General features: G+C 40.7%; 6 protein-coding genes across 8 annotated transcripts; 4 read left to right on the forward strand and 2 right to left on the reverse strand.

The window, feature by feature from the left end:
* Positions 1 to 650: 650 nt before the first annotated feature.
* On the forward strand, positions 651 to 4,240 carry LOC139477883 (multiple epidermal growth factor-like domains protein 11). Its single transcript, XM_071260314.1, has 3 exons — positions 651 to 702; positions 1,083 to 2,081; positions 3,807 to 4,240. Exons 1-3 carry the CDS (start codon positions 651 to 653, stop codon positions 4,238 to 4,240), a joined length of 1,485 nt encoding a protein of 494 aa, XP_071116415.1.
* A 4,949-nt stretch (positions 4,241 to 9,189) lies between these two features.
* LOC139477898 (inversin-like) lies at positions 9,190 to 56,804 on the forward strand. Its single transcript, XM_071260331.1, has 9 exons — positions 9,190 to 9,276; positions 9,904 to 9,955; positions 11,336 to 11,620; positions 13,071 to 13,355; positions 38,035 to 38,122; positions 38,711 to 38,724; positions 55,037 to 55,117; positions 55,581 to 55,649; positions 56,081 to 56,804. The coding sequence occupies exons 2-9, from the start codon at positions 9,928 to 9,930 to the stop codon at positions 56,677 to 56,679; spliced, it is 1,449 nt and encodes a 482-aa protein (XP_071116432.1). The 5' UTR covers positions 9,190 to 9,276; positions 9,904 to 9,927; the 3' UTR covers positions 56,680 to 56,804.
* On the forward strand, positions 16,288 to 21,658 carry LOC139477908 (uncharacterized). Of its 3 annotated transcripts, none has more exons than XM_071260347.1 (2): positions 16,288 to 16,363; positions 20,947 to 21,658. In XM_071260347.1, the coding sequence occupies exon 2, from the start codon at positions 20,948 to 20,950 to the stop codon at positions 21,575 to 21,577; it is 630 nt and encodes a 209-aa protein (XP_071116448.1). In that variant the 5' UTR covers positions 16,288 to 16,363; position 20,947; the 3' UTR covers positions 21,578 to 21,658. The 3 variants fall into 3 exon arrangements, with proteins under 3 accessions (XP_071116448.1, XP_071116449.1, XP_071116447.1); XM_071260348.1 differs by lacking the exon at positions 16,288 to 16,363 and adding an exon at positions 20,251 to 20,483; XM_071260346.1 differs by lacking the exon at positions 16,288 to 16,363 and adding an exon at positions 20,533 to 20,663.
* Positions 56,805 to 74,175: 17,371 nt separating the features above from the next.
* Positions 74,176 to 83,071, forward strand: LOC139477902 (monocarboxylate transporter 14-like). Its single transcript, XM_071260337.1, has 6 exons — positions 74,176 to 74,449; positions 74,826 to 74,969; positions 77,636 to 77,902; positions 78,581 to 78,964; positions 80,665 to 80,790; positions 82,923 to 83,071. The coding sequence occupies exons 1-6, from the start codon at positions 74,176 to 74,178 to the stop codon at positions 83,069 to 83,071; spliced, it is 1,344 nt and encodes a 447-aa protein (XP_071116438.1).
* A 5,444-nt stretch (positions 83,072 to 88,515) lies between these two features.
* LOC139477884 (monocarboxylate transporter 12-B-like) lies at positions 88,516 to 96,168 on the reverse strand. Its single transcript, XM_071260315.1, has 6 exons — positions 95,901 to 96,168; positions 94,402 to 94,545; positions 91,561 to 91,818; positions 90,529 to 90,903; positions 89,626 to 89,751; positions 88,516 to 88,694 (listed from the first exon to the last, which is right to left on the reverse strand). Exons 1-6 carry the CDS (start codon positions 96,166 to 96,168, stop codon positions 88,516 to 88,518), a joined length of 1,350 nt encoding a protein of 449 aa, XP_071116416.1.
* A 26,955-nt stretch (positions 96,169 to 123,123) lies between these two features.
* On the reverse strand, positions 123,124 to 130,377 carry LOC139477901 (monocarboxylate transporter 12-B-like). Its single transcript, XM_071260335.1, has 6 exons — positions 130,128 to 130,377; positions 129,078 to 129,221; positions 128,198 to 128,455; positions 127,481 to 127,849; positions 124,319 to 124,444; positions 123,124 to 123,290 (listed from the first exon to the last, which is right to left on the reverse strand). The coding sequence occupies exons 1-6, from the start codon at positions 130,375 to 130,377 to the stop codon at positions 123,124 to 123,126; spliced, it is 1,314 nt and encodes a 437-aa protein (XP_071116436.1).
* Positions 130,378 to 144,179: the final 13,802 nt, after the last annotated feature.

The raw sequence follows: 144,179 nt of genomic DNA on the forward strand, positions 1-144,179 counted from the left end.
CAAAATTAACATATCGTAATCATTAAGTGAACTGACGTGTCACGGACATTCTGGTCCATCAATCACTTGATTGTCTGGTTTGTTTACAGGCCGTCGTCGCACGGGGGAGGACTGCTGTCAGGCAATAAATACTTTTTCATGCAAATGGTGGGTGATACCCTGGCGTGAACACCTGGTGTCATCACTGATTTTCAGTGATCCATCCAGGTAGTTTTCACAGCTCTTTTGCCCATTACGCCAAAGGGAATCTGCGGATAATCAAGACTGGCTATTCTCTTGCACTGACGTTTTATCTTTGATCATACAATTAATGTGGTGATGCTTACATACAACAGATATGTTAGTTGAAGCTTGTCATGTGGACAGCTGGCTGGGACAGAATGGGTTTATTCAATTCGGAGTCCTGTTTTTCGGTTTGTGCAATGTCAACCTAACACTCTGAAAGACATCATCAGGTTCATTTTCTCCACTTTTCAATCAAGACAGGGGCGTGATGGAGAATTGGTTCTAAGGTCCATATCGTTGAGTAAAAGATCATGTACAAAATGCCCCCTTCCAGCAAGCGATCATCCCTCCCCCCCCCCCCCCCCCCCCCGCCCCTGCCACAACAAACAAACAATGTATCAACTTCTTTATGTTCAAGATAACAGATGGCTGTTATTGTGTACCTGGCGTTTGCTTGTTTGTTTGTTGAAACACAAGGTAATCCACAACTTGGATCTTACTCCCTTCCTGTCTTCTCTCATGTTCTTCATATCCTTGGTGTCAAATATGAACCGATATTTTATAAGAATTTAGTTAATTCGATTAATCAGATGTGAACCATCAGTAAAGCATATCATCCGTCTTTGTACGTTGGATTTGAAAAACACACGGAAGCTTACCTCACATAAAGGGGTGTGAATGCGGCCATTTTCCTGGTGCAACGTGACATTAGGTTATTTCATTTCATAATATTATTTATTTCCGTTAGTATACATGAACAAGCAATTCAAATATATTTCTAATTCCATGTGTGGAGAAGGACTATACAACGAAAACAGAATATGAAAACGCTTATACAAAAAAATATCTTTTCACAGCTGCCAAATGCAAAGACGATCATCATTGCTCCGACTGTGACGAGAAGACTGGGCGATGTCTGACCACGTGCTATGATGGCTATTGGGACAAAGAGTGCAGTTTAAGGTGCAGCAGCGGTTGTCGCAACAATACATGTGAAACCACAGATGGAGGGATTGAGCGATGTTCTGAAGGCTGTGTTACAGGCTTCCAAGGCACAAGTTGCAACATAAACTGTCGTAACCCTGGAGTAAAGTGTACACTGTGTCCTGACGGGTGTGAGGAAGAATACTGCAAGCTGAACTCCACCTGTGTGTCTGGATGTGTCGACTCCTACTACGGTTCTGGCTGTCGACCATGCTCCAGCAGATGTAGATCCTGCAACAGGATCACAGGAACATGTGAGGAGTGTCATCCTCCATACGTTGGTCAGGACTGTGAACATTCCTGTGCAAACTGTTCAGGAAGTTGTGACAGTGAATGCTTGAAGGAGTGTTCATCTAGATTTTACCAAATGTTCTGCATTGAGCCTTGCAATGAACATTGCATATCAATAAGTAATACATGTCCACTGAATTGCACTGACAAGGAGACTGTCAACTTTTGTACACCGACTTCTCACAACCAGAGTGGCGAGTGTACACGTGGTTGTGAAGATGGATGGTACGGACCCACGTGTTCATCTCGATGTGACGCTAATTGTTTGAACCACAGGTGCGACCTGACAGGTACTTGTGTTGAAGGATGTAAGATTGGATATTTCGGGAAAAACTGTACACTGTGTTCTGAGACGTGCTTCAATCACACCTGTCACTCAAACACCGGATCCTGTACACATGGATACAGCCAGGGCTGGTATGGGGAAGTGTGTGACCAGACGTGTGCAGTGTGTCGTGACGGGGTGTGTCATCAGAAGACTGGCACATGCATCAAGGGGTGCACTATCAGCGGGTGTGATCCCTCTTGTACAGGCAACTGCTCCATAGAGGAATACCGTCAAGCTGCTCCTTGTAAAAGAGGTGAATATTAAAACACACAACAAAATATGTGACCAGAGTATTAGTTTCCAGTTTTGACTTGCTATCCCAAATATATATTGAAATAATAATAGACAGAAACAGCTTAATGTTTCTGTTTCATTGAGCGTAAAAGACAAAAAATGAAATCAGTCCTGACACCAGGCGTAAAAGGTAAGCATATCCTGCTCTACCTTATCCACATCCTGCTCTACCGGTAGCACTACAATAAGATACTTCTGCTTTGACCAGACATTTGGAGTTGTGTTAGTTTCCGTTTCATGTTTTCTTGCCACTATGTTTCCAAGCAAACCATGGGGATGCCTACTACTTAAATGTCCGATCCCCAAATTTCAGGCAATATATACTTTTTTCATGAAAATTGTGAGTGAGTTGGTTATGTTAGTTGAAGCTTGTCATGTGGGCAGCTGGCTGGGACAGAATGGGTTTATTCAATTTGATGTCCCTTTTTTCAGTTTGTGCATTCCACCAATGAAAACAATGAAAACAGAATATGAAAACGAATATAAAAAAAAGTATCTTTTCACAGCTGCCAAATGCAAAGACGATCATCATTGCTCCGACTGTGACGAGAAGACTGGGCGATGTCTGACCACGTGCTATGATGGTTTTATATAAATATATAAAAGAAAAAAGGCATGTCCTTGTTTTCTTCACATGCGTCTAAATCGGTTGATAAAATTCAACACTGAGATTGAGCTGTTGAAAGAATGCAAAGCTTCAACCTGTAAAGAAATTAGCTTCGCCTGGAGTCATCACTAGTTTCAGTGGTTCATTCATATAAGTGTTATTACTATTTTGCCTTCTTCAGCCCATGCAATTTGCTTCGGCAGATAATGCAGATTTTTTCTCTGGCGCTGACGTTTTAAAGTTCCCTTAACAGTGAATACAATGACGTTGCATTAATATTTGCAATGCATCAGCTCATGTCACAATGTCACTGTGATGACGCACAGTGTATTATATTTTTATTTTAATCCATTATTTTTGCTATCATAGATATGACTGCCACAGACATGCCTATCCCTGACGAAAGTCGAGATCTTACTTAATGGAATAGGACAGTTATTAGACGACAAGTGAAAAATGAATTTTTGCTGATAATTCGAGAATTTTTTTAAAGTGATCATCTTATCATGATTACATTGGGGAAACTATGCAGATTCTTAATGATTTTCACAAAGGCCACATTCCCATTGTAGGTCACTGGCAAGAGCATTGTACAAAACTTTGTACTGCCACGTTCGTAACGTAGTTTTATTATTTTAAATCGAAATATCTCATTATATCAATTATATGTTTATTTTTTTCAAATTTCGAGTTATTTTCTCGTAATGTATATTATTTGATCAAAATTTCTATTATTTTTACGTGATTGATTATTTTACAAAATTCGAAAAATATCGATTTTATTGAAGAATAACTAAAATAACCATGAAAAAAGTCGAAGAAAATTAACCAGTAAAAATTCAATATTTCAAGTTAATTGAATTAACTTTTGATAATGAGAAAATAATCAATATCATGAAAATATAATTGGAGTAACGAGAAAAAACTCGTAATTTCTATAAAATAAGAAAATAATTGAAATAACAAGACATTTCAACTTAGAAATTATGATAATGCTACCAAAGTCGCACCTTTAAGTTTCCATACATTGGATCTCACTGCAAACGATGTAAGAATTTCACTTATACTTTTATACAGAAGACCATCAATTAGAGGCTGGGATGCACAATGGACAGATGCATCTGCCTTCAGTGCAATACCAGGTGTTACACAGGTATTACGAAATACATGATGAAAACATGGACCCGGATCTTCCAAGGAGGGTACCAGACAACATGATGAGGGAAGAGGAGGATGAGGGGGCAGAGGAGGAGGAGGAGAAAGAAGAGGAGCAGCAGGAGGAAAACGAGGAGGAGGGGAAAGAGGCGGAGGAGGAGAGCATTGCAGCCGGCGCCATACCTGCTCTTCCTGAGTGCTTCCCTGTGTCCAGTGATGCAGGAGAAAAAGAGGATGCTACATCCGGGGCTTCTGCTGAAGACCACTCATCGTACACTCGCCTTCTCCAGAATGTGTTTGTTGATGACCCGACAACAGTTGTGACATATCTGTCACCAAGGCAGGACTCACAATAAGTACTCATTTTACAGAATGCCTCCACTTCAATTCACCAGCCCTTGAAACAGGTATACATGTGACCTCTGCCTTGTAACAACGATTGAGAATAAAGTTTCCTCATTGCATCGGTGTTTCTGGTGAACATAAATGTAGCTACAAAAACATTCATCTCTCTTGGCGCCTACATTTCACATATTTTATAAGCGAGTATTTAGCGCTTTCAATGAAGATTGCCTAGGGCGTCACATGACTCTTCTTAAAATGTTCTTTCTTCAACATGCACCTCCTTATTCCTTCTGACTACATCATAAACATGTGTTTCTGACAGAACCACTATCAGATGGGGATGATACCATGTGTCAACGGAAAGGTGGGCGTGTCCTGCCCCACCTGTGGTACCAGTCACGCATCTGTACAAAGTTGACACATGCCTTATGAGGGCGATATTATTGTGGAGACGAATATCGCATCTCTAACTCTGTCAGAGTGCAAATATACATGTATATTCAGTTTAATGTATCCTGAATTACATTAACAAATTACAGTTACAACTGACCGCAAACATTAAATTGAATACTAATGTTTTATTGTTAACTTCAGATTTGTGAAGTCAACCTGTAAAGTTGTGCAAATAAATGCGAAGCACTCTTCCTGAAACCAAGATTGGTCAAGTTAACATTGTATATACTTGTTTTATGTCAAGACACGTGAAGTGATTGTCTTAGGTAATTGATGACAAACTGTCAAGATTACATCGTATATATCTGTTTTATGCCAAGACAGATGTAGTTAATGTCTTGGGTACTTGATGACAAACTGTCAAGATTACATCGTATATACTTGTTTTATGCCAAGACAGATGTAGTTAATGTCTTGGGTACTTGATGACAAACTGTCAAGATTACATCGTATATACCTGTTTTATGCCAAGACAGATGTAGTTAATGTCTTGGGTACTTGATGACAAACTGTCAAGATTACATCGTATATACCTGTTTTATGCCAAGACAGATGTAGTTAATGTCTTGGGTACTTGATGACAAACTGTCAAGATTACATCGTATATATCTGTTTTATGCCAAGACAGATGTAGTTAATGTCTTGGGTACTTGATGACAAACTGTCAAGATTACATAGTTTATACCCGTTTTATGCCAAGACAGATGTAGTTAATGTCTTGGGTACTTGATGACAAACTGTCAAGATTACATTGTATATACCTGTTTTATGTCAAGATGTAGTTATTGTCTTACCAAATCTAAAACAATTTCGGTTTGCAACAGATAAAAGACTCCTGTAAGTGTTCAAATGGTTTAATTTGCCACAATGACTTCAGAAAATGTGTGATTTCATAAAAAACAAACATGAACATCTTCGTCTCATTGAATGGACCAGGCGTCGCACAAGTCCTGTGGGATATCTGTCCATATCTGCTGGAGCATGTTTCGAAGTCCTGGAGTGTCTGTGGAACACGTGGTTGACATCGAAGGCGCCGATCCATCTCATCCCACATGTGCTCTATTGGTGAGAGATCAGGGGAGCGAGCCGGCCAGGGGATGACATTCACGTTGTTTTGTTGAAGAGAATCCTGAACAAGTCGAGCAATATGAGGCCGGGCGTTGTCATGTTCAAAGGTAATGCCTGGGCCATGACGACGCAAAAACGGTAGAACAACAGGGCCGATGATCTCGTCGCGGTAGCGCTGTCCATTGAGATTTCCCTCTACCACTATCAAACTGGTCCTCTGTCTTGCTGTAATCCCACTCCATACCATAACGCTGCCGCCCCCGAACCGATCTTCTTTCATGACATAATGATTGACGTAACGTTCAGCTCGACGTCGGTACACTCGAATCCGTCCATCGCTGTGGCTGAGGTGAAAACGAGACTCGTCAGTGAATAGAACTTGTCCCCACTGCGTGGCCATCCAGCGTAGACGTTGTCTCCACCACTGTAGACGTGCTTGACGGTGGTTTCCTGTCAAAATGGGACGTCTGGCGGGTCTTCTGGCGACAGTCTTATATTAGTCGAAGATATTCGTCGAAGACCAGGGATGCTTCTTGCAGTCACTGTTGCCGGCTTGAATCGATTTCGTAGGTGTGTTGTTCGAATCCAGTTGTCTTGTCGATTATTGGTTACGCGTGGCCTGCCACTCAGAAGATGGTCTCTGACTGCATTCGTCTGTTGCCAACGTTGCCATAAACAACGCCATAAATTGTCTTGCAACATCACGTTGACTCGACCGCTTCAAGCATATCAATGGCTCCCAGACGCTCGGACAGGCGTGTCATTTCGTTATGTTGAATAATTGCATAATTTTGTTGTTTTTCTGAGTGGTTGTTGTCAGCACGATGCTAAACAATGCATATGGAATCCCTTTAACGCACATGATTTTATACCCATTCTTGGGTAGTGAAATGCATGGGGCTTGCATAAAAGTCAACTTTTGCATGGAATGCATGCTTTTCTGTAGCAGTTGCGTTTTACTTAAATATTGGTGTCACAGGAACTTTTGTTGTTGAGTATATTTGATTACAGCTCATCTGACTTTTGAATATATAACGTCTCCCAACATTGGTTTATGTGTCCATAATGGTGAGATGAACATAGATGATAGGATGAACATGGATGGTGAGATGAACATAGATGGTGAGATGAACATAGATGGTGGGATGAACATAGATGATAGGATGAACATGGATGGTGAGATGAACATAGATGGTGAGATGAACATAGATGGTTAGATGAACATAGATGATAGGATGAACATGGATGGTGAGATGAACATAGATGATAGGATGAACATGGATAGTGAGATGAACATGGATGGTGAGATGAACATAAATGGTGGGATGAACATAGATGATAGGATGAACATGGATGGTGAGATGAACATGGATGGTGAGATGAACATAAATGGTGGGATGAACATAGATGATAGGATGAACATGGATGGTGAGATAAACATAGATGATAGGATGAACATGGATAGTGAGATGAACATGGATGGTGAGATGAACATAGATGGTGAGATGAACATAGATGGTTAGATGAACATAGATGATAGGATGAACATGGATGGTGGGATGAACATGGATGGTGAGATCATCTGCTGATAAGATGAACATAGATGGTGAGATGAACATAGATGGTGAAATGAACATAGATGGTGGGATGAACATAGATGATAAAATGAACATAGAAAGTGAGATGAACATAGATGATAGGATGAACATAGATGATGAAATGAACATAGATGATAGGATGAACATAGATGTGAGATGAACATGGGTGGTGAAACGAACATAGATGATAGGATGAACATGGATGGTGAGATGAACATGGATGGTGAGATGGACATAGATGATAGGATGAACATGGATGGTGAGATGAACATGGATGGTGAGATGAACATAGATGATAGGATGAACATAGATGATAGGATGAACATAGATGATAGGATGAACATGGATGGTGAGATAAACATAGATGATAGGATGAACATAGATGTGAGATGAACATAGATGGTGAGATGAACATAGATGATAGGATGAACATAAATGATAGGGTGAACATGGATGGTGAAATGAACATAGATGATAGGATGAACATGGATGGTGAGATGAACATAGATGATAGGATGAACATAGATGATAGGATGAACATAGATGATAGGATGAACATAGATGATAGGATGAACATAGATGATAGGATGAACATAGATGATAGGATGAACATGGATGGTTAGATGAACATAAATGATAGGGTGAACATGGATGGTGAAATGAACATAGATGATAGGATGAACATGGATGGTGAGATGAACATAGATGGTTAGATGAACATAAATGATAGGGTGAACATGGATGGTGAAATGAACATAGATGATATGATGAACATAGATGTGAGATGAACATAGATGGTGAGATGAACATAGATGATAGGATGAACATAGATGATAGGATGAACATAGATGATAGGATGAACATAGATGATAGGATGAACATAGATGATAGGATGAACATGGATGGTGAGATGAACATAGATGGTTAGATGAACATAGATGATAGGATGAACATGGATGGCGAGATGAACATAGATGATTAGATGAACATAGATGATTAGATGAACATAGATGATAGGATGAACATGGATGGTGAGATGAACATAGATGTGAGATGAACACAGATGGTGATATGAGTGAGTGAGTGAGTATGATTTTACGCCGCCTTTAGCAATATCCCAGCAATATCACGGCGGGGGACACCAGAAATGGGCTTCACACATTGTACCCATGTCGGGAATCGAACCTGGGTCTTCAGCGTGACGAGCGAACGCTTTAACCACTAGGCTACCCGACCGCCCGATGGTGATATGAACACAGATGGTGAGATGAAGAGAGATGTGAGATGAACATAGATTGTGAGATGAACATAGATGGTGAGATGAACATAGATGATAAGATGAAGATAGATGGTGATATGAACATAGAAGGTGAGATGAACATAGACGGTGAGATGAGCATAGATGGTGAGATGGACATAGATGTAAGATGAACATAGATAGTGAGATGACCATAGATGGTGAGATGAACATAGACGGTGAGATGAACATGGATGGTGTGATGATCATAGATGGTGAGATGAACAGAAATGGTGATATGGGCAAAGGTGTTGGGGTGGATACTTTTATTTCTTATTATCTGCTTGGCCCCTCAATAATGAGCTGTGCATATTTGATCGAGGGTGTATTAAGGTTACACTGGTTCCACCCCAACAGCCAAGATACTATTTGATTGAAGAATCGAATTAAAGAAACTAATCATAAAATGAGCGCTCGGTATAACTCTGCCTACTTTATCAACTAACTGGTCAAACATACAAACAACAGTACTACCTGGTCTACTGCATTCCTGTGTGACAGATACCCACCTTGTATACAACTGCACAATTCAGTCATAGCCACCCCCACCTCGCGTCATAGTTCAGTGAAGACGAGATAGACCGTCATGTAGTTGTTCACTGCGCTGTCGTGTGTCACTGTGTTGGGTGCGGTAAGTCATTTCAAATCATTTACGTTGGTAGTTTCTGAACAAAACACAAACTGGAGAAATAGTTTCGCAATTTTACACAAGCTTGAAACTTAAGCTGAGAAATGGCATGCCTACGTTAATCAATACTTTTGGCAGAGGCTTCTGATGAATATGGAAAGGGCCTTGTCGCTTTTAGTTACTGTAATGCAATGTCAATTAGTACGAAGAACATATAGATGTTAAATGTGATTGTCTACACATAGTGTGACTCAGTGATTGTTGTTCCCTTTGACTCACGCTTATCCATGGTGAGAGAGGCATCGTGTAACTAAAAGCGTTATGAGGCATAGCATATTAGTGTTCGACACTCAGGGCACACTAGTCACGATATGGCTGAAATATTGCCGATGTGACCTTAACTTTCAACTCACGCACTCACTCGGGGCACTGTGGTATGCATGAGTGCATATATTGAATTCAGTCATTTTCATCAAGAATTCGAGACACATGTTTCCAAGTATTTACGTGTTAAATACTTGAATGACTTGTCTACCTTCTATCCGAATCTTTTACACAAAATAAAAACTAATGAATTATTAGTAAAATAACAATAATTGGGTGAAATTTATAATGATATTGATTTTGCAGGATCTTTTGAGGGGATAAGCAGCCATGCTTGGATCGTTGCTTGTCACAGTTTGTGAGTACTTATTCACACATGACACAGCTACATAGTTACTGCATTTATACTTTGAGTTAACGTTAGTAATGTATGAAAAGTTCTGATCTGAGAACGTGGTGGCTAAATGGAGAAGGCGAGAACAGACTGAGACATACATCGGTTTCCCTAAACCTAGCCCTAACCCTAACCCTAACCCTAACCCTCTCTGGTGTCTTGGTTCATCGCGTATCAGTGTACGCCGACATAATTTGTTAGGTAGTTTATTTTGAAGAACTCCCTTAAGCCTCTTTCTATGTGTGGTAATACACCGACTTCAAGTAAATGACGTTAACAGAGATATGTTGTTGCTGTTGTTGAATTGGCCTATTCTTGAAAGGTGAATAAAGACATATGAATAGGTGTTGAGGTTTACGTCATTGTCACCGACACTCTCTGGTGTTAGTGTGGTTCCATTTCTTCGGTGACCCATCTAATTGAATAGTAAGCACAAGTCTTGAGTATAGGATTGCGGTGATCATAAATAACGAGTGTGTATTCATGGTAGGGAATTCTTAGGGGTTATCACAGGAAGCGAAAGTTGAGGTTGTTCATGTCAGGTTCTATTATGCAGTCTCGAGAGATCGTCACAAAGTGTGCATCATTCGCTAAGGTGACGACTTGGCTTCGGGTAGAATAGATGCAAATCATGTCACGTTCACGCTTGGACTACTGTTAGGTGTACTTGTTTGGCTTCGAATTCCAAATTGAAACAATATGTGACCCCAGAAATCTGTACATAAAAGAACCTGGTGTGAAACCAACAAACAAGCAGGAAGTGGAATACAATCAACAAATGTATTACAGAATGAACTAGGTTTACAAATCAACACGAATTACTGCACAGAAATTACAATGGCAGTACACAATAGAGAAGTAGTACAATAGTCAATGGCAATATATACTATGACGGCAGTGGTCAGTATCAAATACAGGAAACTACGTTTATAATGAACACGCTTATACCGAACTGACGGATATAACGAACTGTTTTGGGGTCCCGTCCATTTGCTGCATATAGACTGTATATGTGCCTATAACCAACTACGGTTATAACGAACTAAAATTAGAGGTCTTTTTTATTTCGTTATAACCGTAGTTTACTGTACAAAAATACAGTGGTGAAAGCAAAAGTCAGTGGTAATAATATTAAAATTCACCCCGGCGGCGACAGTGGTCAAGCTTCCGAGATGGGGTTTGCAGGGAATTAGGTATAATGAGCGAACCTTCCATGAAAGCTAATCCTTCCGAAACGGTGATAAAATATGAGGGACACGTACACACGCTATTGTACCCTTATATACAACCTAGAAAGCTGCTGGAAATTTCCATACCGTACCCTCACCATATTTAATGTTTCAGTTGCTGCAGTACATAGTGCCCCAGCATGTGACATGGGCAAATATGGAGAAAACTGCGACCGACCCTGTTCTGAAGACTGTGGCCTGTTCCCAGAGACAAACCTTCGACCTTGTGACAAATACACAGGGAAGTGTTTACATGGGTGTGTTCGTGGTCGGCATGGTGACCAGTGTGAACAACTTTGTAGCCACCACTGCATCAAGACCACGTGTAACCAAGCCAACGGGGGATGTACCATCGGGTGTATAGATGGATACATTGGATATTTCTGTAATATAACAACAGGTACACAGATACAGTTCTTTTCACAGACTATAACAGATATTTAGTTGTCTTGAATTTGTATCTGAAGTGCTAACATCAGATTAAACAAAAAAAAGTTATATAGTTTATGTTCACATATACACTTGTGAGAGTAATAGTTGGAATGAGTCCAATCTATTCGCAGTTCAATCTACATTTTGAAAGCACATTTTCGGGAGTTAATAGTTGTTTGTCCCAGAAAATGTATGTCATAATGAACTCTGCACAAATATTCACCACCCAAACACACAGCGTATTTCATTGACACCATGCATTCAGTAAACCAAATATGAAGTTGTTTTTTCGTACCAGCCTGTAGTGAGAAGCCCATTTGAGATAACTGGTATCAATCATATGTGTGAGATGGAATATTAGGTCCGTGATTGGCTACTCCATGGTGATGACCTGAGATCAGATTATGAAGATCAAGTTTCCTGACTGTATTTCATTGATACGTAACTGGCGCTTTGGTCGAATTCATCTACGTAGGTATCGAAACTCGATGGTTTTAGAGTTCTTTACATGTTCTTTGGTCTTGCCAGGTTTGCATTATCATCATTACCTTGATAATCCACAGACATGTCGGAAGTTGTTATTGTGGAGGGTCACACTAGGTATGGGTAGTAAACAGTAAGCCAGATGACGTCACAAATGGCCGTTGTATTATGTGTTCATGCGCCACTGTGATCATGAAATAAACAAAATGTGAATTGATTCGATGCTAAAATTGTGTGATTTTAGAGTGTTTGAGAAACACACTACTGCTCTCGTGCCTTTAAGATACCACTTATCTAACAACTCGTTGTTTCATTTTCGTTTTGTAAGATAAATGACAGCTGGCAGACATTCGTCTAGTGACGTCGTATGGTAACTTCTCCACTGTTCACTCGCCTAGTAATCTCTTTGTATCATATTTTAGGCAGCAATGTCTTCTTTTTGTGTTTGTGTTTGTAATAGATAGCTCGTATGTCATATGCCTGGCAAGTTGTTATAGAAATATATACCCGTACGTTCTTTGGGGAATCCTTCTCTGTATTGATATAACTTCTTTGTTCATGAACATTGTGTGAGTGAGTGAAACTACCGGAAGAGCAAGGTATGCTTCCACTGTTCGCGAAAACTTCTTTTCATCCCCATTGTCAGTGACCTGCAGCTGTTTGTATCTGTCAAGACGATTGTACCTTATAAGTGCCATGGAATCGGTTTAGGCAGATATTCGTGATTGATTATTATCTGGCGTTGATGTTTTGAATTTCATGTCAGCCATAATGGATCCATTACACGTTCAACAATCAGGCAACTATTAATCAGAAAAGATGCAGAGATTGAAAAAGTTATGGTTGTCCTAATAAAGTTCAGTCAAGTATAATTGTGATTATTTGAATGCAAATAACGTCCTGAGTATGCCATTTATTAACTTGTTGTCTTGCAGGTCCCATAGTACAAAATAGCATAGTATGTGACTTTGGCAAGTATGGAGAAAGCTGCGACCGACCCTGTTCTGAAGTCTGTGGCCTTTTCCCAGAGACAAACCTTCGACCTTGTCACAAATACACAGGGAAGTGTTTGCAAGGGTGTGTTCGTGGTCGGCATGGTGACCACTGTGATCAACTTTGTAGTCAGAACTGCATCAAGACCACGTGTAACCAAGCCAACGGGGGATGTACCATCGGGTGTATAGATGGACACAGTGGATATTTCTGTATCACGACAACAGGTAGACAGTTTTATACATAGACAAACAAATATTTAGTTGTATTGAATTTGCCTCCAGTTAAGTTTTCAGTGAACGCTAACATTTAGAGAGAAAAATTGCATTAGATAATCATTGTTTATCCCAGATATCAGGACACGTAAGTCTTAACGAAGTCTGTACAGATATTCACCATTATCTTGCCTATTCTATGATAGCATGCTTCCAGGAGAACCAAATGTGGTGCAGGATTGCATCATATATTAGCCAGGGTTGACGTTACGTGAAAGTATCATATGTCAGGCAGCTTGAGGCAGACTTACATACCCTTCAGTCCCTTGGGTATGCCACCGTGAGAGACGGACATGCCCACCTGCTTACCTGTTCGGGAAGACTTTGATTCATTCCAGATTTTCAGTGACCCGTTTTTATTTTTGATCCATGTGTGTAAGGCCTATGGAATCGGTTTCAGCAGATATTCGAGATATAATTCATTTATGATTTGAAGTTTATGTCAGCCACATTGCATCCAGCAGTCAGACAACTATCCCACATTTCCATATTGCCATATTTTGCCTCTTCCACATTAATGAGAAATTATTTTGTTTAATCCCTCAGAGTTATAATACTATTTTAATTGGTTTATAGCCTTTGTTTTATGAAATTGTATGACAGGAACGATGTGCAATCATTACTGTATTTTACCGGTTTGGTATAAGACTAGCGGGGTAATTTATGAATTGTTTCTGAACTGAAATTACTATTAAACTGAACGGTATGTTACAGTGCGTTCTTGATAAGTGTAACAAGATCAAAGTCATTAAACTATCATTCAAGTAGATATTTATTAATAACTAGAGCACCACCTAGGTGGTGCTCTGACGTCATCAAGGTCACGTGACTGTCAGTGTCTCATTAATATGCAGAATAACTCATTAATATTCAAATGTATGCATGACGTCACAGGTCAATTAGGTTAATAAAGGGTCAACTGACCAAATGCAATCATGCAATTAATGACTTGACCATTCGTTAACCGTAGAACACGGGATAGTAATGAATGTCCCTATATGGACATGTTACTACGACCGGGGTTGGGTTGGGTCTTGACTCACGCGGAATGGAATGTCATTGTGAGACCATTTTGGCGAGAGAACATGTGGTGAACATTTGAACCTTTCGCATTGAAGACATTTCTCTGTGGGCATTCGGTGGCGGGCTATGTGCGGTAATATTTAAAAGCCCAGGAACAGGTTCATGTAGAAAGATCTCCCGATATTCAATTACATTAAGGGTCAACTGACCGTATGCAATCATGCAATTAATTACTTGACCATTCGTTAAACGTAGAACAACACGTGTCTAAAAACAAGATGGCGGACGTTGCCGTGAACGCTCACGGGTTGCCACGTGTCCTCGGTTTGAATCTCGCGCCTGACCTACAAGTCAGTTCTATGAGGCCCCATTCCACATCTCAGGCTAAGTTGATCCATAAGTGCAATAACTCATTCATAGTCAAATATAATCATGACGTCACAGGATAGAAAGGGTAATGAGAGGTCTGTTGTTCCAATGCACGAAGGAAATGTGTTAATGAGTCCTTCATTAAGTGAGAACAAAGCGTAGTAATGAGTGTCCCTATATGGAAGTGGCTACTACGAGGTTCAAATGTGATTCACGGGGAAAGGAATGTCATTGTTAGACATATTCCATTGATGCATGGATTTCACGTAGTAATGACTGTCACATGTGGCAAAGAGGGGTGTGAGTTGAATTTCCATAGAAACCACATGTCCAGTTCTTAACTCTTCTAGTGCTACCTCTTATAAGTTCCTTTTAACATTTAGTTGCCATGACAACTATATATAGAAATAAGGGTGAACAGTCTTGACTCCTAGCTAGAGGTCAGCTCGGAGAAATATAGAGTCGGTATCGCGAAACCCGTGTGTTGAAGACTGTAATGTATGCCAGTCTGGTATATGACGTTTTAATACTGTAAAATTCTATTCTTTTTTCTAAAAGATGTTTGAGTTCAAAATGTCGGTTCAGTTTCCTATTTCAATGGAAAAAATACTCGTTTAACCCTTACCATGAATCATTTTTCATGAAAAAAAAATTAGAGTGAAATAACGTAGTTTCAAGAAATTGTATACGATATCCTGTCACTTGTCAACATTTTTCAATGAAAAAAATATCATGTCTCACGTTTATTTCATCGAAAAAAAAAATACAAGCGTGTTTCAGTTTTAATGCATAAAACTCTTGTTCTTAAACAATCTGGTGAATAGAAACAGCTGTGGCAACAGGGGCGTGTTAGGAATATTGGGTTGTAGCAGACATGCCTGTTGACTGAGTAAACAACTGTGTTGAACGAAAACAGCTGTGTCAACAAGGGCGTGTTAAGAATATTGGGTTGTAGCGGACACGCCTGTTTACTTAGCAAACAACTGTGTTGAATGGAAACAGCTGTGTCAACAGGAGTGGCGTGTTAGGAGTTAGGTGTAATTGGCTAAAGCGGACACGCCTGTTTACTTACCAAACAAATCTCGTAAATGAAAACAGCTGTGTCAACAGGGGTGACGCGTTAGGAGTTAGGTGCAATGGGTTGAAGCGGACACGCCTGTTGACTGAGCAAACAACTGTGTTGATTGGAAACAGCTGTGTCAACAGGGGCGTGTTAGGTATATTGGGTTGTAGCGGACACGCCTGTTGACTGAGCAAACAACTGTGTTGAACGGAAACAGATGTGTCAACAGGGGCGTGTTAGGAATATTGGGTTGTAGCGGACACGCCTGTTGATTGAACAAACAAGTCTCACGAATGAAAACACCTGTGTCAACTCAACAAGGGGTGTTAAATATGTGTCAATATTACCCTATAAATAGCAGAGTTGTCATCTAAACCTCACATTCTGTCTCTCGTGGTTCATAAATGAACATTGTGCCTATCTGTGCCATTTATTTTTCTCCCTACCAAAAGGTGACACAGGAGTTTGTTTTTCAAATTGGATAGATTTATTCTTCATACAAAAGGTAAGAGTTTTATGTTTTACATTGCATAAACAGTTATATTAAAAAGATCTTCTAATTATAATTATAATTTCAGTATATCACATGTATTACATCCTTGCATCAATTTTAAAACAGTGTAAATTTTGTCCCAAGATCTATCATAGTTGTGATTATGAAGAACACTTCGAACTCCTTTAAATTGTTATGTTGACTTTAATAGTCTGAAAGACAAACTATTCTATTTATTATCTATTTATTTATTTCAGAAAATAGAAGTGTTCCAAGCACATTGTTTGCTAGACTTTATGTAAAAAAAATAAATGTCTTCTCCTTTTACAACACCTGTTTATACCTGCGAGTTTTGTCAAAAAACTTATGGTCACAAACGTTCCCTCATTAGACATCAAAGAAATTGTGGTCCATCTACCAGACATTTTGATTGTGAAATATGTTCCACTTCATTCTTGCGTAGTGATATATTACAAAAACACATAAAAAGTCAACACAAAGATCCACAACCATCTACTTCTACTTCTACTTTTACTTTTACTAGTCATACATGTTCTAAGACTCTTCCTTCAGTAAAAGCTCTTGGCAAACACAGGAGACAAACCCATTCAAATCAACAAAGTGGTGGCGGGGCTGTAGCTAAACGTAGGAAAACTAATGCAGATAATCAACAGTCATGTTCCAGACAAGCAATAAATGGAAATGTCAGGGAATTTGACTTTATTCCTCAGGGCCAAGAGGGAAATGATCCCTACTATTATTTTGTGAAAATTCAACCTGACATGATTCATCACTTGAAAACAGAAATTGAAACAAAACATAGTATCAAGTGGGGACTTTGTACTCAATTTAGATTCAGCAAAACCAACTCGGACGGTCTGAATTCATTTACTGAACCTTTCTTTCGAACCAAAATGTCTCCAGCCACCCAAGCTGATGATTTGGATGCGTTGTACACCGAAGCCACAAACACAATCATGAAACTGATGGACAATTACGAAGGAGATAGTTCCAACTTAAACTTTGAAACTGTGTTGAGCGTGAAATTATCCGTGGTTAAATTTCAACCCTTTCGCGGAAGTTCATATCTCCCCCTCCCTCCTTCGCTAGAGAACAAGCGCTGTCTGTTAAACATTAAAAACGTGGACGATGACCTCTGTTTTGCCTATTGCGTTTTGGCTCATCTGTTCCCCGTTCAGTCTCAACTGGTCGGAGAACAAGTGAATCACTACAAGGACAAACTACACGAGTTAGACTTGAATGGATGTGAATTTCCCATGCCTCTGAAACATATTTCAAAATTTGAAAAAGCAAACGATCTCAGCATCAATGTGTATGGTATTGATGGAGATGAAGATCAACACCATGTTGTCTTTCCTTTAAGAGTTAGTTCCGATATGACCCACTTGCCCAAAGAACGGCATATCGATCTCCTTCTGTTAACGTCAGAAGTAGACGAGGAAGAGTCGGACGAACCTCCCATTTGTCATTATGTTTTGATCACTAGTTTGGCAGCTTTGACCAGAAAAGCTGGAGATTGTAACAGAAAATTCATTTGCCGAAAATGTTTGTGGACGTTTACAACTGATGATAGATTACAAAAGCACACCCCTTACTGTTATCACAAAGCTCAACGAATTAAAATGCCTGAACCAAACAAAGCCTTTAGAAGGTTTGGATTGGGTCACTATGCCAAAACAGTCAAAGTCCCCTTTGTGATCTACTGCGATTTTGAATCTGTGTTGTCACCTTTAGAACATAATGAGACATCGGAGAGGAAAAGTCACCACGTCCATGAGCACATTCCATGTGGTTACAGTTATGAAATTGTATGTCGGGAACCCGACATGTACACATTTCCATTGAGAACCTATAGCGGGGAACGGGCCTCAGAGCATTTCATGACGCATCTTTTGGAGGATTACGATCAAATCATGGACATCTTAAATCATCCCGTGCCCATGACATTAACAGATGAGGAAAAGTTAGCTTCAGTTTTGGAAACCCATTGCTATCTTTGCGGGGAGAAAGTACAGCAGAATGAGCGACACATCGATCACGATCATTTGACGGGTCGAGTCAGGGGTCTGTGTCACAATCACTGCAACGTCAACTACAACGAAGCCAAATTTGTCAATGTCATTTGTCACAATGCTTCGAGGTATGACAATCATTTGATTCTTCAAGCAGCAGAACTGTTTGCCGATCGAAAGTTGACGTGCATAGGTCAAAATTCGGAACACTTCATCATGTTTCAAATAGATCAACTTCGTTTCTTGGACAGTTTCAAATTTTTAAACACCAGCTTACAAAATTTGGCCAACAATTTGAGAAGCAAAGGCGAAGAAGAATTTGTCTATTTGACAAAGAACTTTCCCGAACATGTGGATTTGCTGACTCGAAAGTTACCCTACTTTTATGAGTATGTGGACAGTTTTGAAAAATTAGATCGAACAGAATTTCCGAGTCGTGACGACTTTTACTCTTCCTTAACGGAAGAAACCATTTCTGAACAAGACTATGCCTTCGCCCGTCACATTTGGGAGACTTTTAAAATTAGATCGGTGAGACAGTTCATGGAATTGTACGTTGCCGTAGACACTTTGATTTTGACCGATGTGTTCGAAGCATTCCGTGACATGTGTCTGAGCTACTACAGATTGGACCCGTGTCAGTACTTTACTCTCCCGGGGATGGCCATGGATGCTTGTCTTTTGATGACGGGGGTGAGCTTAGATCTTATGACCGATCCCGATATGTACAACTTTGTCTCAAACGCAGTGAGAGGAGGCGTGGCGAGTATCAATCATCGCCACGCTCAAGCCAATAACAAACACATGTCCGATTTCGACCCGTCCAAACCCGAATCTCACCTGATGTACTTTGACATTAACAATTTGTATGGTGCAGCCATGAGTTGTCCTTTACCTCAAGGTCATTTTGACTGGGTAGACGAAACAGAAATAGAGTCTATTGATTGGTTGCAACTAGACCCCGAAGGTAGCGTGGGTTACATTGTAGAGTGTGATTTGGAATATCAACGTCACCTTCATTCTGTCCATCAGTCGCTGCCCCTCGCTCCCACCAAAGAAAGCATTCCCTTTGAAGATATGTCCCCCTATCATAGAGAATTGCTCGCAGAGCTTGGTATCAAAGGGGTGAAAGCCACGGGAACCAAACTTTTTGGCACATTGAAAAACAAAGAAAATTATATCATTTACTTGGCTACTTTGCAGCAATATTTACAATTGGGTTTGAAACTGAAAAAAGTACACAAAGTTTTGAAATTTACTCAGACCAAATGGATGAAGCCCTACATTGACTTTAACACTCAGAAACGAAAAGAAGCCACGGATGACTTTTCGAAAGATTTGTTTAAACTTCTCTCAAATGCCGTGTATGGGAAACAGTTGCAAAATGTAAGAAATTACAAACAAATTGAATTAATTGTGACCGAGGAAAGACTGCGAAGGTTTTCATCAAAATCCAATTTCAAAAGTGTAAACATCTTTTCGGAAAATTTGGTCGTGGTGAGCATGGAAAAGGTGTCTGTGACTTTGAACCAACCCGTCGCCGTGGGCTTCACCATTTTGGAACACGCAAAAAGACTTCTTTATGACTTTCACTACAATGTCATGTTGAAGGAATACGATAGTGACAATGTCAGGGTCCTCATGACAGACACGGATAGCTTGTTTTATCAAATCTGGTCCCCTGTGCGTACTCCTGTCCGCGATCCTCAAGACTTTATGTTAGCTAACACCCACCTCTTTGACACCTCAAACTATCCCGTAGACCACCCACTTCATTCAATGGAAAGACACAAGGCCATCGGTTTGATGAAAGATGAAGTGGGTGGCAAAACCATCAGAGAGTTTGTCGGACTTCGTCCCAAAAACTATAGTTTTATTTTTGACAAAACTCCTGGTGAAAGGGTTGAGAAACGCACTGCTAAAGGTGTGCAGAAAGCTTTTGTCAAAAAACATCTCCGTCACCAGATGTTTAAAGATTGTCTTTTTAAACACCAACAAAACATATCAACATTTCATCAAATTCGATCCATACACAACACCCTCTACACAGACAAAGTGACCAAACTGGCTTTAACTCCTCAAGATGATAAGCGATACCTGTTGGCAGGTGGCATCGAATCTCGACCCTATGGATTTAATCCTATTTAGAACCTTTTGTAACCTGTTCATTTCAAGAAAAATTCTAAACAATTCCCTCTCATTAGTACAATAAGTGTCTAGCAAACATGGATGATATAGCATATGGAAACTTCGTCCCTGTGTTCCTGATATGTGAAAAGGTATTTCTTATGCAAAATGTTTTTCACAAATGATGTAAAAAGAAACTTTAATTCACTTATCTTATCAAAGATAAATAACCTTTTATTGCTGGTAAACTTCTGTATGAAAAAACAAACTTGTCAGAAACTAAAACTTATATGACAGAAACTAAAAACTTGTATGTTAGAAACTAAATGTATATGTCAGAAAACAAAAACTTGTATAACATAATCTAAAATTTGCATGATGGGGAAAAATATATATTAATAATTAACACACTTTTTTTTTTTTTTGCTCTTACAGGATGATTGGAAATCTCACGAGGTATCGATTCAGGGTGACTGGAAGCCAAGGAGAAGTGCTGAAGGAAGGAAGAATTCTCCAAAGAAGTCACCTTGCGGCTTGTCTTACCGGTTCTCGATGTCTCGAGAGAATGCTGAGACATCAGGTGAATGGAGCAGCAGAGACTATGCTTCACCGGGGACCCTTCTCTGTGACCAGCCAAGAAGTTGTTATTTCAAAACGGTGGCGTCACAAAAGAAACCATAACCTGAAGAAACACATTCGTTCAGTGTTTGAATCCGTGATGACATCTGTTTATGTGGATGAACTTCAGAGCAAAGTTAATGAATTGTGCAATAAAGACTGTTACGGATGTGAAGTCGATCATCCATCTCAAGTCCATCATCCGTGTTTGATGATGGGTGCTGAAGAGAGGGTTGATATTTATTTTGATGATGCACTGTCAACAATGTCTCACAGGCTTATCCTCGAAAAGACAAGAGAGCAAATGGCATCATCATCCAGAATTTTATTTTCACTCCTAAACACCAAATGCTATGAAAACGAACACTACTTGAACACTTATTTCTTTACTTCGAGTAGAAAAGAACAATTAGAACAGAAGCTGAGAGAGAAAATGAGAGACTTTTAGAATGTGACAATGATTTTATCACATTTACCTCATACTAGTGTTTCTGCATCAAGAGACATGATTCTGATTAGCTCATGAGGAAGGGGCATAACTCTGATTGCTTTAATCCTCTCGGAGAAGACAGTGATGTCACACTAAAAAAACACCAATTTTTTATTATCTATTGTAATCCAAGACACAAGTGTCACTAATGTTTATAGTTCAAATTCTCATGGTAATAATCCGAGAAATTGATTCATGATATAATTTTAAAATAAAATCTATTTGTGTTTTCATTCGTGTATGTCTTTTCTTTGTTGATGTTATCGTGAAAGAAGAAAACAGAATGTTTTTATATTCATCATGAGAGAGTTTGAATAGAATGTAACCAAATTACACTTACACACATACACTTAGTCATCAACCAATGAGATTTTTGAGTTTAAATATTTACATAACCACATCCAATCATCATAGGTGGGTTGTTATTTTTTTAACACGTGATAAACATAAAATCCTATCAACCAGTGAATTTCAAATAGTGACATGCACAAAATCACGCCTATATCACTCATTTCGTCGTCTACCCTCAGAGACAGAAGTTGTGTTCGTAAAAAACAGTGTACCATGTCGGCAAGGTTTGTGCATTTTTTCTTAGTTCACTCAATTAATTTTTATTTAGTAATCACTACAATAGGTATAGCTTTATGATAAGTACTCTTGAGAAATTGATGCTTGCAAGACAATCAGCGAACAAAGAATTTCTTAATGCTGCTGCTGCTGCTTAGCTATAACATGATATTGTCAATTTCTGAACCTCTTCATTCTATCTTTTTAACAGAGTGGGAAGAAAAGACAAATCTACATTCTATTCCTGGAAGCAGGTCATGAAAATGCCGCACACCCTAAACGAGGCGGTCATTCACCAATCTCACGAATGGTTTCCAAATCGTGACGAATGCGTGAAAAACGCCAAGCGCAAGTTTCGAGACGATTTCAACGTCACTAAGCGAGTGATTATAAAAAAATCTTGCTGGGCACTCTCCGCGGACGAGGTCGCCGTGGCGGAGAAGATGAAACTCGTTGAAAACTTGTTGACTTTATGCTACTGTCTTCAACTCACCAAGATGATCAAACGACTGTCTCGTGAATTGTGTTTCGGGTGCATGTTCGATGCAGAAGGTGAATGGGGCCACACCTGCGATATGTCTGAACAACAACTGGTGGAGAAATACTTTAACATGGCATTATCCGACGTAGACGATGGAGAGGTGCACGAGAGCTGGATAAAACTGCTGCTAGAAGACCCAAGTTTTCGAGATGTGAGGGACTTTAACTTGGTCCCGTATCGATGCAAGGACTATCGTGACTCTCAATTTAAAACGTCTCAATGGAAGGAGGGATTGAAAGAACGCGTCGAGAAAATGTTAAAGTTAGACAAAAGAATGTGAAATGTTTTTTCTTGGGACTAATTGAATGAATGTTTTGTTTGTTTATTTTAATTATGATATTGATTTGATAATAAAAATCAATGTTGAAAATTTGTATTTTGTTTGTATTTTATCTTCAGTCACACATAATGAGCGAGTGAGTGAGTGAGTTAGGGTTTAATGCCGTTTTCAACAATTGTTTTCCGTTATACCATGGCGGCAGGGTTTATAGCTGCAGGAGGAAAAGCCTGCATCACCAATGTGGTTATGTGATGCAGTGACACCTGCGAGCTTCGGCCTGGTACCTGCGAACAGACACACAGACGCACAACAACAATGATATAAAACGAAACATCATCCATGATATTCTATCATTACACGATGAGCTCTCGAGAGATAACTTCTGACAAAGTACTAGAAGATTATTATTTCACTCCCAGAAATCCGGGCGCGTTTTTGGGTCCGAGTAAACTCAAAAAGGTGTTAAAAGGTCAATTGGAAGTTCCAGCGAGCAGTGTCAGACGGTTTGTCAACAATCAAGATGCTTACAGTTTACACAAACCCGTCAGATACCGTTTCAAACGAATGAAAGTCAGAGTGAATTCTATCGACGAAATGTTCGACGTGGATTTGGCCGACCTGTCTAGGTTTACGAAGTGGAACGATGGTGTGAGATACTTGCTGGTGGCCATCGACATATTGAGCCGCTTTGCATTCGCCCTTCCGTTAGACAATAAGAAACCCGAAACCGTCTTGAAAGCTTTCAAACACATCCTCGAACAGCGACGTCCCGGGAAGGTGAGAGTAGATGGCGGAAGCGAATTTAAGGGGGCGTTCAAGACGTTTTTAGAAAAACAAAAGATAAAACTCACCATAGCTCACAACGAAAACATCAAAAGTAATTACGTTGAACGTTTTAACAGAACACTGAAATCACTGATCACCAGATACATGACCCACAATAACACCAAACGTTATCTGGACGTTCTGGCGGATTTAGTATCCAATTATAATCACACCCTTCATTCGTCTCTGCCTCATCTCTCTCCTGCAGATGTCGATAAAACCAACGAAGTGAAAGTGTGGGATCACCTCTATCTGGAACCTCTGAGAAAAGTCAAACCCAACATCAAGAAATACTTATTTAAAGTGGGCGACCTGGTTCGCATCTCATACCTCAGGAAACCTTTCACCAAGGAACTCGATCTCAAGTGGACGGAAGAACTGTTTAAAGTGGCTCGACGTTACAAGAAGCAAACGTTCCCTCAGTACAAGCTGAAAGATTTCCACGACGAACCCTTGATAGGTAGCTTTTACGCGAACGAACTACAGAAGGTCGAGAAAGAGGGTGATGTGCTGTGGCAAGTCGACAAAATTCTGAAAAGAAAAAAGGTGAAAGGCAAGACCCATGTTCTAGTGCGTTGGCTAGGGTGGCCCAGTTCCTTTGATTCCTACGTAGAAGAGAGCGAACTGAAAGACCTCTGATGATGGAAAAGTACGTTTTTCTCAAAAGCTCAGACTCCAAAACAACCTCCTTTCCTGAGAATTCACCCTATCATTTTCGAGTCAAATTAAATCAAAGGTTAGTCTTTGACGGATTCTGGGTGGTGTCTTTAGTCGAGCTCAATTTTGGAAAGCTGGATGCGAAAAAAATCCCCAGTGGTGACCCCTACGTGGACGTGTTATGTAACTTATGTGACAGCTCGTTGGTAGGGGAAACTCAACTGGCCTTATTGAGACGCATCGATCTGAGACAGGGGCCTACCTATACGTTTGGTAGTGAATTTACCATTCGTGTCAAATTAAAAGAAACCGACAATATTGAGCTGTATTTAAAGTCGGGGAGTACCTCTACACCGTCATTCTTAACGGAAGAGACCTACGCCACACTTCACTTAAGACGTTATCCTTTTGTGGAGTAAACATGGATGCTTCGCGCCCATTGTATTTCCCCGACTACGCCAAGTTTAAACATTACTTTGACAAACACGCGACAAGGTCATCCTCCAGACTGGTTAATGGGAAGATGCAAAGGATGGTGATTCCAGTTCATCGACAGGCAACACAACAACAAAAGGCAGATCCTCCAACTAAGGTCACTCTCCAAATGACATCCGAATCCCAAAGCGAAGTAGAGAGAGCAGAAGCACACGGCAAAAGAGAAAAGGCTTTAAAACGCAAGGCGGGGGCTAAGTGCGTCACAACCAAGAAGATACGTCGAACTGACAACATCAACGCACCTTCCAAGACGGCTAAAGTGCTCAAGTGTACCCCAGTGAAAGAAAACGACATCTTTAGTTAAATCATGGCCCTGTTGAACGACAAAGAATTCGAGGAACTGGTTCCCGAATCGTTAAATCTCTTCACTCTGCCTCCCTATCAAACCAGCGTTCAGAAACATTACTTCGTCAACGTGCGTCCTCTGAGCCAAATCAACGATTCCACACCTTTGGAATTTCACGTGTCCAATTCCGGAGGCGACTACGTCGATCTGAAGCGCACCCGTCTGCACCTCAATGTCAAAGTCACTCAAACGGACGGTACACCATTAGCAGAAGATGAAAACGTGGCCCCCGTGAACCTGTTTTTGCAGTCGCTCTTTTCTCAAGTCACGGTCTACCTGCAGAATCAGCTCGTGTCTTCCACCAACAACCATTACGCTTACAAAAGTATGATGAAGACCCTGTTGGAGTACGGAGCCGAGGCAAAGACCACTCAGTTGACAGCTCAGCTGTTCTACAAGGACGTAGCCGAACAAAACTCCGACCTGGAGAGCAGCGACGTCACTGGATCTATCAACGGCGGAATGTCATCGAGAGCCTCCTACATAGCGGACAGCAAAGTACTGACCATGTCGGGACCCATCTACGAAGATATCTTCGACATGAACCGGTACCTGCTGAACGAGGTGGACCTGACATTGAAGATGTACAGATCGAATCCTGAATTCTGCTTGATGAGCAGCGTGACCGAGCACGAATTCAAAGTTCAGATCTTGGATGCCTACCTGCAGGTGTGCAAAGTCAAAGTCAACCCCGCCCTGATCTTGGCTCACAACACGCTGTTCGAAAAGACGAACGCTCTCTACCCGTATACAAAAAATGAGGTCAAGGTCACTAGCATCCCCACCACGCAGCAGACTCACTGCATAGACAACGTCTCTAACCCTGTGGCCAACAGATACGTCGTCGGATTGGTGGACAGTTTGAGTCTAAATGGCAGCTATACAGGCAACCCGTTTAATTTTAAGTCGTCCATGCTTAAAAAGATGACGTTGTACATCGATGGGGTCAGTGTTCCGGGTCAACCCACTGAAGCAGATGATGTTGCCTGTTACGTTAACATGCTAGACGGCATGGGTCTGTGGAAGGAAAACAAGGGAAACGCTATCACCAGAAGTGAATTTCTCTTGGGGAATGCCTTGTTCGTCTTCGACATTGATAAAATGTGTGCAGATTCGGAGTACCTGAACCTGGTGAAATCTGGAAGTGTGAGGCTCGAACTTGAATTCAAATGGCCACTCATCACAACGCTGAGTTGCGTCGTCTTGACTCAGAGGAATTCCATCATCGAAATCGACCAGGCTCGCAACGTGTTTGTCAAGTAACTTTCAATTCATCCAAAAGAAAAAAGCAGAGACAATATGAAAGCCTCTCAGCTTTGGTGCGCCATACGGTGTGACCCGAGTTTACAATCTCATGTCATAGGTGTTTTTGCCAAAGATACTTTGCCCACTCTGACACCTGGCCAGCGTGCCAAAGGTGTGGGACTCATTGTCAACACAGAGACTAGCACACGAGAAGGTCGTCACTGGATTGCCATGTATTTCAAAGGGAATAAAGCAGAAATGTTTGATTCTTTATCAGAACGACCCGTGGATAAAGTATTCGATCTTTATTTGAAGTCTGAGAATAGATCCTCTTACACTCGCAATAGAAAGCAATTACAATCTTCAAACTCTGATACATGCGGATTTTTTACATTGTATTATCTGTTATGTAAATTCAAATCCAAATTACGCATGGATGATATTGTACAGCAGTTCGATACAAATGATCATTTAATCAACGATGAATACGTTTCCGCATTTGTTTGTCGGTATTTTAAATATTGTTCAGATTCCTGTTCACGCCATATTCATGAGTCATGTACGAGATAATCATATGACATGGGCATGTAGTTAGTGAAATGCTTTGTTTCATGTCTATATGCTGTGGTAGAAGTCAATAAAACATCAGTTTTAGTCCTCATTGTGTCATGTTGTGTATAAATACCTATGTGAGTAGTCTATCAAAAACAGTTCTGTGGTAAAGAGTGACCAAGACACATCATCACCATGGAAGAAGAATTGAAATGTCTGTTGCCTTTTCAAACCCCTACTACCATATCAGTGGTGGGCGGGTCATCGAGCGGTAAAACATTTTGGGTTGCACAACTGCTAAAAGAAGTCAATAGCATGTTCGACCCAGCACCAAACCTCATTATTTACTGTTACGCTGTTTGGCAAGATGTGTACAGTGACATAGAGAGATCTGTCAACAACAACATTCGATTTCGGGATTCTCTACCAACAGAAGATGAACTAAAATCGTATTCTTTGGAGTCTGACAAGAACTGTTTGCTGGTCGTCGATGATTATATGGAGCAAGTGTGTAAAAATCAGTTATTCTTACGTCTCTACAGTACTTTATCCCATCACCTCGGGATTTCCGTCATAAACATACAGCAATCGGCCTATCCCAAAGGAGAGTGTAACAGAACCATGTCTTTAAACACTCATTACTTCGTGCTGTTGTCCAACCCACGATCGGCACACGAATACAAAATTTTAGCATCACAAATATTTCCGGGTCAAGCGAAATATTTTTCGGATTCCTTCCAGGATGCTGTGAGTAGGAAAAAATATGGGTATCTCGTTATGGATGTGTCGCCCTATGCAGAAGAGGAATACGGACGTTTGCGTACGGGGATATTTCCAGGTGACGTGTGCACGGTGTACTTACCACAGTAAGGAAAAAACAACAACAACAGAAAACAAACCATTGCGCATGACATTGTTGATGTGTGACTAAGAAGTACAGATGTGCTATACCCTTTTGGTTCATTTCACTTTCACCTCACAAACAGAACAGAACTAAGGCTCGAAACACGATGGATGTATGTGGGAGGTTTGATGTCGATTCAGTTACAGACTGCGCAGAAATTAGAGCGCAGTACAGATGTGTACAGAGAAAAGTTTAGCGACAGACTGAAATCCTTCGCTATCTGGCCTCTTCAGATGAAGCAGTCTCCAAAATCCATGGCAGAGGCTGGATTTATATACACAGGACAAAACGACAGAGTCTACTGTTTCAAATGCAAAATTCGCGTACACCGATGGATACCAGAAGATGACCCGATGACGGAACACTTCAGACTGTCCCCTCGCTGTACCTATATCCACATGGTGTGCGAAGAACCCAAGGTCAACAAGGAAGGGTAGAAAAAAGAAATCTCTGTTGGTTTTTTTTTTTTGGGGGGGGGGGGATGCAATAAAACACTATTGGCAAGCATACACCTGTTCATTTGAGAGCCAGACAATCAAACAGTAAACACCATTATGAGTGAACTACTGGAGAAACATTTAACTTTTCTACTGATGCTGGAACAAGCTAACACCAAGCAAAGAAAAGCTTTGCTGACGCATGCATCGCGTGAACAGTTTATGGGTGTTATCACTCTGTTATTCAACATTTTAAGAGGGAATATACACTTATCGGATGAGGATAAAATTCGACTGTCGCGTCACAAGAAGTGCATTCGATCCTTGGCCAGCAAGACAGTAAGTCGACGTGAAAAACGTGAGTTGATACTCGCACATCATTCTGTTCTCCCGGTTTGCATCAGAGCCTATCGAGCATACCTCTCGTCGTCAGCACAGTCGGGAGATAACGTTCATCATGAGCAAACCTTTGGTTCTTCTGACGAGGGAGACGTATCAAAGATTGATGACCAACCGAGAAGAACAGAATCCACAGACGACAGTGAATCAGACAGCGGAGGATCCTCAGACAGCGATTTCTAATAGACTTGACAATGATACATCACTGCCTATTACAGAGGGACAAACTGAAAGAAAGCTCATGCTTCAAGTTCCTGACCAGTTAATCAGAGACATTTCCTCTACGAAGACAATAGGGAGGTTAATGGCTTTGTGGTTGTTCGTCAAAGAAAACATTCTGAGTGGGCAATTGAGTTTGAATAAACATTTACAAGTTGTGATGAGCAATGGAGATGTATTGCATAATTCAAACATTGTGGACTTGATTCGCTATGTCATCACGTCACCCCGTGTTCAAAGCAGACGGCATCCGGAGGGTTACCAGGAATTTCGTAAACTTTTAAGACAATTAAACGTTCCAAAGCATTTCGTGAAAAGCAGACAAAAGGAAGACAAAAAAGAAAAGCGTGTAAAAGCCTTAGTTATCAAGCGTAAAGCAGTTGATGGTGTGCCCGGGAACGCTAAATCGAGAAAGTTAGAAGCTTTTTAATGCACATGAACATGTATATCCATATAGATGATGTACAAGTTGTCGATACAAATTATGCATAACATGAAATACATTGTTTGAAATAGTTTATGACAAACTAATGTTTACTTTTGATCAACATTGATAACCTCTTGATGCTTTTCGTCAATTTTGTTTCTCAATGTATAATTTCATTGTGTTAAATAAAATGTAGATCTCATTATTTTTTTCCGGTGTTGTTTTTAAAAATCCCCTTTCCTCGAGAACACTCCGTTACACAATGGTTGCAGTCTATTTCCAAATATGGGGACTGAAACAGGAGAAGAAATCTACATTTGCTTCCACATGACTTAATTGCAGTTGCAAACTTCAATCCCAAGGTCTTTTAGTTCTACAGTAAAACTCAAATCCCAAGGCATGTTTGTTCTGCAGTAAAACAATGCAGTAAACATCCCATCACTTTGTATCAATGATATGTTACTGAGGGGTTAGATGCTTTACCATCATACTACATTGTCTTTGATTAAGATGGTTCCCGATGTCAATTTGCGTGTTAAGTGTATGCAGTCTTCTATTTTCCAAGGATGGACAGTGATATACAAGGAGAAGTTTAAGTCTACACTGTTTATTCACTGATGACGTCGCAAGATGCGGTAAAGTAACTTTAGAAAGAAAAGAAATATGGACTCTTTGTAGAAAATGTTCAGTGATATAAAATCATTGTTTACCATCCGTGTTGAATAAGCTGTACTTGATGAAAGTTATTTTATTAAACCTACATTCATACATATGGACATTGAGCCGTAGGCATCACGCCCTGGAGTCTGGATCCCGTCTTGTATTAACAGCAGCAGGTGTTGCGGCTATTGTATGCCCCCACGAATGTCAACAGCAGGGTTGCATACCTATTATGCTTAAACCACATCCAAACAACCACATCGTGCTTGCCCCTCCACCAAAAAAAAAAACCACAACAAAACAAAAACGTGTCTGACAGGTTCCCATGTGTCACATTTTTTTCACACAACACTTTCATAAATATGAACTCAGCACTCCCTCAGCAATACAGAATAGGAACTGTGGGCAAATTAAAGAATCCATTTTGTTTATCTGGTTGACTTAAAAACATCATTAGCCATGCGATCTTGGTGTTGACATATGAACGTACACATTCTCGATATTATGTGAAAGTCCGCAATACTTGTTGATATAAGGATGTAAAATTTCACACAAAAAATAGACATCAAATAATTCTTATTAAGTTCATATTGTGCTGTTCTGTTTACATACACAAAATGAGGGCGATGATATGTCACTTATTGCTGTCAGATCTCTTCACATCGACTCAGGATGTCATTAAGCCAGCAGTCAAAATAATGTATGGCATTGTTCTCTTGGGGAAATGCGTATGTGAGCAGAATAGTTCCTCCAATAAATGTCGGTAAGTTAAACACAAGATGTAAGCATTCATCATTGTTTAAGCACTCTTCTCTGGGACAACCCATATCATACCACCCATATCATAAGTTATGATTTAAACATATTTTATTCAGTAAATATTTAGTTAAGTCGCAAGTCTGACAGTCTGATTTTACGACCGGTCAGTTAAATTAAACTGTCAACAACTCGATTGCCAAGCAATATATTTACTTATCAAACATACTCATACACGAACATGCTCTCAATCAATCTCCAATAATTATCAATTGACTTCCAAGTTATCAGGCAACGACCATTCCGTTAGCTAGCTATCGCGGTATTATAATATGTATCTAGCAAACAATGGTTACATGTTCAGTTTAAAGTTAAAACTGTCATGAAATATTACACAATGATTTTGCAAATTCGTACTTTGCAGAGTTATAAATTATGGTTGTAAATTTCACACAGGCGAATTGGTGTTTTTCATATAATTAGTATTGTTCCTTTACAAAATTAGATCCTGATATTCTTAGTATTCATCATGTCTTTATTGAATAGCATATGATAAAATGACACCAGTTTCTTATAAGTGAAACATCTAAGAATGAACACACCCCACGTAGCGTGTTTAGTTTAGAACCGTATGACTAGACAAATTATTCGTTTAAAATATTTGCGTTATTCAATGTCAGTCAGACAGTTGGGTGTGGGCATCTAACAGTGTCGGGACAGTCATCTAGGCCCGCAGTTTGGGTTTTCATTGTCAAAAAACGGGAGGGGTGTTTCAGTTGTATTGGAATTACCGACCATTATTTATTGGATAAAATTCAATACGCGGTACGTGAATTTTGTCTCTCCATTCACGTGTATCACATGGCATGTGTATAGTAACTCATACCATATGTGAACTTCCTACAACGGAGTGGAGCTGTTGTTAACCAATCCCCTCCATTCATAAGCAGGCTCACGATAAATGGCATGTGGTGACCTCAATTTCAGGAGGCTCTCTAGATGTCAGTATTTCACAAAACAGCTACACGGACAAAACAAGGTGTTATGTGTATCACATATACCAACTCATTCGGAGTGTTGTAAAATAAACCTCACTTGTTACCATATAAGCAATATGATCTACTGTTAGATGCGTCGACAACTGTGTACATAGTACACTAACTAAATATGGAAATATTACTATGCCCATTGAGCGTTGTAAAGAAGGTGATCACGTGACTCCCCAGCGAATATGTACTTCCTGACCATTGACAGAGGACACAATACACCAAACGATTAATCTTAAGGTTTTAAAAAGCTAATCATGCTAAATTCAGAATATTCTAACTTTATCTGGAGTAATAGAAATGTATCATGACAAGGGTTAACTAACACTATGCTAAGATCACCTTTTTAAAACCTTAAGATTAATCGTAACTGTTTTTGTCAAAAGAGATAAAAAAAACAATATAAGAATACATTGATCGATGTCTTGACTTTATTAAACAGCACATAGGTAAAGGTAACTACATCACTATGTCTCTTCATTACGATGGTTCTTCAATGGGACGCCATTTGTGGTGCACACATCCTAGAACAAAGGGAACATTGAATTTGTACATGTACTTTTTTTTTCCTAAATGAGAATTCGTTGGATTCATGATAAGATAATAAACTCAATCAAGGTATTTTTTTCATACAAATGCATACATCATGCAGAAACAGACTATAACATCTACAGCCAAAGAATCGCAATGCTAGTACCCAAAAGTTGTGCGCCGCTCGCAAAGCAAAGTATAGTCTGTATCAGAAATCACTTTGTTACATTTCATAAAAAGTAAATTTTCATGACATCACTTTGAGTATTCTATTTCTTGCTTTGTAAAATGTTTAACGAGTGATGTTTTATCAACAACAACAACAAAAAGAAGAAGGATTATATCTGATTTCTGTTGGGTATTAAACTCTACAAATGAATTAGTAAAATAAGAATCTGTTTTAAGTTTAACTGTTAAATAATATGAATTATTTAGTCAAAAGCATGATGTACAAAAGCAAACATAACATTACAAAAATGCTTTACACAAATATGCATTAGAGGTAGACAGATGAGAAAGAAAGAAAAAAGATTTCAATGTAACTAATTACATATCAGTAAATAATTTGTAAAAATATTTAGATTAAAATTATTACTCACCTAAGACTGACTCTGACACAGCAGCACGTCATCTCCATTCTCCTCATTCATTCCGTCTTCAGTACACTTGAAGAATTTTATTCGGTTGAACATTCGATTGGATTTAGACCGACCTTGTCCCTCGAAGATCAAATGAGTTGAATTTTCGAGGGCTTCCGAGTACTGCATATTCAGAAGGACGTCTAAGTCCATGCTCCCCACTTTCTTCACTGCAGGAGACAGTAGAACTTTCCACAGGTCTTCGTCCTTGACACAGATGGATTCGTGAGAGATGATCTCGAGCAAAAGATTCTTTGGTAAATCACTCACTTTACATCTTGTGGCATTTTCGTGTAGGATTCCGTCTGCATTCACCTTTTTCATCAGTTCATGTCGGGAAACGATGGTCACTTTGGGTTTGAACATTTTATTCCCCTCCATGTTATCAGCTACTTCTGATGACAAACGCTTGAGAGACTTGGCCATTTTTGGGGAGGTATGCTGTTACCGACTTTGAGAAAAAGCTCTCTGTGATGATACCAATGGTGGATTGGAGACCAACTGTATCGCAAAAAGATTTGGGCTTTCTTTTTTATATGATTTTGCATGGCTATCGCGAGAAGCGGTACATGCCCCTGTTGACACAGGTGTTGGTCAACTGGTTCACAATAGCTATGCAAATCGTTGTTTTTGACACAAGTCCACCCAAGAGGGAAAACAGTCCCTCCGGTTTCCATTCAACAGAGCTGTTTGTTAAGTAAACAGGCGTGTCCGCTACAACCCAATATTCCTGACACGCCTCTGTTGACACAGCTGTTTCCGTTCAACACAGTTGTTTGCTCAGTCAACAGGCGTGTCCGTTACAATCGAATATTCCTAACACGCCCCTGTTGACACATCTGTTTCCGTTCAACACAGTTGTTTGCTCAGTCAACAGGCGTGTCCACTACAATCGAATATTCCTAACACGCCCCTGTTGACACAGCTGTTTTCGTTCAACACAGTTGTTTGCTCAGTCAACAGGCGTGTCCGCTTCAATCCATTGCACCTAACTCCTAACGCGTCACCCCTGTTGACACAGCTGTTTTCATTTACGAGATTTGTTTGGTAAGTAAACAGGCGTGTCCGCTTTAGCCAATTACACCTAACTCCTAACACGCCACTCCTGTTGACACAGCTGTTTCCATTCAACACAGTTGTTTGCTAAGTAAACAGGCGTGTCCGCTACAACCCAATATTCTTAACACGCCCTTGTTGACACAGCTGTTTTCGTTCAACACAGTTGTTTACTCAGTCAACAGGCATGTCTGCTACAACCCAATATTCCTAACACGCCCCTGTTGCCACAGCTGTTTCTATTCACCAGATTGTTTAAGAACAAGAGTTTTATGCATTAAAACTGAAACACGCTTGTATTTTTTTTTTCGATGAAATAAACGTGAGACATGATATTTTTTTCATTGAAAAATGTTGACAAGTGACAGGATATCGTATACAATTTCTTGAAACTACGTTATTTCACTCTAATTTTTTTTTCATGAAAAATGATTCATGGTAAGGGTTAAACGAGTATTTTTTCCATTGAAATAGGAAACTGAACCGACATTTTGAACTCAAACATCTTTTAGAAAAAAGAATAGAATTTTACAGTATTAAAACGTCATATACCAGACTGGCATACATTACAGTCTTCAACACACGGGTTTCGCGATACCGACTCTATATTTCTCCGAGCTGACCTCTAGCTAGGAGTCAAGACTGTTAACCCTTATTTTTATATATAGTTGTCATGGCAACTAAATGTTAAAAGGAACTTATAAGAGGTAGCACTAGAAGAGTTAAGAACTGGACATGTGGTTTCTATGGAAATTCAACTCACACCCCTCTTTGCCACATGTGACAGTCATTACTACGTGAAATCCATGCATCAATGGAATATGTCTAACAATGACATTCCTTTCCCCGTGAATCACATTTGAACCTCGTAGTAGCCACTTCCATATAGGGACACTCATTACTACGCTTTGTTCTCACTTAATGAAGGACTCATTAACACATTTCCTTCGTGCATTGGAACAACAGACCTCTCATTACCCTTTCTATCCTGTGACGTCATGATTATATTTGACTATGAATGAGTTATTGCACTTATGGATCAACTTAGCCTGAGATGTGGAATGGGGCCTCATAGAACTGACTTGTAGGTCAGGCGCGAGATTCAAACCGAGGACACGTGGCAACCCGTGAGCATTCACGGCAACGTCTTGTTTTTAGACACGTGTTCTACGTTTAACGAATGGTCAAGTAATTAATTGCATGATTGCATCCCGTCAGTTGACCCTTTATTAACGTAATTGAATATCGGGAGATCTTTCTACATGAACCTGTTCCTGGGCTTTTAAATATTACCACACATAGCCCCGCCACTGAATGTGCACAGAGAAATGTCTTCAATGCAAAAAGGTTCAAATGTTCACCACATGTTCTCGCGCCAAAATGGTCTCACAATGACATTCCATTCCGCGTGAGTCAAGACCCAACCCAACCCCGGTCGTAGTAACATGTCCATTTAGGGACATTCATTACTATCCCGTGTTCTACGGTTAACGAATGGTCAAGTCATCAATTGCATGATTGCATTTGGTCAGTTGACCCTTTATTAACCTAATTGACCTGTGACGTCATGCATACATTTGAATATTAATGAGTTATTCTGCATATTAATGAGACACTGACAGTCACGTGACCTTGATGACGTCAGAGCACCACCTAGGTGGTGCTCTAGTTATTAATAAATATCTACTCATTCAACCATAACACTGAGGAATACTTGATTCTGACTGGTCAAACTAGATTTACATCTATAATCAGGTGTCTAATTTCAATACTTTACAATTAAGATGCCTTTTCACAAAAAAAAAACTTGCGTATGAAAACGTGAATCTATTAATCGTCTGCACATCGATGACTGCTTTCTCCTACAGTGTTCTCACAAGCTGTGTCTGTGTTGCACGGATCCTGACTACAAGTCGCCAGGGACCTATTCTAACGAATCAACACGGGGTGTCATCAGTCATAGCCAACAGTTCGTGTTCCAGCATGTTCGTTTTGGCTTAAGTGAATATGGACACACACTTACTTACTTACTTACTTACTTACTTACTTATATTGGAGATTTTACGTGCGCTTTCCGACTGCAGCGTATTTCGCACACGGGCCCGGCCAAGCCAGTTAATGTGTTTCCGAAAAGGGGAAAAAGTTGTTTGGCAATCCAGTAGGGGTGTTTTAGTGGTTGCTTATATAGAATTTTGGAAATTTTTAGATTTGGAAGAAATGCCAAGTGGGTTTGGGGACGAATTAAGGGACCCGAGTATGGAAGTTTTTAGTTTGATTATGTGGTTTGGTTTTGGTAGTTTATTGGGGTTTTAAATGCGATTTATTAGTCCTGTTTTGATTAAGTATACGCCCAAGGCTTTGAATTTTTCTATTTTATTTTGTGGGTTTAGGATTGCTTCTAGAGTAAGAGCCTTATTTAGATTTAGGGTGGTTTGTAGTGTAGTTCGGTGTGTTAGGTAGTGGGTGCAGTGTATGAGTGCGTGTTCCTGGGTTTCTTGTTGTTTGCAATGTTGGCAGGTTCCTGTTGCGTGTTTTCTTATTATTTTGAGGTGGTTATTTAGGTTGGTATGTCCTGTTTGGAGTTTAGTAAATACTCTGTCGATGTTTTTGGACGGATGTAGAATTTTTGGTTTGGTTAGGGTTTTTTTAGCACCTTTTTGATTTGGCTATTTGAGTTTTGATATAGGTAATGCCATTTTTTGGTGAATTTTTGTTTGTTGACACTTTTAATTTCTGATTTGGGGATGGATAGGTTTAAGCTTATTTCTGGGATTTTAAGGGATAGTTTAGCTGCTTTATCGGCGTTTTCATTGCCGTATATTCCTACGTGGGCGGGGATCCAAATGAATAATATTTGTTTGCCTGCCTTAGTTAAATCGTTTGAGCTTTTCAGTATTTGATTTTTTAGTTCAGGGCGGATTTTGGTGTTTTTATTTTGGAGGGCTTGTAGTCCACTGAGTGTGTCGGTAAGTATTAGGATTTTTGTTTTGTTTTTTAGATTGTTGATTATGAAGGGCTGAGGCCATGCCCATTAGTTCGGCCGTGAATAATGATTGATTGTTTGGGAGTCGGTAGGATTGTGTGGCTTTATTTGGTTGTGTGGTATGGACTCCGAAACCTGTGTGTTTGGATATCGGAGCTGAGGATCCGTCTTTGTAAATGTGACACCAATTTGGCCAATTTTCATGTATGTGTGCTAGTGTGGTGGTTTTAGCTATGTTTGTGTCGGTTTGTTTATTTATTGTGCAAGCTAGTGTTATGTCTATTTTGGGTGTTTTAAGTTTTGGGGTGAAGATATTTGATTTTTTACAGTTTTGTTTCAGATCGTTTATTTGGTGTTCATTTAAGTAATTGGTTATTCTTTGGGATATTGGAGTAAGTAGAGGGTGTTTTCGAGCTAGGGCTTGGTTTTGGGGGCCACACACGTTTCTCAGTGATTTATATACTGTGATTGTTGTCGGTTGTTCATCCCTTGTTAAAACATTTTTTTCGCTAAGTAGACCTATTCTGTTTGAGTGTTACAGGTGACGGGCACATTCGGAGACTAATTAGACCTATTCTGTTTGTGTGTGTTACAGGTGTGGGGCACATTAGTACTAATTAGTCATGTTAATTTTGTTAGTTACATGTGACGATCACATTAGACAGACTAATTAGTCATACTGTGTGTGTTACAGGTGAGGGTTATATTCAACGCACTAATTAGTCATATTGTGTGTGTTTTACAGGGGAGCGGCGCATTAGACAGATTAATTAGTCAGATTGTGTTTGTTTGTTGCAGCTGAGGGACGACTCAGACAGATTAATTAGTCATATTTTGTTTGTTTGTTACAGGTGAGGGGCACAGAACACAGAGTATGCACTGGATGTGGATGTTACCTGTCGCGGTCTTAATCATTTCGACAATTTGTTGCTGGAAGAGGTATGTTTACTTTGTGTGGGTCGGGTAGTGACCTCAAACTGCTTCATTTTGTTCAGCATAACTTTGACTTATTTTCAAAGGCTATAATGTTGTACTGGTCTACAAGATTTCACTCTACGAACACACGAATGTTTTTCTATATTTAACATATAACCATCCTTATCAGTTATAGCAATTGTATACAGTAGTTCATTGATGACCGTCTGAATTCAACACGAGTCATGGTTTTACTGGCAAATGTTAAATGTATTTGTGTGGAGTCACCAGAAGGGGTTGGTGTATATGAGGAAATGTCAAGCAAGTGCCCTGTGTTTTATCAAGCACATCTCTTTGCAGTCCACGATTTAGAAGAACGTTTGACAAAGGGTTTACCTGGCTGAAAAGACGGGGCGATATGGGATTATATGATCCTTGGTTTACGCTATGCTGAGGGACACTATTCTGGCACACAAAAAGGCTGCAATTCTGCACAACAAACTGTAACGTATACGACGACTGAGCCAACCGTGCCCCCTTGTTACTGATAAACACATCATTACTTTATGTAAATATTGCAGTTTACTTACCTCCTCTTTTATTCTTTTTCAGGAATCCAAGGCCTTGTAAGTGACATATACTTATTCATATTTGACTCGAAGCAAACTTTGACACATACAAAATACATGTATGCCCCTAATCTTATCTAATCAGATGAACTGTCTGGGGATGTGGACGTTCTTGTTTCCCATTTTACGACTGTCACTGATAATGCAACGGCAATATCAGGTTTCCTGTCTGGGAATCTAGCAAAGGGAATTCATTATTTCTCATAATATTATAGTTGGTATGTTCAATAATTTCCACTGCTATCTCTGACATCCATGTTATCCACCATTCACTCAAGCCATACTCTAGGACAGTCAGGTAAATTCAACAAAAACAAACAACACACGGGTTATGGTATGTCAACACTACCAAACAACACATGGATGATAGTATGTCAACACTACCAAACAACACATGGATGATAGTATGTCAACACTACCAAACAACACATGGATGATAGTATGTCAGCACAACCAAACAACACATGGATGATAGTATGTCAACACTACCAAACAACACATGGATATTATGTCAACACAACAAAACAACACATGGATGATAGTATGTCAACACAACCAAACAACACATAGATGATAGTATGTCAACACAACCAAACAACACATGGATGATAGTATGTCAACACATCCAAACAACACATGGATGATAGTATGTCAACACAACCAAACAACACATGGATGATAGTATGTCAACACAACCAAACAACACATGGATGATAGTATGTCAACACTACCAAACAACACATGGATGATAGTATGTCAACACAACCAAACAACACATGGATGATAGTATGTCAACACATCCAAACAACACATGGATGATAGTATGTCAACACAACCAAACAACACATGGATGATAGTATGTCAACACAACCAAACAACATATGGATGATAGTATGTCAACACAACCAAACAACACATGGATGATAGTATGTCAACACAACCAAACAACACATGGATGATAGTATGGCAACACAACCAAACAACACATGGATGATAGTATGTCAACACAACCAAACAACACATGAATGATACTATGTCAACACAACCAAACAACACATGGGTGATGGACTAAATATCTGAATTACATATGCAAGTATTTTATCAAAATATACTTAAATGGTGTGAGCATGTGTTCTCAATAATAATATCAAAATCTCTTTTGCATCTCCCTTTAATAATTTCAGAAAAATAAATTATTTCAGTTTTTTTAAGTAATATTAAGAAATAAACTTAAATACGTACATTACAGCAATACTAAACTGACGACCCAAATCAACTTTACCACTTTAAAAACGAATTTTGAAAACACATGGTGCAAACGCAGCGATGGTCTCTGCAGAAAGTGATACACGTCGACAGCACGTCTTTTCTAGAAGTGTGAAAAAGTGCGAAACACATGCCACTTGGGCAGTCGACACAACACATGCAATAAGGAGTTTTGGCAATACAGACGGAACCACAGAAATGCCACAACTGACTCCCGAACAACGCGTGCGGACCCTTGATAGATGCAGATGGGAGCCAACCATGCCCACATTGCTAGAACCGTTGGTAGCTCCCGTGTTGATGTAACTAACCTGATGCAACGTTACAGACAGACCGAGCAGTTATCAAACAGGCCAAGAATTGACAGACCCAGGGTAACCACGCCCAATGGACACCGGTACTTGCGTATTTGCATCTCGCGAGTCGCTTCCTGACAGTGTCGTCATCAGCGACGAATGCCTTAGGGCTTATGGTTAGTCGACAGACAGTGGCCAGGCGACTCAGGGCTGAAGGAATTAGGGCTCACTGGCCTTTAGGAGGACAGTTATTGACAGTGCATCATCGACGAGATTGATATAGGCCCGTACTTTACGTCATTGGCAGCGACGTGACTGGCAGAGGGTCGTCTTCACTGACATCAGACATTATGACAAAGACGGGCACTACAAGATCCCTTTTGCGACCACACATACATCGGACATTATGACCAAGACAGGCACCCCAAGGTCCCTATTGCCGTCACACATACATTGGATATTATAACCTAGACAGGAACACCAAAGGCCCTATTGCAACCACACATGCATCGGAATTATGACCACGACAGGAACGTCAAGGTTCCTATTGCAACTACAGACACATAAGACATTATAACCAAGACAGGCACCCCAAGGTCCCTATTGCAGCCACAAATAGACGGCTGGATTGGTGGTAAGACTGTAGTAAGACTTACAGTATATCACTCCACACTGCATTAATATTGGAGTGACGGCAGGCGTGATCGATGGTTAGACTGTAGTATAACTCCTAACTGCATTTATCTTAGAGCGGCGACTGTGTGAATGGTAAAGGGGCATTCAGACAGATCAACTGGTTGTGTACAATTTGTTGCATGCAACACGTTCCATCGTGTGAACAGGAAGGTCGAGCCAACTGTTGACATAAGGAACGTGTTGGACGTGAGCTGTACGAAATGGGACATCCTCTGTTTTGATAAGACAAGTTGTACGCACGCAGCCAATCAAATCGCGTATGAAATCACGTGACATTTACACGTCAATTTATAGACAATAATGACGACGTCGGTAACGTCTGCTTTTCGGTATCTTAAGTGTCACCAGTCAATAAAAGGCATATGAATCGCAGGTACGTGGATTTTGACATTTTCATCGGTGTACTTCTCCATGTTAAACTGTTCATAGTGACATATTTGACATGGTAAGCTATGCCACTGTACACTGTTGACCTGGGCTAGATGAGTATAGTTCCATATTACGTTTCTAAAACTTACACTACATCACGCACACAAATACACTTCATAGTTTTGTATTCGGCAAGAAGGTATTCGGGAAGTTGTGTATTATGTTATGTCATTAACAACCATTATAGGCAAAGCATATGTACAATAAACAACATCTGAAAATAATATACCAAGAAAATGGCACTATTTTCGCAGTTTACCAATTCCCCATTCTCAATGTAATTATTTATTTGAATGACGTATAGCTAAACGTAAAACTATCTGGTGTCTGCTCTTTGTCCAAACACCAAAAAGCATTCCGAAAATACTCCAATAACCCTATTTTCGTTTTGGTAACGTCGTAAAAACTCTGAACCGAACCTCCATGTTTGACAATGCTGCAAAATCACGATTCTTTTCGCGTCTGTCGAGGTTCCTGTCACATTACGATAGAAACTTACAGTTTTAGTCCACTAGTCCTTATAATACTATTTGATAGATTGATAATGACCAAAGGACTATTGCCAATTGCTAATGCTGATTTTTACACTCAGCTATGACACGTACATCCCTCAATTCATCATACCACTAACAATCAAGTGACACAATCGTTGCAAGAATTCATGAATTATTAAAAAGATACTTAAATATTTAAGAAAAATTCAAGACAAATCGTTCCACGTGACGCAATGACTGACGCGAAATCACGCACACCGACGTCGGTCTGCCTTTACACGTAATCCTAAGGAAAGAATGGAAACATAAAAACATGCTGATTTCAGATTTATTCTGATCACTGAACTTAAATGACTCATTTTTTTATATGTGCGATCCCAGCATCACGGAAAAACCTGCTCTTAAACATTCCGCGTACTGCTGACAGTGAACTCGCTATTTTGTGAAGGGGTATGTGATGTACGTGATGTCATATTAATATATTGAACCGCAAAAGAAACGTCACCGTGGATAGATATTTGGGTAACCTTATTTGTCCAGACACTGTTAACATACTTTGAGACATATTAAAAAGATGAAACTTCGCAAAACTGATCATCAAGGTAGAAATTAAAGTGCCAAATGTTCTTAAAGTGAAACACAACTACTTCGATACATGGAATGGATGAGGCAGTTGATGAAGGCAATAGGCACTTGAGCCCACACTCTGAGGAACGCCTGACGCAGTTCAGCTTCAGTTGTAGGCCTTGGTCGGACGTCATTCAGCTGTCATTGAATCTTGTCCAACAGTTGCTCAATGGGATTTAAATCGGGAATGAGTGCAGGCAACTGCATGGTTTTTATGTAGTTCTGCTGGAGGATGAGGTATGTCGTGTGGTCTCAAGACTTGATCAATATACCGAGCTGCTGTGTCACCATTGACTCTCCCTGGACCGATGTTCGGGAAGACCACAGGGCCGACCCTCTGTGCAAGATCAATTCCACAACACACCTTGATGCTCGGACCACCCCACGAGTCTCTCTCAACAACACAAGCATCCAAACAATGTTCCCAACGGCGTCGCCAGACTCTCTCTCTCTCTGTCATCTGCTGTTGAGATGCAGTAACGGCTCTCGTCTGAAAAGAGGATTCCTCTCTTAACTGCTGGTGGCGCCAATGCTGGTGCTGTGTTGCCTACTGAAGACGGTCCCGGCGATGACGTGGTGTCAAAATGGGTCTTTGGTGTGGCCTTTGACGGTGGAGGTGTCTGCTCGTCAATCGTCGACGTACGGTGTCCGCACTAATGTGTCGCTGTCCCCATGGCCTGTCGAGCAGTTTCCGCAGCAGTAACAAAGCGATCTTAAAGATGATGTCTCACAATCTGACGATCCCGACGTCGGGTTGTGACCCTTGGTCTCCCACTGGTCGGTCATGTGTAGTGTTGGTGGTCTGGTACCGTTGCTTGAGTCTGTATATGGTCCTTATGTGGACTTGAAATGTATTGCCTACTTGCCGGGCAGTTTGTCCAGCATGCAATCGTCCAAGAGCTTGGTGTCGCGGATTTCTGTGGTAGCACTTCAATAACGAATGAATGTTATCCGATCTGGGTGGATTTTCACAGGGCAAGAAATGGGGTAACGCATGTGAATTTCAATTTGCACGGAACACACACCATGGCCGTTGCCGTGATGCGTTTGGGCGATCGGTTTTATTGTCATCTGCTTAGGTTTTTTTTATCATCAAATTTCATTTTCCGGACAAGGCAATGTTAAATTGTAGAAACTTTGACAAAAATTACCCAAATATTTAAATGACAACGTTCATGCAATGTTACTTGGGGTAACGTTTCTTTTGCGGTCCAGTATACTATACATCAATATCGTTGTACATCGTACTTGTTAATTTCTTTGAGGTGCGGGGAATTACACAGAACATTCATTTCATGAAGTAGTTTACTATTTCAATGTAGAATAATATTTTCAGCCATTAAACAAATTCAATGCTGCAATATAGGCACATGTAGGCTATCTACTACTGTTTAATATTATCTAAAATGCAATAAAATGTATGAAAGTTTTGATAATCTGTTGTTTGTTTGAACATAGAAATTGACATTCATCATGTGTCGTGTGACACATATTCTTCCTATAAGATGTTTTGTGAATGCAGCAGATACATATGTCCTTTGGAGAACCGTGAACTATTCACTATGCCAAATATATACAAATACATGTAGGTTAAATAAAAAAGCAACTCCGTTTTATTAATTAATTAAACGTATACTTCTGCTTTAAATCTGAGGCCGAGGTGAGTTGAGTTGACTTGAGGTGAGGTGAGGTGAGGTGAGGTGAGGTGAGGTGAGGTGAGGTGAGGTGAGGTGAGGTGAGGTGAGGTGAGGTGAGGTGAAATGGGGTTTAACTTCGTGTCCATTTAAAAACCGACGTGCATGCACGTTTGCGTGTATGTGTGTGGCTGCTTGTACTCGTCCCGACTGATGCGGTGTTATCAGTCATCAGGCATTTACATATCACAATAAAACATAAACAAAGTACAACCTAAGACAATTAAAGTATTCCGAAAATTATGAATTAACAGTTGCAGTATAACTTTTACAATGTATCATACAATAAACAAATGCATTTAACAATGAAACGAAGACACTCTCCATTTGGTTGAAAATATATTACACGTGATATAGCGCAATTAAAAACAATGTATTTTAAATAAATAGGATAACTCTTCGGTAAGGCACGTGCTACATGTGTTACCAATAACTAAACCAATCGTACATGATATTTGCTATTTATGAAGAACGTAATGATGAGCTTTACTTTAATAAAACCTTACAGAATATAACTTAATCCGAATAATAAGAATACACAAGTATCAATAAATATCTCACCAATTACTACTATAATCTTACATGATCTTTGGTTGTTTATGAGAAACGTAAAGATGAGCTTTGCTTCAATACAACCTTACAGAATACAACTTAAACCGAATAATAAGAATAAACAAATATTTATAAGATTTCAATCTGCTAATTAAATAATATAGCCACATGTTATTTATCTAAACTACCGTTAATTATTAAAAGTCATATGCTCGACGGCATGTCATTGAATGTGTACAATGTAGACATAAATAGAGCTTAATAATACTGAAAATGTAGCCATACATGAGCAAATGAATCAAACAACAAGTGTTATGTGCGCTCACGGGTTTCGCGTACGCAGTATAGTTACCTCGCTTAATAAGTACATTATTTAAACATCAATTTCATCAAAGGTAGTTTGAATCATTTGAATGGAACACACACAGTAATCATTTAAAGATACATTCATTTACATGTACTTCAATTGCAAACATTCAATAAAATATACAATTGACAACAGATGCACAAGAATAACTTTGCTTCCACTTCCGCTTCCAGCTGTAAAATCTTAGCTCGTTCTGCCTGTTCCACCTTCCTGACTCCCTCCACAGATCGGTAGATGTTGGGATGTCGGTGAGGAACACCTCGGTTGAGTCGGTTATGAAAGCCTTCCAGGTTGTTGTTCGTCCTGGGACCTGTTGTACCGTGATGGTTCCACAGTGGTAGGAGGAATCGTGCTCCGTGGTCGACCCAGGTAGTGATGATGTAGTCGTTGAAGGCGACAGCTCTTGGTACATCTGATTTGTTGTCCATTGCGTCAACCCACGTGTCCTGAGTCTTGTTCTTGGGGAGTACGGCTAGGCCAGCTGCTCCTTTATCCTCTTGCAGACTTCAGGATCTTCTCGATACGCGACAGCTAGTCCCAGATCCTGGACCTTCCTCCATATCGCCTGGCAGTAATGGAAGAAACATCCCTTCACATCGGCAGGACGAAACACGACTTGGACAGCACGAATAGCAGCCATCTCAAAGTCTGTCTGGATGCATGACGGGGCAAGTGGTCTGTTTAGTCTCTGTTGAACTTCATCCTTGAGTAGCCTGAAGAGTCATGAGTAGGTGTTTGTCTGACGATCGGGGAGTAAGGCGAAGATGAGGGGATAGGTCGTGGCTCCGAGTCTTGCATGGATGATGTACACTTGATTCCACAGTCCAGGGCAGGCAGTGAACGTTCCATCCATGTATAGAATCTCAGATGACCACAAGGCCTCGAGACTCTCTAGACTGCCAAACGCCAGAATCTTGTCATCATCACCGTCAGCAAACAGGAGGAAGGTCGTCCATCTGTTGTCTGCGTCCAGGAATCCTGAAGATCCACCTCCGATCTTGTCTGTGGCAAAACAGGAATCGTCTTCTGTCTGTGCCGGTACAACGCGCTGCTCATGGTGGGGAAGTTGTTCAAGTTGGAGAGTTCGCCGTTGTAGAGGGTGTGCATCGGGGTTGACTCTTCTCTCGCTCTCTTCCTCAGGGTGCTCATAAACCGGACCTTCTGGCTGTCCTCAGGGGCATGGTTATGCTCTGTAGCATTCCTCATCACGGTTCCTACTGTCGTGAGTCTTCCTCTACATGTGGATTTGACACACTTCCAGTGTACGCAAGTCAGTCTCTCGACGTTCTTAGTGTGAAGATAACCATCAAATAGAACTTGGGGCTTTCCTCTCTGTGACATAACAAACTCAACATTGTGAAGACCAGCCATGTTGATGTCATGTTAGTCAGTTTCAAGCATCTATATACTAAACCTAGCCATCTCAACTGTAAATCGTCTCATCTCAGTTGCTCAGTGTAATAATTGTTTCTTCCTATTGTTATTTTTCTAATTTCTAAAAATTGTCTTCTCATCATACAGGCATCTTTTATTACACTAACATTAATTTTTTTTTTTTTTTAAATTTTTTTTTTTAAACTTTCCTTTAAGTCCCCTAACCCCCTAAAGCTCGACCCCTTTCACTTCTACTACCTCTACTCCAGACCTTAATCTCTCCTTTTGGGTGAGTTCATAATGCAATACAGGTAAATGCCGCGTGTTCTTTTAACTAATTGTAGGGGAACTGGGTTGTAGGGGAAATAGGATGTAGGAGTTTTGGGTGATAACTGTCATGTTCAATTATTACTTACTTAAACAATACCTACACAATGTTGTTAATCTAACGTGCTGACTATCTGAATTTAGAGATTACCTCGCAGTTTTGAATAACATTAGTATGCAGAAATGATTAAAATTATATAAGTTTTCTCGGAGAGGGTGTTATCATAGAGCAATGTTTACTTCTCTCGTTGAACATCTTAGTCTTAACGCTTAATACATAATGCTTATCAACCAAACCTTGTGAAAACTAAGTCAGGCAAACAAATAGTATTCATTTGGATCCCTGGCCACGTAGGAATATACGGCAATGAAAACGCCGATAAAGCAGCTAAACTATCCCTTAAAATCCCAGAAATAAGCTTAAACCTACCCATCTCCAAATCAGAAATTAAAAATGTTAACAAACAAAAAATCACCAAAAAATGGCATAACCTATATCAAAACTCAAACAGCCAAATCAAAAAGGTTCTAAAAAAACCCTAACCAAACCAAAATTCTACATCCGTCCAAAAAAATCGACAGAGTAATTACTAAACTCCAAACAGGACATACCAACCTAAATAACCACCTCAAAATAATAAGAAAACACGCAACAGGAACCTGCCCACATTGCAAACAACAAGAAACCCTTACTCTAGAAGCAATCCTAAACCCACAAAATAAAATAGAAAAATTCAAAGCCTTGGGCGTATACTTAATCAAAACAGGACTAATAAATCGCATTTAAAACCCCAATAAACTACCAAAACCAGACCACATAATCAAACTAACAAACTTCCATACTCAGGTCCCTTAATTCGTCCCCAAACCCTCTTGGCATTTTTTCAAAATTTCAAAATTTCCAAAATTCTATATAAGCAACCACTAAAACACCCCTACTGGATTGCCAAACAACTTTTTCCCCTTTTCGGAAACACATTAAATGGCTTGGCCGGGCCCGTGTGCGAAATACGCTGCAGTCGGAAAGCGCACGTAAAATCTCCAATAAAAGTAAGTAAGTACCTTGTGAATGAAAGCCGGCGTATATCATCGCCGACTGAGATAGACTTGAAGTACACAAATTATTAAGTAATATACACAAACTATGTTGTTTAGTCTTATTTTAGAAAGTCAAAATTATTTTTAAAGAATAGAAAAAAATATGATGTATTTTGGAACTATGACATTATTATTGTCTGTTTGTTGTTTGACGCCGCACTCAGCAATATTAAATTTATATGATGGCGGTCTGTGAATAATCGAGTCTGGACCAGACAATCCAGTGATTGACATCATGAGCATCGATCCATGCAATTGGAATGCGATGACGTGTATCAACTGACCCGTGAACATCTGGGGTAGATTCAGCAACCTATGCTTGCCGTAAAAAGGCGACCATGCTTGTCGTAAGAAGCGACTAACGGGAACGGGTGGTCAGGCTCGCTGTGGTCAGTTGATGCATGTCATCGTATCCCAATTGCGTGGATCGATGCTCATGATGTCAATAACTGGATTGTCTGGTCCAGACTCGATTATTATATATATGTTGACACAAGTTTGGACAAAACTATTTCTTCTATATTTGTATTTTATCGGTTGATTGGCAGAATATTTGATGTCTAAAGGTTGCATCAAGTGAGCGTTCATAGGGGCCGACCATTTAAGATTCATGGGTGGAGAAGGGTCATGGTCTTTTTGGGTGTGCGTTGGTGGGTTGGGTAGCTGTCGTATTGATAAAGTCTAACATTTTGTTATTTTATTTGAAATTGTCTACACCGTGAACGAATACTAAAGGTAGTATATACTGTTAGGTTTTTTTGTGGGACCAATTTCAACTTTTGTTGTAAATTGAGATAAAACCCCACAAAAAGTCTGCTTTCAACTGGCCATAGGACACTTTCATGACTTTTATAGCACATTCTTCTCTTTTATTGCCAAATTTCAAATATGTCTTCAGGACCTGTTGGATCATGTTCATTCAATGTCCGTGAAAAGAACCGATGTGGTTATCCGTATCGATAGCTGGGAATATGTGGGTATACATATCACAAAATATACCAGAATGTATCAAATTGTCCTTGAACCATAGCAGATGCTCACAACGGACATGACGGATACGGAGTTAAGCATTGCGGAGTTATGCCTCTTTTTCTTTAAAATGTCGACTTCTCCCTCCTGTTTTGATATCGCAGAAACTGTATTTTCGCCACAACAAACAATTATTTTTTTTATATCGAATGTGTCTGATGCTTTCACCATGCTTCAAACCTTTTGTTTGATAGAGGCTTCAACTACTCTCGTTGGATACAAGATTTATTGATAGAGGTGTACGCATGTCCGACATCGACGTTGCATGAATGTCCACTGACAACTATGTTCAAACATCAGGGGCAGTTAGTTGTAATCAGACCGCCTCCGTGGTCTAATGGTAGAGCGTCTGCCCAGAGAGAGCGGAAGGTCCGGGGCTCGATCCCCTGCTGCGTCATACCAAAAGACGTTAAAAGATGGTACTTGTTGTTACCCTGTCTGGCTCTCGGCATTAAGGGGCTAATACAAGGACTGGTCGGCTCGGAGTCAGTATACTGTGTCTGAGTGGGGTATTCATGTTAAACTGCGGCATGGTATCTCAGTGAGCTAGCACTAGTCAAAGTCAAGTCAAAGAAGTTTATTGTACAAAAGGCCACCGGCCCATATACAAGAAAGAGTTACGCAGGTAGATACAATCATATATGTTAGGTATTGGGATATACACGTTGTTTGATTAATTCATTTCTTTTGGCTAATGCATGCTTAATATAAAGAGAAAGATTTAATATCTTTGATTCGGTCTTTGTCGTCAGCATAACTACAAAGGCGTTTATCGGTGACATTGCTATTAAATAATCTTTTATATATTCCTTTCGGAGATCATTGTAAAATGGACAGACAAACACAAAATGAATTTCATTTTCTATCTCTAGATTACACAATGGACAAATTCTTTTCATTTTTTCAATGGACAGTCTTCTTCCTTCATTTACAAATAGGTCTAGCAAACCAAGTCGATATTTAATTAACTGTTTTCTTAAGTTTTCCGTAGTGAAAACTGATAAATATATTTCTGGTTGAAGAACAGTCTTGAAAGATTTGTAATATTCATAACGTGAACTATCCTCTAAAGTGGAGTGCCATTCTTGGTAGAACATATTTATAGACCGATTCCGAAATTCATTAAGAAACATATTTACATTTCCATCTGACTGACATAGCCATATAAAAACAAAACCATGCGAAAATAAAAGATTTCTTATATGCGATGTCCAAGTATTCTTTCCCATGTTATCTAAATGTAGAAGCATGTTATAAGCTAATTTAGGGAGACGTTGTTCATGCATATGAAGAATTTTAAACCAGTATTTTAAACATCTGATCTGAGAGTTAATATATAATGGGTATCTATCACATTCACCATAAACCATGCACTTTGGTGTGGAAGATCCGACTCAAAGAAACTTTTTACATGCTAATAAGTGAACCTTCTCTAAACAGTCATAACGTTGAAATCCCCATACTTCAGAACCATACAGTAAAATTGGTTGTATCTGGGTATCAAAAAGCTTAAAGAAGATATTAAGTGACATCGATCCCACTTTATGAGAAATAGACATTACACTTATTAAAGCTTTCTTTGCACGCAAGGACAAGTCAAGGGCCCCTTCTTTTTTTTTCAATTCATTGTGTGTGAGAACCAGATTCCTAAATATGAGTAGTGATCTACTATATTGACTAACTGACCATCGAATGACCATCTCTCTTTCGACGCTCTTGGACCACCTTTTCTGAAAATCACAATTTTAGTTTTTTTCCAAATTTGCTGATAATTTCCATTCTTTCGTGAATGTACTTAAAATATTTAATTGCCTTTGAAGACCAACAACAGTATCTGACACTAGAATGACATCATCTGCGAAAAGTAGTATTAATATTCCTATCCAATCTGGGAACATTTGGATACCATGTTTACCACTGGCAGCTATTTCGTAATATAATTCATTAATGAAAAATGAAAATAAGAGTTACATCCCTTAATTTGGAGAGCACACCAACATTCCTGTAGTCTCCGAGAATTTGCTTTAAATATAAAAATCAAGGCAACCTGGCAACCTCAAAAAGGGCATTTGGTAATGTGTGAACACTCTGTGGATACGTTATGAACAAAACATGGAGGATCTAGCAACATACAGAGCTGACCGCCTCCGTGGTTCAGTGGTACAGCGTCCGCCCGGAGAGCGGAAGGTCCGGGATTCGATCCCCGTCCGCGTCATACCAAAAGACGTTAAAAGATGGTACTTGTTGTTACCCTGTCTGGCGCTCGGCATTAAGGGGCTAAAACAAGGACTGGTCGGCTCGGAGTCTGTATACTGTGGCAAGATTCGTTGACAAAACTAGTGCACCGTGCGGGGATGCACAATTAAGATCTATTTATTGTCTTTGGTGGTAATTAATACAGAAATAAAGATTTTTTTCGAAATAAAAATCGCTCCCCCCCTCTGTATCCGCCCATGTGATATTTGATCACTTCACGGCGAAAGAAACTACATTCTTTTGTGTCTCATGTGACGTCACCAACCCGAGTTATGACCTAGTTTTGTCAACGAATCTTGCCTCACCTGCACTATAAATGGGCATCAGTCCGGACTAGTACAAGCAGCCACACAAACACATGCACGTACATGCACGTCGCTATGTAAGTGCAATAATCTTGGACACCATTTCACCTCATCTAGGGGGCACGGGTGGCCCAGTCGTCTAAGGCGCCGCGATTCGCTGTGCAGAGTTGCGTCCCTTGGACACTCCAGAAACCTATGATTGTGGGTTCGAAACCCGATTCGCCCCGATTATGTTTTTAGGTCTGTCAGCACCATACCCGTGCTCGTGGGTTTCACCGAAGTGGTAAACGTCTGAGACCTGCATCACTTTCCTCCCACATTAAGCTGACACGCCGTGATATAACTGGAATACTGTTAAAAGCGGCGTTAAACCCAACTCACTCACTCACTCACTCACATCACCTAGTTGTAATCATTATTTACGGTTAAGACATGAGGGTAGGTAAAGCACATGATAGGGCAAATGAAACGTCCATAAAATATCAATACACGGTATCTTACATTTTAAGTGTCACATTACACATAACCGTACACAACTCAATATCTGTCATAGTTGTTCGGATATAAGACACTATATTTAGTTCCCTAACAGTTTGAATAAAAGATTTCGTCGCACTGTACTTCAGTTATGTACGATCAAATGTTGCTTCAGATTATTGAGTTTATTTCTTAAGCAAAACAGAAGCTTGGACCACATTTAGTACTTTTTGTTTGATTGTCTTTGTCTTTCATTGTTCACCATTGGGTTGAAATTTCAACTCCGTTAAATTGCAAAGTCAGAGGTTGGCACGGTACCGCGCGACCGCAATTCTCGCACAGCATTGATTTTACAAAACTGTGGGCCTGGACAACCAGGATTCCAGCTGTAATGTAGCTGTATGCAACTCGCCTCCGTGTGAATGCCAAGTTTACATCAGTTCATACAGCTAACTGTACAACAAGGTGCATATCTAGCGGTTGATCGGTACAAGCAGGCGAGCGCCAAACTATGCCATGCTCCTGACACGTCAAAATGACGTCATAGCTCGCACCTTCACGGCCGTAGTGTCGCCGGTCAAGGCATTTCATGACCGGCAGTGAGATGTGTCACTCGTGTTAGGACGTAATCGGTGGGTAAGTTTTAGTAAATTAGATGAAACAGATATTTTAAATAAGGTAAGATTGATGTACAACAGAATGAATGTTGTAGGAATCAGGTGCTTGCTTCACACAGTGTTTACACCCAGACAGTTGTTTAGCCTGTCACCGGGGAGAAACAAACGTCTGGATGTAAACATTTAAACATGGCGTTATGACCTCTAGGGGTCAAATGCATTAGCCTAGGCCTACTAATGTCTGTGAAGCTACACGCTACACAATGTCTATAATGTAGGCCTCGCCAAAGCCTATTCGGCCTAGCTATTTCAGTGCAATCTCATTAAAATCAGATCTTAGTTCTCGCTACCGCTAAGCTTTGTTTACCCTGTAGAGAGAACTAATAATATAATATAATGAGATTGATTTCAGTGCGAGAAATATTATGTGCAGCAAATGTTATTACCAGATCCAACATGTTTTAAAGAATGGCAAGGAAACGTAGAAGACAGGGTGATGGCAAAGAGTTAAATGCGACATCAATATTAGCGCATATCGCACGGGCAGTCGCCATTTCTCTCTTTGTCGCAATATACATTTTAGATCCAGATGTGGGCCGACCACCTCGTGTTTGTACCCTTGTACTTTAGCCAAACATCGCACCAATGTTGCCTGACATTCTAACTGTCTCTGTGTTGCACAAGCGCTGGGTCAAGTCACAGAGCTATGTAACTAATAATAATAACAAACACACTCGCAAACTTCGGACTCGTCTACGAGTGTTTTGTGAGTTTGTTTATTATTGTTATTAGTTACATGTTCCTGAAATATTAGTCTGTTTCTGTTTCATGCCGCACGACTGTGTACCGGAAATACCATCAAAACTGTAACACCTTTAACCAAACGATATAAAATTCTGCCTGAATAAACACCAATTTAAACGTAAAACAAATATTCTAATTAGATCTACATAACGCTCCGTTGTCAATAGATATTCATGTCTATTTTTAACAGGGTTACTGAATTTTGTTATTGTGGCGAAGTTAAGATAGTGATATCGTAACATGACAGAGGTAGGCCTACATATCGCTTCATGAAGTGAATAGTTGCAACAGTTTTAATAGTTAAGAGTTTTGGTTTGTGTACGCGTGTGTGTGTGTGTGTGGCCATTGTGCGAGGGGAGGGGTGGGGGTGGGGGGGGGGGGGGGGTTACCTAGTCACATATCTATCGTTGATGTTTTAATGTTTTGATGTATTCCCTTAAAGTCAATGTATACCCTTGGGACACCAAATAATTTACAATAGTTCGTCGCAGAATTCTACATTTTGGTGATCAATACAGACGCTGAATGAACGAGCGTCAAACGTGTATTTAACACTGGAACTACACTTGAGGGTGCCTTATCATTCTGGCAAAATATATAACGGTGGGCATTGATTTTGGCAGACAACAACAAAAATATTATTATTTAAATACACATGATAACATAAACGGCAATGAAAATGAGAAATAAATATGTATTATCCTCATGTGCAGACATTATGCTACAACAGAATAGGCCTTACGCATCAACTTCCGTTGGCCTTTTCCTTGTCCCAACAATTCCAGCCACCATTAATTAATTCAAACTAAAATACTACTCAATCCCCAAAATGAAATTATGATGAGGATGTGTCTGATGTGAAACCTCGGTGAGCGTCCTAATATAATGAATGTACATAATATTATTACGTTTATCATGTTACAATAGATCTGATTTTGCTTTCAGTGTTTTAAAACAATGTTTAATTCTGTTGTAAGTTTATGTTCCAAAACAACATAACAATCTATTGAGCTACTCCTACATCATTTCATCAAAAAGAAGCAATATATCTCAGTAAGTTAATAGGATTCAAAAAGTGTTTCATGTTATAGTATATAGACACACGGGGTATATCTATAGGTAAGCAACAATCTAGGCGTCTGTTGTATGTGGGATTTATCCAGGATTTTAAGCTGAGACAAAATTGGGAACAAATCGTAATTTTCTTAAACTCAGAGTTTTTGTAGCGTTGTATTGAACTTATTTAGAACTGTAAAATCAGTGTAATAATCTAAAACTGAGCATGAAACCTCTTCCTATATATCCTGTTATCAGTGAAATACAGGTTACCTCTACAAAGCCATAAAATCAGTTCTATATATTGGGACAGTGTTTATTCCGATTTAGGAATGTTTTACTGACATTTACTGCTTCTGAGCAGGTCCGTTTTATTAACCCCTGTGTTACGGTATAGTATGTCATTTTAGCCATTTACCAATCACTGAGCTACCTGATATATATACCTATTTGTCGAATGGATGACAATAAGTTGTCTGTGGCCAGTTTTTATAATGTTTATCATATGCTTTACTTAGTTTTCTGACCACCATATTCTGTTTCAGCCTCAAGTGATCCGAGTCAGGATCTGAGCCGGAGCGAGAGAGTGCCATTTGTCCTGACGACACAAGAGTCTGATCACCACGGTAGGTGGGAGAACCCAGTATGTGGTGGACAGTGTCATTGTCCAACTTTGTATGATATTTGGTCAGATCATCATATCAGCCAGAAAGCTTAGATTCAACTCCGCAACTTTCCTGTAAACATTCTCTGTAATTAACAAGTTGATAAATAAATATCCTTATTATCCTATTGATTTCAAACATGTCCGCAAATACGCCCGTAGTTCCACCATAAAGTTTAATCCAACAAGCACGTGTATAGAGACCGGTGTAGATGAACTACAATCTATGTTTGTGTTATATATTTAACAGTCATGTATTCTAGTTGACAATCACCAAACTGCTTTATACTTCTACTATAACAAAGGTATTCTAACTTAGAATACGTTTCAAAAGGCTTCAAACTGGTGGAATGGCAATTACTGGTCTGTGGCCAATATTTATAATGCTATATATAGTTTTCTAAACAACATATTCTGTGTTTCAGCCTCGAGTGACCTGAGCCAGGGTCAAAGCCAGAGCGAGGAGGATCCACGGCTCCCCACTGCTTCACACGGTAGGTGGGAGAACCCAGCAGGCAGAAAGCTCACTCCTAACCCGTCATACATACAGTGTATTCAATGAACAAGCTTATGTAAAGCAATGTAAAAATAAATATCATATTATCTTAATAATTTGAGACAGCAATTGTACAGACAGTGTCTGACTATCATCCTATAAAGCTCAGTACAACTCTAAAAGCACTACACAGAATAATGTTACAACTGCTGGAAGTAGAACAAAGCACTTGAACAAATGTCACGTGAATAGATTATTCTTAGTTCAATACATGAACCACTCCCCACATCGTTATATTGTAGTCATCCATACAGGAAGTGGTTCATCATGTATCGATGTTCCTGTCACGTATCAACACTTCGAGGTGTGAACACAGTAGATGTAGGACAAAGATGTCGGGATGAGTACAGAGTTTACTTTGTGTTACAGCGACTCCATCACAAGCAGACCGCGAGCACCTCCACTACGCCAGCAAGGACGGGGACCTGGAGGAGGTGAAGCGGCTCCTGTCTACACCGGGAGTCGACATCAACTGTAGAGTGGGGAGCAGGACACCGGTGATGGCGGCAGCACGGTGGGGACACAGAGACGTGGTGGAGCTCCTGGTGAGTGAAGGGGCTGATGTGTCACTGGTGGACGTGGTCGGTTACAACATCCTTCACCTCGCCTGTAGGGGAGGAGACGTGGAGACGGTGAAGTATGTGCTGTCTCTGCACGTGGTGGACATCAACAGTAGAGGATGGGGGAGCAGGACACCGGTGATGGAGGCAGCATGGAGGGGATACAGAGACGTGGTGGAGCTGCTGGTGAGTGAAGGGGCTGATGTGTCACTGGTGGACGTGGCCGGTGACAACATCCTTCACCTCGCCTGTAGGGGAGGAGACGTGGAGACGGTGAAGTATGTGCTGTCTCTGAACGTGGTGGACATCGACGCCAGGAGCAAGTCGGGGCAGACAGCGGCCATCATGGCTAGACTCGGGGGACGTCAGCCAGTGGTGAAACTGCTGAAGTCCCGCGGCGCTCAGTGACGTCAGTGTCGTATTTGTGTAGACGGTGGAGGGGGACATGTTGTTACAGACACTGACGTGGTGTGCCGTGCACGTCGTCGTGTTATATATTCCCGGATTTGGTGAGAATGTTTGTTGTGTTTGAGGAGAAATAAAACTTGTTGAAAATATTTTGAGACATTTTGTCATTTGTTGTGTTTGGAACTTCGCATTATAAGGTAGGTGAATTGTTAACAGAGTGTAAATATTGATGATGTGTGATTATGATGTGAACACTGCATCTCGTGATACAATTAGTCTGTGATAATTGTATGTGAGGAGTTTGGAATTAGTCGTGAAAGACACAACAAACTGTTTGTTTACATCCCGCTGCACTCGGTGACCTCAGACTGAGCCGAGGTTCGCCCAGCTGACGTGGCGCCAAATATACAATGACAATGACGTCACACTGTCCATGACGTCACGGCATTGCAGTCAAGGTCATGCACCAAAGTGACCGGCTGTTTTCTCTGCCAAAACAGGGCGGCACAATGCAGGCTTCATGGCATATGCATACAACACTTTGTGGTAGATAAAGTCTAACAAAGGCAGATATATACATCATATTCTGTGGAGTTACTTTTAATATGTACAAATTATTGGTGCTTAAATATAAAAAATGAAAGCAGCAAAACCGTTGCCATATTTATAAGAAATCGCAGCCAAAAACAGTCGAATGTACGAATCCGACTATATCATGAGCATGTGTTTATCCCCCTCATGGTGCCTAATTGGTCCTCTGTGATAACTGGTCGTTATCCAGTGTCTAAATACAGCAAATCCTAAACGTGTATGCACCGCCTAGCCGTCGGTATAGTAGCGGGATTCTAAGTTCCCTACTTTTTCTACAATAACTGTAATATTGAAGCACCCGAAGGTGGCAAGTAAAGTCAAGTGGGCGCCCTTGTTAGATCTCCCCTAATTCATATAATGGTAAAGTACATATCCTGAGGGTTATAGACATGACATTTATGTCAAAGTATAAATTAACTGAAAATTGTCCTTGAGTTTAATTTACCGATAAAGAATCCCGTCGAAATTGTAAGTGTTTTTTGATAGGTCAAAACAATTTGATGAAAGTGGTCGTCATTAGTTCATGCACAGACTGTTTCAAAGATCATGTTACAATAGATGAAAGATGGTTGCGTCCATATAGATGTCAGTGTTGTGCTGTTTCATGATAAACACAACTTCGGGGTGATTGACATCGAACATTTTATAAAAGATGATTAAATAGCCCAAACAATCCTACAATCGTACTATCACCTAAGAGTAAGTTTACGTAGATTTAATCAAAAAATGGCAAAGTCGTAAATATAAATGGTTTGCAGCAAACATGCTGATGTAAATGAATAAGGGTACACTTTGTTTAAGAGACAGCAATATGATATGCTATCATGGGTTTCCCTGCCTTGTCTACCTGTTGGAAACAATGCACACAAATACATGTCAACGTTTGATTCTGACCTGTTGAATTTGCATGCGCCCTTATCCAAATGTACGGACAGCAAAGAGTATTTCCCTTCATTGTTCAATGTTCCCTTATTCCTTCCATCAATATATAGTTTACCCTTTTTCTTTTGGACGGAAGTAATATCATTTAACGTGTGAAGAAAAAAAACAATCTAAATAAACACAATAATGCATTCATCTTTCTCCCACATAAGATTTTTTTTACGAATACATTTTATTATTAAGGATACAACATATGAAGAAAACAGAGTTATCAATATTCTCCACCATGGGCACATAAGTATTTTGTTTGTTCGTGCAGTAATGACCTGTAAGGAAGTCAATATTAGCTATGGAAATAAAACAGTCCTATAAAGGGTAAAGAAAATATAGGCGCTAGGGTTGCTTTCTGTCATCAGAAAAAAGGATTAAATGTGAAACTAATACACACAAAAGACCCCTCCTCTCGGAAAAATAATTAGAAGCACCAATTTACGAACTCAGACTTCACAAGTATCTCATAGATAGACGTGCAAACTTTCATCTATGTAACTTCAGTAGTTTCTCAGAAACGGTGTCCCCATTTCACGCAGTATGCACGCAGTATGCACGCAGTATGCACTAAGTTGAAACGAACGGGCTGGAACTATGTACAAAATTATTTAGGACACCAATTTTGGAACTCATTTGAGATCATGACCAGTAACATCGGTGTGAAAAGTTTCATTTCTCTGGGGGGAGGGACGAAAGAACGAACTCCGTTCCTATATCCTCGGCCGCACTCAGCAATATTCCAGCTATATGACGGCGGTCTGTAAAGAATCAAGTCTGGGACAGACAATATAGTGAGTGATATCATGAGCATCGATCCACACAATTGGGATACGATGACATGCTTCAACCAAGTCAGCGAGTCTGACCATCCGATCTCATTAGTCGCCTCTTACGACAAGCATAGTCGCCTGACTATTGCTGAAGACCTATTTTACCCGGCATCCTCACGACTCACCAAGAACACTAACGGGTCATGGAATAATATTACTGCCCTCGTTAGTGACCGTATATATATAGCTTGCTGCTATCTCCACGACACGTACTGGGTCTACCCCGTACAATAAACTTGCATAGGGCGTGTCGGTTATTAAAGTTCCTGATTGTGTAAATTTAACAGTCTATACTGCCTAAAACGTGAACGACAAAAATATATATCAAATAGATTGATTTGCTTATTGAGCCAATATATGCAACGAATAGACGAACTGATCTCTCAAACTATATGAGATAATGCTACAATGTAAAATCTTAAGTTTGCTTTGTTTTCATTCCCAACCAGTGCAGTCTTGAGAGGACAGCCTTCATGTAACACACCTTATGTATGTCGCTTGATTTCAGCTGGACGCTTTGTATATTTGACAAAGACATTTTGTCATTTCATTCTAAAAAGTATGAGGAATTCAAGGATGCATGTATTGTAGTCGAGTTTGAAATATTCGTGATGTTACAGGCGTCCCATTACCGGTACAAGTGAAACGTGATTTTGTAAACACTACCCAATATGGCGGAACGTTCACATAATTGGCGTTCGTATTTTTCTAAAACATTTATTGGGTTATTTATATCGTTTCAGAATGATGTTTGGTGATTTGATAAACAACAGATAACCGTGATCATTCAAATGCTATTTTTAAAACTCATTTCTAAACATCCGAGTAAATATCCGATATTATGTTTCAAAACAGACATTAAATAAACTCGCCTGTATGGTGATTTAGTAATATGTGTCCAAAATGAAGAGATTTACGATGTACATAATTTTCAGGGGTCATTTTCAGTAATCTTGCTTTGCCTATAAAATGACATTGGATGACATCACAGAACAGGGCGTTGCCCACACATTCAAAACCTTAAAGTGTATTTTTCTGCGTGATGTATTGTGAATGAATTTTATTCGACTGCAAAGTGAAGGGTGAAGAGGGGTGACACATAATATGTCCTTCTGTCATCCAGGGTAAGGTTGGGCCGTACGTTTTGCAAATATATCCCATATAGAGATAGTAACGCAGGGATACTATTGGGAAAAACATTGTCCCAGAATTTATAAAAAAAAAATAGCTACAGAAAATTGAGAAAAGATTTAACTGTCTGCCACAAACATAACATCGTTCCAAGGTGTGTCTCATAATAGAATACTAGTATTCAGGCTCAAAGTTTTGAATGAAACAATATCTGGTTTGGAACTTAAGCTGAACAAAAATATCACAGTAATCTCCCTAAGTTACATTTAGTCAATCGGAACCGAACGTCCTATTTCACCGTTTTGATTCCCTCCTGCGCATTATTATTAAGAGGAATCTATACAAAATGTTTCCGCCTTTTTATAAAATTTAAAGTTTTTCAAAAATAAAAGTTGTTTCTAAAGTCAACTTTGTAAACGGAATATTTCAGAAATAAGACTAAAAGAAATGGATGAAACCAGCCGGTGGCACAACAACATTCTCTGTAAGCATTCATATCGCTCTTTTTAGTATAACCTTGGAGTTTCCAAATGTTTCATTTCTTTGTAAAATGTTATACTGAGCGGAAGGTCCGGGGTTCGATCCCCAGCCGTGTTACAGGAGAACGTTCGTTTGTTCGTTTGTTGTTTAACGCCGCACGCAGCAATGTTCCAGCTATATGACGGCCGTCTGTAAATAATCGAGTCTGGACCAGACAATACAGTAATGGACATCGTGAGCATTGATCTACGCAATTGGAATCGATGACATGCATCAAACCAAGTCAGCGAGCCTGACCACCCGATCCCATTAGTCGCCTTTTACGGTAAGCATGGGTTGCTGAAGATCTATTCTACCCCGGATCTACACGGGTTTAAAGGAGAACGAACAATGCATAATTGTGTATCGGGTTTACGACAGAACTTGGTTAAATTTTGGATCCCAGTGTCGTACAATGTTAAGTGCTTCAGAACTAATGTTAAGCTTACTCTCCCCTGAATGTATTCCCTGTCATGAAGCTGATCGTTCACTGTAACCCTGACCTGATTACAATGTCGGCTTACAGACAAGATGTTACATATTTAGAGGTTGCATAGTCCTCCTCATCATTATCAGAATGAATTTTGGCTGAACCTTATTCATAGAGAGACTTGAAGGCGAGGGTGGTCCGGTCTTCTAAGTAGGAGAACCAAGAAGGGTGCTGACGGCGGGGAACCTTATTCACAGAGAGACTCGAGGGCTAGGGTGGTCCGGTCGTCTAAGTAGGAGGACTAAGAAGGGTGCTCACGCCTGGGAACCTTATTCACAGAGAGACTCGAGGGCTAGGGTGGTCCGGTAGTCTAAGTAGGAGAACTAAGAAGGGTGCTGACTGCTGGGAACCTTATTCACAGGCAGACTCGAGGGCTGTGGTGGTCCGGTCGTCTAAGTAGGAGAACTAAGAAGGGTGCTCACGGCTGAGAGTGGGTCACACATAAGTCACAACAGATGTTGACCTTTGGAAACAAACTTAAAGTACATTAGGTCATGCATCGTATCGATATGTAGTTTAGAATCTATATTATTTTAACAGTTTGTGGTCAATACATAAAAGCGACAAAACCCTTTCAAAAGCCACAAAGAATGTCTGCCAAACGCACTGTCGATGTACTTTTCCGACTGTGTCATGAGCAATTGTTTATGAATAACTAGCAAATAGTGATGACACCAGGTGTTCGCGAAGGGGTGGGCGTATCCTGCCCCACGGTCGCACGAGTCACAAACACAAATGTAGTCGTGGGCAAGGGTCCGGTTTGGGCAGCAAACACAGAACAGGCTACTAGGGTGTGAGTTGACAGCTGGACTTTCTTTCATGTGCAGTTATAACTCTGCAAATATGGATAAAAATACAATTGAAATATCAAATAGATGAAATAAAACAAACATATCACAGGGTATCATCACTACAATGAATTAACTATAGTTAGATACACGGCTCGTCCACTTTAATATGCTATGCATGGGGTACATGTTACTAATACTTGATATGTTACATTAATGTATCAGACATGCAGAGCAGTAGTTACAGCAACAGTTGTTACAGCTACACTTGTGGCTTTAAGCCAGATTACAAGTTACAATACTTCAGACGGTTACATAAGTACTGCCTCCACAAACTGCTATCATATAAACACAATGTACACAAAATATACACATAACTAACCACTGTGTGGCAATGACCTGGCAACTATGTACACATAACTAACCACTGTGTGGCAATGACATGGCAACTATATACACATAACTAACCACTGTGTTTCAATGGCCTGGCAACTATATACACATAACTAACCACTGTGTGGCAATGAGCTGGCAACTATATACACATAACTAACCACTGTGTGGCAATGAGCTGGCAACTATATACACATAACTAACCACTGTGTGGCAATGAGCTGGCAACTATATACACATAACTAACCACTGTGTGGCAATGACCTGGCAACGAGTTAACACAAAATATACACATAACTAACCACTGTCTGGCAATGAGCTGGCAACTATGGTTATGAAGGTCAGAGCACAGGCATCATAAGATCGATTGCCATATTATAGAAAATTAAAACAGGAAATGGCCAATAAAATTAAGAACATGTGAAATAACCTTTTCATACCTATCCATTTAATCATAATCTAAATACATACACAAACACACACACACACACACACACACACACACACACACACACACACACACAGACACAGACACAGACACAGACAGACAGACAGACAGAGAGAAGAAAAGTGCTGGAGCTAGTCTAATTGTTGTTCTTTATACTGCTGAAGTAATCAAGCTTGAGCCAGAAACTTGCTGAAACAGCAACAACACATTTGAAAGACTTTACTAAAATATTCACAAAATAATATCAACTCGGCCACACACAGACCTCTGGTCATCTTTATGTGTCTTGGAAGGGAATTGTGTATTTGAGGGTTATTGAACAATATCAGATCATCGCTATACGTTATTTTATTGTTGAACAGTGATTGTAACTGTGTTACATTGTTTCTGTTGAGATTCGGCAGACGCTCATTGCATTGTATGTGGACAATGATTAGTCGTCAGTAATGTACTTTTTTAATTTAAGCAGTCGTCAGGAAAGTACTATATTTAGATGCTAGTGTTGTGTGGTAACATCCGGAAACGGCGAGACTCGTCCAGCATTGTTAAAGCATTACATCACTGTGTAGAACGTTCTGGAAGCTAGTCCGACGCCTCTCTCATCACTCACACATTTCGTCAGACATTTTCATCTGAGAATTTATCATGACCCGCTTTCATGTGAAAATGACCCCGGATTGCCTGCCTGGGGAATCGACTCTAACAACATGCTTTACTCCTTTGGCGAACACCTGGTGTCATAACTGATGTTCAGTGATTCATTCATATATTTCACTGCCACTTTGCCTTTTACTGTAAGCCAATGAAATCTGTTTTGTGTGATAATCGACACTGTGTATTCCCTAGCGTTGACATGTTATATATCTAATGAGTGTTAAAGGAACAAAACATGCCAGTGTTTAAACATTTTGCTCAGCGTATAGATTTATTTAACATATGTCTAACACAAAGATATATTACGTTCATTTAAGTCCTACTTGAACGAGTTTGAAACATGGCAGTAGAAGATGAGACAGATGTGGTTAAGAAACTCCTATTTATCTGGCGAGAGATTCCCGGGTGATATAACACAAGGCTGTCATGTTCGCCCAGTATACGTAATGATATAAACCCGCGGTGAGACGGTAATTTGCTTGAACTGCTCAACCTCGAGTGCGTTCTGGAGGCATGGTGTCGTGTACAACGCTGGCATTTTCATCGTGCCTTTTCCTGGTACATTATTTCTTTCAGTTTCTTACAGAGAGCTACATCCTCAAATAATACGAGACGGGTTCGAGCCACTTTGGCGACACATGTTTTTCGACACAAACATGACAATTATGTGCTTGAGTGTCAAATGAAAATATAGTTATGTCAATCCCAACTGTGTATTAATTGACAACTGGGTCATAGTAGAAATGGCTGCTAGTATGTTCAAACAGTTGTGACAAATTATGAATGATTTAAACAATGCAGTGACGTAACAGTTGTGTGCTAAATTTAGATAATGGCGTTCCTCTGTGTGTTTGTCAGTGCGAACATATAAATAGAGACGTTACTGTCAGTGCATGCAGGTCGTCAACGTTGTAACAGGCAGGGATGTCAGATGGATGTCAGACAAGAAGTACCTGCAGGTCAAGGATGTGTATCAGCTGCATTAGTTCATGACATTATGTTTCATTCATAACACAATCAACTCTGTTAGAAACAGTTATTCAGAGCAAATGCCCAAATATGCCAGGTGGCTTGTCAACGTGATCCGCGATGCTATCCCAACCTTAACATGGAGATGTCACACCTCCCCACTCACCAGCTGAATCTCTTCGCGAACACCTCGTGTCATCCTGATTTTCAGTGATATATTCGTATATTCATCGCTATATAGGCCCTTTACCCCCAAAAGAGTCTGTTTTGTCAGATAATCGAGACGGGTTATTCTTTGACGTTTTATATCAGTGTTTTACTTATGGAAACTGTTACAGCAGATATTCGAGATTATTCTCTGTTTGAAATCATGAACTCAACAGGGTGCCAGCAAGAAACAAAACGACACTTGCTGCACACGTTTGGCAGTGACGTTTATATTAACTTGTATTGAACCGGAGAACCGCCTGGCCCCTAGAGGTCTACCACGTGAACTGTAGTGATATTGAATGCATATAGCTAAGTATGTGTGCCGTGTTAGGTGGTGTAAAATACTAGAATACGAGAACCCTCTGATACAGTAAAAATACAAACATTGCTCTGAACAAACCAGCATGGACAACCGCTCTGCCAGTAGAGCCGTAGGTGGAGTCACTGATGCAAGGAACGAGTTGTGTACAATCCACACTGATTTAGACCCACCCACAGCTTGGTGGAGGGTGGAGCTTATAATCCACACTGATTGAGACCCACCCACAGCTTGGTGGAAGGTGGAGTCACTGAACCAGTCGCTTATAAACCACACTGATTGAGACACCACCCCCCCCCCCCCCCCCTGCTTGGTGGAAGGTGGAGTCACTGAACGAGTCGTGTACAATCCACAATGATTGAGACCCACCCACAGCTTGGTGGAAGGTGGAGTCACTGAACCAGTCGCTTATAAGATAGACACAATTTTTTATCGATAACAACTTCTTTAATACTGTAAAAGGCGACGTTTCGGTATAGATCCTTATACCGTTGTCAAGCAAGACTGAATGAGGGCTGACTGACTGATATAAAAGATTTAACGTGCGCTTTCCGACTACAGCGTATTTCGCACACGGGCCTGGTCGGACCATTTAGTGTATTCCGAGAAGGGTGAAAGTGGTGTGTGCAACCCAAGAGGGGGCTTTTAGGGGTTGCTTATATTGATTTTTTGAAATTTTTAAATTTGGAATAAATGCCGAGGTGGGTGGAGGAGGGAACTAAGGGAGCCGGGTGAGGTGGGTGTTTGTATGTTTATTGGATTTTGGATTGGTAGATTAATTAATTTTTAGATGCGCTTAATTAGGTCTGTTTTGATTAGGAATACGCCTAGGGCCTTGAAGTTTTCTAGTTTATTTTGAGGGTTTAGTATTTCATCTAGAGTAGGAACCTTATTTAGATTGAGGGTGGTTTGTAGTGTGGTTCTGTGTGTTTGATAGTGGGTGCAGTGAATGAGTGCGTGTTCTGTGGTTTCGGGTTGTTTGCAGTGGGGGCAGTTGCCTGTGGTGTGTCTTTTAAGTTGTTTTAGGTGGTTATTTAGGTTGGTGTGTCCTGTTTGGAGTTTTGTAATTAATCTGTCAATTTTTTTAGAGGGGTGTAGGATTTTAGGTTTGGCTAGTGGTTTTCTGAGCACTTTTTTGATTTGACTATTTGAGTTTTGATATTGATTATGCCATTTTTTGGTTATTTTTTGTTTGTTTACACTTTTAATTTCTGATTTTGAGATGGGTAGGTTTAGGCTTATTTCTGGTATTTTGAGAGATAATTTAGCTGCTTTATCGGCGCTTTCATTGCCGTAAATTCCTACGTGGGCGGGGATCCACAAGAAGGTTATTTGTTTGCCTGCTTTTGTTAGGTCGTTGGAGCTTTTAAGTATTTGGTTTATTAATTTAGGTCGTTTTTTGGTATTTTTGTTTTGGAGGGCTTGTAGTCCACTAAGGGAGTCAGTGAGAATTAGGATTTTTTTGTTGTTTTTAGATTGTTGGTTATGCAGGGCTGAGGCCATGCCCATAAGTTCGGCCGTGAATATAGATTGGTTGTTAGGGAGTCGGTAAGATTGTGTGGATATAACTGGTTGTGTGGTATGGACTCCGAAGCCTGTGTGGTTGGAGATCGGGTCTGAAGATCCGTCAGTGTATATGTGACACCAATTTGGCCAATTTTCGTGTATGTATGCAAGTGTGGTGGTTTTAGCTATGTTTGGGTCGGTTTGTTTATTTATTTGGTTAGTTAGCGTTGTGTCTATTTGGGGTATTTTGAGTTTAGGGGTGAAGATATTTGATTTTTTGCAGTTTTGTTTAAGATTTTGAGTTTGGTGTTCATTGAGGTAGTTAGTTATTCTTTGGGATATTGGGGTGAGTAAGGGGTGTTTGCGAGCTAGAGCTTGGTTTCTTGGGCTAATGTTTTGGTTAATTAGGTTTTGGATGAGAGGGTTTGTTTGGGACGCGGCCCAGAAATTAAGGCTTAGATGTTCCCTGCGTAGATTTAGTGGCATTTCTCCTGTAAGGGCCTGAAGTGAGGTGTAGGAGGTGCCATGTTGGGTGCGTGTAATTAGTTTGAGAGCCTGATATTGTATTGAGTCAAGTTTTTAGAATGAGGGACATAGTGCAGAATATATATAGCAAGTGGATGATAACAAAGGGGATTAACAGTAACAACAAGGGCATACATGAGTGGGATAACATAGGTAGGTGTGACAACAAAGGGATTATGCTATCACAACACGATGGGCAGAAAACACATAGCTAGAAGCCAATGGGGGCATGAAGCCAATAAACAGGTGATTATTGGTTGATGAGTTCATAGTAGGCGGATGGGATGAAATAGCCTTGATCTCTGTTGATTGATGGCTTGTGGCGGCGAATATGGACTGCTTCTGTTAGTTTTCTTTTGGTGAAGTCATGGAGGTTGTTGGCGAGGATTTGGACGTTGTCCCAGTTGATGATGTGATTGGGACAGTTGATGATATGGTCCGAGATGGCTGATTTGCTGTCGGATTTGGTGGTGGAGGTTTTATGCTCTTTGATTCTGGTGTTGATTGGGCGGGATGTTTCACCTACGTAAGATTGCCCACAGTTGCAGTCAATTTTGTAGACTACACCTTTAGCCTCTTGGGGTTTAGATGTGTTCCTGCCGTTGGCTCTTACCAGGGTGTTGAGGGAGTTGGAGCTGGTGAAGTGGGTGTCGATGTTGGCTTGCTGTTTGAGGAGGCGGCTGATGATGTGGGAGGCTTTTCCTATGAACGGGAGGGCGATGCGGAAGGGCGCTGATTCGGGTTTAAGGGTTACAGGTCTGGGTGTGGGATGGAGTACAGAGGCGATGATTTTGTCGACTAGTTTGGCTGGATAATTGTTGAGATGGGTGAAGACTTGGCGGAGGTGAGCGATCTCAGGTTTGGGGTCAGCAGAGGAAAGGTTGATGGCACGTTTGGTAAGGGTGGAGATGATGCCAGTCTTGGTTCTAAGAGGGTGGTTTGAGTTGAAGTGGATATACTGGTCGGTGTGGGTGGGCTTCCATCGCCTCTGTACTCCATCCCACACCCAGACCTCATCAACCAATAATCACCTGTTTATTGGCTTCATGCCCCCATTGGCTTCTAGCTATGTGTTTTCTGCCCATCGTGTTGTGACAGCATAATCCCTTTGTTGTCACACCTACCTATGTTATCCCACTCATGTATGCCCTTGTTGTTACTGTTAATCCTCTATTGTTATCATCCACTTGCTATATATATTCTACACTATGTCCCTCATTCAGTCTTGCTTGACAACGGTATAAGGATCTATACCGAAACGTCGCCTTTTACAGTATTAAAGAAGTTGTTATCCATAAAAAATTGTGTCTATCTTGTCACCCGTCAACTTCTAAGTAATGCCTATCAAACAATTTTTCAGTCGCTTATAATCCACACTGATTGAGACCCACCCACAGCTTGGTGGAAGGTGGAGTCACTGAACCAGTCGCTATATTGTATCTATGGTCAACACTTCGCGACTCGCAAATCGAGACCAGCATCCTTAATACCAACAACTGTGTAATGGATTAACATGAAACAATCAGAAAAACAGTGTTTGCTTTGTAATTGACAACTTCTGTGTCTGTATGTCATACAATTAAACTTGATGGGTCACGTTGTTAGAGTTATTGTTAGTCCTCTCCCAGATATACATGTGGATCTCCTGCTAAACACGTGTGTTAGTCCCCGTGTTAGTCCTCCACCAGATATACATGCTGCGTTATATGATTAACCATTTTTGTCAAAAACCAAAACTCATTTCAGCTCTGAAACAGCTGGACGCACAAACATGGGTAGATGCGTAAGCACACGTGATTTAGTTACTATAAATATATTATACAAGAATGTGACCGGCACAGATACGATATCTGATACTGTGTGTCGTGTTGTAGTTTATACAGGAGGTCATGTAGACTTGCTGCGGCCGCCCATAACAATGTCCTTCAGAGGCGCCGAGGTAACATCTTCCTAGCTTGCATGGTACAGTTTTCTCCGGGAAATGTATTACCACTCCTTTTCTGAAATTCGAGTTTTGGTAATTCAATAATCTTCGTAATAATCAGAGTTCGTTATATCCGATGTACAGTGAAACTGTGTTCCAGAAGGTGACAGACCGCTTTCATGGTCTAGTGGTCAAGCGTTTCCCCGGAGAGAGGAAGGTTGGGGGATCTATCCCCGGCCGAGTCATACCAAAAGACCATTAAAATGGCGAACATGTTAAACTGCGGCATGGTATCTCAGTGGGCTGGCATATAAACCCGGACTTTGTGCGGACTAGTACAATCAGCCAAACACACAGTGCATGCAGTCGCTATATAAGTGCAATAAGCTGAAATGCGACCCATTTAACTTCACCTCCAGATGTTACAGTTACAATTAACGTAGAAGGTTTCTGGCAAATATAGACTGTTCTGTCGGATTGGCAAATGCAGTAGGAATATGAATGCAGACAGCTCCAGAATATCCCGATAGTAGACCACTGTGAAATGTAACGGGAACAAAAGTTGAGGAAGATCGAGTCACCAACTGATATAAGCAGCCACGCGATAGTTCTAAGGTGTGTTTTCATCAACTAGAAGCTCCCATCCAGAAAATCTTAAAAAAAATATTTATATCGAGGTGAAAATTCCTCGCCTGTGTGTCCCAGTGGCCTGTGTTATCAAGCATTACGTTCAGCGCGACAAGATTCATCCACAGACCTCTTTATACAGAGTCATGCTCCCGATCTGGTGTGGAGGGTGCAATAACTCATGTTACCATGCCTTGTGTGCTGTGACAGGAATGTTACTCAATTGACTGGCTATGTTCTGTGTCAAAACATTTTTATCGTTTCGAACTGAACACCTTTGTTCTCTATCACATTTAAATTTGATTTGAGACTTTAAATGTAACGGAAGTGGAGTCCTTGTCTGCAGGAGGTGACAGTTGATATGTGACACAAAACAGAGAACAAGAACACATTTCACGTTGTATATATACACAGAAGATAGCTCCGCTCAGGTAAGTTTTTTTTATTTTGCTTTCTTTTCTTTTCAATCAATAGAATTGAAGACGACATACATGTTGCGTACACAAATTCGACATATGGCACGAAACCCATTTTATAACCACCTGATTGATCTCAAATGTGTAAAATGCTAAAGACTGTGTTAGTGTGTGAATATGTTGGAGTGTGTGTTGGTATGTGTACGTGAGTGTGTGTACGTGAGTGTGTTGGTATGTGTATATATTGGAGTGTGATTGGTATGTGTACGTGAGTGTGTGTTGGTATGTGTACGTGAGTGTGAGATAGTGTGTGTGTTGGTATGTGTATATGTTGGAGTGTGTGTTTTTATGTGTATATGTTAGAGTGCGTGTTGGTATGTGTACGTGAGTGTGTGTTAGTGTGAGTGTTGGTATGTGTACGTGAGTGTGTGTTAGTGTGAGTGTTGGTATGTGTACGTGAGTGTGTGTTGGTATGTGTACGTGAGTGTGTGTTGGTATGTGTACGTGAGTGTGAGTTGGTGCGTGTGTTGGTATGTGTATATGTTGGAGTGTGTGTTGGTATGTGTACGTGAGTGTGAGTTGGAGTGTGTGTTGGTATGTGTATATGTTGGAGTGTGTGTTGGTATGTGTATATGTTGGAGTGTGTGTTGGTATGTGTATATGTTGGAGTGTGTGTTGGTATGTGTACGTGAGTGTGTGTTAGTGTCTATGTTGGTATGTGTATATGTTGGAGTGTGTGTTGGTATGTGTATGTGTTGGAGTGCGTGTTGGTATGTGTGTTGGTATGTGTACGTGAGTGCTTGTTGGTATTTGTACGTGAGTGTGTGTTAGTGTGTGTTGGTATGCGTATATGTTGGTGTTTGGGTTGGTATGTGTATATGTTGGAGTGCGTTTTTGTATTTGTACGTGAGTGTGTGTTAGTGTTAGTGTGAGTGTTGGTATGTGTACGTGAGTGTGTGTTAGTGTGTATATTGGTATGTGTATATGTTGGAGTGTGTGTTGGTATGTGTACGTGAGTGCGTGTTGGTATGTGTACGTGAGTGTGTGTTGGTATGTGTACGTGAGTGTGAGTTGGTGCGTGTGTTGGTATGTGTATATGTTGGAGTGTGTGTTGGTATGTGTACGTGAGTGTGAGTTGGAGTGTGTGTTGGTATGTGTATATGTTGGAGTGTGTGTTGGTATGTGTATATGTTGGAGTGTGTGTTGGTATGTGTATATGTTGGAGTGTGTGTTGGTATGTGTACGTGAGTGTGTGTTAGTGTCTATGTTGGTATGTGTATATGTTGGAGTGTGTGTTGGTATGTGTATGTGTTGGAGTGCGTGTTGGTATGTGTGTTGGTATGTGTACGTGAGTGCTTGTTGGTATTTGTACGTGAGTGTGTGTTAGTGTGTGTTGGTATGCGTATATGTTGGTGTTTGGGTTGGTATGTGTATATGTTGGAGTGCGTTTTTGTATTTGTACGTGAGTGTGTGTTAGTGTTAGTGTGAGTGTTGGTATGTGTACGTGAGTGTGTGTTAGTGTGTATATTGGTATGTGTATATGTTGGAGTGTGTGTTGGTATGTGTACGTGAGTGCGTGTTGGTATGTGTACGTGAGTGTGTGTTAGTGTGTATGTTGGTATGTGTATATGTTGGAGTGTGTGTTGGTATGTGTAAGTGAGTGCGTGTTAGTGTGTATGTTGGTATGTGTATATGTTGGAGTGTGTGTTGGTATGTGTATATGTTGGAGTGTGTGTTGGTATGTGTACGTGAGTGTGTGTTAGTGTGTGTGTTGGTATGTGTATATGTTGGAGTGTGTGTTGGTATGTGTACGTGAGTGTGTGTTAGTGTGTGTTGGTATGCGTATATGTTGGTGTTTGGGTTGGTATGTGTATATGTTGGAGTGTGTGTTAGTGTGTGTGTTGGTATGTGTACGTGAGTGTGTGTTAGTGTGTGTGTTGGTATGTGTACGTGAGTGCGTGTTGGTGTGTGTGTTGGTATGTGTATATGTTGCAGTGTGTGTTAGTGTGTGTGTTGGTATGTGTACGTGAGTGTGTGTTAGTGTGTGTGTTGGTATGTGTATATGTTAGTGTGTATGTTGGTATGTGTATATGTTGGAGTGTGTGTTGGTATGTGTACGTGAGTGTGTGTTAGTGTGTGTGTCGGTATGTGTATATGTTGGAGTGTGTGTTGGTATGTGTACGTGAGTGTGTGTTAGTGTGTATGTTGGTATGTGTATATGTTGGAGTGTGTGTTGGTATGTGTATATGTTGGAGTGTGTGTTAGTGTGTGTTGGTATGCGTATATGTTGGTGTTTGGGTTGGTATGTGTATATGTTGGAGTGTGTCTTGGTATGTGTACGTGAGTGTGTGTTAGTGTGAGTGTTGGTATGTGTACGTGAGTGCGTGTTGGTGTGTGTGTTGGTATGTGTATATGTTGCAGTGTGTGTTAGTGTGTGTGTTGGTATGTGTACGTGAGTGTGTGTTAGTGTGTGTGTTGGTATGTGTATATGTTAGTGTGTATGTTGGTATGTGTATATGTTGGAGTGTGTGTTGGTATGTGTACGTGAGTGTGTGTTAGTGTGTGTGTCGGTATGTGTATATGTTGGAGTGTGTGTTGGTATGTGTACGTGAGTGTGTGTTAGTGTGTATGTTGGTATGTGTATATGTTGGAGTGTGTGTTGGTATGTGTATATGTTGGAGTGTGTGTTGGTATGTGTATAGGTTGGAGTGCGTGTTGGTATGTGTACGTGAGTGTGTGTTAGTGTGTGTGTTAGTTTATATTGACGGATAAATGGCATTTCAATATTTTTATTAAATAAATGCAAAATACCGTGTTCCATGCATGTGTGTGTCTGTGCCGTGTTGGCATGTGTGTGTGTCTGTGCCGTGTTGGCATGTGTGTGTGTTTGTGTCGTGTTGGCATGTGTGTGTTTGTGTCGTGTTGGCATGTGTGTGTTTGTGTCGTGTTGGCATGTGTGTGTTTGTGTCGTGTTGGCATGTGTGTGCAGTGTGTGTCGTGTTGGCATGTGTGCAGTGTGTGTCATGTTGGCATGTGTGCAGTGTGTGTCTTGTTGGCATGTGTGCAGTGTGTGTCGTGTTGGCATGTGTGCAGTGTGTGTCGTGTTGGCATGTGTGTGCAGTGTGTGTCGTGTTTGCATGTGTGCAGTGTGTGTCGTGTTGGCATGTGTGTGCAGTGTGTGTCGTGTTGGCATGTGTGTGCAGTGTGTGTCGTGTTGGCATGTGTGTGCAGTGTATGTCGTGTGGGATGGATTTGTGTTTTAGTGTGTTGGTGTTGGATGTTCATGTGGTGTGGTTGTCGGTGTGGGTGTGGGTGTTGGTGTAGCCGACCCATTATGTCAAGCTTACTTTGTGTTTTGGTTTTAAACCTTTAAAAAATTGTTTTTTGTTTTTTTTCTTTTGAACAAATTATCATGCTTCATAAATCTCAAATGATCGCTCCTTAATGTTAGTGTCCTTTGACAGATGTAGTATAACTTGCAAGATCACACCTTCAGAACGCCGGCACAACATCGTCCCTGACACGTCTATTTATAGCAGGTCGACATCCTACACCTGGGTGTCCTTGCACTCTCGGAGAAGAGCGGTAACACGGCGACCGCGGCTCAATACTGGGAAATATTATTATTTATACTGCCTGTTTTCCGTAGCCTGTACCACGCAGTGAAACGTGAGTTGTGTGGATGAATGTCTCGTATGGCAATGTATGGCAATATGTCAACGATACCCGGCTGAGTGAGTGAGTGAGTGAGTGAGTGAGATATTTGGTTATAACCGCTTTGAATAGTATTTTAATGGTCATCACAACGTGTTAGTTTAATGTGGGAGGAAGACCAAACATGGCGCGGATCGGAGACGGCTACAATGTAACTCGATCTAGAGTAGCGGATCCTGGCGCGGTAAAGGTACGCAACCCTAGATCTTGAGGTGAGGTATGACCAACAAGTACTGACTGGTTAGAGAAGTTCGTGTGGCGATTTATACGTTACATGCAGGTTTGTCATCCACATGTGACACTGGTTACTTTCAGAGTTTGGGCGATTGGGTAGCCTAGTGGTGAAAGCGTTCGTTCGTCACGCTGAAGAACCGGGTTCGATTCCCCACATGGGTACAATGTGTGAAACCCATTACTGGTGTACCTGCCATGATATTGCTGGAATACTGTAAAAATCGGCGTAAAATCCTACTCACTCACTCATTCTTTCAGAGTTGGGGTAGTTCAACATGGAACTGGGTGAGAAAGAAGCTCTGCCTGACGCTGACCTGGCCACATCCGACAATGTCGGCCAGGTGTTTCTGGAGAAGAAGGAGGCCACGGTCCCAGAAGGAGGCTGGGGCTGGGTGTGTGTCCTCGGCCGCTTCTACACCCACTTCCTGCTGCTGGGGTCAATGAGTGCATTCGGAATCATTTACATTGAACTTATTGACTACTTTCACGCCAACAGGACCGAGGCGGCATGGGTTGGGTCTCTGGCAGGCGGACTCAGCATGTTTGTAGGTAAGAGTAAGGACAATGGTTGAGCACTATGTCAGTCACATCACCGCGCACCTGCTACAACTGACCCGTGAAGATCCGGAGTAGAATAGGTCTTCAGCAACCCATGCATGCCGTAAAACGCGACTAAGCGTGTCGTAAGAGGCGACTAACAGGATTGGTTGATGTATGTCATCGATTCCCAATTGCGTGGATCGATGCTCATGTTGTCAATCACTGGCTTGTCTGGTCCAGACTCTATAATTTACAGGCCACCGTCTTTAGTGCGGCGTAAAACAAGACACAAACCACAAAACATTAATCTGGACTGAAATGTACTCCAAGCTACAAGTGACGATGATTCCCTCGACAAGGAACTTCACTTCCGTCTCTGTTCCAGGTCCTCTGTCCGGGGTGATGACTGAGCGCTATGGGTGCCGCCTCACGACCATGATCGGAGCCACCATAGCGTCCGTCGCCCTGTTTAGCAGCTGGTTTGCTAACGGTATAGTGTACCTGTGCATCACATACGGAGTTATAGCAGGTAGGTTATACCATGTGTATCTTCCCACGTAGAAGCAACACAATACAATGTTGTTAGTGGTTACTGTGTGATCTAAATGGTTTTCAATATGAAATGTATATATACTCTTCCAAAAAAGAAACGCAAAACGGATATTTTTTCCCATTAAAGCAAAACAAGCGGACCAAGAGGTGCAAAATGAAGAGGTTTAATGTGTTAAAGTGTCAGTGATACATTTCCCGGATCAAAATGATCACAACAAGGACATAAAAACCATTAGGCGGGAAACACGTACGATTCGGACAACGCACCCAGTGCATTAACAAAAGGGCCATGGAGCTGCACGCACTGCACGTGCAGCAGCACTATGAACGGTATTAAAGTGCAGGGTATTTGATTGCCTGGCATCTGCGTCATTCGAACAGAGACCGTTCACCAACATGCCAAGATTAACAGAAGTGCAAAGAAACAACGTCATAGGCCGCTTGCAGGCAGGGGAATCCCGATCAGCTGTAGCCAGGGTTTTCAATGTAGCGCCCAGCACCATCACAAGGCTACGGGATCGGTTTCAACAGCATGGGTCACACCTGACCGGCTAAGGTCAGGCCGACCAAGAGTAATCCGACTACGCCACCTACGTGAAAGGAAGACCACAGGCACCTCAACCGCATCCCAAATACGCGGACTGCTCAGAATCTCCGACCAGGCCGTACGAAACCGTTTAAGAGCAGACGTTCTGTTTGACTCATTTTATTGAGTCGACAACATCGCCAACAACGACTGCAGTGGTGTCATCAACACGGGGTATGGCCTCAACTGCGATGGATGTCTTGTTCAGCGACGAATCAAGATTCTGCTCTGTCGAGGGGATGGAAGAGCAGGGGTCTACAGACGTCGGGGAGAACGTAATGCCGGAAACTGCATACAGGAAGTGGACAGGTTTGGTGAGGGTAGCGTTATGATGTGGGCTGTTATCTCTAATCATGTTCCATATTCAGGACAATCTTACGGCTCAACGATACATCAACGAAATTCTCCTACCACACGTCCTCCCAATTGCTGTCAAGCGAGTGAATGAATTGTTTCAAGTCTGTACTCTACGAAAAGAAAACAAACCCGCTAAAGTAGACTTCACGCTGGTGCTCATGTTGGTTTATTAATACATGTTCCGTATTTGCTAAACATTGCAGCATGTTCACTTATCAATCAAACAAAAAGTATGCTTCAATAGCCTTCTGACGAGTTTGACGCACATGGCATTAGCTCTGAGAAGTGAAGGATTACGGTCACGTGATCCCTTTATTGCAGAGATTTAACAATTGGAATCTGTATCAAGCACCCCGTGTAACAGTGATCGAATATTGATACTGCCTATCATCTGGTCAGCCTAATGAAAATATTCCATTTATATAGAGGGGCGTCAGCTTGATGTGGGAGTATTACAGTTATATCACGGCGTGTCAGCTTGATGTGGGAGTATTACAGTTATATCACAGTGTGTCAGCTTGATGTGGGAGTGTTACAGTTATATCACGGTGTGTCAGCTTGATGTGGGAGTATTACAGTTATATCACGGTGTGTCAGCTTGATGTGGGAGTATTACAGTTATATCACAGCGTGTCAGCTTGATGTGGGAGGAAAGCCGGAAGTCAAACAGGTCTCAGACGTTTACCACTTCTGTGAAAACCACGTGCACGGGTATGGTGCTGACAAACACTGAGATATAATCGGGGTGCAATTATGAGAAGAAAACAAAAGAACTGTTAAATGATATGCGAAAATCGAATGCCATCTAAGTCATCACAGCGTACTCAAGGTCAAAGGAAGAGGAGCACATGTTTTATTCGTGGATGTCGAGTTAATGCTCTGAACAACGTGACGTGAGCACATTGAGGGACAGCTGAAGTCACGGGGCACTGGATATCAAACCTCGGTTGTCACTGTGTAAAACTGACCAATATTGTTAACACTGCAGTTCAAAAACAGACGGAATACTCGCTATTAGAACGTACCAAATAAACAGCGCAACGTGACAACTGTGTGTCTTTTAGTTTGTTGTTTGATGCCGCACTATGTTAGCTGTCTGTAACGTATTAAGTTTGGACCAGGCAATCCAGTGATTGATATTGTGAGCAACGATCCACACTGTTGGGTACAAAATCACGCAGTCATTAAACTCACTGAATCTGACGACCGGATCCATAAGCCCCCATTTACGATCAAGTTAGGTGCCCGGGAACCCATCCGAACCCGGAATACCCAACAAGGGACACGACAACAGTAATGTAAGGTTTCAGCTTGGACCATAAGTTCACAGTCCCGTGAAGATCCGGGTTAGAATGGGTCTTCAGCAACCCCTGCTTGCCGTAAAAGGCGACTATGCGTGTCGTAAGAGGCGACTAACGGGACCGGGCGGTCAGGCTCGGTTGATGCGTGTCATCGTATCCTAATTACGTGGATCGATAATCGTGATATCAAACACTGAATTGTCTGGTCCGGACTCGATTATTTACAGACCGCCGTCACCTAGTTGACTTTTGCTGAGTGCGACGATAAACAACAAACAAACAATCAAACAAACAAAATAACATAAGTCTACATGGTCTCTAATTGATATGGATTTCGGGCAGATGAATCGTCAATGCAGGTGAAGAAACAAATCCATTAAAACTCATGTTCATTTTCAGGTAGTGGATTAGGATTAACGTTTATCCCCTCTGCAGTGATTATCTTCCAATACTTTGACAAGAAAAGGGGTTTCGCCAGCGCTATGGGGTCGACCGGGGGAGGTATGGGGGCCATGCTGCTCCCCCTGGTGTACACGGAGCTCATCAAGGCGTTCGGCTGGCGGGGCACCATGTGGATCATCTCCGGGCTCGCACTGAACGCTGCGGTGTGTGGAGCCGTGTTTCGACAACCAGATTATTTAAAACCACGCAAACTCCCCCGTGAAGGTCAGTGGTAGTCACCTAATGTCAACTGTTACATTTAGAAACAGCCGAGTCCGTTCCACAAAGAGATCTGAGCAGTACGACAGTCGTACGGCTGTATTACATTAGGGCGGCACTGAATCTCTTTGGGGAAAGAGGTCCAGGTCTTCAGTGTTGCTCTGAATACCAGAAAGTGTAACAAATGATGCACAGCATCTGTATCTGACACTTTGTGGCCCCTTGTGTTGTTTGTATTTGTGTCTAGGTTTGTTTGTGTGTCCGTCTATAGCCGCGCGATTGGAAAACATGCAACTGACACACTTTACAAGCTGGCTTTACACCTAAATTCAGTATGGTCTGGGATTCAGTGTCGGTCACATGACTGAAGTGCAGTGCCCTGTTAACCTCGTCATTCCTATTTGTTTAGAGGCATGGACGGTTCAGCCGCCACTCCCTCCCTCCCTCCCCCCCCTCCCTCCCTCACTGACTCACTCACTCACGCACGGCACAGGGAATAAGGTTAATTTCTGAATGTATACATCTGGTATATCAATTTTTCACACGCCGCTCTTACTTAAGGCTGCGCGGTGTGGTAGGCTAGTGGTAAGAGCGTTCGCTTATCACGACTAACGCCCAGGTTTGATTCTACAGCAACCCCAGTTGTGACATTACCCCTACTTACTCCGTGTGTTTTCATTACAGTGGAAGATGTCAACAAGAACTTAACACGGACACGCCATCTTCAAGATTTCTTTTCTGTCTTCAAGGACATCCGGTTCTCGTTCTTTGCTCTGGGAACTTTGTTCTGCTACTTCGGGTACGGCGTCCCCATCGTGCACATGCCTGACCTGGCGCTGCAGAGCGGCGTGCGGAAGGATGAAGTAGCGTACCTTCTGTCCATCATGGGTATTGTGGGGGTGGTACTGAGAATACCAGTCGCCTGGGTGAGTGACTTCCCCTTTGTCAGCAGGACACTCATACTGGGCGTTGCCCTGCTGCTGTGTGGAGTGGGGACGTTGTTGTGTCCTTTCCTCACGTCGTTCCCCGCCTTTGCCGTGTATTCCGCTGTACAAGGAGGCTGTATGGGTGAGTCAGCGCCACCTGGTGGTAGAACACTGCCGAGCAAAAGAAAGTATACACCCATGTCTGATGGTGGCTAACAATTAAACAAACCATAATTTTGTTCGATGGCGATGTATTTGGTACAGGTATCATTGTCATATTTACGTTTGCAGTGTTTCGGCGACTATTTGCACTCTGATTTGATAATGTTTGTAATTTTTGTCAAATGCACTTTTCAAGTGTATACTTTCTTTGGCCCGGCCGTTTATAACGACCTTGAGACTCTGAATATGGATGAAAGGTATGAATGACCATACTCACAGAGAAGGGTGTATGGGTGAATAGGCTCCACGTGATGTAATAATTGACTTGAACCTACTGACTACGGATGAATGGCCTTTAGGGCAGTATGTGGATGGCTCTCCAGACAGAGATGGCAGGATGGTCGAGTTAACTCCACCTCGTACAATGTACAATGCACGTGAACCTCTGACACGAGGTCAGTCCATGAGTTCACGTCATCAGGATGAGGCCGGAAAGAAGTTGTAGGAGTTTACAGTGATGGTTGAAACCATCGGATGAGGGAGCGTAGCAGATGGAACTTATACTCTCAGTCTTGACCCTCAGTATCCATACTACTTTGTCCTCCAGTATCCGCGGACCCGTGACGAACTGGTCTTCAGCAACCCATGCTTGTCGTTAGAGGCGACTGACGGAATCGGACGGTCAGGCTCGCTGACTTGGTTTATGCATGTCATGGTATCTAAGATGTGTGGGTCAATGCTCATGGTGTCAATCACTGGATTGTCTGTTCCTGACTCGATTATTTACGCATCAATATAGCTGGGTTATTGCTGAGTGTGGCGTTAAACAGCAAACAAAAAGAAAATACCCAAAGAAGTTCAATATCCGCGACTTCACCAACTTGTATATATACTTTTATACTTGACACCAACTTGTGTATATACTTTTATACTTGACACCAACTTGTGTATATACTTTTATACTTGACACCAACTTGTGTATATACTTTTATACTTGACACCAACTTGTATATATACTTTTATACTTGACACCAACTTGTATATATACTTTTATACTTGACACCAACTTGTACATATACTTTTATACTTGACACCAACTTGTATATATACTTTTATACTTGACACCAACTTGTATATATACTTTTATACTTGACACCAACTTGTATATATACTTTTATACTTGACACCAACTTGTATATATACTTTCATACTTGACACCAACTTGTACATATACTTTTATACTTGACACCAACTTGTATATATACTTTTATACTTGACACCAACTTGTATATATACTTTTATACTCGACACCAACTTGTATATATACTTTTATACTTGACACCAACTTGTATATATACTTTTATACTCGACACCAACTTGTATATATACTTGACACCAACTTGTACATATACTTTTATACTTGACACCAACTTGTATATATACTTTTATACTTGACACCACCTTCAACCTTCACGATCTCATCTATGCCACGATACTAAAACCCATGAACTCGTGTATGATGTGGGGGCGGTGGGGTAGTCTAGTGACTAAAGACCCGAGTTTGATTCTCGGCATGAACAATGTGTGGAGCCCATTTCTTGTGCCAGAATGTTGCTAAAAGCGGCCTAAAACCATACTCACTCACATACTCACTCTCACTTGAATGCTGTGCACCTCCAGGCATATGGGGTGCATTCCTCGGCGTCATAGTTGCGGACATTGTTGGCCTGAAGAATACCAACAGGGGCATCGGCTTCCTCATCTTCTCTGGAGGAGTAGCAACCATCATATCATCACCTCTAGCAGGTAAGTAGGAGGAGTAGCAACCATCATATCATCACCACTAGCAGGTCAGTAGGAGGAGAGGCAGCCATCATATCATCACCACTAGCAGGTAAGTAGGAGGAGTAGCAACCATCATATCATCACCACTAGCAGGTCAGTAGGGGGAGAGGCAGCCATCATATCATCACCTCTAGCAGGTAAGTAGGAGGAGTAGCCACCATCATATCATCACCACTAGCAGGTCATTAGGAGGAGAGGCAATCATTATATCATCACCACTAGCAGGTAAGTAGGAGGAGAGGCAACCATCATATCACCACTAGCAGGTCATTAGGAGGAGAGGCAATCATTATATCATCACCACTAGCAGGTAAGTAGGAGGAGAGGCAACCATCATATCACCACTAGCAGGTCAGTAGTGGGAGTAGCAACCATCATATCATCACCACTAGAAGGTCAGTAGGGAGAGAGGCAACCATCATATCATCACCACTAGCAGGTCAGTAGTGGGAGTAGCAACCATCATATCATCACCACTAGCAGGTCAGTAGTGGGAGTAGCAACCATCATATCATCACCACTAGCAGGTCAGTAGGGAGAGAGGCAACCATCATATCATCACCACTAGCAGGTCAGTAGGGAGAGAGGCAACCATCATATCATCACCACTAACAGGTCAGTAGGAGGAGTAGCAACCATCATATCATCACCACTAGTAGGTTAGTAGGAGGAGTAGCAACCATCATATCATCACCACTAGTAGGTTAGTAGGAGGAGTAGCAACCATCATATCATCACCACTAGTAGGTTAGTAGGGAGAGAGGCAACCATCATATCATCACCACTAGTAGGTCAGTAGGGAGAGAGGCAACCATCATATCATCACCACTAGCAGGTCAGTAGGGAGAGAGGCAACCATCATATCATCACCTCTAGAAGGTCAGTAGGGAGAGAGGCAACCATCATATCATCACCACTAGCAGGTCAGTAGGGAGAGAGGCAACCATCATATCATCACCTCTAGCAGGTCAGTAGGGAGAGAGGCAACCATCATATCATCACCTCTAGCAGGTCAGTAGGGAGAGAGGCAACCATCATATCATCACCACTAGCAGGTCAGTAGGGATAGAGGCAACCATCATATCATCACCTCTAGCAGGTTAGTAGGGGTGGGGGGGGGCGTAGCAACCATCATATCCTCACCACTAGCAGGTTAGTAGGGGGAGAGGCAATCATCATATCACCACCACTTGCAGGTTAGTAGGGGGGGGGGGGGGGTCCAAACTCGATTATTTATAGACCGCCGTCATATGGCTGGAATATTGCTGAGTGCGGCGTTAAACAACAAACAAACAAACTATAATACACTAATTAACCGACTGACTGTGCCGTCTACACATTGCAGGCAGCACAGCGACCAGGGGCTTTATTACTGAGTGATGAGAAAGGCAGTTACTTCCTTCCAAAGCTCACATCTAAGATCTGAATACAGGTCACACTTTACTTAAAATGGACTTCATGTTCTACCTCATTATAAGAACAGCGCTTACAACACTTTCATGTACCGGGGTTTAAGGTCGTGATAATCTAACTACTTTAATATCTAAGGGTAACGTACCACAACGAAATTTACTCAAAGTTCTTCGATATGATCTATTAAAATTCGTATTGACAAAAGGTTCAGCTTTCAGAGCCTTTAAAAAGGCGGTATGTGCGGAGCCTATTCCTGCTAGATTTACCTTTGTCTTTCCATAATTCAGAAAAACAGTCAGAAACCTATTTCACCAAAAAAAGCCAGACTTAGTGTTGTACTACCCACTGCTAAACGGAATCTCGCTGCAGGGTTCTGAACTGCGTTAATGCAGCTAAACAGACGTTTTCCCCAACCCGCAGCTCCATAAGACAGAAGGGTTGAACCAAAGTATCAAACAATTTATTGAAAACTTTATAATCCTTGCCACCATCCGATTTAAATGACACCCAGTGCTCTGTTTGGCGATTTCACTATTTCTGTGGCGGTAAACTTTAAAATCAAGGTTTTCATGCGGCCACAATACCAAGTACCTATGTGCCCTATTGTATTGAACAAAGTCGTTACCTAATGTACTAACGAACTCTGCACACTTTATAATTCCCCTGATTAATCGTTTCAGGTTGGATGTACGATGTGACGGACAATTACCTTGCGTCGTTCTTCTTCGCCGGGGCCGTGTACATAGCGTCGGGAGTGTGCACACTGGTCGTGTTTTGTATAGATTATCATCATAATAGACAGGCATCGCACAAGAACAACTGTACATGAACACGTTGTATGTTGTCGTGGAATACAATACTCCCTTCCCGCTGTCGGCGGTCTCCAGTAGCATTGCATTGTTTATTCCATCATGAGGATACAGACCCACTATGCAAGACCTAGTATATACGACAGAGAGCGCCAAAGTGTTTGCCTTATGATGTAACAGTAGGAAGTATTACTACCTCGGATACTCAATGACATGTAAAATATCTGTTGCGTTTCATAAGCGCTAAAAACATATATTTATCTAGACTGTTAATAAAGGCGGATTTGAGCTGGGGAATAGCATGTTAAGTTTTTGCCGTTTTAGATGGACACAATAAGTCTGCATAGAATGGACAAGTACACAAAATGGCCAAAATCTGAAATTTCTATTATTATTATACTGTCGCAACTTTATTCGGGGTTTGGCGTTTAAGACCCAAAATTAATTTACGAAACCTGTCATGGTTTATATCAACACCTGGGGGTGGTCGGAAACCCCGTACGTCAGATCCATATTATACAATTGGCATGATTTTAATATCATAAATATAAAGCTGTATGATTATGGGAAGCTTTTGAAACATAACAGACTTACTTTTTCAATATTTGAATAACCTTCCAAGGTTGTTGCGTCAATGTATCTTGGGTTAAGTACCATGATCAAGATGCGGAAAGGTGAACATCAATATATTTATAGCTAGATAATATTTCAAGATAATTAGCAAAATGTTTCAGAACAAAGTAATAGTCCACCGTTTCGAAAAACAATAATCTTACTGTTAATACTAACCCTATGTTTCTATTCATTTCAGTAAATAGCCAAATTATCTGAACGCTTTTTTTTGGGCCAACTGGTGTAAAATCAATCATGACAATATCGTCAGCCAACAGCTATATAAACAACTCCAATACACCCAGGGTAGTTCCTCCTTCTTCATCGGAATGTAGAAAGTCTACAATGCCATCAATGAAAAGGAATGTCGACTGCAGCTTCTAAATCTATAAATACACAATAGAAGCGACCACGTTCCTGAGATATATACTTTTGTTTATAGTTTTTGGAACAGAAACATTAGGTCCGAAATCTTTTACGAAAGCCCGCCTGTGCCCTTAGTATTTAATCCCCAATACCAGCCCTTAATATTTGTATAGAGCAGATAATTTTGGCAATTATCCAAGTGGCATATCCAGTCCCAGGGTATTTTTGTGGTGTACACGAATGTTTTGACCATACATGTTTGCTGTTTTAATCACAGAGGGCTTCTTTTATCACATACTACATAAAACATCCAATTTCTTCATACATACATCTTTATAATATTTCCGAGTTGATGCGTGTTGATGCGTGAAAAATATATTAGAATGAAATGCACGAAGCTTTCGACGAGCAGTTGATCGTGCCTCCCCAACTTCCTGGTCACACCAGTTGCCTCCCCTTGATTTGTTATGTTCTTCACACGAGTTGTGAGAATCTCACCGCAAGTACTGCACAAAATGTCATCCTGTTTGAAAACATTGAAACCGAAATTTCAATATTTGCCTGAGCCTGACATCATGACGAATTGAAGTAAATATATATTTGTACGTTTAATAGTTTATTCATCTCTGAGGTCATCTTTCAATGTGAATCGTTATGTCAAATGTATATTTGTACGTTTAGTAGTTAATTCATCTATATCGTCACCTTTCCAAGTGGATCGTGATGTCAAACGTTCATCAGTATCAGTCCATGTCACAACCTTTTGGAGCCAGAAAGCAACTGGCAAATGTGAAGATTCTACTTGATCAGACTGTGACAGACTGTCTTCTGTAGCCATATCGTAGTCGACTGCACTCTCACCATCGTTTGCTATTGTTAAATGACGGTTTATTTTATTGTTTAACAGTGATTTTAGCTTGCAGTGTGAATTCCGGTCCGGTATACTGCTGTCGGTGATAGTATGATATGGAAACTTCTTTAATGCTCTGGTGCCGATGGACTGGTGAGGGCACTATGTGGAATTTTTCACCATCTGGTTAGACTATATTAGGAGACAAGAGCGTGTTTACTTATGTCTCACGCAGTTTCATCACAGCTTTCGTGTGAGGATCGTTCATTATCCCTAATTCCCTGCCCATCCCTTCTTGGAAGCTGGGTGAATATATATAATTATCACTGACTTTTGCTGTGTGTGTATTTGATACTGACTACTGCAATTATATTGGTTATTGCCATTGAATATTGTACTACCACTCTATTGCATACTGCCACTGTAATTACTGTGCAGTAATTTGTATTGATTTGTAAACTTAATGAATTTGGCAATATATTTGTTGATTGAACACCACTTGTTGGTTGTTTGTTGGTTTCACACACAGTTCTTTTACATACAGATTTCTAAGTTAACATATTGTTTCAATTTGGGAACTGACACCTAACACTATTGTTACCTTTCCACATCCTACCTCGTAACCAAGCGTACCATCACCAGTTGTACAAATCAAGTTATTTACAACCTCGCTAATTTAGAACGCAATCTTGTGAGACTCGTGAAATGAACTGGCAATCTTCGATATGGTGAAGGCAATCATCTAAAGGTAAATATGAAATGGCATTATTATCAATAAATATACATTGTGTAACGTGCTGACCTCCAAAGTGAATCAATAGGTTAACCCAGAAATCTGTAGCCTTGTGAAAACAACAGACAACAAAAATGGTATATAATAAACAATTGTATTATAACACTAACTAGGTTTACAAATTAACACGAAACACTGCACAGCAATTACATTGACCGTACACGTACAATGGCAGTCTAAAATACAATAGCAAAACTTCAGTAATAATACTCACCTAGCAGCAAGAGTGGTCAAGCTTTCAAACGAAAAGTGGTCTTCACACAACTGCTGGTCTTGGTGTAATGTGGCATGAGTAATGAGAGAGACACGCCCTTGCCCACTATAGTCTAAATATCTTCAAGAAAAGTCCATATAGTGTTGGTCTGGTCTAGCTGTACTAAAACATTCCAGGTTACACTTGACTCTAAAAATTCTAAATATAGTTACGGCCACATCACTGCTTACATTAAATAGGACTACATTCCTGACAACTAATTTTTGTCAAAACACAATGATATGAACTTCTACTGAATCTCAACAGACACTGTAATACAATTAGAACATTGTTTAACAATAAATTGCACTGACATATAACAACAGTCAATAAAAGAGAATAACAAGTCTAGAGTATCCACCGAAACAGATTCCATTGGCGCAAAGTGCAAAATAGCCAGTAAGACTCTATGAATAGACCCATGAAAATCAGTGATGACGCCAGAAAAGGTTAAACATGTCCTGCCCTACCGGTCGCACCCGAGTTGTGCTGCAGTTGGCACGTAGATCACAAGATGATGCAAACGTGTCCCAATTCCTCCTGGGTATCAAGCAGGTTTTGGTGTGGTGTTGCTGCATTGTTTAGAACCAGGAAGACTTAATATATCATTCTGCCCTGCCCAAGCTTCCACAATTCCTACGACTTTATACGAATGGACCAGTCAGTGAATGGGGGGATTTCAAATTTCTTCAGCATTCCACACTGTAGAGTTGACAACAGTTTTGTCTTCAGTGTCACTAGGGCCTTGACCTACTTGATATTGTCCCTGTGTACTCGTCGACTCTGGGTTTAAAGGTCCTCACACATGTATCGGGTTGACCTCGTTAGTCTCATCAAGGTTTTAGAGTTTCTTGTCATGTTTTATAAAAGAAAACCTGCCGTCTTCCCTCGCTTCCTCCAAGAGTGAGTGAGTGAGTATGGTTTTACGCCGCTTTTAGCAATATTCCAGCAATATCACGGCGGGGGTCACCAGAAATGGGCTTCACACATTGTACCCATGTCGGGAATCGAACCCGGGTCTTCGGCGTGACGAGCGAACGCTTTAACCACTAGGCTACCCGACCGCCCCCTTCCTCCAAGAAGGGATTAAGGGTTTGTCGAGGGCGTCTCACTACATTTGTATAATCCTTACATTACGACGCCACAGTCTCCTCACTTGGCCCATTCTTGTGACGTTGGGCTTAGGAGTCCTGAATGTAGTTAAACAAACCATAGTCCCTGAATACATAATGCCTGGCCTTAGTCCACTTGAATGCGTGGGGAGCCGACTCATTCTAGCAAATAAAATTTCTTCTTGTTTTGCGATTTCATCAACAATCACATTTAAAAATTTCCTTTCTCTTCTGTTACCTCGATGAACGTTTCCCCGACATTATATACTGAACTAACAAAAGTTCCTGTGACATTGAATAAGATTTAATGCAAAGTTAAATTTTTTACTAAATCTGAAACAATTTCAGTTTGCAACGGATAAAAGACTCCTGTAAGTGTTCAAATGGTTTAATTTGCCATACTGTCTTGATGCGTGATTTTATAAAAAAAAAACATGAACATGCGAAAATGTCAATTTACAAATTAAAAGCGTGTGTGTCCACCTCTGGTTGCGATGCAAGCAACACATCTTCGTCTCATGGAATGGACCAGGCGTCCCTAAAAGTCCCGTGGGATATCTGTCCATATCTGCTGGAACATGTTTCGAAGTTCCTGGAGTATCTGTGGAACAAGTGGTTGACGTCGAAGGCGCCGATCCATCACATCCCACATGTGCTCGATTGGGGGAGCAAACCGGCCAGGGGATGACATTCACGTTGTTTTGTGGAAGACAATCCTGAACAAGTCGAACAATATGAGGCCGGACGTTGTCATGTTGAAAGGTAATGTCTGGGCCATGACGACGCAAAAACGGTAGAACAACAGGACCGATGATCTCGTCGCTGTAGCGCTGTCCATTGAGATTTCCCTCTACCGCTATCAAACGGGTCCCCTGTCTTGCTGTAATCCGATCCCATACCATAACGCTGCCGTCCCCGAACAGATCTTCTTCCATGACACAATGATGACCTGGGCTGTGGTTTGGGCACAGTAGTGTAGAATGGTTCAATGCACACTTGAGTGAATTCTGAGGGATTGATTTTGACCTGACACACCGGCAAACCAAAGATCATGTTCCGAATGATACTGAGGTTCGAAGCAGCGGATTCTGGCGATATATGGGGAGGCAACTCTGCATTTCACAAGAGATATTGCTTTGGAGGCCATTGTGACGTCCTCTTTACCATGACGTCACAATCTAATGACATCACTAATCTCTCTGCCAATGCTTGTTAGCTGTTCTTTTCACAATCAAGAAACCAAATTTAATAATCTCACCCTTGTCTTTCGATAACAAACAAATCTATTCTGTGCAAGCCGTGGAATTTTTTTAATCACGTTCATCGTGAATTCTCTATTTCTACTAAAAGAGATCGCGGCACGATGACACCACATCAGCAAGTCACAGAACCTGAACATCTAATCCAGTTTAATCTCCTCTTACAACCAGCAATGGGGTGCTGGAGACCGAATCTGCATAACTTACTAACGTAAGTATCTAAGACTGTGACAGTGGATGCACCTCGGCTGAAGGGGCGTTGTCACGTCTGTGCTTGTTCCTGGTCGCTAGATGGCGCGCGATGAGCACCAGGAGAGTCACGATACACCCGAGTAGGTACAGTCCTCCCGATACATAAAAAGACCAGACGTAATTACCAGTTATATCAAATAGCCACCCTGAAAAGTAAAAACATAAAATAATTAACAAATGTTATATTTGGGATAACACTTTCATAGTTAAGTACAGATTCTCGTACTTTTGGGGGTTGAGTCACGTCCGATATTCGACTCGCAACCGAGGCTCCCATAAAAATGAAAGTCCAACAACTGGTAGTCTAGATCACGTACTTTGTGTACCCCTCTGACAAAATGTAAAATGTTTAAGATAATTAGATTAAAAGCGACACAAAAAAACATTTCCATGATCATAAAATATATATAAAAATGAAAGTCCAACAACTGGTAGTCTAGATCACGTACTTTGTGTACCCCTCTGACAAAATGTAAAATGTTTAAGATAATTAGATTAAAAGCGACACAAAAAAACATTTCTTGGCCAACTGTGACCCCCAGTAAACGTAGCATTCTGTATAAACGACATGTGTTGACAGGGCGTAGTTTACTTCATCAATTACCTCGTATACATGCTATTTTCGATAACCATCAGATAGGTTTTAAAGTATAACTTACATTTTCTACTATAATTATGGTCCGAGTAACAGAAACGTCACGGCCCATGTTGATTAAATCTTTTTTACACGGCTTGAAAACTGTTTATGCCAACGGATACGATAAACTATAAATAACATAGACAAAACACTTTCCATATTCATAATGTACGATGACAACAATTAGCATGAGTTTATGAATCACTTTTAAATTGTGATAATACCAGGTGATTGAGCGTATCCTGTCCTAGCGGTGGCACCCGTCACAAACACATGCAAAGGTAAATCAATTGTACACCCGAAAATAACGGGGACGTCTGATCAAAATGAGACACCATTTATTTCACCGATGCGGCAAATTTTGAAAGGTCCTCCACATTCAAAAAATTTCTAATAAAGCAAGAGTCGTGGGAGTGTGGTACGCGGGCAGCAAGAAGTACCTGCAAGAAGGGAAGAGACAAACATCCCCACTCCAGCGTGCAAGGTATGGACGCCAAAGGCCACGCCTGTGAGCTCGACACCGACAATCTCAGTGACGATGACCGCCTGCCCCATGTGCCATGTTCCTGGAGAAATCAATGTTCAGCGTCAACACTCATTGTTGTATAGACATATTACGTACACTATGTTGTGAGTGAGTATGGTTTCATGCCGCAGTTAACAATATCCCATCAATAGTACGGCGGAGTACACCAGATATGGGCTTTTTACCAAATTGGGGAATCGCACCCGGGCCTTCTTTTTCCCACTTTGCTATCGAGTGGAACCTGGAATTTGTCGACATACAGTTGGGCGTCACTTTATCCGATGGTGTCAATCGTAGCTCAATTTCAGTCACCTGACAATCTGGACCAGACTCGACTTTTCGCAGGCCATCGTCATACAGCTTAAATATTGATGACTGCCTTGATACAACAACCCATCCCCCTTCTGTAACACACACACATACACATACACCACACACACTACATAAACACCACACACCACACCACACCACACCATACCACACACCACACCACACACACACCACACCACACACACACCACACCACGCCACACCACACCGGACCACACACACACACACCACACACACACACACCACACACACACCACACCACGCCACACCACACCGCACCACACCACACACCACACCACACACACACACCACACCACACACACACCACACACACACACCACACCACACACACACCACACACATACCACACAGCACGTTGGCCGTGTTGGTCCTGTCACGATTATTTAGAAGGCTCCGTTATATTACTGCAGTACTGTGGACCGCATGATATAACATCACACACAAAATGACTCACACACTTTACTCACCCATAAATACTCCATATACGGCAGCAAACACAAAGAATGCTTCTATAGAGTCCAGCGCCGGAACCAGCATCACGCTCACTGCCATCACAGCGATGCTGCCGGCGTGTAGTCCCGTCCTATTGACACCTGGCAAGTCGCTGACCCAGCCAAACAGGACCAGGGAGAAGATGGTGGATATTCCCATCACAGGGATCAACATGGCGCTCTGGCTTTTGTCGATGTCTTTCAGATCCACGAGGTCGATGAGGTTGATGAGCGGCACGGTGTAGCCGGCGTGGACCAGGAAGGACCCAAGGGCAAACAGAAAGAACAACTTCTTGTGCAAGAGATGTTTAAAGGACTGAAGCATATCTTGTTTGCGTCTCTGGGTATTGTCTGCAAACATAAATCGAAATAATGACAGTGAATACTAAATGTCAATGCCTGAGAACAATCAGTTTCGATCATCTGACGAAACAGATTCCATTCGCAAATAGTGGTGAAAATTAGATAAATGGATCACTAAAAATCAGTGATGACACCAGGTGTTCGCGAAAAGGATAAGCATGTCGGTAGCAAGGGACCAAGGCAAACAGAAAAAGCAAAGTCTTGTGCATGGGTTGATCATAAAATTGTGGAACAATGTTGTTGGGTCTTTGAGTATTGTCTGCAAACCTAAATCGTGTGAATGGCTGTAGAACCTCGGAACACTCGACATTTCTTTCTGTTTTTAACAAAATACATTTGTAAAGAGGGAGCACGGGTAGCCCAGTCATCTAAAGCGACATGATGAGTGATGCAGAGTCGCGTCCCTTGGGCACGCTAGGAACCTATGATTGTGGGTTTGAATCCCGGTTTGGCCCTATTATGTTTCTAGGTTTGTCAGCACCATGCCCGTGCTCGTGGGTTTCACCGTAGTTGTAAACGTCTGAGACCTGCATCACTTCGGGCTTTCCACATTAAGCTGACACGCTGTGATATTACTGGAATACTGTTAAAAGCGACGTTCAACCCAACTCACTCACTCATTCATTTGTAAAGAACGTAACTTACTTTGGGACACCTTGCTGAGATATGGCGGTGGTCTGAACAGAAGCCCAAACACAGCTGCGTTCAGAGTGATTCCCGCCGTAACAAGGAAGGCTCCCCGCCAGCTGTACGTCTCTATCAGGAGGTAGGTCAGGGGAGGTAACACCAGCATACCCACCCCTTCCCCCAGGGAAGATATACTCATGGCGAGGCCCCGCCGCTTGTCGAAGTACTGAAGCACGATGACAGTGGACGCAGTGTACATCAGGGACACTCCAGCTCCTGCAGCATAAGAACACGGTGCAGTGACTGCAATTCTTCTTTTGGGGCTACATATGGAGTGAAGGAATGTGGTTTTACACGAAGTAAGCAGCATGCAAACTATAAACTATCGCTATTTATTACTATCTAGTAGCTACTGTTCTCGCCTTCATTCCCATCTAGTAGAGTCTTGTACTGGCCTTCACAAGTTATGATTCAAGTTTTCAACAACTTCAGAGCCTGACCACCCATCCATTTTCTTCGACAATGATATATTCCTGGGGGACAGTTACACGTTCACGCATTCATTATATAGACGCTATTTGTCTAGAAAGGCTTTCAAATCTTAACGTCTGTAAAATGGGGTATTTTGTTAAAACAAACTGATAAAATCCTGCACTGACAAACGATCACAACAAGTGGACAAGGACTAGGTGTAGACTGTTTTTTCGACAGCAGTTAAAAAAGTAATATCATGGAAGGTAAATGTTAATGAAATTCCAACCCTGTTCTCACAAATGAGTTGGCATTGGTGACCGAATCGCATTAGGTACCGCGATTCTTTGTGGAGAATTAATCATGTGTCTCAGAAACATATGATCACAGGTTCGAGTCCATGATTATCGCCGAGAATGTTTCTAGTTTTGTCAGCATCATACCTGTCCTCGTGAGTTTCACTAAAGCCGAAAACATATATCACGTGCATCACTTCGGGCTTGACACCCACATCATGCAAATTTGCAGTGATACACAAATGGTGACTCAAAAAATGGGCAGACTTGATGGCGTCTCTAAATGGGACTAAGAAGTGATTCAAACATTATAGAGAATTTATGGATGTCAACTTCTTTATTATGAGGAACCAACCGTTTCATAGCATATACTTACTCCTTCATCAGTGTTATGTTCCGCATAATAAAGAAGTTGACATCCATAAATTCTCGACCTCATGAGTTTATGGAGTTGATTGCTAATTTATTGTTCAACAGTTCTCTCTTCACGTTTTGGAATGGGTGGAACTCAAATGGGTTCACAGCCCTACATTATAGCCCTACATACGTGTCCGGAGCATCACGCCTTCAGTGAGTTTTAGTTAGGCGTTTGGCCCTGACATTATAACGCAGCTGTACATGTCCCGGGATGATACTGGCCATTAATTGCCTGGCTTTTACTATGCCTGGCCTGGGAGGTAGTCCACCAGTAGGATTCCTCTGGAATTCTCGAAAAAACCGAATGCAACGAATTGGCCTTATTCTTCGATGTTTCAGATGTTTAACTGCTTTGACTGTTGTTGACATGAATACATATCGCATTAGTTTCAGTGTTTAATCGAGACTGGTTATTCTCAGGCGTTGTTTTGTACTTGGGTTAATCCAGGACTCCACCTTAGTAACAAATTGTTCACCAAAATCAGACAAAATCAAAACAACGTCAATGAACCTGATGTTGAACCTGGTGTCGGAAGCCTTGGAACTTAGCGTGATGAAACCATTGTAAGGCCCGGTTCATTCCTCAGAATGTGCTCAATTCTCTCATGAGATATCCCTCATGTGTTGACCACGTGGCGTCTGGTGAGTCGTCGATCGTCCATACTCTTATCATGTATGTTATGAACATGTTCCTTAGTGGTTGCAGTTGGTCTTCCTGGTCTTGAATCATCTTCCAGGTTCTCCTGAACCCCACTACCAACCTCTTAACAACGACAAAGGTAGGAGCATCATCTCATCATAGATGGACGTTGGAGCCTACCCTTACTGTTGGAGATACTTGAAGACAGCGCGGTAGCCAAATTTGTCCGTTTCCATCAAGTGAGAATACCTAGTCACTTTGATGCCTACATAATATAATTGTGTAATCTTTCAAATGCAACCTGAAAGCATGGAAGGTATTGTACTAAATTTTATTAGATGGCAGGGTTTTAAATCATTTGGGCATCTAGGGCTTTATTGCTCAGATGCAAGCCTAATAAAATGATCCTGATAAGGTCAACTTGCATCTGAAAAGAATAAAGCCTCCAGATGTCAAAAAGATTTAAAACCCTGCCATATAATAAGAACCCATACCATTGAACAATGTCGTGAAATCTGTTAAGGGTGGACGATACTTACTTCGTAGTTTGGCTTACACATTTGTAGCCACAACCCTTGACAGAAACGACCGCCTCCGTGGTCTAATGGTACAGCGTCCGTCCGGAGAGCGGAAGGTCCGCGGTTCGATCCCCGGCCGCGTCATACCAAAAGATGATACTTGTTGTTACCCTGTCTGGCGCTCGGCATTAAGGGGCTAAAACAAGGACTGGTCGGCTCGGAGTCAGTATACTGTGTCTGAGTGGGGTATTCATGTTAAACTGCGGCATGGTATCTCAGTGAGCTAGCACTATAAATCGGCATCAGTCCGGACTAGTACAAGCAGCCACACAAACACATACACGTACATGCACGTCGCTATATAAGTTCAATAATCTTGGACGCGACGTTAAACCCCATTTCACCTCACCCCACCTTGACAGAAACATTGACTTGTTAAACGACTTTAAGCCAATCTCATCCACACAGGCAAACCCACTGCACCACACAGGAAAGCAAAAGGTCCCTGGTGACTCACCAGTCAGGACACCATACAGGACACACAGCAGGACGAGGTTTTGGGCAAACAGACTGAAGATGAAGCCGGCGCTTGTGAGGATAGACGCCGCTACTGTCATTGCTCGGCAGCCGAAACGTTCCAGTACGCCACCACCAACAAGACCTGATACAAAGTGTATATATCTGTGATATATATCAAAAACATCTTGCACCATAAAACAGTAACGTAAACATCAGAGATCCCATGTAAAACAAATAATAGCAAAAAAACTCAGGCAGTCTTATGAATTATAATAACCATAATACAAGCATGTAAATAAAACACATTTAAAAATATTGACCGTCAACCTAAGAGATGCCTTTTATTGGCTCATCCTTGTCAGTTTGTAGAAGATAGCTATGACTAAACCGACTATGGTTAATACGGCATCGTCATGACTTCGCTTGACAACCGAAGAAGGTGCGACCGATTGGATATTTACAAAGGCCACATGTTTTGATTATGAGAATAATCATGCCTTGACTTGTGAGGATGGACATATACGCCACCATTTCGTGAACACTCTGTATCTTCACTATTTTGTTGTGATTCAGAAACACCTGATGATGGTAGAGTCGGAATCATACAATAGATTCTGATTTTAGTAGAGATTTCTTATGATTATGTAAATGGTTTTGGTAGCATTTATTAAATTCTTCAAACGTGATGACGTTTTCCAGTATCTACACTAGACTACCATACACAGACTACGCACTGGTTACAATCCGTCACTTTCAAGAATGTGTTTCTTAGGTGAGTCAAGTTATTCTTCATAATATCCACCTTCCCCCTACGCTAACGGACTACCTATAATTATCTTTGACAAAGCACTTTGATGGTCCCAAGCAATGCAGATCTGTCGGAACGTTTTCACTAGCTATGACCAAACTAACATTTGCATTCCACAGAAATAGAAATAATACCTTCCTTTAAAAACCAATCTCATTAAAATCAGATCTTAGTTCTAAACCGCTAAACAAAGATCTGAGGACAACCCATTACGGGTCACATCAGGCCGACCGTGCACGAACTTTGAACCACCAATGGAATGACTGACAAGAAGTCGACACTAGCCAATCAGAAGGCAGCTTTCTCATGCTTTACTGCATTAATTTCAAAATGGCGACTACGCTTCGAAACATATTTTGACAAGTTCTCGATAAAAAAATTTTTTAAACCTGAACAAAAGAACATTCGAGAATAGCTAATAGATGATCTAGATTGTATGGATTCAGTCGTTCGGAATACCCCGTGTTAATGTTTTCGAGGCTGCATGAATCACATTCTGACTGTCACTTTCATGATCTGGTAAGCAACGCTCTGATTGGTCGGATGAATGGTCGTTCTCGCGTGACCCCTAATGGGATGTCATCAGATCTTTGTTTAGCGGTAGCGAGAACTAAGATCTTATTTTAATGAGACTGTTTAAAAACAAGCATGGAATCCCGAGTGACTCTAAAAGTAGGCATTGTATTCACCTGTTATACAATATGTTGCGCTGTGCAGTGAGCTCATCCATGCTGTTTCCACTCTTGTGGTGTCGAAATGGTCGATTATTTCAACATATACAATGCCAAAGCCACTGACAAGTCCCAAAACAAGAGCAACTACGAAGAACCGCCCTGCCACACACGCCCATCCCCACCCCCCGTCCGGGGCTCTCAGCGCGCCACTGTCATCACGTCCAGGCTCCACAACCATCTGGTCAGGATGCAGTTCTATGTGCGCCGTGCTGGTCGACGTCATAAGATCGTGGTTTGGCATCAACAGCAATCATTCATTGTTATCTTCTATGTGCCGTGCTGGTCGACGTAATAAGATCGTAGTTTGGAATCAACAGCAATCATTCATTGCAATCTTCTTTGTGTGCTGTGCTGGTGGACGTCATAAGATCGTGGTTTGGAATCAACAGCAATCATTCATTGTTATCTTCTATGTGTGCTGTGCTGGTGGACGTCATAAGATCGTGGTTTGGAATCAACAGCAATCATTCATTGTTATCTTCTATGTGCCGTGCTGGTGGACGTCATAAGATCGTAGTTTGGAATCAACAGCAATCATTCATTGTTATCTTCTATGTGCCGTGCTGGTGGACGTCATAAGATCGTAGTTTGGAATCAACAGCAATCATTCATTGCAATCTTCTTTGTGTGCCGTGCCGCTGAACATAACAGAGACAGCAGACAGTCTTTATCTCACTGTCTTGCCTGGATGGTTGTGCTTGTCAGCATGCAGGACTGAAATCACAATTATTCCAATTAACCAAATGCACAATTATGATTATTTGACAAGCATTGGTGGTAGTTTGAAAACAGACCCAAAGACTAAATCAGTGTTGTAATCTGAATAAATGAATATTGTTTTACGCCGCTCCATCACAATCTGTGACACGTGTTGAGAGCGTGAGTCTGGTTTAAGGAGGATTTGAACAGTACGTCAGTCAAACATGTTGGTGTAGGATAGCGATGCAGGTCATGGACGTTTAACATTTTGTTGAGTATTGTGCTTACAAGCTCAGACACAACGATCATGGGTTCAAGGCTTCAGTTCCGATGCTGTCCCCTATATTCGCTACAGAGGAACGTACTACCGACGTAGAAGCTTTTTGTTCAATGAACATGGGTAAATATCATTTAGATGATTAATAAATATCCTAGAATTTCTCTATAGTGAATGAGCGAGTGAATTATTTGGTTTTACGACACGGCGTGTCAGCTTACTGTGGAAGAGAAACCGGAAGTGAAACAGGTCTTAGATGTTTTCCACTTTGGTGAAACCCAACAAACCACATAATCGTGGAAAACCTGTATTCAACACTTAGACGGCTGTGCCGACTGTGCCTTCAATTGGTTCTATATGACAATAACGACATCCCCGTCATCTGCATTAAGCATAGAGTTTACTTGAGTAACTTCTTAATGTTTAAACATTTCTGTGCATGATGTTTTAATTAGGTTAAATAACTCGGACCTTAACTTTAAATATACATTTCAACTTTCAGACACCGAGTCCACGTGCTTTAGCCTTTACTAAAAGAATTAATATCTATTTTCTTACTGGAATTATGGTGTGTGACCTATGCGCTGTATAAAGGACCACAGGCCATCACATATAAACGCGAACTCTCTGTCGAGATGCGTGACAAGGCATAACTGTCTTGAATATGATGAATGTACCCATTCCAGTATCAATGCCCATCAAAATGAATTCCAGTGTTTTGCTGCTCAAACTGAATGTGTTTAAAGCTTTCAGTTAAATAGATCCAATAATCTATTCTGTACCTATATGTGTACTGACATCCTGTTAACGTCGAAACCCACGGTGTTGGTACAGCCTCTTGACTATATTGACTATATTTATGACCGTGTTACCATCGCAGAGTATCAAGACTTCGTGAACTTGTTGGCAGAACTGACAGACCTTTTTATGATTAATCTAGATATAATGAGTGAGTGAGTATGGTTATACACCGCTTTTAGCAATATTCCAGCAATATCACGGCGGGGGACATCAGAAATGGGCTTCACACATTGCTCCCATGTCGGGAATCGAGCCCGGGTCTTTAGCGTGAAGAGCGAACGCTTTAACCCTTAGATATAATGAAAATTATTTGGGTCTACCCTCGGTAAGATATAATGATGCCACTTTCAAAGCATAATTGTTTTTCTTAATTATTTTCAAGTTCTTTCTCTTTACTTCGAGTTTTTCTTCTCGTAATTTCCGATATTTTCTTACTTTTTCAAGCTCATTTCCCCAACTCGAATTTTCGATTTTTTCTCGGCATTTAAATTATTTTATCGTTATTTCAATTATGCTTCCAAAAATTTAAGTTTATTTCTTGAAATAACAATAAAATAATTGAAATAACGGGAAATTTCGATTTAAAAAATAGATATACTACGAAAGTGACACCAGTAGGCTCTCGGAAAGATAAGAATAGTTCAAGATAATAAATGTTTTATATTTTTATGAAGTATATAAGTCACATAAATATGAACAGACCCCCCCACATACATGTATTATTTAAACCTCGATACGCGGAACATTATGGACTATTAAATATGACAAAAACACATATGTAAAAATAAGTATACGCTGTTCTACAAACCTGGATTTGATGCGGTGCTTGGTTCGAGCACAGTAGGGTAAAGACAAGGCAATACCTTAGCTTGACTGCATGAGGTCACACACGTTGCCGTGACGGGAATATTGCTGACTGAAGCTGGCTTTCATTACAGTACCGTACACGTTGTAGTTCCACTTACGGGGATACAATACCCGTCTTACTGTCTTACTTAAAAGGGAATATTTGTCAGGGTTCGAAACAACGAAATACCTATTAATAATGAGTTAGTCTGAGAGGCCATTTTAGCAATATTCCAGCAGTATCAATGCGGGGACACCAGAGATGGGCTGCACATGTCGACCCCTTGACGATTGAACGCTTTAACCACCAGGCTACACCGCCGCCCTGAAACAGATGTAAATTGAATTAGTAAGTAGTAAGTATGTGTTGTGTCTTTGCTGTCAACCCAATATATCCATTATAACACGCCTACATAAGAAAGGTAACACAGGAGATCTAAGAACCTACCATAATTACTTAACACCATGAGGTATATATTCGCGTGTATACTAAATAAGAGACAGGGTACTTTTCTTGATATTAAAGATATTATTGGAGAAGAGCGAGGTGGCTTACATCGTAGCACCATACAGTCACTCTGGTTTCTTTGCCAACACCAGGGACCGACGTCACTCTGGACGTCGACGTCCACGGGTAACGTCACGTCGGCATGATCATCATGTCCCGGTACACCGGCGACATCGGTGTAGGGCTTCAGCTATGACAGCCCGCAGTATCACTGGCTGACGTCCGATTACTGCAGGGACCATGGGAATAAATTTCGAGAGCATAACATCCGATCACGACGTCCTACTGTATGTCCAATTTTGCTGCCACGTGATCGAACTAAACGGTGACCGCATCAGTGGTTCATATTGGGAAAGGGAGGTCACTCTAGATTGAAACGCGAGCTATCTCCATTGTTTTCGTATTAGAAATGGCGTCAGTCACGCTGTACGTTGTTGTTGGTCCAGCTATTAAATGCCCAGCTTATCCCTAAGGTAAAACGTATTCTTAATTAAATGTTTGAATGCATTATATATCTATATTTCCATCCGTACATCTTCTCAAATTGGTTTAGTGCTGATAACCATTTTCTAAAATGTGGGCCCACATTGTTCCCGTCATAGGCTATATGGTGATCGAAACAAGTGGACCCACATTTGTTTATAGCCTTGTGGGTAGACGTTCTTTCGTCATAGTGATTGCAAAAGGAGGGACCACATTTATGAATCACGAAGCTTCATTAGCTTGGTTTACATATAACCTTTTTCTAAAATGTCGGCCCACTTTGTTTCCGTCATATAGTGATCGAAACAGGTGGGCCCACATCTGTAAATCACTGGGCTTCATTGGGTCATTACTTTGCATGGGTATGTAGCATTATATATTATTCTTATTTTGTAATATCAATGGGAAATGTCTTTGTAAATTATTTAGTGGGACGTTAATTCCACGAAAGGAACACAAAGTCTTTGAAGTTTGAATAACGTCATCATAGCTGACCACACTCGTTCCATAATAGTCTTGCAAAAATAGTTACATAGCAAGAAACTTAGACCTACTTCAGATTAAATTTACAGAGGCAATTCATATCATTTTACTTTTTCCAGACAGACATCCTGACAGCAGCGGTGGCCGTCAGCGTGTTTCTCGAGGTCGGATAGACGTTACGCTGACGTGTGTGTTCTGTGTTGTGTAGTGGGAGCGTTATGGTGGGGCCTCACTGCACATCACAGTATCCCTTTAGAGGTAGTCGCTGCCGATGTGGCAGCTGTACGGTATGATCCTCACGTCCCTCAGTTCCTTCAGACCCATGGACATCACATAACTTTATAGCAGGAAATCACAAGTCCCAAAGTTGTAGGTGTGGTCACAGACTTCTTTAGACAACGAAACTTCCCGACACTCTCTTGTGTTGCTGTTTAACCTACTGCCATCCATCGATCGTGTGTTGATTGAAATGAAACATAATTTGTCCAGAGATGTAGGTCCAGCTGCAGCAGCACCTCAGTCCAGGGACTAGATTTTCGAAACGATCTTAGCCCTAAAATTATCGTAAATTTGTTGTAAGGAAATCGTAGGCTATCGTAGCATATTTTCGAAACTATCGTAGCCCTAAGATATCTTAAGATTGTCGTAAATCTAAGATAGCCCCATACCTATCGTAAGTTTATTTTATCTCCATCCAAGATGGCGGCATACTTTTCCATAGATATTTTGCCAAACAATTAGTCTGCTTTACGTTCAAACACTGACATTTCATTTTGTAAAACTGTGTGATTCAAATTGACACTTCGAAAACACGAAGAACGCATCAAGGATTTCACGTCAAAACTGTTTTTAATCACGACAGCGATCAACATAACTGTGGAGTCGATAGCTTACAATATATTTCTATCCGAGTCTATGCTGAAGAAGTGTGAAACACAATACCTTTTCGATATTTTGGGAAGAATAAAAATGTCGGCAGGCTACAGTAATGACCGTGACCTCATTGATATTTCAGGGGGAGCTAATCTTAGTTCAAACTCTAGTTGAGAGTGGTTTCCCTTTGTATTCGCCCGGGACACCTTCCTCAATGTTACAGTTTTCATATAGCGCAGAGTTCCGCTGTTATATTTCTGGATCGCATTTGTGTCAATGCTTTAGTCTTTATTTTCGCATTTTATAAAATTATATCAATCTATATATGTAAAAAAACCTTAAAGGTTTCGCATAAGTTTTTACATCTAAAATCGTGTGGGACAGGTGGTTTTAATGATTTAATTTTAACTATACAGTGTAGTATTTATTGACTTAACAAGAAAATACATGTGATCAAATATTTGTATACAATATCTAATATTTTTCTTGCAAAAGTAATTGTAATTTGTTTCGTTTTAAATTCAATACCTATGTTATCTATATCATCTTGAAAGACAAATATTTGATAAAAAAATAATTCAAAACTGTCTGTTGAACAATTGCATTCTTTAAAAACAATGATTAACGGCATACAGATGTATTCAATTAAATATAACAATTTACTGAAATTTTGACAGTAAAAGTTAAGCACAGATTTTCGTATCGACAAATCAAATAGAAAATGGGTTCCCATGCTTGTTCTGGTTCTCGTCAAAATGTAGCATAGTTTGCAAATTCCAATATATGTTCGCAGAAAAGAAGTTAATTGAATGAAATTTAATGATCAATATAAAATACACATTTTCAACACAATAATCTTTGCATTCAAGTAACCGGTTTTTAAATGTTTTGGTGTTTTTAATATTAAAGTTTACATCTTTCCGTTTTATGTTTAAAAAAATATATAGATATACTTGAGACCATTCAAACAATAAAATCGTTGTCACGTTTAGGGTCAACGGACAAATACTAGTAAATGATCCTCACCGATTCTGTCAGACAAGCCAAACATCAATGAACTACGTTCTGGAATAGGTTTGACACAATACAAATTATTTCTTTCCTTAGTCAGATTTAAATGAAATCAAACAAATCAGTTTATTAGCTCTACTTAATTTAAAAGGATATAAAATGACTACCTTATATGTATGTTCACGTTAACTTGTGGCGTGTTCCATGAGACAACATAACTTGACAATTCCGAAATTATCTCTCTTTGCGAACGAAAATTAGTGTCACTTTCAAATTTTGAAAAGAATTATGGATCTAGATAGATAAACAACAAAAATATCATCTTAATACTTAAAGCTTGATATTGTATTTAAGTCCTTGGTGAATTCGTGAAATATATTGGATACATAAATAACAAAACAACTTAACAAGCTTAGATTGTCATAAAATCTTGCTTGTGGGTGCGCTGCTTCCTGAACAATTTTTGTTTTGAGTGTTTCCACGTATAATGTTGGTGTTTACACTAATATAAACTTGACTTTTGACATAAACACAAACATATACAGTATACATCACTTAACATCAGACTTGAACACGCATGTTAAATGCTTAACGCATATGCTGTTCGTTCAAAGGTCTCGTCATTGTCATTAAGAATAACGTCCCTTACTTTCGGCCATGACTTTGTACGCGATGTGTTTATATTATAAAGTTCTGCACGGTCACGACAGGACCATTTAAAGGGACAAAAGTGAAGTATCTTTTGGCACATTATTTCCATTCCAATAGCTATAGTGTGGTAACACTATACTTATTGATTATTACATTTTTTGGCTTTGAAAAATGCTATTGCATGGCACACGAATGCTTTTTGTGTTCAGTTAGTCATATGGCATCTTTTATCATAAGAACAACACGTCTACATGTAGGACATATGTAGGATCGTACAGAATTTCACTCAAATATGTGCATGTTAAACAATGTGACCTGACAATGTGATCATGAATTCCGTGTCATTTATCTATGTTGTTGTTATTGTCAGCAGCTGGGGAATCCCCGTGACGTCATTGGGAAACACCCGCTTTTTCGATCTCTAACACAAATGAGTTCTCTGCCAGAGTTACGATAGGTATCGTAGCTCTGAACGATCTGCGACAGGTTTACAATAGTTTAGAAAATCTATCTTATCTTAACCTTAAGATATCTTATCTTTGAACGTAAGTTGTTAAGATTTATCCTAGCTAAGATCGTTTCGAAAATCTAGGCCCAGGTCTGGAATGACATCCCGCAAGCCTTACACAACCAATCGGTGTCGTCACTTTGGCGGCGTTGTCAAACTGCTAATGGTAGTTATACCCATACTGATTTGTGAACTGACAATTGACCCCACACCACTTTCAGCCTGAGATAATGTTTACAGAGGTAAACACTGTCATGGTGATTTAATATATTCTTCTGTTGCGTGTATTCTTCTTTGTTAGCACATTTATTATTATCCATGATAGTCAGTGACGCACAGGGACTTTTCCCCGATATATGCTGTTGGAACAAAGCACCCCTCCTGGGGACTCCGGATTGGAAAAGGACCCTAGCAACTGCTTTTTGTAATAGGCGACCCCATGGACAGAGTGCTCAAACTCGGTTGCCATCGTCCTCGACTGCGTGGATGGTTGCCTATAATATCAATCACTGGATGGTCTGGCCCGGTCCCTTATTATTTACAGACCATCATACAGCTGGGATACTGCTGAATGCAGCGTTAAATAACAAACCAATAAAACAAACGCCTACACACACACGCGCGCGAGCGCGCACACGCACATACGCAAGCACGCACGCACACACACAGTGCTCAGGTGCAGTAATTAAATAAAGTATCATCAATTCCAAATTATCACTGAGGCAATAAAATTCCATAAGGAATTTGGAAACACAAGCCGCCTTTATGGACTAAGAAAGACTTTGATTCTGTACGTTTCAATATGATTCAGTCTATGTATTCGTGCTAGGCAGGTCATGTAAGACATGTTCTGTTTAGTTCGGGTCTCAGCTATGCTTTGATCTACCAAGATGCTGGAAGTATAATTACGCTCGTAGATTGAAAAATAATGTTCAAGCCAGATTGAAAGATGTACTGCAAATAGTTGGCAAGTATTCCATCATGTGTTCCTTTGCTTTCGATTTTGCTCATGCTTGAGTTAGATGTACAAGGCTCAATACTGATATCCGGAGACACCTCAAAATTCCCAATTCTGAAAGATTATGAACATATTGTAGCCTAAACAATAGTGAAGATCTGTAATATTTCACCGTCCAAGCCCAACAAACGAAAACAACAATTGTGCAAGTGTTTTTTATCTTATTTTTCAACACAATCTTCCTGCTTTTCAATACACTTCTCATATCTATATTGAAGCTTTCAATTCCAGAGTCATGAAGAAGTTTTTTTCTAAGGGCACTTTTAAAAATCCATTCACGGCAGATTTGAGGTCATCGTTGTCGTCATAGTGCTTTCCACGAAGGTGTTCTTCATTTTAGGAAACAGGTGGATATCACCTGGTGCCGGGTCTGGCGAGTATACAGAGGTGTGATTCATTGTCATGAAGTAGTAGAACTCCATCAGTCAGCATTCTTCGCCACTTTTCATCGATATAATCTCTCAGGCGAAGAAGCAAATAATCATAGTGTACACCTGTAATCGTCTTTTGACTTTCTAAGTAATAAACAAGGATCTCACCCTTTGCAACTCATAATACAGTGGCCATAACTTTATTCACTGACTGTGATTTCTGTGGTGGCTGAGAAGAGTGGAATGGTGCCATTCCATGGATTGACTTTTTGACTCCGGAGCATAGTGGTAGATCAATGTTTCATCACATGTTACTAATCTCATTTGAATTTTCTCTGGAAATGTCAGTCCTTTTTTCCACAAGATCAGAATTTTGAAACTTTGGCACCCAGCGAGCAGATATCTTATTCATCTGTAAATGTTCATGAATAATAGTTCAGCAATAGTAATACATCTATCTGACAGTATAAGTTTCTTTTTCTCCTTGATTGACGTCTATACCCAGAGTCGACATCAAGGCTTGTTCTCCATTCCTTAACCATAGCTGCCCAACGTTTTACAGTGGCATAGCTTGGGCACTTATCCTCATACACTTTTGACACGCGGTCATGAATTTCCAGTGGAAAGTAAAACAAACCTGATGGCTGCTCGGTACTCGGTCTTTTCCAATCTGTGTCCATTTGGACCCCTATAACGTTCAACAGGCTGTCACTTACATACAAACGGTCTCAACAAACCAAATACACTTGCAATGAACTACTCAAACAATGTACTACATTGACTAGTTCACTTTGTTATGGCCCATAGTTGAAAGTTAGTCAGGCTTAGAACCTGCTGACAAACCCTCTTACGTCCATCATTGAAAGGCATTCAAAGCAATACATACTGAACAACAAAAGCTCCTGTGACATTGAATAAGATTTAATGCAAAGCAATGTTTTTTACCAAATCTGAAACAATTTCGGTTTGCAAGAGATAAAAAAGACTCCTGTAAGTGTTGAAATGGTTTAATTTGCCATACTGACTTCAGAAAATGCGTGATTTCATAAAAAGACGTGAACATGCCAAAATGCCTATTTACAAATCAATAGCGTGTGTGCCCACCTCTGGTTGCGATGCAAGCAACACATCTTCGTCTCATGGACTGGACCAGGCGTCGCACAACGTCCTGTTGGATATCTGTCCATATCTGCTGGAGCATGTTTCGAAGTTCCTGGAGTGTCTGTGGAACAAGTGGTTGACGTCGAAGGCGCCGATCCATCTCATCCCACATGTGCTCGATTGGTGAGAGATCAGGGGAGCGAGCCGACCAGGCGATGACATTTACGTTGTTTGGTTGAAGAGAATCCTGAACAAGTCGAGCAATATGAGGCCGGGCGTTGTCATGTTGAAAGGTAATGCCCGGGCCATGACGACGCAAAAACGGTGGAACAACAGGGCCGATGATCTCGTCGCGGTAGCGCTGTCACTGAGATTCCCCCTCTACTATCAAACGGGTCCTCTGTCTTGCTGTAATCCCACCCGAGACCATAAGTTTTGTTGTTTTTCTGATTGGTTGTTGTCAACACGATGCGAAACAATGCATATAGAATCCCGTTAACGCACATGTTTTTATCCCCATTTTTGGGTAGTGAAATGCAGAGAGCTTGCATAAAAGTCAACTTTTGCATGGAATGGATGCTTTTCTATAGCCGTTGCGTTTTTGTGACTTGATTACATACATGTACAACAATATTGAAAACCAAACCTTACTTGTTTGAAAAATACACAAAAATATTGGTGTCACAGAAACTTTTGTTGTTGAGTATACAAATGTAACCTGACATTTAGTCTAACAATCTTTTCGCTTTATGAGAACCATCAAATATCATGATTTGAAATAACTTTTCAAATGTGCCTCCAAGACCTGAAATGTAATTCAATGAATCATGTGAATGTTTTTTTGTAAAATGATACTACAGAGCAATGTATGCAGTTCACGTATTTGGGTCAATGGCCTTTCTAACAATAAACATTTGAATAGGGCTCCATACATGAATTTAGAATGCGTTGTGCATGTATATGTTCACGGTTCATGGACTATTCCACATTTGTATTTTCCCCACTTAGGCCTTTCATGGCTCCGCTAATTTCACATGTATCTACAGTCAAGTCCCGTTAATCCGACATCGACGGTTGCATATGATTATGTCGGATTAACGAGTATGTCGGATAAACGAAATTAAGTAGTATCAACGTTCGTGATCGAAAATCGGACAACTACACGATAGATAACGATTCAAACACGTAATAAATAAATATAAAATAAATATTCATATTGTTATGTTACATTGTTAGAGGAATATGTTTTCTAATCATGCAACCTCGTAAGTTTAACACAAAACAACTGTTACGGACTGTATGACTTATTCAAAATACTTTAAAGGCATAGTCTGGAATGGAAGTCGCTTTCTTAGTGGCTAATGTTAACTTCCTGTTAGTCATTTCATTGGTAGGTCATAGTTCGCGAAAGGTTGTTCTGACATGACCTGTAATGGGATGTCCTCGCTGATAGCGAGAGTGAGTGAGTTAGGTTTTACGCTGCTTTTAGCAATATTCCAGCAATATCACGGCGGGGGACACCAGAAATGGGCTTCACACATTGTACCCATGTCGGGAATCGAAACCGGGTCTTCGGCGTGACGAGCTAACGCTTTAACCATTAGGCTATCCGACCGCCCCGACATCATATGAATGTTAAACTGTAACACCTTGACGGGGGCCTGTGGACGTGCAATGTGTTACTGCACGTGCATCCTGTGCAGCTGTACACAGCATGTGCAACTCAAAATTCGCTGTCACTTTGGAAAGCATGATCTGTGGTCATTCAAAAATTCAAAACTTCTCAGGCGCAGACACAAGCATATCACAAGCAAATCATGCCAAGATTGACAGCTGCACAGCGTCATGAAGCCATTGGAATGATCCGAGCGGGAATGAGGCAACAACAGGTGGCAACACATTTTCAATGCCATCGTAAGACGATATCGGCATTGGTGAGGCGTTATCAGAACACAAATGACGTTGCCGACCACCCACGTTCAGGACGTCCCCGAGTAACGACGCCAAGACAGGACATATGGATTCGAGTTACACATCTCTGACACAGGTTCCAAACGGCAGTAACGACGTCCCAGACAATTCCTGGACTGCGCCGTATCCATCCCAACACTGTCATGGAATCGTTTACGTCAGTACGGGATTCGACCACGACGCCCTGCCATACGTCCCATCCTGACACACCGTCATCGAATCAACCGTCTAAGATGGTGTCGAAATCATGTTCGCCAACCTCGAATATGGTGGAGAAAGGTTGTCCTTATAGATGAATCGAAGTTCAACATTTCCTACAGTGACGGGCGCCAACTGTATTGTGGAGAGGTATCGTTTTGGAGGTGGCTCTGTGATGATTTGGGGTGGGATAACAGCACGGCACCTACTCCATTTTGATCTTCTGACGTCATTGTAACAGATGTTGTTCAGGTCCCGTTGAAATTTTCTTATGGCCCGATCATTCAACTGCTACAGCGTCTGCATCATTTTGTTCTTGCTGTGTTGTATTCCAATCCAGAATATATTTTCTCCGTGCACAGTTTCTTTATGTAGCTAGTATACTTTCTGTTGCATAAATGTAAAGAATACATCCGCAATTGGGTCACTGCTTTCCCATGTAACCTGTAACGTAAATTGCCTAAAATGTGCGTCAGAGTAAAATTTGAACAAGTTGATTACTTCTTTTGACAGGTTCTATGAAACGGGAGTAATAGTCAACCTCGAGAACATACTTGTTCTTTTTATACTCAAAGAGGTCGGAGGCAAATCCTTCACACGTTCAAGTCAGCGCCAACGCATAGCGTGATTCAGTTTCAGAGAGGGACCTTGATGCATATATGACTGGTTTCCAGCCACTTGTGATCTTCTGAGTGTGGACTGCACCAAGACCAAACGAAGATGCATCAGCTGTAACCTTGGTTGGTAAGTTCGGATTGAAGAGTGCTAGCACTGGACTGCTACTTGGGGCTTGCTTGATCCGAGAGAATGATTCTTGTTGAGGCGTATCCCATGTCCAGAGAAGATCTCTGAGTGGCTTTGTCATATCCCCAAGATTGACCACAATTTTTCCAAGCTGATTGACCATTCCAAGAAAGCGTCTGACCATGCCTTCATTCTTAGGTTCTGGCACGTCTGTGATTGCTGAGACTTTGTCATCACTGACTTCGATTCCCTTGGCAGTCACAGTTTGTCCTAGGAACTGGATCTGTGACTTTCCAAATTCACACTTATCCTGGTTCAGTGTGATGCCAGCTTCACGAAAAGCTGTCAGAGTGTTCTTTAAACGTTTATCATGCTCCTCTCCAGAAACACCATATATTATCACATCATCCATGATGCCACCTGTATCCAAACCATCAAGAGTTTTCATCACTTGCTTCCGGTAGTATTCTGGAGGGGAAATCATTTCGAATGGGAGTCTTTTATAGCAATATCTCCCGAAAGGAGTCATGAAGGTTGTCAACAGTGCGGATCTCTCAGTCAGCTTCACTTGATGAAAACCTGAGTTAGCGTCTATCTAAAGATCCTAGCACCAGCTAACCCACCTATAGTGTGATCAACTGTGAGAAGCATGTGACGTCCCCGCTGCAAAGACTGATTCAAACGATGTAAGTCCACACATATCCTGACATCCCCTCGAGGCTTAGGCATTACTACCATAGGAGCACACCAGTCTGTAGACACATCAACTTTGGTGATGACACCCTATTCTTCCAATTTCTGCAGACTTTCCTTGACCTTAGGGAGAACTGGAATTGGAACACGCCTTGGTGTGGTGACTGCGTAAGGTATGGCACCTTCACCTAGTTTGATGTTGTACTCGCCCTTTTATTTCACCTTGACATCGGAAGAGTTCTGGGAACTGAGACTTCACCTCTTCAGTTGTGACACTGCTACAAAATTTCATATTTTTGCATGTGTTGCAGATGGCATTCCTAGCTGGATAGGCTCTTCTATTACGTGTGTGTTGGCCACAATATGAACAGCTGTCGTTTCATCGCCTATCATTCCAGATAGGAGCTTGGCGAGCATGACTAGGAGGTTGGCGAGAGGGCTTATCTCTATTGGTTGCCTTTGACTTGTGACCTTGAGAATGTCCTGTAGTCTTCTTCTTGAGATAGCCAACAGCAGCAGGTGTTTCTTCTTGTAGAGATTTAGCATGTAGCTCACTCATTTCAACATTTCAACAAATATCAAGGGTTTTCACCAACGTTAGATCATGTTCTCTAAGAAGTCTATATCAAACTTCATCATTTATAATCCCTAGTACAATCAGGTCTTTACTAAGTGAATCACGTAGCTGACCAAATTCACAAGTTGCACTTTTGTTTCTAATGTCAGTGTAGAAAGTATCAAATTTATCTCCAGGAGCCTGGTTTCGATTTTCAAACTCGTATCTTTCATATGTAATGTTCTTTCTTGGATTACAATAATCTGTGAATTTCTGGAGAAGAACTCTGTCTCGTTTTCAAATTCAAACGTATGATACACTTGTCTGGCTTCTTTTCCAATAACATGTAGAAATGTATGAGCTTGATTTTTTTTCAGGTTTCTTATCCAATCCGCAAGCAACTGGATATATACTCTTCAAAAAATAAACTTGACACTGACTTTCAAAATGTAATATAATGCGAAGGTTTCAAAATAGGACACAGAAACCGTAATTGAAACACTGTTTAAAGATCAATGTACACAATGTTCAAAACATTAATCGTGTCACCTAGACAGACACACGTACTCGATACATTTAATGTCACAGGGGTACAGAAAATCAGGACGGACGCAGGAGTGTGGTTCAGATACGTTTATTCGTGAGGGCTACATCATGACAACTGTAGTTGTCTCCCTTTGTGCATACCACTACAGCAATAGCCCGACATGACATGCCAAGTTGGTGCATACCAATCATTGGCCATCTTTGATTTTCCGAGGTCGTAGGCTTAAGCATTTCACTTACAATGGTTCCAAAGACAGACTTTCAAATCGGTAGAACTTTCAGTCACAATTAATACCAGTAAAGACGCACGAACGTTTTATCACAAACATCAATCATGAACTTCTCTATAGAAACCCCATTTGATACACAGTGTAAACACACAGTGTACCATTTACTAATCTCTGTTTTGAAAATTAACTCGCAATAACTCAATACGACATGTATAATGTCAAAGCCTTGTATAGTAGGTTACATAGGATTCATCCTCATTGTTCACAGGGACGTAACCTATTGATTTCTAAATACAACCGAACGTGGTATGTCATTTGGGATAGTTATATACTTACGCTTCAAGGCGTAATTGGAGAGACTAGTTTGATAATCTCTCCTTTAAGCATGTACTTATTGCATGTTGGGGGGGGGGGGGAGATGGTCTCTTTCGAGTTTGTCTTTGATGTTAATGAAAATTGAAACAACTGTTGTTCTATTTAGCCGTCAGCCATTCCAGCAACAGATGGCTGGATTGGTTCAATTAAGTCTGGGTTTAAAAATGGATTTGCAACCATGTGAGCCCAACCATACATAAAAATGTGATTTTTTTAAACATACGATACTCATAAATTGTTTTGTTTTACATGAATATTTTATATACTTATTCCGGTTTAAATATAACCAAGTACATGTATTCTTTGAGTGCTGACCAAGCTCCAGTACAGTTCATGTTTTGATAAATATATCAGGCTTTAGATATTCCCACAGGAAAATCAAACATATGATAAATTCAAATGAGATGTAGCGTTTCTTTTGCACCTCAGTTTATATATTTCATCTCTTGATACGACATCGCGTACAGTTAAATGTCAGTAACTGCACACCCAAATCTTTGATTTAGTTGACAGTTATAATCTCTATTGTTGATGTGCCAACTGCTGCCTATGCAGTGTGTATAGTTAAATTGTTCAGAGTGTTTTGTTAGGTTTTGGTTTCACGTGAAATGCGTTGTATATGTACATGAAGCATATTTACATGTGTATGTAGGACACACAGAAACCTATCGTGTATACTAGTATCCGACATAACGTGACAGTGAGAGAGATAGCTTATGTATATCATGTCACAGTTGTTATATTTTGGATACCTCTTTCTTAGTAAAGTACCGATTCTTGTTCTTTTGTGGGTTGAGTCCCATCCGGGATTCGAACTCACACTGCCAGAGTGAGGCACCTAATCGCCAGCACGCACTCAGCCACCGAGGCTTCCACAAGATGCAAGTCCCACAACTGGTAGTCTCGTTCAGGTACTTTGCGTACCCCTCTGACAAGTACGGAAATCTGTACTTTACTTAGAAAGGGTTATCCCAAATATAACATTTGTTACATTTGACCAATTTCCAAAATGCACATGTGTCTTCATAGCTTATGTATATGTCACGTTACATAAGCGTTGTATATACAAACATTGGACATATAATTTAAGAGTAAGGCCAAGCAACAAGGCTTTGAATATGAGATACTTTTAGACGATAAAACATTATATAAACATGAACCAAAAGAAGGATACTGTTCTTATCTTGTAAACATAATGCGTTAACACAATGTTCTTAGTTTATAAAAATGTTTCGTTCACACATTTTATTAAGTGTGATTGCTAATAAGACCTGTACTTTTTATATTAAAATAAATACGAATAACTCCGATTTGTAGGATAGGAGAGGATTTAATTACAAACAATATCTAAAAAGTGCGATTCTTAAATCTTCATAAAAAGGACATCATATTAAAAATTGTAATTCATAATAATTCTATCATTTAACTCTGTGGACAAATTCTATCTAAACGATGGGCTGGTGTTTTGTTAAAACGCCTTGTTACGACGTAAATTGTAATAAAAAGGTAAATTGTAACACTTGCAGCAAATTGTAATATTTTTGACGTAAATTGTAATAACAACGTAAATTTTAATAATATTTGATGTAAATTGTAATACGCAAATTGTAATACAAATTGACGTAAATTGTAATAATCTCTACTTGCGGTAAAATGTAATAAATTCTAACGTAAATTGTAATAACCTTACTACCGTAGTGTCCAGGACGCCAATTGACTAGAAATTATCTTTGTCAGTTGAGGTTGCGTTTCACATGTACAATTCGAGAAATACTGTGTATGATGACAAACGTACAAAACTGTTAAGTTAGGGATGGTTGGTATAGGCTTTATCGTACACTCGTCATTAAAGGGTGGTGTCAACATCGATAAATTTAAATAACTGAAAGATCCATCCTCGGGTTCAAAATGATGGGTTACACAACCGTATATTCGACAAATAACCTAATTGTGACATATTGTTCAATACTCTTATAAGGCTATTCAAGATGGTTTTTGAATGACTTGCTTCAACAGTACGTTGACCAGTTCGACACGACTGAACGAGTGATGACGAAGGGTACAAACACAGGCTGGTCATCCAGTGTGTCGATTTGCAGTGGAAACGCTATACGAGATGATAAGGAGTACGTGATCCTTTTCTTGAAACAAACAAGGGAATTTAATCATATTTATACAATTCATTTTATTTTGACGAAGAATTCAAATACAACAAATGAGTCGACAGATCCCGTGCATACACAAATAACATCCGGTATCTTCGGATAACTCTTGTACAGTTTCAAAGAGTATACGAATTATTATAAATTTCTTGCAATCAATTGCTGAAATATATCTGATTGTATCCAAAAAGAAAGGAATTGAAAATTTATAATGAAAATATGTTTGTCACTAAAGTAAATTTTCTCTTTGACCTTGAAACGTACTTGAAGATCATTAAACTCGACAATCGTTGGTGGATTGCGCCAAGAAACCTTGATACGAAATATATACGTACAATTATCCCCTGAAAACATAACCTCCTCTGAAAGATTAAGAGGATTAAAGTAATTTGGGCTAAGATCAAGCACTGTAATAACATACTCTCTTAAAATTCCAATGAAATGACTGGTGACTTACCAACAAGTCAAATTATATTTTGCTCCGATTTTTTTACCTAGTTCTAATTGCCTGCCCTTATCACTTTTTCTGAAATTGAGTTAAACTTCTAAATTTGAGACTGCAATATATGTCTTCAGAGGGTATTTCATACACTATTTGTAACAACTGTTTTACCCCATTTCAAATTTGGTTTCATGCGGAATCGCTCTTTTCAACTACTGCTAACACACTTTAAATGCAAGGAAAGCATCCCAAACATATATTTTTATATATAAATACATTGTGTTGATAACCACGTACTTAACCTACAGAAATAACACTCCAGTGAGTTTATATATACACAACAATGTTCGATATATCAAGTTTCAAAACGTTCTCACACCCCACACTAAGTAGAAAACTTACCGACTGTTATCAGTGTCCGAAGGCTAATAATGACGTATGGAAGAGGTAGTGGACTTGCATTACAGCTGTGAAAGTGATTTGCCATCAGAAGTGGATCAATGCCTGGTTGTACCATGAGTACAGTGGTTTTGGCTGGTACATAGTGAAAGACATTTATTGGAAGTGATGTGATGTTTGTGGCATGTTATCATCTACGTAGAAGATACTACCATATGCGTAGAAAATACTATCATCTACGTAGAAGATACTATCATATACGTAGATGCCATCTAGATACTATCGTCCACTTACATACTTTCATCTACGTACATGATACTGTCATCTAGAGTATGTAGAAGTGCAGTCATATATGTGATACCAATGACATAGAGCTCACATTTACTGTCATTACATACACACCTACATGCGCGCATAAATACATACATACATACATACATACATACATACATACATACATACATGAAAAACGTATTATTTACGAAGAAAATACTTATGTCTTCGTTGGACATACTTTTATCTACGTAGAAGATACGTTTTTCTAATGTATTTGCTACATTCTAATTCGTATATCTACAGGTTTGTGTTTCTATTTTATCTTTTAAAATATCTTACTTTGTTCATGTGTTACATTTTGTATAACCTTTAATTGCTCATATCAGCATTTTTGTGGGACCTCTCACAAAGTAGTGTCACTTATCTTTCACTTGGAACTATATGTAGAAGTGCAGTCATAGATCTGATACCAATGACATATAGAGGTCGTATTTACTGGCATACATGTGCTCCTTATCAAATTAAGTAAACCTCCAATGCAAATTGACATAATTTCAGGGTCCGGTTGCACAGAGCTCTCTTCGGTAACTCGTAACTCAATGTTATTGCAATGGACGCCTCGCTAAGCTCCTATTGGATGATAAATCAATTAACCTATTTGTCGAATAGACGTACCTAATGTCATCCATCATTTTTAACCCGAGGATGGATCTTTCAGTCATAAATTTCGATGTGTACAGTTGCTAGAGTATCATTCTAACAATACAGACATGACACAAGCTGCACGTAAAATAATTGATAAAGGTAGTCCTTGCGGGTTCACATACCTACATGTACATCGCCCAGGGCATTGTCATTATTTGCTTTACATCCTCCGAGCAACGTTAACTAAATTGAAACTTGAATAATAATAAATCGATATTATGTATATGAACGTGTATAAATCAGCTTGCACACAGACTACTGCAGAATGACATGTCATCCATTTGCTAGTTTAGTTTAGTTTAAACATATTTTATTCACAGAACAAAATGAGAATTGTATTGGGGACAAGTTCTTGCAACTTAGTAAACCCCTCTCCGCATAAAATATGTACAAATATACAGTTGCAAAATAAATAAATTTGCTTCAATCAGTGAAAGTCAGACTATCCACATTTACGCATCAATATATTTGTGTAAGTTTGTTACGTTATAATTATTCCATTGTGTATATTACTACCTACTTTACCAATTGAAATATGATTCCATTAGGTTAAATATGCACAATTATGATGAAAATCGTCAATAGGATACATTACAATTAAGTACAAAACACACAGAGTATTTCTCAAATGAATAAGAAAACTAAGTTCAGTCTAGTAATTATTCCTCTCCCTGACAACCATAGAAATGAAATTCCAATGCGATTATGTATACATATAATTATACAACAATGTACGATAACGACCTCAATCCTCCCCCCATCCCATACTTTAATGACAATTGTATGATAAACCCTGTACCAACCCTGACAAGGATAGGTTCTAGTCATTTAACGCCTTTGACACTAAACTTATAAGGTTATTACAATTTACGTAAAAAGATATTACATTTTACCGCAAGTTGAGATTATTACAATTTACGTCAATTTTTATTACAATTTGCGTATTACAATTTACGTCAAATTGTATTACAATTTACGTTGTTATTACAATTTGTCAAAATTATTACAATTTGCTGCAAGTATTACAATTTACCTTTTTATTACAATTTACGTCGTAACACGCCTAATTGATAAGGATCCCCATCTAAACAAAGCTAAATTCGACGGTTTTCCCTATATTTTACATTTAAACCATCAGTTTCAACTACATCCTGCGTCTTCAATCGCCTGTAGGTTTTGAGATTATTGCCATGTATACTGAACAACAACAGTTCCTGTGACATCGAATAAGATTTAATGCAAAGTTATGTTTTTTACCAAATCTGAAACAATGTCGGTTTGCAACAGATAAAAGACCCATGTAAGAGTTCAAATGGTTTAACTTGCCATACAGACTTCAGAAAATGCGTGATTTCATTAAATAAAAACATGAACATGCCAAAATGTCAATTTACTAATCAATAGCGTGTGTGTCCACCTCTGGTTGCAATGCAAGAAACACATCTTCGTCTCATGGACTGGACCAGGCGTCGCACAAAGTCTGTCCATATCTGCTGGAGCATGTTTCGAAGTCTGTGGAACAAGTGGTTGACGTCGAAGGCGCCGTTCTATCTCATCCCGCATGAGCCGGCCAGGGGATGAAGGGGTTGAAGAGGAACAAGTCGAGCAATATGAGGCCGGGCGTTGTTATGTTGAAAGTTAATGCCTGGGCCATGACCACGCAAAAACGGTAGAACAACAGGGCCGATGATCTCGTCGCGGAAGCACTGTCACTATCAAACGGTTCCTCTGTCTTGCTGTAATCCCACCCCATACCATAACTCTGCCGCCCCTGAACCGATCTTCTTCCATGACACAACGTAACGTTCACCTCGACGTCGGTACAGTCGAATCCGTCCATCGCAGTGGCTGAGGTGAAAACGAGACTCGTCAGTGAATAGAACTTGTCCCCACTGCATGGCCGTCCAGACGTTGTCTGCACCACTGTAGACGTGTTTGGCGGTGGTTTCCTGTCAAAATGGGACGTCTGGTGGGTCTTCTGGCGACAAAATTCCCTGCACATCTGAGGCGACGACGTACGGTTTGTGAAGATATTCGTCGAAGGCCAGGGATGCTTCTTGCAGTCACTGTTACTGGCTTGAATCGATTTTGTAGGTGTGTTGTTCGAATCCATTTGTCTTGTTGATTATTGGTTATTGGTCTCTGACTGCATTCATCTGTTGCCAACGTTGCCATAAACACCAAATGGTATTTCTGTGGACGTTTCATTGTCGTGCAACATCACGTTGACTCGATCCTGATTCAAGCATACCAATGGCTCGCAGAGGCTCATTTTCGGACAGGCTTGGCGTTTCATAATATGGAATAATTGCGTAATTTTGTTGTTTTTCTGAGTGGTTATTGTCAGCACGATGCTAAACAATGCATATGGAATCCCGTTAACGCACAAGTTTTTATGTCCATTCTTTGGTACTGAAATGCATGGGGCTTGCATAAAAGTCAACTTTTGCATGGAATGCATGCTTTTCTATAGCCGTTGCGTTTTTGTGACTTGATTCCATACATGTACTACAATATTAAAAACCAAACTTAACTTGTTTGATAAAATACACAAAAATATTGGTGTCACAGGAACTTTTGTTGTTGCGTGTACATTACAGTAAGGAGATGGGCACAATAGAAAGTTCCAACTGTTTTGTACACCTGAGCGAAGTTAGCCGACGTGTGAATAGATTTCTCAACTGACAAACAGAGAAGTCTATGTTGATCTCACTCATTGATGCGACAATACGCACAGAGTAAACCTGATGTGAGAGACTGTAAAACACAACTGGATTAGGAGAGGCGTGCGCATTATAACACTGACATGATATAAAAGGACACCGAAAGTGCATAGTTATTTCCAAAACATTATTCATGTAAGTCGTTTCTATTGTAGTAGCGTGAAATGTTAAATATGTGCTAGTCCATCTCTTACATCGTCATCCAAATGATATGATGGCATCAATACATTATAAAATGTTCGGAGCTGAGCAGAATAATTCTCATAGCGACCGGTTTGCACCAGCAATGGGCTTCACATATTGTGAGGAATCGAACCCGGCCTGGTCTTCGGCGTGACGAGCGAATGCTTAAACCACTAGGCTACTCCACCGCCCCATTAACGCCTGAGAACAGCCAGCAACAGGCTGCCGAGAGAGACGACAACTGGGTGGAAAAGGCCAAAAAGTGGTGAAATTATACGAATGTGTAACTGACAATCTGTGATAACGCCAGGTGTTTTCGCGAAAACTGTTCTGCCATGCCGTTAGCACTCACCGCTTAAACAAATTGCATAAAAGGTAAATGTTTGTTTCTTGCCAAACGTTTATCGTAAGAGTCAGCTAAAATAGATCGGTGAACTGGTGAACGGTTTGGTTGCCGAAACCGACGACATTGGAAGTTCCTCATAATATCAAAGAGTGAGTGGGTGAGGGGGTGTATAAAACAATATGGGCCTAGTGTTTCTTGTGACAGACAATTTTGTGTTTTTCAATGAAGGATAATTATTACATCAAACGGTTGGTCCCGAGAGAATAAAACAGAACAACGAATAATTTTATGCAGGTAAAGCACAGTCAGATCGCAGGGTTCGATGCATTTAGTAAATGATCTGGTAACAGCTGCTGCTGCACATCTCACCAGTAACACTAAAAAACAGACTAAGTGACCTGGCTAGTTGAGGACTGGTTTTCATTTTGAGATTATACCGAAAGATAATAGTCGATTGGAATAACGCTGCGCACGCCCAAATTTGAAAAAAAGGTTATCAAGTTTAATAGTACTACATACATGTATACACGCCATATTTTGCATGAGTATATTAGAATGTCCTATCCCCACATTCCACGCCAATGTTATCAATGACGAAAACTTCAGATGCCATTTACTTCCGTCTTTGACAAATTGTCCTGAACCTTTGACGATTGAGATGTAATTATACCCATAGTCACCACGTTTAGTGACAAATTCCCTATGGATCAAGACATGAAGTCTGCAGAATCAGTTCATCATGGTAGCAGTATACTATGAGTCTTAACAGGCCACGAAAGTGCAATTTTCTTCAGGAGCTGCCAAGTCCACGTTCTACAACACGTTCCAATAATTGAACAAATGTCATGAGCAACTGTCATTTCAAAGCGCCATGTATCTACACCCAAACGGCCCCTTGACGATTAGGTCTTCAGCAATGTTGCCGTAAGAGGCGACTATGCTTGTAGTAAGAAGCGACTAACGGGATCGGGTGGTCAGGCGTTGCTGACCTGTTTGATTCCAGTTGCATCTGGCCGTCGTCATAGAGCAGGAATATTGCTGTGTGCAGCGTTAAACAACAAACAAACAAACTACACCCAAACAGTTTCAACGAAGGAATGTGTGTTCTGTGTGGGGTTTCCTTTGTTAAAATCGAGAAGTACTAATCGAGGTAGTTACTGCATTATTTCATAAAGCTGGCATTGACTGGTGCAAGCACCCAACCCGCCTTCATATAGACTGGACGTACAAAGTTCTATAGAGGTGTCCTCAGATGTTCATGTTGAGAGGCATCGGATGGAAGTAAAAGATCCCAGTTCAATGAGTTTCACTATCAAACAGATACAGGTGAGAACACTGAGGGTATACAATACAACGCTATAGATTGACATGACATATTGGTGCGTCATCACCGTTTACTAACTATTAAAAATATATACATGTATCACAAGTATATATATATATATTATATATAAATAATATATATAACATATCCCGTTCATATGCTGGCTATACGGCAGATTAAACTGGAGCTTGGACATTATGGGCGTTGCAAATGATATCTGTTGTTTTATGCCGCGCCCAACAACATTCCAATTATGACAGCGGCCTGTTGTCAAGAGCAGTCATTTTGTCGGGGTAAGAGGAGCCTCGCAATTGGATACAGTAAGTCGCCTCCTGACACATGCATGTGTTTCCACAGTTGTAGCCCGGGATCTTCACAGGGTGAGAAAACATGTATTCACAGTCATAATAGCCATAGTTCGCTCATTCGCTTTACTAACGGCCGAGCATGTCACCACAGGGTGAGAAACGTTTCAGCTGATGGTGCAGGACCGATCTTTTGATGTTGAGGTGGGGTGAGGGGAGGTTTTGGATGTTTTTAATGAGAACAGTAACCCCCAACATTCATTTCTAATGTTGAGAAAAGGGATATTGTCATTGGAGTGAACACAATACTTGATATTTCACTGCAGTGAACATAACACTTTGACTGAACTATTGTCATACAATCCCTGTAGATTGTCTCCCTTTACTGTAATGTCTGACCCGCACACAAACTGTCGACTTCCTTTTTATGTCATTTCCACATAGATAAAGCAAATTTATGAATTTTCATAAAGTCAACTACACAAGAAGTAAATAATAAATAGGATATGTCATGTGTCTCGTGAAATATCATGTTTCTACCCTCTATTTATCAGTCAGAGCTGCCCAGGAAGCTTGCATGAGTTATCATTACATGACTGTATTGGACATCACTGTCAACGACTGTGTTTGTGCAAACCATCACTACTTTTGCGTCATGAGGTCCACAGCCAACAGCTCAGACTTGGCTTTCTAACCGGATGGACAAACCCTCAATAATGAGGCATTCGTGTCATGTGCACATTACGCCTTCGTTTGTGTATTCTTCACAATGGAGTTACATACACCCTGCATATGTGGATCTAACCATGCATAATGTTCTGAATAACATGTTCCGCTTAGTTTAAAATATTTCTCTATCGTCTTATAAAGAGGTATAACATACAGCTACCTTGCGTGCATATTTTCCGCATCTTCACCGATATGCAGCACAATAAACATAGCTGATTGGAGATGGAATTTGAGTCAATAATAAAATAGGTATAAAGAGACAAGTCATTTGAAGTCCAATACACACATACCACACAGCAAAGTTATAGGGCTGTAATAACCACAGTATTGTTAACTTCTACCAAATAATCATAAATCTCTGCCTCTACTAATAAGCTTTCCGTTCCTTCCTTTAACATACCCAGACCGCGTCCTCCCACCAACGTAGTACGTCCACAATCCTCTTCAAGGTTGAAGGTAGCCTAGAACTAAACTCCCATCCAAGCGCCTACAGTCAGCTTCCCGTCAACACATATACACACGATGTAGGATCACTTCCCTGTTCAGGTTCACCAAACAAACAGATGCGCGATGTGTACCTGGGCTGTACGCTTCATTCAAACATGTAATTATAAAGACTCCGAGGCCACAGATTCAATATCCTGCGATTTACAATAGAAACACGACACATATAATATCTTGCACAGGTGTCGCTTTTGGCAGGAGAACCATTTAAAGGGATTTATGTGCATTGACTGCAGGTATTTTCAAGACTCCAAGCTGTTGCATTTGTGGAGGGAATATGAGCTTGATGTAGCATGGCACATGATATGCATTGTAATGAAGGGTGACCTCGTATCACCATGAAAACGTGTACGTCACGTGAATTTTGACTACTCTCGCTTTCCATGTAACATACTTTGCCAGTGATGCAGAAACATTCTGTTTAAAAATTGCATGGTACTGTTTGTATATTTGTTGTTTAACGCCGCACTTGGCAATATCCCAGCTATGTGACGGCGGTCTGTAAATAATCGCGTCTGGACCAGACAATCCAGTGATTGATATCATGAGCATCGATCCACGCAATTGGGATCGATATTCATGCATCAACCAAGTCAGTGAGTCTGTTAGTCGAGTCGCCTTTAACGACAAGCATAGTCACCTTTTAGGGCAAGCATGTCACACAATTGGGATACGATGACATGCATCAACCAAGTCAGCGAGCCTGACCAGCCGATCCCGTTAGTCGCATCTTACGACAAGCATAGTCACCTTTTATGGCAAGCATGGGTTGATGAAGACCTATTCTACCCCGGAATCTTTACGAGTCAATAGAGAGTCTAGACCAGACAATCCAGTGAAAGAAAGTCTAGACAAGACAATCCAATGATGGAGACTCTTGACAAGACAATCCAGTGATAGAGAGTCTAGATCAGACAATCCAATGATGGAGACTCTTGACAAGACAAGCCAGTGATAGAGTCTGGATCAGATAACCAGTGATAGTCTTGGCCAACAATCAAGTGACAGAAAGTCTGGACCAGACAATCCAGTGAGAGTCTTGAGAACAATCCAGGTTGAGACGATAGTGCGTTTATTGATTTTGTTGAAACTAAAAACGATACGTTATGAATGGCAGATTCCACAGTCTACAAGCAAGGGGACACACTTAAGAAATATATTCGAATTGTCACACAGTTGGAGCGGTTTTGATAACTCGACCTAAACAATTTTTTTGTAGTTGACTCTCCATGATAGATAGTTGCTACTGATCGTATGATGAAACTCGTGACTTCAGTCCACCAGCAGAAACCTCGACCCAGCTCAAGTACATTCTAAACATCAAGACCAAAGAACAATCAGTCTCGTCCCATTAGGATCATAACAGACAAAACAACGATGCAAACAAAATGAAAGGATGACACCAGGAGTTCGGGGAAAGTGTACGAAGACATGTCGTGGTCGTGATGCGCGCATTGTGTTTCCTGGTCACACCTCTGCGTCTAACAGTTCACATCTAAGAAGCAGAGTCTCTAGTCCCAGGGTGGTTGTGCGAATGGTCTGTTACTCCGCGTCTAACAGTTCACATCTATGAAGCAGAGTGTCTAGTCCCAGGGTGGTTGTGCGAATGGCCTGTTACTCCGCGTCTAACAGTTCACATCTAAGAAGCAGAGTCTCTAGTCCCAGGGTGGTTGTGCGAATGGCCTGTTACTCCGCGTCTAACAGTTCACATCTATGAAGGAGAGTCTCTAGTCCCAGCGTGCTTTTGCGAATGGCCTGTTACTCCGCGTCTAACAGTTCACATCTGTGAAGGAGAGTCTCTAGTCCCGGGGTGCTTGTGCGAATGGCCTGTTACTCCGCGTCTAACAGTTCACATCTGTGAAGGAGAGTCTCTAGTCCCAGCGTGCTTTTGCAAATGGCCTGTTACTCCGCGTCTAACAGTTCACATCTATGAAGGAGAGTCTCTAGTCCCGGGGTGGTTGTGCGAATGGCCTGTTACTCCGCGTCTAACAGTTCACATCTGTGAAGGAGAGTCTCTAGTCCCAGCATGCTTGTGCGAATGGCCTGTTACTCCGCGTCTAACAGTTCACATCTGTGAAGGAGAGTCTCTAGTCCCGGGGTGGTTGTGCGAATGGCCTGTTACTCCGCGTCTAACAGTTCACATCTGTGAAGGAGAGTCTCTAGTCACAGGGTGGTTCTGCGAATGGTCTGGCACTCTACGTCTTGCAATAAGCACAATGAGAGTTACAAGGCTCGCGCACAGATATAGACATCCTGATATGTAGAACGGCAGAACGTAGCTTCCTGTGATATCAAATAGCCAACCTGGAAAAAATATTGTGTGTATTAAATTATGTAGTACACACAATGATATATTTTACGTTCATTGACGGTTGTTTCAATGAGGAAATTGCCTGTTCCGAGTCTGTTCGTCATCATACATGCCCCTAACTGTTTCATAAACATTTCATTTGTATGCAAAAGATATGCCTTAATTAAGTCTTGTAATCTTATCATCGAAGCAGTCAGATTTACGGCCTCGAACATCATATGTCGTCAAAAACATCCGATATAAAAACTACCGTATTTCCTCTATCAGACGCAAGGCGTTGTATGAATTTCGCGAGAGCTGCTAACCCGACGTGTATTAGAGACCTGAATTGTATTAGACACCCAGCGTGTACTAGAGGAAATATTGATACGTTTTACCGTTGGGTGATCGCTCGGCAGACATTTTTTTATTAATTGAGAGGACAACAAACACACAAAACGTGTGCCACATCGCTATTCTCAACCTTATGAATGAATAAATGAACGAATAAATGAACGAACGAACGAACGAACGAATAGAAAAAAACAAATGATTTTTACCCTGTATTTTCTTGAAAAAAATAATTTGTTTTCCCTTAACAAATAGAACTGATATCTCATTACCTCAGCAGCGTACAGACGATGTGTGTACACACGAGTTGAAGTCCTACTTACCTGAAGTCCTACTTACCTGAAGTCCCACTTACCTGAAGTCCTACTTACCTTAAGTCCTACTTACCTGAAGTCGTACTTACCTGAAGTCCTACTTACCTTAAGTCCTACTTACCTGAAGTCGTACTTACCTGCAGTCGTACTTACTTGCAGTGCTACTTACCTGAAGTCGTACTTACCTTAAGTCCTACTTACCTGAAGTCCTACTTACCTGAAGTCCTACTTACCTTAAGTCCTACTTACCTGAAGTCCTACTTACCTGAAATCCTACTTGCCTGAAGTCCTACTTACCTGAAGTCCTACTTACCTGAAGTCCTACTTACCTGCAGTCCTACTTACCTGAAGTCCTACTTACCTGAAGTCCTACTTACCTGCAAGAATGGACGACAGGAACATTCCGGAACCCGTATGTAAGGAGTGTACACCAAAGGCGATACTGGTGAGTTCAACGCCGACTATCTGAGACACCACCACCCCTTGGCCCATGTACCACGCACCTGCAGGATGACACACGGGTAGTCAATACATCCAGGTTTTCCTTCATCAGGAAACAATATAACAGACCAGTTTATTCTCTCCAGAACTATTCGGGTGTGACCTGGTCTTCAGCAATCCTTGGTTGTCGTAAGAGGCGACAGGTCAGACTCGCTGACTTGGTTGATGCATGTCATCGTATCCAAATTGCGTAGATCGATGCTCATGTGAAGACAATCACTGGATTGTCTGGTCCAGACTCGTTTATATACAGACTGCCGTCATATAGCTGGAATATTGCTGAGAGCGGTGTTAAACAAACAAACAAACAATCAAACACACATACAAGAATAAGGATAGATACGAGGGGCGTTCAATAAGTTTTGCATCTTGGGCATTTGTGTTTACAATGTCAACTTGTGGCAGGTGTCACACGAGTCATAACATCGGGTTGACACGTGCCATAACAAGTTCCAGATACAACAGTAAATTAGATGTGATGGCTTCATTTACTTAAGGGTGGTCACAATCATGGGTTCTCTGAAACACGAACAACACAACAGTAAGTTAGATGTGATGGCTTCATTTACCTAAGGGTGGTCACAATCATGGGTTCTCTGAAACATGAACAACACAACAGTAAGTAAGATGTGATGGCTTCATTCACCTAAGGGTGGTCACAATCATGGATTCTCTGAAACATGAACAGACCCGTGAAGATCCGGGGTAGAATAGGTCTTCCGCAACCCATGCTTGCCGTAAAAGGTGACTATGCTTGTCGTAAAAGGCGACTAACGGGATCGGGTGGTCAGACTCGCTGACTTGGTTGATGCATGTCGTCGATCCCAATTGCGTGGATCGATGCTCATGATGTAAATCACTGGATTGTCTGATCCAGACGCGATTATTTTACAGACCGCCGTCATATAGATGGAATATTGCTGAGTGCGGCGTTAAACAACAAACAAACAAAACAAAAACAAAAAAATAAATAAAACTCAAACATGAACCTCACAACAGTAAGTTAGATTTGATGGCTTTTTTCACCTAATTAATGGTGGTCACAATCATGGGTTCTCTCAAACATGAACACACAACAATAAGTTAGAGGTGATGGCTTCATTCCCCTAAGGGTGGTCACAATGGATCGTTTTGACAGAGTCAAAAAATAAATTATGAAATTCACCTGCAACTAAGTGGAGTTGCACAGTCCCTTCTTTAATTATTCCAACGACTGGTAAATTATGTTCATATGTTCTGAAATTAACGTTTGGGAAATAAACATGGTTTCTCCTCATACCGTATCTTTCAAAATCTGGCGTCTCTGACAAATATTGATAAATATAACTTTTAGAATTCAATGCTGCGTTACTTCTTCATTCCTGTCCAAACCGATCCTGTAAAACGTCGCTTACCTTAGCCACCAGTCATGTGGTGTTAAATATAGCAGATTTATGGAAATATTCGTTTGTTAACAACTATTCCATATATTTTCCACACTAGCCAAGAAATATTGTATTAAAATTTTCGAAATTAAAAAAATGTAAATGAACACGCTCAATAATTTGCAGATTTACGTATCGCTGTGACAAGGAGGCCCAGACAAGATTGGTAATACCACATCGCAGCAAAAGCCGTTATAACTGTTCCATATCCACGGCCGAATGAAAGGCCATATTAACAACAATAGAGTAAATAAACAGACAACACTGGTGAATCTGTGATCTGGCGCATTGCAGTGGACAGTATGTGGACCACAACATCATTGATCACACTGGTGAATCTGTGATCTGGCGTGATGCTGTGGACAGTATGGGGACCACAACATCATTGATCACACTGGTGAATCTGTGATCTGGCGTGATGCAGTGGACAGTATGGTTACAGTATTGGGACCACAACATCATTGATCACACTGGTGAATCTGTGATCCGGCGTAATGCAGTGGACAGTATGGTTACAGTATGGGGACCACAACATCATTGATCACACTGGTGAATCTGTGATCCGGCGTAATGCAGTGGACAGTATGGTTACAGTATGGGGACCACAACATCATTGATCACACTGGTGAATCTGTGATCCGGCGTAATGCAGTGGACAGTATGGTTACAGTATGGGGACCACAACATCATTGATCACACTGGTGAATCTGTGATCCGGCGTAATGCAGTGGACAGTATGGTTACAGTATTGGGACCACAACATCATTGATCACACTGGTGAATCTGTGATCTGGCGTGATGCAGTGGACAGTATGGTTACAGTATTGGGACCACAACATCATTGATCACACTGGTGAATCTGTGATCCGGCGTAATGCAGTGGACAGTATGGTTACAGTATGGGGACCACAACATCATTGATCACACTGGTGAATCTGTGATCTGGCGTAATGCAGTGGACAGTATGGTTACAGTATGGGGACCACAACATCATTGATCACACTGGTGAATCTGTGATCCGGCGTAATGCAGTGGACAGTATGGTTACAGTATGGGGACCACAACATCATTGATCACACTGGTGAATCTGTGATCCGGCGTAATGCAGTGGACAGTATGGTTACAGTATGGGGACCACAACATCATTGATCACACTGGTGAATCTGTGATCCGGCGTAATGCAGTGGACAGTATGGTTACAGTATGGGGACCACAACATCATTGATCACACTGGTGAATCTGTGATCTGGCGCAATGCTGTGGACAGTATGGTTACAGTATTGGGACCACAACATCATTGATCACACTGGTGAATCTGTGATCTGGCGTAATGCAGTGGACAGTATGGTTACAGTATGGGGACCACAACATCATTGATCACACTGGTGAATCTGTGATCTGGCGCAATGCTGTGGACAGTATGGTTACAGTATGGGGACCACAACATCATTGATCACACTGGTGAATCTGTGATCTGGCGTGATGCTGTGGACAGTATGGGGACTACAACATCATTGATCACACTGGTGAATCTGTGATCTGGCGCAATGCTGTGGACAGTATGGTTACAGTATGGGGACTTATCATACATGTCAGAAATATTTAAATACATACCCATAAACACTCCAAATATCCCAGCGAAAACAAAGAACGCAACTTCAGTGTCCAGTGAGGGAACGGCCATTACACTCGCCCCCAGCACTGCGATGCTCGCCGAGTGAAGTCCGATCCTGCTGACATTTGGCAGGTCGCTGATCCAGCCGAAGATGACGATCGAGACTAAGCTTGTCGTCCCCATCACCGACATCAACAAAGTGCTTTGACTTTTGGCAACACCCTTGAGAATGACCAGGTCTATGAGGTGTATGAGGGGCACGGTGTAGCCCACGTGAAGCAGGAAGGATCCGAAAGCAAAGAGGAAAAACAACTTGTTCTGCAAGAGTTGCTTGAAGGAGCGAAGGACACTGCGTCGTGCGCTTCGTTCTGCAAACAGAATGTCAAGAATGCAATGACTTCTGTGTAATATATTTAGACATATACATGCACCAAACCATTGATCCTAAAGTCAGGTTTCAAATTGCTGAATTTACTACTTCAAATTGTTTGAATTGTTTCATTTATTGTGTAACATATTAATTCCATGATTGCTCAATACAGTGATATGAAACATCGAAACAGGGGGTTTCCTGAAGATCAAAATGTCTCTGGCATAAGCTGTATCTTTGTAAAGTGACAGGACACCTAGATATGATGCTTTTCGAAATGCTATTTCGTTGTTTTTTTTCGAAATTGTGTTGTTAACCTTCAAGTCTTCGAGAAGAAGTTACTTACTTTGGGACGCTTTGTTGAGGTATGGCGGTGGTTTGAACAGAAGCCCAAACACAGCTGCGTTCAGAGTGATTCCTGCCGTGACAAGGAAGGCTCCCCGCCAGCTGTACGTCTCTATCAGGAGGTAGGTCAGGGGAGGTAACACCAGCATACCCACCCCGTCCCCCAGGGAAGATATACTCATGGCGAGGCCCCGCCTCTTGTCGAAGTACTGGAGCACGACCACTGCCGAGGACACGTACATCAACGCAAATCCTGAACCTGGAAGTGTTGTTAGAAAGACATTACTTCGTTACACTTTCACTCATTGTATTGTCTATCCTGGATAACGACTGATATGGAACTGATGACCTGTGATAATGACGGATATCAAAAGATTAGACACCTGTGACGGCAGTAGAACTGGATTCCTGTCTCGTCTCTTTCCTTCAGGAATACACAACACCTTTCAGAAAGTGGTCAAAAGTAACAAATGTCATATTGAGAATTAAATATTAACCTACAGTGGCTGTATGGGTTAGATCTCTAACATTGTGTGCTGGCGTTTATTAGCCTCACTCTGACAGTGTGGATTGGACTTTCCACCCCTCCCCCCTCCCCCCCCCCCCCAAAAAAAAAGTACTAAAATTGTGTACTTTACTACAAAAGTGTAATCCCCAAAATGACAATTGTTACATCTTTCATAACACTGAAAACTCACTGAAAGTATCTGAATATCTAGTTCATATTCAAGTATCCTTTAATATTATCACTTCAAATTCATGATACGGAGTCTGGAAAAGAGCTTGGTTGAGCAACCTCTTTTCCCCTTTGCAAATAGTTGGTCTCGTATTACTGCTGACAACACGCACTCACATCCCCAATCTGAACAACCGTTACATACCAACAAGAATACCGTAGGCGAAGCACAGGAGGTAGATGTTCGGGGAGAAGTAACTGATGACGAACCCTGCACAGGCGAGGATGGATCCAATCACAGTCGCTGCACGGCAGCCATAACGCTCAATTGCAGCACCCCCAAATAGGCCTGAAATAATAATTGTCGGATAGCGTCCACCAGATGATCTGACATCGAACGTGGCATTATAGACGCAGCTAGGTACACGATGATATGTCATCCGTCGAATCCATGATTCGTTTCACTGGGTGTGTTGGTTGGTTGGTTTGTTGTTTAACGCCGCACTCAGCAATATTCCATCTATATGACGGCGGTCTGTAAATAATTGAGTCTGGACCAGACAATCCAGTGATTGATATCATGAACATCGATCCACGCAATTGGAATCGATGACATGCATCAACCAAGTCAACGAGCCTGACCCGTTAGTCGCCTTTTTTGTGTGTGTCATAGCAAGGTTATGGTGCCAACAAGTAAGGACCATTTACATCCCAAACTGGCTCCCACAGGAGATATCGTTTGGGTAATATCAAGCGATGTATACATGTACATTGTAGATATAGCTGACAACGAAACTGCATCACAATTCTTTGCAGAACATTGTGACTTTATTTGTTCCGTCATAATCAAATGACATCACTAATGGCTCTACTACTGAAGCTGTTAGCAGTAAGTTTTACATTTTAGACACTGCTTATTACTGTCTACAAACTGAAAAGCTGGAAGAATGATGTTGGATGATAAACAGAATCTCACCCTCGTGTCTTTGGATATGAGATGAACACTCGTCGATAAAAGTTTAAAACTACTCTGCAGCATTGAGTTTTAGATAGTTTTAGACTCGTGTAGATATGTTTGATATCAAAAGTCACTTGGTGAGATTATCCTCGTTGATCGGGGTTTCAACCCCGCGACCGTATCGGATCCTGCCACGGCCAACAGGCCCCATTGGTGACTTCGCCTTTGTTTGGGATAATTGATAGAACACGTTCGTACCGAAGAATAAATAGAACAAAAGAATAAATGTTTGTTTACCTCCAACACAATTCATTCCGCCGAACAATGAACTCATCCATGCTGTCTCCGCTCGGGTGGTGTCAAAGTAGTTAATTATTTCAATATACATGATTCCGAAGCCACTGGTGAGCCCCGCGGACAGCGCGACAATGAAGAACCGGCCCACCACACACACCCATCCCCATCCTCCATCCGGGGCCTTCGCGTCTGGCGGGACCACGGCCATTTCTTCCCTCTCATCTTCTCCAGTCTTTCCTTCGCCAGACATTGCAGTTGATACAAATGTTATATCATTGGAGGAGTTTCTCCTGGCTTGTGACAAACACGCAGCTACCATTCACCGTGACACTGAAGGTAAGAGAGCAAGACTAATTCAACGATTCAACGATTCACCCATCACAACGTATATGCTTACTCCTTCATCAGCTGATAACGTCTTCACCTGAGAAAGTAGTAAGCCTATACTCCGAAACGTCGTGATCCTCATAATAAAGTAGCTGACATTCATAAATTATCGTCCTTACGTGTATCACTTCCAAATGCCTTTCAAAGACTGAATTCAGCAATCACCAGCAACTAGTGATGATACGAGGTGTTCGCCAAAAGGCGAGCGTATCCTGCCCCATCGTAACAGAAACATGCAAATGCACCAGAAATGGGCTTCACACATTGTGCCCATGTCATAATAAAGTAGCTGACATCCATAGATTATCGTCCTTACGTGTATCACTTCCAAATGCCTTTCAAAAACTTAATTCAGCAATGTCCCAATCCTTTTGAACCCTTTCCAATATCCTAAGAAGAGTTCATTGTAGGATTCCGACAATATCATAAGCATGTGTTTATGAATCTCCAGCAACTAGTGAGGATACCAGGTGTTCGCCAAAAGGTGAGCGTATCCTGCCCCATCGTAACAGAAACATGCAAATGCACCAGAAATGGGCTTCACACATTGTGCCCATGTCGGGAATCGAACCCGGGTCTTCGGCGTGACGAGCGAACGCTTTAACCACTAGGCTACCCGACCGCCCCGCCCTTACTGGAGTTAAAACGGGTTCCCGGTGTTCGATGCACTGCTCAATTCCGACGATCTGAACGACACCCAGTCTCCTTGCGTCTGCTTCCGCATATTTAATATGTTATGTCTGTTTTCTGTCTGCCCATCCAATTGATAATGGTGTCCACAACAACACTGAAGACGTCTTTAGTTGTCCAGGGATCACCCCACAGACATTTGTTGTGGGGAACAGTGTCAAGGGCATCTGGTGGATTATTGCCCAAACAGGATGTTATTCATAAAACGCTACTTACCGGTTCTTAATTGTTATTTTAATTATTCACAATGTCAAGATCAAAAATCGTTCCACACATTCGTGCAATGCTGTTATTGTCGGTAGGATTTAGAGATAGCAGAAACAGTATATTATAATCAAGGTTTTGTCCCGGGTTTGGGAACTTGATTATACCTTAAGAAGAAGAAGAGGAACGATTACAGTCAAGCAGTTTACTGTCAGTGGTGTTGTGTTATATAATACAGAATACAAGAGACATAATAGCAATACATGGTACATAGAATGATAATAGTATGAATACATGAAACCTATAGAATAATAATAGAACGATCGAATAAGCAACGGTTATAATACTTGAGGGGGAAAGCTGGAAAGGTAGGGGATATAGCTATAGGTAGAGCTAAGCACACTCTCATGTCTAGAGAGAGCATTACATCATGACACCGTTCGAAGTGAGACGCGCTATTTACTAAATGTAGATAGACATATACGCGATAAACGATAATAACAATAACCTCACACCAAGTATAATAAAACATGTAGATGTAGGATATGAACGATATTGATAATCAGAATAGTATCATTGGCATGGAGTTGACTTATCACGATGTTAGATTTGATTTCTAAGTTCATCAATGCTTTGTCATCGTTTGTATCAAAATATGATAAAGTAACAGTTTCTGTAACGGCCAAACATTAGATATACAGACTAACTGTCTGTGTGTTTATCGTTCAACATACCGCCCGATTAACGTTACTTTCATGACATTTATTTGATACATATTGTGTTCTGATACCATGTATATTCGGATATTGATAATGGAAAATCATATTCAATTAATAGGGAATTACTGCTCATTTACGGACACATGTGGTGCTAAACACATTTCATAAAACATACAAAGTATGGTAAACATCTATTCATAGTACATACAAGTTCTGGTAAACAAATATCTCAAACACGCACGTTATTGTGTTTGATCTTTCATACGTACATTTGTAATAATGAACGCTTCATGATTTAAACATACAAGAGACCCGTTCACAGTGCAAATATGTCTCCACAATCTTACATTAGCTTGTTAGAGTTAACCATCTATAGAAACACAGACTATCTAGAATATATCACACACATATATATAATATAGGACCAAATGTATCAAATAATAAAATGTTTCTTACCTTAATAAGCAGAAGAGGAACGATTACAGTCAAGCAGTTTACTGTCAGTGGTGTTGTGTACTGACCAGTGAAGATGCTTGACTTTTATAGTAATCGCCTCGTACATTTTGACTTAGAGTGATTCCCTAGTCAATGAATTGTGCATTGTCTTCATCTAGTTCTTGACCGACGGACGATACGTCACGAGGTAGTGATGCTGTATTATTACATAATAATAACTTCTACGCCGGCGCGACTACGGCCTCTGGACAATAGAATTCACTCATCGCGATGGGTTTGATGGATACGTCCATCTTACATCACTGTAGCCTGCTATGTAGCTGTCAGTGTTCAGTGTGACACGTGAACGTCTACAAGATTTAATTGCTTGTTGATATGTTGTAGGTAATGAAACCTTTATGAATATTTTAATTCCATTTATATTTAGCTAATAATTATATCAGAAAAGGTTAATATTTACATAACATAATGGAACAATATTGAGTGTATTTTACACTGGTATAATTTCCCTCTTGTGTGTTTTAGCTTTTGGCCTCAAAAGCTGAACTAAAGAACATGTTAAACAAATGACAAATTGAATATAAGACTAATAACATATTGAATCTATACAAACATACATATATAAAGGCATGGTGATTAGTACTGTAATGGGTTCAGTATTCACATGTCTGGATATATTTTGTCACTGATAATCTCTGGTTCCAGCACGGTGAAGAATCTTTGATGTACAACCAGAATGTGGGCTTGAAAGGGTTGCTTTAAGACGGTCTTCAATGTTTTACCAGAAAGGAATGGTACATTCAGAGTAGAACTTACTAATATGCTTTTACCCGAAATTTGTTTTCAATTTTGAATCCTGGCCAGTTAAGAGAAAGGGTCGGCCAAAATGTTCCAGTAAGGGACAAATTATCGATGGTAATAGGGTGTGTCAGATGCCAATATGACGGACAGGGGGACAGTTTGATTATAGGGATAATAACACAGGCAGGACCTGTGGTGATTTCCAAATGTAGCTCAGTGGTGTGGGAACGCTTCTTAATCAATTTCGAAATGAACAGAAGAAGTACAAGCAATGTAATATACCAACCAATAATGATGCTAAGGGGAAAGCATAGTCTGCATCAATGTAGACTGGTGAGGGGGGAGGGGGCGTGGTCTCAAATGAATATTTAAAGGATGGAACGGTCGGATCTCCAAAGGCTTTGGCAGATGGAGTTTGTGTAAACAGTATTATCATTGCTGTAAGAGCGCGCAATATTAAAAACATCCAAAAACTGATAATGGATAATACACATACCATGAATAAGGAAGCATAGGAAATCATAGACTTACCATCTAACCATGACGTTTGTAAGTTTATTTGACCATCCAATAAGGGTTCAGTAAGTGTTTGGAAAATGAGTTGGTCCTTTTTAGCGCTCTCAGCCATACGTCTGAGATTGAGGTGACTATTATGGTCATTAGCTATGATGTTCGAAAAATTGTGTGAATAAATGTGAAAGCTTGGAATTTCAACTTTGACAGGAGATAGGTAGGTGGTGGTTCCTGTAAGTGATTCTAATGTATTGTCCTCAAAGAAAATGTTGTAGCAAGGCCAAACTGACTGGATGAGAAGGAGTAACAGTGTCACTTGCGTTACAGCATGAATTAAGACTTGCAGGAATGAATAGTGATTGGGTGGATAGCGCACATCGACATGGAATGGACACTATGCAGAAATTACAACCTTTTACCATTTTTAAACCTGACTCGCAGTCCAATGAAATTAGAGGAACATGATAAACTAGTACTTTGGAAGGGGATATTTGAATGAAATTAGACTGTTTGGTAGTGATGAGAAAACGGAAGTTGCAAAACTGTTTAACATCTTTTACTTTGTTATGAAACAAGGACATAACAAAGGACGACTGGGTGTTAGGTATCCAGGCGAGTTTGAAAGGACATTGTAATTGTTTGAATCCTTGACACTGGGAAAGATGTTTGTATGTTAAGGGAACATGATATTGACCATCTGAAGAAATAGCTAAATAGTTGGGTAAATCTAAAGGTTGGGTAGCATGAGCTGAAGTGGAGTTAATGGGAACAGGAAGATAAATAATTTCATAAAGAGACATTGGCAATTTCATAGCTGAAATGGGGAATTTAACAGAAACATATAAGTTCTTGTTGTGTCGAGCAAAGATGAATTCAGCCTGTGAATAATAGTAATTTGTGTTTTGGTGCATCATTCTAAACGTTTTGTATTTGTCAAGTATAATGGCAGTTATTTGCCAAATACTGTGTCTCATGTCCTGTGGTTGTACAAAAGTTTTCCTTTTGCTAGATCTTGAACACCTGAACTAACCTGGTAGAGTTGGTTTTTTTCATGTGATGATTGCATCATGTGTTTGGTAAGCAGAGAAGACATGAATACGTTTTCAGCTTGAAGGATCGAAAGAGCTGCATTTACCGAATATGTGATATTAGATATATTGTCGTGGTTTTGTTTCATCCCACGAATAATATTTTGGAACCTGTTATCAGCTGATGCCATAAACGATGAAAGATGTTCTGAATGTTGACTTAAAGCATTGGTGATACGAGAACGATCCTTTTTAAGGGCATTGATGTGTTCAGCTGAAACTTTCACATCGTCAAGTGTGGCTGTATTAAAAAGCGATCGAGACAGATCACCTATAAAAGAAAATATAACCCGTTTAGTTTTGCTAGGTGATGGAAAGGTTGTGTGTGGAACCAGTGTATGCACAAGTTTGACTGTTTCATTGAGTGTTGTAATGACATCAGTTTGAATTGAGTGTAGAATCGTGTTAACACTGTTCAATGCGGTACATTTGTGTGATTCGGAATGGCATTTTGGACGCATTGGCATGTGAACATGTTCTGGGAGGGGCAGTTCAAAAGTCTCAGTCTTCAGTCTCTGGACGATATCTGGAGTTGAGGAAACCGCAAATGGGAGAAGCATACCCAACAGTAGCAAGAAGTAGATCCATAGTGGTCCTGGAAGTGCCAAAGAGAAAAAAAATATGATGTAGCTGTCTCATGTGTAGGGGTGAGGTAAAGCGGCCAACAATACCTTCTAGCACTTTTATAGCAAGACAGAACTAGAATAATTTTCCTGGACAAAAAGGGGAAGGGAGGGATGGAATGGAACTATGATGTATGTGCACATACAAAAAAAAATTAAAATGGTATACCAGGTGTGGAATACTATATCTCTGTGATCTATTTCTTTGTAAAGTATGATTTGCGTGGTCGTTCCCTCTTTCTACCTGACATGGTCTTTGAGCTGTGGAATTGTCGTTTGGCATACTCACCAACATGCGAATCTGGTTCCCATGAGGTGGTGCCATCCTCTTTCCACTTCACATGGTACATTCTTGTACCATTTACCCATTTCGATGACAAGATCTTATCTACTTCAAAATAGTCAGATGATTGAAATTGATCTTTTTCACCTGACCGTTGTTGTCCTTGATCTGTTTGGTTGGGTGCTTGGCTGGTTTCTTGCCTTTTCTGATTGTTGGTTTCTTGCCTTTTCTGATTGTTGGTTTGGGTGTCTTATGGTTGAGATCTGTACAGGATCAATCTGTTTGCATTTATCATGCTTTTCATGGGTTTGTTTGTTCGGCAACACCGTAGCTTGTATGTATAATTGGCTCCTAATCTAACTATGTAGTAAGGTCCTATGTACTTGGGCTGTAGTTATGCGGATAAGCCAGGCTACTTCTTTTTCATTCTTCAGCAAAACTTGATCTTGAAGTTTGAACCTCGGTTCTTTGGCCTTTCTGTCATAGTAATGTTTGTTTCTCTCCTGGCTCTTTCTGATGTTTGTCGATGCAATTTTGTGTACCATCTTCAGATGTTCAATGGTTGATTTAAGATGCGCATCTGCATCTTGACAAAGAGAGTTTTTAGGGATCAATGATGTGTCAAAGGGCAAGATCATTTCTCTCCCAAACAAGAGATGAAAAGGTGAGAACCCAGATGATTCTGATTGTGTAGTCCTAAAGGTCATCATGATGCTTGGAATCAACTCAGGCCAATTTGAATGTTTTTCATTGCAGTATGTTCTCAAGGCTTGCTCTATGATGGCGTTACGACGCTCACAAGAAGCATTTGACATGGGATGATATGAACTGGTGCTATGACGTGTGACCTGAAAAAGTTCACAAATAGCTGAAACCAGTTTTGACATGAAGGCTGCTCCACGGTCAGGCACAATGGTACGAGGTGCCCCATAACGTGTAAAGATCTCATTATACAATTTAGTAGCAACTTCCTTAGCATCTTGAGTCTTTGTTGGAAAGGCTTCACACCATCCACTGAACGCATCAACAATCAAAAGGATGTGTTTGTATCCTTCCGGTGACTGTGTGATTGGACCTATGAAATCCATATGGAGGCGAGAGAAAGGTTCTTCAACTGGTAATGGTGTCAATGGTGCTGGTCTGTTGCGATATGTACGTTTTGATCGTTGACAAGCACCACAAGATCTGATGTAGTCTTCAACATCTTGATAAAGACGAGGCCAGAAGTATTTCTGAATCAATGCAGCTCTTGTGGCATCACGACCCTTGTGACATCCACCAGCAAGGTATAATTTTCAAATCATACTCTACTGACTTGTGCACCAATCCTTTGCTTTGCTTGTCTGTAAAATGTTATGGTATCTCAGACGTTTCCAAGTAATGGATGATGTGTTTGAAGTCTGGACAATCTCTTTGTCTTTGTGCGATGTCATGAAGGTCAGGCGCTGATGTATCAATTAAGGAAGCAGATGCTACCATCTCCTGCTTGTCACTTGTATATTCAAATGTTGTCTTTATGAACTTGGCGGCTTGAATTGTATGGGAAGAACAAGAAGCTGGGTCTGTTTGCTCTTCATGAGAATCAGCATGCATTCCTGGAGATATACTTACAACCGATGTGTCATCATTCTCATTCTTGGTAGCTGGTTCTTGTGGAGGATAGGGTCACCTTTATAATGCATCAGCAGTTTGGTTTTTCTTTCCTTCCCTGTGAATAATGTCAAATGTGTATTCCTGGAGTTGGAGAGCCCATCTAGCTAAATGACCTGAACCTGTTTGCTTAAATTTGTGAAGCCATGTGAGGGCTTTGTGGTCTGTTACCACTGTAAATCTTTGAGATGCGAGGTAAAATCAGAATGCTTTTATTCCGTCCAAAACTGCGAGACATTCCAGTTCTGTGACTGTCCATTTCCTTTTGCTTTCATTTAAGGATCTACCACCATAGGAAATCACATTTTCGTGTCCTTTGTCATTAAGCAGTCCTAAGATATAGCCTAAACTGGTTCCACTAACATCTGTGGTTAAAATGAAGGGTTTTCTTACATCTTTGTTACAATTTTGAGCTTTGCAAAGGCATGTTGACATTTTTCATCCCAATTGAACTTTGCTTCTTTTCTAAGCAACTGATTAAGAGGTGCAGCAATTTGCGAAAACCCTTGAACAAATTTCCTATAATAGTTGGCAAGTCCAGTGAACTGTCGTACCTCTTGTTGATTTCTTGGATCTGGCATGCTTCTTACTTCTTCGATTTTGGTTTTGTCTTCATCAATGCCATCCTTACTGAAGACATGGCCCAGATAAGTTACCTTCTTTTCAGCAAATTTGTATTTACTCGGTTTCAGTGTAAGACCTGCCCGTTGGAGCTTCTGGAAATGCTGTTTGAGGTGCTTTAGATGTTCCTCAAAGTTCCTTGAGTAGATTATTATGTCATCGACGTATACGAGCGAGTAACTCCAGTTCATCTCACGTAGGACATCTGTCATCAACATCTGGAAGGACATGGGTGCATTGGTCAACCCAAAAGGCATCCGGTTCCACTGAAACACTCCCTCCGGCGTAATAAAGGCTGACTTGTGTTTTGTGTCTGGGTCCATTGGTATTTGCCAAAATCCACTGGCGCAGTCCAAAACTGAGAATATCTGAGCTTGAGTTTCTCCAATAGTGTCCACCACATCTTCAAAACGAGGCAGGGGGAAGAATTCAACTTGAGTAATACTGTTCAATTTTCGGAAATCAACCTCAAAGCGATACTCACCCGATTTCTTCTTGACCATGACAACAGGGCTTCTCCAATCTGAGCGACTTGGTTCAATGATACCTGCGTCAAGCATGTCCTGTACCTGACTGGAACATTCTTTTCGAATTTCTGGATTCTGTCTTTCTGGTTTTCCCAGCTCATGCCAGTTTTCAGCAAAGACTTTTTTGTTGTCTTGAAGAAAAGTGTTCAGTTGGCTCTTTTGTAGAGGTGAGAGATCAGAAGTGGAAAGATCAAAGTCGATATTATTGGTAGATTTACCTTGGTTGCTGTTGATACTTGAGATAGACAGAACGCTTACTGAATCATCTTCCTCATGCAAAATCTGAATAGAAGTGACATCTACTTCACTTACTGTTGCAAGAACTGTACAAGCTGGTAAGCTGATGGTGCTGTTAGTCGGATTTAGTAAACGAAATGTGGTTTTACCTTTCTGTCTTTGTACCAGACACTTCGCACCTTGTAGATTGTGATTAATCAGATTTTGAGTGGGTTCCAATAAAAGAACTGTGTCATCTGTGCTCATATTCAGGTTGGAGATGCTCCGCCTGTTGGTACTGTAAAGGTTCCTGTTGATACTGTTGATGTTGAGGGCAAGTTCTGAAGGGTCGTCTATACCGTTCATGTCCGGCCATTGTCACTTGGTCGGGGGATGGCTTTTGGGATGAAATCAGCATAACCTTCAGGACATCCACCAGGTTGCTCATCTGTTCATCCTTAGCTGATATGCCATTGACGTCTGCCGAATGTTTCCTGTTTGTTATAATGGCTTCTGCCATTTTACATTTGGCTTCTAAATCATCCAGGGTGTGGGGGTCATGCATCAAAACAATATCTTTTATGCTTTGTTGTAACCCGTTCATATTTATGTGCCGAAAGTAAGAGAGGGCCCTAAGGAGATAATCTTCAATTGTTTCATCGTCTTTCTGTACTGGGCGCAGATTAGCAGCATTGAACTTCTTCTTTGTTACATATTTTGATTTAAAGGAGGCATATAAATGATGAAACGTGTCTTTTTGAGCTGCCTCTAGCTTTGTCAGACACATCTGTGCACCATCCTTCATACACAGCATAAAGGCAGCTCTTTTTTTCTGTTCATCATCCATGTCATTTAGCAGGGCCCACTGGTCAAAGCTGTTGAGCCAGGTAGTGGCACAGTCTTGTTCCTTGCCATGGAATTCAGGCAGTGTCTGCAGGGTGTGATAAGGTCTCCTTTGTAGTTGTAGGGGCTGGTTATGATTGTTCTAGTTCTTCTTGGACAGGTCCTAATGTGGCAGACACAAGTATTAACATACAGTTTTGTTGTATATATGTTTTATCTATTTGAGGTCCTTTAGGTTTGTATGTTATTTTAAGTTGTTAGGAAAGTAGGTTCTTAATTCAATATATATTATGGGCTTCTGGATTAGTTTACTTATAATGTAGAGGGTGGTTGGGTTGGTCTATGTTTGTGTCATTGTTTCTCCTCTTTGTTCTAACCCAAGCCTTGTTTTCATTGGCTTGTTCAAACTGTGCACTTTTCATCCATCTTGCACTTGACAATACACCAATTCAGAAGTCAGTCAACAATTTGGACTCGGACAGATCTGGGATAAATAATTCGATTATTAAGGTTAGTAATCTATAAAATTGCTAGCTAATATCTATGTATTTGTATAATAATATAACTTATGTTATCTAAGTTATGTGGAATGTAATTTCAGTATTATTAACATGCTTATCTTTGGTATGGTGATTGTGTCACCATATTACTAAGTTAATAATTAAATAAGGCTAAGTAAACACTATAAATGCTTTTCATCCTTCTTCTTCCTGTGTGTGAATGTTTGAGTGAATGCGTTGATTTTTATCATTGTGTAAATACTGAATTTGTATGCAATGTCAATCATTGGATGGTAGTTAGTAGTTAGTTATATTTCCTAAATTGTATTCTGTATGTTACATTTATTCATAGTTGATTCTGTAATTAGGAGCGTGCTGACAGCTACAAAGCTACCAAGTAAGGCGGCTGCCTGGAGAGGACAAACACCCCAGTGTCACCCACAGGGTACGCATAATTTACATGTTTGTTCTGTCATGAAGTATATCTTGTAAATAGTGTATCATATCAAATGTATGATCAGGTAATGAATTAATATAGTAGTTTCAACAAAGTGGTAATTGTATTTGTAATGTTCATTGTATGTTAGAACCGTGGACCATCTATATATTGTAATCTTATCAGTAATGTCGGGATCGAGTTATCGCCCTTGATCAATCGTTTGTTTACTTCAAGGTAAGGTAATGATTTTATATATCATTGATTATTAAGTTCATGTTGATGTAATGAATATAGACTATGTTTATATTAAATGAAAGGTTGCTTTGTATTGTATTAATATATGTGTGTATGAAACCTGTGTACTACTGTTTTTATAATCTTATTGTTTGTACATTACAGGGTGTCATTGTTATCTACTAATAAGGCAATAAAGACTCACACCCGTAGCCTGTGTTGGACCTTGTATTTGCCATCACAAAACCCGGTTACACTAATTCGCGCAGTAAAAGTTCGTTGGTGTCGAGATCGAATTTGTTTCCACCAACTATAATCAAGGTTTTGTCCCGGGTTTGGGAACTTGATTATACCTTAAGAAGAAGAAGAGGAACGATTACAGTCAAGCAGTTTACTGTCAGTGGTGTTGTGTTATATAATACAGAATACAAGAGACATAATAGCAATACATGGTACATAGAATGATAATAGTATGAATACATGAAACCTATAGAATAATAATAGAACGTTCGGATATGCAACGGTTATAATACTTGAGGGGGAAAGCTGGAAAGGTAGGGGATATAGCTATAGGTAGAGCTAAGCACACTCTCATGTCTAGAGAGAGCATTACATCATGACACCAACATTATGACCTGTGACTGCATTTGTAAGTAACGTCACTATAAATACGCTTGGCTTATTACGTCCGATGTGAGACGCGCTATTTACTAAATGTAGATAGACATATACGCGATAAACGATAATAACAATAACCTCACACCAAGTATAATAAAACATGTAGATGAAGGATATGAACGATTTTGATAATCAGAATAGTATCATTTGCATGGAGTTGACTTATCACGATGTTAGATTTGATTTCTAAGTTCATCAAAGCTTTGTCATCGTTTGTATCAAAATATGATAAAGTAACAGTTTCTATAATGGCCGAACATTAGATATACAGACGAACTTTTATCGTTCAACATACCGCCCGATTAACGTTACTTTCATGACATTTATTTGATACATATTGTGTTCTGATACCGTGTATATTCGGATATTGATAATGGAAAATCATATTCAATTAATAGTGAATTACTGGTCATTTACGGACACATGTGGTGCTGAACACATTTCATAAAACATACAAAGTATGGTAAACATCTATTCATAGTACATACAAGTTCTGGTAAACAAATATCTCAAACACGCACGTTATTGTGTTTGATCTGTTATACGTACATAGGTAATAATGAACGCTTCATGATTTAAACATACAAGGGACCCGTGCACATGCACAGTGCAAATATGTCTCCACAATCTTACATTAGCTTGTTAGAGTTAACCATCTATAGAAACACAGACTATCTAGAAAATAACACACACATATATATAATATAGGACCAAATGTATCAAATAATAAAATGTTTCTTACCTTAATAAGAAGAAGAGGAACGATTACAGTCAAGCAGTTTACTGTCAGTGGTGTTGTGTACTGACCAGTGAAGATGCTTGACTTTTATAGTAATCGCCTCGTACATTTTGACTTAGAGTGATTCCCTAGTCAATGAATTGTGCATTGTCTTCATCTAGTTCTTGACCGACGGACTATACGTCACGAGGTAGTGATGCTGTATTATTACATAATAATAACTTCTACGCCGGCGCGACTACGGCCTCTGGACAATAGAATTCACTCAGCGCGATGGGTTTGATGGATACGTCCATCTTACATCACTGTAGCCTGCTATGTAGCTGTCAGTGTTCAGTGTGACACGTGAACGTCTACAAGATTTAATTGCTTGTTGATATGTTGTAGGAAATGAAACCTTTATGAATATTTTAATTCCATTTATATTTAGCTAATAATTATATCAGAAAACGCTAATATTTACATAACATATTGGAACAATATTGAGTGTATTTTACACTGGTATGATATGTATAACGGCTAAGGATCACAAGGTAGATAAACACATCAACCAATCAAAACAGTTGTCACCGCTGCGTCCGACAACTGGTAGTCTAGATCACCTACTTTCATTTTGTGAAAGCCTCGGTGCCTGAGTGGGTCCGATCGCTGACTTTGTGTGCTGGCGATAAGGTGCCTCACGTTTGAGAAGGGCGGTCGGGTAGCCGAGTGGTTAAAGCGGTGTCAAGCCCATTTCTGGTGTCCCCCGCCGTGATATTGCTGGAATTTTGCTAAAAGCGGCGTAAAACCATACTCACTCACGCATACGTTTGAGAGCATCGTCATCTGTTATGGTGAAGTCAAGATTTGAAACAAATTGATAAAAAAAGGTAACACGTTTGTTGAGTTCCTTTACTAACTACATATTAACCAAATTTCATTACATTTGTAAAAATATATGACAGAGTTATGACCCCAAATACGATCATCCGTATCAGCCATATTCCAAATTCGAATTCGAACTTCATCAAAAACATTGGTGGTTTAAAACATATGGAGGTTCAGCTTTACTCGTACAGTGGTCCTGAAGCGCCGCCGATGAGGGACAACTGACCACGAGACATGCAGTCAGGTGAGCTAACAGGAATGCACCAGTCAAGGCATGTACACCTACATGTATGTCAGATTAACGCCATGGCACAGTTACGTCACACCTGGTCCGTTCACAATGGCGGCTCAACATGCTATCACCAGAACCGTGGTTCTGTCTAGGATCCCTGATATGTGCCTCTGCTCGTGCTGATTGTCGCGTCAACACCGCCAATGGACATCACTTGAATACAAGGATGGGTGGACTTATATTGCGCTAAACTCCTTCACTAGATGTATGCTCAAAGCGCGGACATAATAACTCCTGACAGTAGGTCAGTGTGCGCTCGATATTGTCATTCTCAGCTCCTTGGGGAGTATACAACCCAAGAATATTTGAATTCATTTAACATATTGTCTGCACGTCCTTATCACTAACTCACTGATGAACAAAATAAACTCTCTCTCGCTCACTCTGTTGACATGTCCATGAATTTCACTTACCCCATTGAAGCATTTTGACTGAATGTGTCCAAATAGGGTCACATTCAGTCGCCAATATACGAAGGCATATATATATATGTAATCAATCGTGATTTCCTGACACTGATCTTGAAAAAAACAAATGATTCGCCGTGTATCGCCGGAGAAGACACGGAGCGTGGAAGGAGAGTCCTCACACGTCGTACAGATCATGTGGCGAGCAACCTGTCTGAACCCGGGTCGAAGGGCGCCGTCGAAGATTAAAGTTATTTTCAATTTTAACTGATATC

This window comes from Haliotis cracherodii, unplaced genomic scaffold, assembly GCF_022045235.1.
Source record: "Haliotis cracherodii isolate W230 unplaced genomic scaffold, xgHalCrac1.p SCAF_37, whole genome shotgun sequence".
Taxonomy (NCBI): Eukaryota; Metazoa; Mollusca; class Gastropoda; order Lepetellida; family Haliotidae; genus Haliotis; species Haliotis cracherodii.

What these genes read in the sequence shown, in the direction of transcription:
- LOC139477898 (XM_071260331.1), top strand. Translation starts at nt 9,928, where the DNA reads ATGCTTGGATCGTTGCTTGTCACAGTTT. An exon ending in ATCGTTGCTTGTCACAGTTT is followed by an intron (nt 9,956 to 11,335) that starts GTGAGTACTTAT and finishes TTAATGTTTCAG; the next exon opens with TTGCTGCAGTACATAGTGCC. An exon ending in GCTCCCCACTGCTTCACACG is followed by an intron (nt 55,650 to 56,080) that starts GTAGGTGGGAGA and finishes TTTGTGTTACAG; the next exon opens with CGACTCCATCACAAGCAGAC.
- LOC139477902 (XM_071260337.1), top strand. Translation starts at nt 74,176, where the DNA reads ATGGAACTGGGTGAGAAAGAAGCTCTGCCTGACGCTGACCTGGCCACA. An exon ending in CACATACGGAGTTATAGCAG is followed by an intron (nt 74,970 to 77,635) that starts GTAGGTTATACC and finishes GTTCATTTTCAG; the next exon opens with GTAGTGGATTAGGATTAACG. An exon ending in CATATCATCACCTCTAGCAG is followed by an intron (nt 80,791 to 82,922) that starts GTAAGTAGGAGG and finishes TAATCGTTTCAG; the next exon opens with GTTGGATGTACGATGTGACG.
- LOC139477884 (XM_071260315.1), bottom strand. Translation starts at nt 96,168, where the DNA reads ATGACGTCGACCAGCACGGCGCACATAGAACTGCATCCTGACCAGATG. An exon ending in CGTATATGGAGTATTTATGG is followed by an intron (nt 89,752 to 90,528) that starts GTGAGTAAAGTG and finishes TGATTTCTCCAG; the next exon opens with GAACATGGCACATGGGGCAG. An exon ending in TGTCTCTTCCCTTCTTGCAG is followed by an intron (nt 88,695 to 89,625) that starts GTACTTCTTGCT and finishes TTTACTTTTCAG; the next exon opens with GGTGGCTATTTGATATAACT.
- LOC139477883 (XM_071260314.1), top strand. Translation starts at nt 651, where the DNA reads ATGGCTGTTATTGTGTACCTGGCGTTTGCTTGTTTGTTTGTTGAAACA. An exon ending in TTTGTTTGTTGAAACACAAG is followed by an intron (nt 703 to 1,082) that starts GTAATCCACAAC and finishes ATCTTTTCACAG; the next exon opens with CTGCCAAATGCAAAGACGAT. An exon ending in AGCTGCTCCTTGTAAAAGAG is followed by an intron (nt 2,082 to 3,806) that starts GTGAATATTAAA and finishes ACTTTTATACAG; the next exon opens with AAGACCATCAATTAGAGGCT.
- LOC139477908 (XM_071260348.1), top strand. Translation starts at nt 20,350, where the DNA reads ATGTTTAAAGATTGTCTTTTTAAACACCAACAAAACATATCAACATTT. An exon ending in CAAGATGATAAGCGATACCT is followed by an intron (nt 20,484 to 20,946) that starts GTTGGCAGGTGG and finishes TTGCTCTTACAG; the next exon opens with GATGATTGGAAATCTCACGA.
- LOC139477901 (XM_071260335.1), bottom strand. Translation starts at nt 130,377, where the DNA reads ATGTCTGGCGAAGGAAAGACTGGAGAAGATGAGAGGGAAGAAATGGCC. An exon ending in CGCCTACGGTATTCTTGTTG is followed by an intron (nt 128,456 to 129,077) that starts GTATGTAACGGT and finishes CAACACTTCCAG; the next exon opens with GTTCAGGATTTGCGTTGATG. An exon ending in GATATTTGGAGTGTTTATGG is followed by an intron (nt 124,445 to 127,480) that starts GTATGTATTTAA and finishes GTCATCCTGCAG; the next exon opens with GTGCGTGGTACATGGGCCAA.